Source organism: Phyllopteryx taeniolatus, chromosome 11 (assembly GCF_024500385.1).
Source record: "Phyllopteryx taeniolatus isolate TA_2022b chromosome 11, UOR_Ptae_1.2, whole genome shotgun sequence".
In the NCBI taxonomy this organism is placed as follows: domain Eukaryota; kingdom Metazoa; phylum Chordata; class Actinopteri; order Syngnathiformes; family Syngnathidae; genus Phyllopteryx; species Phyllopteryx taeniolatus.
This window is the reverse complement of record NC_084512.1, coordinates 8,082,909-8,195,517: the sequence shown is the minus strand read 5'-3', so window position 1 is coordinate 8,195,517 and position 112,609 is coordinate 8,082,909. Positions and strand designations below refer to the sequence as shown.

Here is a 112,609-nt window from a genome sequence, read left to right as displayed (position 1 = left end):
GGAGTAGGGTCAGGTGGCGGGCACTGGACGAGCGCCGCCGGAGTAGGGTCAGGTGGCGGCCGCTGGACGAGCGCCGCCGGAGCAAGGACGGGTGGCGGCCGCTGGACGAGCGCCGTTGGAGCAAGGACGGGTGGCGGCCGCTGGACGAGCGCCGCCGGAGCAAGGATGGGTGGCGGCCGCTGGACGAGCGCCGCCGGTGCGGGAGCCTGGCGCAGCTGCCGAGGAGCCGGAACGGGAGCCTGGCGCAGCTGCCGATTAGCCGGAACGGGAGCTGCAGTCGCTTCCTCAGCCTGCCGCCATTGAGGTGTGGGAGTAGAGGGTACAGGAGTGGAAGAGTGCACAAGGTCTCGGGAAGGTGAACTAGGAAAAATGGCTGGTACTGAACATGGCTTGGGGGCAGGTTTGACTAGACGTGACTTAATTGGAGCCGTGGAACAACGTGTGGGAACAGGTGAAAAATCAAGTGATTTGTGAACAGGGGGGAAAAAATGAGGGGTCAAAATTTGACCTTTACTTGGGCGCCTCCGTTGGCCACCACGCGGCGGTCCCGGGTAGATGGCCAAACGGGTGCCCAAGAAAAGGTCAGAGGGAAAGGATTTGGACTCACTGGGGTTGGAAACGTGGAAACGTGACAAAAACTGACGAGGACGGGATAAACTAGGGAAGGAACCAGAAAAATCTAAATCTGTGTCAGAGTCAGAATCCGACAGGAGGTTAACTAAATCAGGGCCATCTTCACAATCAGAAAAATCTGAATCTAAAGAAACATGTGGATGTACAATAGTAGGGCATGGTGAATAGCTAGGACAAGTGGGGGGACCCGAGGAAAAGGACAGAAAAGACTGAATGATAGGGCTTACTGGAGGAGGGTAGGTATGGATGGCAGGCTGAGGACGGTGGGAGCCAGTTTGGTGGCGTCCAGGGTGACGCCATGTTCTTCCCGCTGGGTCCTGTTCTGGTCGGTTCATTCTGTCATGAACATGGTTATGGCGACGGCGAGGAACGCAAGGCAAGAACATGGTGGACCCAATTGCAGGGAAGCAGGGAGGCAAGGCAGGAGTGCGGGAATCTCAAAATAATAATATTTAATCACAATGATAAAACAACAGGCGACTATGACAAAAACAACAGGCGACTATGACAAAAACAACTGGCGACTATGACATGGCAAGACATGTGACAACGACAATGAACCGACGAGAACTGAAAGAAACCAGGGAACTAAATACAAACAAATTGACGAGACAACGAGGAACACCTGGACAAGACGAGTGGCTAGAGAAAGCTGATTGGTCGACAAAGTAGACGAGAACAGGTGGACACAACAACCTAATGAGCACACGACAAACAAGGAACACAGGAAAACATGGAACAAAACTAAACAACCCAAACCAAAACACAAACCATGACAAAAATGGATGGTTGGATGGATAAAACATGCAAATGACTCAATTCCATAGCAAGCATATCGACATCTTTATCACAACAACAAATGCCCTTTTTTTCTTTTTTAAATTCCGTTTCATTTAAAATCCCCAAATCAATCAGTGGCTAAAATACATTGTGTGCATTCATGACAGTCCTGCAGCTTGTTCACACTCTTTAGTTTATCCCTTCAAATCTGTGCGCTGTGATGAACTCTTCCAGGAATTGGAGTCAAATCTTGATATGCACTCAACTCAACAGCTATCTGATGCAACAGTCTCTTAATAGTCACCCTAAGATATCATTTAGGGATCTTGCACCGCCGCTGCATATTCTCCCCTCCCTTCCATTATCTTTTCGTGAGAAGACGCATACAACGTAGTTTCGTGGCACAGCGGCCCCACGCAACGATTGTGATTGCCAACAGCTCATCTTACCACTGGACAATTATCTGCAACCGAGGTGGAGTCCTGCTATTTATAAATCATGCGCAATTTGGAAAACAGAAGCTTTCTTAAACTTCCAAAATAGCAGGTGTGTTTGCGTGCAAAGACTGAAAATGTTCCAGCATTACGTGCATCTTCTACTGCAACCTCGTCAGTCCAGTTTGGTGTCTTTGAGCACAATCCATTACCTCCTTACAGCAATGTAAACAACAAAGAATAGCTCATGTACAAAAGACAGTCATGCATGCTAAGAAGAACACAGAGAATTTTATGAATGGAAATGTTTTGCTTCATTCATAAATCCGCCTCAATGTAAAGGTATTGTACAGCGAACAAAAATATTAATGCAGCACTTTTTTCTTTTTTTTTTTGCTCCGCTTTCTCATGAGATGGATTCAAAGATATAAAACTTTTTCTATGTACACAAAAGGCCTATTTGTATTAAATATTGTTCACAAATCTGTCTAAATTTGAGATAATGAGCACTTCTCCTTTGCCGAGATAATACAGCTAGCTACCTAACAGGTGTGGTGTATCGAAATGCTGAACAGAGAGCATGATTATTCCGCAGGTGTGGTTTGTGCTGCCCACAATAAAATGTGCAGTTTTATTGCATTGGGACTGACAGTGTTGGAAACCACCATTTGCCTTGTGCAGTGCAACACATTCCTCCTCCTTTGCACAGAGTTGATCAGGTTCTTTTTGTTGTAGTCTGTTGAATGTTGTCCACTCGTCTTCAATGCCAGCACGAAATTGCTCGATACTGGCAGGAACTGTAAACCGCTGTCGCATATGCTGATCCAAAACATCCCAAACAAGCTCAACGGGTAACATGTTCTGTGAGTATGCTGGCCACGCGAGAACTCAATGTATTCCCTTTCCAGGAATTGGGTACAGATCCTTCTGACGTCGATTGGACGTCCTGCCAAATTCACTGAAATGACTTTGGAGATGACTTTTGCAAGAGAAATGAGCAATCACTCTCCAGCCGACAGCTTTGGTGGACATCGCTGCAGTCAGCATGCCAATTGCACGTTTCCCCAAAACTCGCAACATCTGTTGCATTGCACTTTGTGATAAGACTGCACATTTTTGGGTGGCCTTTTATTGTGGGCAGCCTTAGGCACACCTGTGCGATAATCATGCCATCAGCTCATTAGCATGTTGATATGCCCCACCTGTACGGTGGATGTACTATCTCAGCAAAGGAGAAGTGTTCACTAACAGATTTTGACAGATTTGTGAACAATATTTGAAAGAAATAGTCGTGTAAGTCGTAAAAAGTGTCACGTACATATTTGAGTTCACCTCATGAGAAATGGGAGCAAAAACAAAAGTGTTTGAATTATGTTTTTGTGTGGTATACAGTATGTGCAACAACAAAACTGATGTGCCTGCACTGGGAATGCAAATAATAAAAACAAGCTGCAGAGTGAGTAACAACAGCAGAACAAAATAAAACAAAAAAAACATCAGCATTTGTCAACAAATCTCAGACCAGAAACGCAGCGCATGCAAACAACCGACTGATGCCAAAAGTAAAAAAGTGCATTTGGCAAATGTCTCCATTGGTCCAAATTCAGATCAAAGGCAGAAAAAGGAAATGTACAGTATGTTCCTCCATCTTGTGAAAGCTATATGGGGCTGTCAGCACTTATCAAAGCCCTGCTGAGACAAAAGTAATCCGGATTGACAACTCAGATCTCACCTCAAGCGGTGTACCAGAGACATGACTTTTTTTCTTTCTTTTTTTTTTTTTTTTTTACCTCGAACTTCAATCATTGAAACAAAACAATCCTACAGCACAGAGCACACGGTCAACACAAAGACATAAGACAAAGACTGTAGGAGAGTTTTTGGTGCATGGACCGTGTTATACCATCCGACAACTCTAACAGGCTCTCATTGTAGGAAGAGCCAGCACTTCGAGGTCATGCTGCCAATCCTGCGACGAGGGAGCGACACTTGGATGTAATTAGAATTCGCTCTGGGTTATTAGAGCATGTCTGCCTTTGTGCCTTCAAGCGCACACAAACACGGAACAGAGTGGGAACCTTCATACATTTCACCTCAATTAGACCGGTGAACATTGGTATTGAATGCTCAACTTAAACATACTGAGCGCTGGAGTCACCAGTATTGGCCAGACGTACAACAGAAATGCTTCAATGTGGTCAACAATGCAGCCGGACTCGCACACAGGAGCGATGAGTGTATGTTTTCATCCACTTGGAGAAGGCACACTTTAAGTCGTGGAATGTGACAAAGATTTCAGATCATTTACATGTGGAATAAATAGTGAATAAGAATGAAAAATCTCTGAAGTAACTGAGCATTTTGATGATCAAATACAAGAAGGGTACCATTATAAAGGATTTAAAAATGTCTTTCAATATATTTTTTAAAATGCAATTAATCGAGATTAAGTAATTACTAAGCCTCTTAACAAATCCCACCCAATTATTTAAAAAATGACACATTTACTATCAATATATCTTTTTGTAATATGGTGCAACTGGTTGCGGTAATATGACTGATCATATGATAATAAGCTACCACTTGGGATGCAGCCATAAAACTGTTTTTTTTTTTCAACTTAAATACGTTTTATGCTCCTTTAATTCAAGGTGATGCTTTTCGTCTCACTTTGTTGTGAAAGATTTTCAGCTTCGACTTTTTGTGCGGAAGGTGCTGTGAGAATAATTATATTATCCTCTTCATCATAGTTAAATATCCAATCTTTGACAGACAAAACAATGCTTTTTGTTCCAGTATTCTGTTGAGTTGCATTAATTTAAGTCACCTTATGTGAAAATACCTTTCAAAGGAAAAGTAGCAGCCTCCTAAAATAGAAAATTGAAAAGCGATCTATTTATCAGGTGACAGATGTTTGACTTGTATTTTATATATCTATCACAATTAACATTTCCTTTCCTGTCCGGCCAGTATATGCATCGTCATTTAGAAATCAGGAAAGTGGATACGTATGGGGGAGCTTCAAAGGTGATCTTTGTTGCACAACGACGTCCATCTGTCGGTGCACTGCTCACTCTCCCATGTCGCCAGGATGTTTGTGCTGCTTTCCCATTGATTGTCTAATGGTGCCCCCCCCGCCGTGTCACCATTATCTATTATATGCATGTTTAGAGCACTGACAATCACGCAATGTTGTGGCAACACGATTTGAATGTCTGTCTCGTAGTTCGTTAGGAGCCTCTAACCCCTCAGATCACACCTGCCGGATCAAGATGCCACAGTCGAACCGCAGCTATTTCCCTTCAACATCTCAGGACATTGCAAGAAAGTGCACTTTTATTTCACTCACTATCTTCACTCCCACGACAGTTTGGGGCTGCGACTGAGGCTGGCAGGTGAAAATGTTCCAAAACTCACACATTTTATATTACAAGTCACAGCTTTAAAAAGATTTAATGGTACTTAATGGCTCTTTAGCCACTTCCAAAACAGCCCTGGATTGGCTAGGTTTGCCGTCTACAATATTTGTGGAGAAGGACGGAACCTTAGTGTTAATGTTCAGCGTTGTGTGCCGTGCTTGTACAAATATTACGCACACTAAAATCAATCAATCAAAAATCAAACAATCAATCTTTTTTTTTTTTTAAGACATGGTGTTGTAATGCCAACATTTTATTTTAGTGTGGCGCACACAACAGGGAGAAATATACAGTTGAATAAAAAAATTAGAATATACAGTAGCCTTAATTTTATTCTAATTGGTTAGATTGCCCAACGTTTCCAGTAAAGACCTAAATTAGAAATTACAATAAATTAAAATGTTAAAATACAAAGACACAGATTTATTGCCATGACAACATTATTGACTAGCTTATAACACTACTGTACCCAATTACTGTGACCCAATTCTGTCCCAAAAGTTGGTAAATGCTGCACATTTTTTTAGAATGCTTTCTAACACTGCATAATATCAACAAACAAACATTGGTATCTTGGCCTTGATAGTGTACATTTAGACGAGTTAACATATTTGCATCCACATTTGTATATGGACGTGCAATAAATAGACAAGTTGTGATAACAAAAAGGTGAAATCCTAAAATGATACAGTATGCACTCAAAAATTAAACACAAACTCGACAAATCTACGAAATACTTCTCCATTTGCCATTCCCACTCAAAGGTTTGTAGCATCCACCTAAGGTTGAACACAATAACTTCCAGTCAAGAAAGATTCATTGCCTGGAAAATGCGACACAAACGTGTCATCCAACATCATTGGAAAAAAAAAAAAAGATTTAATCGTACCAATTGTTTTTATGTGATCCAGGATCGAAGCAAAAGTCGAGCAGAAGATCCTCAGCAGGGGATACAAAATGAGCATATGTAGTGAGGAAGATATGTCATTCTGTAACATTCATCCCACCTGCAGCTGTGAAGTCGTCATTTAGACTTCCAAAATTAGTATTCCACTGGAGTGCGACCTGGGACCAACGTCGGGGAACGAATCAACAGAAAAGACTTAAAAATGCATTCAGTCATAAAGTCAAAAACAATATTGTCCAATCACAATTATCTTCCTTGTACTACTTGTAACATAAGAACATCAGCAAACATCCAGGAGTAAACAAATCGAGAGTCACGATGTCAGACTAAACCGCTGCGCTCTGCCCGTAAGATTCGATTCCTTGTGCAGCCAAATCAGATCATCCCACTGTTGTGGCTGAGCATTTTATACACGCTTTGTTTTCACTTGACTGGCAAAATAATCACAGTTCAGAGGATAAATGCTGCATTTGTTTGGGTTACTCCAGCCATGAATACACAAGCTGGACAACAGACTGTAAAGTGATACTAATGGGTGAGATCATTGGAGTTATTTATATTTTATGACCATTGTTCGTATTTGAACTCAAGGTAAATGACATACAATGTCATAAGAAATTACATTATTAATAGTAATAGCTTACATTGATCAAGGGAACGAAGGACACTTAACAATAACTCACGGGGATAATTAAAATGTTGAGAAAATTATGAGCACCATGCAGCTTGTGTTGGCCACCACAAAGTAATGTGGTAAACTTCTCAAAATGATGCAGAGAAAGATCCGGATGGTTATTGCTCGTGGTGTCACGTCAACAAGTGATTAGCTGGTAATGGCAACTGCTCAATGTAAACTACAGGAAGTGGAGAGTTAAAAATAAATAGTCCAACGAAAGATAAAGAATCATTTTAAAATAAGTATTACAAATATGCGAATGTATATAATGGCTAATAGGAAAGTAGTACGTGATATTTTTATGGGTTGTGAAGCAGTGACATTCACCACTCTTTTTTCGTACTCACTGAGATCTGCTGTAAAAAAATAAAATAAAGAAATAAAATAAAAAGATTTAAAAAACAGTTAAATGATAGTACTACAAAATTAAACCTTTCAAAGGACAAAGGTTACTGGTAAGAAGACATTGTGACTTGCCCTGGAATTGCAGCAGTACTGTCTTAAATAATCCTAGAAATTTGGATACAAACGGTATAATAGTGTAGTGAGCATATTGCCAGCACTCTATGAAGTGCACAAATGTAAGGAATTATTTATGCAGCACGTCACAGGTTTATGGAAGAAGGTGTTTGGGTATTTATGTATAGTCCTGACACTCCAACCAGAAAGAAGGAACCTTTAGAGGTGTTGGGAAGATTGACATATTAGTTAGTTTACCTGCTCCAATATTGCATTTCATAGAATGTTCTTCAACTGAGTCCCTTTGACCGTTTGGGTCGTCTTGCCATCCCTCAGCAGCGCCTTTTACCGCGCATGGGTGCTGCCTACCGTTGCAGGAGGAGGTTCTGCAGAAGTCTTTGATAACATAGACTCCAAGGAATTTAAAACTGGAGCTCATTGAAAGAAAGCCAGGATGTCAGGATTTGCACTTCATCCCCGTAAGATGACTCATGGCCAGAAATCAGACAGATGACTTTTATGTCATCTATAAACCTATTAATTAAGGTGTTTTTAGCATTCAAAGAAAAGAAAAGAAAAGAAAAGACAAAAAGACAGAGGGCTCAGCTCATGTCCTTGAGGAATCCGGAAGTTTTAGCTTGATGGCAGAGGTGTGTTTTCTCCTAGCCAGACAGCTAGCTGGAGACTAGTCTAGGGTGGTTGGTCAGAAAATCCAGAGAGCAGTTGCAGAGAACATTGCAGCTTTGACACCAATCCATTGTAAATGATGACGCTCCTGAAATAAAGGTTTGCTTTCTGCGGGTGTTCAAGAGCGATTTCAAGACTGATGCGTATTGCGCCCTTTGTCGACCCGATTGCCGGATTTGCAAACGGATGTTGGTCCAGAGAAATATCGATTGAGTTGTTAACGTGGGACAAAAGCATTTTACAATCACTGGGACGAGTGCAATTGTAACTGTAGTCATTTGGGCTACTTATATCTTTTAAAATAAAGGATTTCAGTGAGCACCTCAGTCTACTGGTCTGCAAATGCCTGAAGCACATTTCCTGGGAAACCATCAGGTGCTATTGCTCTCCTACGTTTACCTCACGCGGTTGGAATTATTTGAGGCTATTAAGGCCTCACCTCACTTTCAAAACCAGTTATTGTGTTATGAAGAAGCTGTCCCCATACCTGAGAAAACCTCCAGTAATGTTGATTTTGATTTTGAAATTAAAATCGTGGGGCACCATTGACTTATGGAGGCTATACTTTCCCATATATTCTAAGCATTCACAATTCAAGCTCAAGCTTATCTGTTACCTAAAAACACTTCAAGGATTGTGAGACTAGTTCTTGTCCACAGCATGGTCACGTTGTAGCTGGAAGGATTTGGACCTCTATCTGACATAGAGGCTCTAACTGACTTTTGCCTTGCGTGATGCAGTAAAATCCAGAGATACGTCCCACCATTTAAGTCCGCCTTTTGCAAGTGTTCCAACTTTATGAAAGTGCAAATATAAATCACGAAGAGGCCTTTTAAGTGAAATGACTTAATGTAATTTATTGGCTTCATTAGGCTTTTGAAACGTTTTGCTTAATCCCAATAAAATAGCCTCCTTTGATGTCTTTAACCCATTGTTTCAACTTTACTCTGTTTCTTTGAAAGTCATTGCATCAATTACAACCAATTCATGCTGCGCCTCGGGCAAGAAACAGCACCTTGCGTGACTTGCACCTCTGCGGGCTGCCGCCCATTTAGCTTGACTGTCTGTGGTCATTACATTCCAGTAAAACCCCTGAAGACAGTGAACGGGAGGGGGTTTCTGAATGAAAGCAGCTTCCTTTGGAGTGCTGTCTCACCTCTGACCTCTCACAGAGGGAAGGAGGTAAACAGCAGAGAGAAGATCATCGCTGAGTTTCAGTGACGTTTAATGGCAGACCTGGTTTGGGTTAGAATAACAACACTGTCACCATGCAGAGATGAGATCAGATTAGACCTCATTGGACACGGGAAGGAGCAGTGGCAGCTTTTCCTGCTGTGTATCTTTAAGCACGGCCACAGAGAAGGCTTTGGGCTCAATTAATATTAACCAGTGGCACCCAGTCATTGGCCAGCAAGTCCTTTTCCGCTGACCAAAACACCGCCAGAAGCACCGACCTACATTTACAACCAAAATGTAAATATTTCTTTCATAAAACGTAAAATCATTTATTTATTAAATCATCAATTTTCTTCATTTCATAGCATTTCTCTTGGCTGCACTGCTTCCAGTACGTGTGGATGATAGATGTATTTCTTTTTTTTTTTTGTCCTATCAGATTTTAGTCCTTATGTGTTGCAATGTCAATTTAATCTGCCCAGGGCCTTCAGAATCAGTAGTGTTGACCAATGTAATTTAAACGACATAAGCAATGGCAAGAAGCAATATAACCAATCACCTTTCAAATTCATCCTCACAGGGCCAGAGTGCTGGCCTTCGTTAGCATTTTTCCTTCCTCTGATTGGTTGGTCAGCGCAGGCAAAGTTCGACAAGCAAAACACATCTGTAAATCCGCACGCATAAATACATTTCAAAGTCAAAATTTCTGGTGATATTTATTCAAAATGTTGATGTGTTTGTCATGTTGTTAGATGAATATTGATTCTGAAACGCTCCTGATGACATATGTGGCACAGTTGTATTTTGTTTTTGTATAGAATTGATGGCTTCTGTTTTTGCAACATGATAGTGATGGATTAAGTCGAGTAAATCCCCACTAAAGGCCTAGGCAGCAAATACACCACCAGCCACTGAGATTATGCACACACTACTGTATTTTAGGCGCTTCTGACTGCTGTGGATTCATAGAAAGCCACCACGTACGGCACAGATGGAGTTGTAGACCTAATAAACGTCAATCTAAAACTGCACGTGTTAAAAAAATGTCCTCATCCATTCAATGCCCCGATGAAGCAATCAACTTTCATTTTTACACAAATTCCTTTGGCAGTGTAACCTATGACAGCAAAACACCTCGGCGGTCATTCAATTTTCGTCACACACTAGTTATTTTCCATGCAGCCCCTTCAATTAGGCCAATAAAAACAATGATGGATGACAGCAGTTGTCTGACAGCAGCAGAGAAGATGCAAGCAAAGCCTTTTTAGCTGGCATTGATTTGAAATGCGCAGTCATGCGGCTAGACTCGTATTAAGCCCCCCATTCTTTGCAAAGAAGTAGCAAGAGTTCAACTGGATTGAAAAGGTTTTCCTCCAGTACGACAAAAAAAAAAAAAAAAAAAAAAGTCTGGCCTGCACTTCCATTCGGAATTCAAGGGGGAAAATGCCCTTTTAGTGTGAGAATGGAGGGGAGATGCCTTCACGGGCTGGTGGTTACGCTTTGGCAAGGGCCTCAGTAGCACTTGGCCCAGACAAAAGCAAAACAAAACAAGAAAAGCCCAAAGAGCTATCTCAATGAATACTTAGTTCATATGCAAGGTCATCAGTATTCTCATTAGCACGCATCTGAAGAACTTGGAGAGGCAGCCATATTTTCTGGAAAGAATTTAAAAAAACCCCAAAATTAAAACAAAGTGCAGTGGTGTGGGAGTGTGTATTGCTGCTGCGCTCTTTAACATTCAGAGGGTCCAGTGGTCATTCAGACGTAACGAGGTGCCTGCACTCAGACCAAAGGTGAGAATTAAGCTTTAGCCGAAAGCGCAACCTCTTGAACGCTCGCCAAGCCAGATGGCAGTTTGCTTGTGGTGGTGGTTATGAGCATCTACACTACAGCGTATTGATTCATCTTATATAACATGGCATTAACAAGATGGCACTGCACACAAAAACAGAGAACAACGTTTGACCATTATGTGGAAGTTTTTTTCTGTATTTAATGAATCTTGAAGTTTATATAATAAACTCTGGTGCATTGAAAAAATGTTGCTGTTAAAATAGCACTTGTGTGTGAATTTCTTCATATCATTCATTTTTTAACCTTTTGGGAGTTATTTGCAGGAATATTGTTGAAATTATCACTTTACTTTTCCAAAAAGCTCTACGTTTTTGGATATTGAAATAGGGAATACACGCACAAACAGAGCTGGAAACAGTGATGATGACTGAGGTAGATGGATTATTGATCCAGAAGGAAATTCTAGTTTCCAGCACAGTAACAAAAAGAAATCACAATGACATGAAATATCATGGCAAGTAAAAAAAAATATACTATTATGTGCAGTCACAGGTAAACTACTCCTACAACTGTGAGATCATAATAAAAAAGCGAAAAGTAAAATAAAAAAGCATTTGTTAAAGCGGAAAAGCTTTTGTGTGTTTAGTACATTATGGTTGAGTGACCTAAACATGGCGGCACGGTGGCCGACTGGTTAGAGCGTCAGCCTCACAGTTCTGAGGTGCGGGGTTCTATCCCCGTCCCCGCCTGTGTGGAGTTTGCATGTTCTCCCCGTGCCTGCGTGGGTTTTCTCCGGGCACTCCGGTTTCCTCCCACATCCCAAAAACATGCATTAATTGGAGACTCTAAATTGCCCGTAGGCATGACTGTGAGTGCGAATGGTTGTTTGTTTCGATGTGCCCTGCGATTGGCTGGCAACCAGTTCAGGGTGTACCCCGCCTCCTGCCCGATGACAGCTGGGATAGGCTCCAGCACGCCCGCGACCCTAGTGAGGAGAAGCGGCTCAGAAAATGGATGGATGGATGGATGACCTAAACATGAGAGGTATTAATATTTTTTGTGCCTTTCCAGAGTCGACGCGGTACAAAATTATTGTCATCAGTAGGATTTGCAGTTCAAGTTACAGTAAACTAACCAGGGTATATTCCAGCACACTGTATTCCTTTTTCTTCACCAGTGTTTTTTGTGTTTGTTTGGTGTTGGATTAAGACATTTTATTGAGGTAAAATATTATTATTCAAAATATTATTATTCAAAATATTATTATTCAAAACATTATTATTCAAAATGCTACCAACTTGTGAGAACACATTCAGTAAATGAAGAGCTCTCTCCTAAAATGCTAGCAATCTATTCATTTACCTGCAGATTTTACAAACATTAATTTTATCCTGTCACAAATAAAGCGAATGGATGAGTCTAAACATCTTCAATAAAAGAAAATAGCGTGAACAACACACCAATGGCACACTAAATTCATCCATCCATCCATCCATTTTCTTCCGCTTATCCGAGGTCAGGTCGCGGTGGCAGTAGCTTTAGCAGGGACGCCCAGACTCTCTCCCCAGCCACTTCATCTAGCGCTTCCGGTGGGATCCCGAGGCAATGCGGACCAAACTCTGACACCGGTCGTACAGGGGTCGCGATGTTGCAGAGGCGTGTCAACCAGGACAGCCTCACAACATCCAGAGCCTTTAGGAAATCTCATCCACCCCCGGGGCCTTGCCACCGTGGAGCTTTTTAACCACCTCGGTAACCTCAACCCCAGAGATAGGAGAGCCCGCCTCAGAGACCCCAGACTCTGCTTCCTCATAGGAAGGTGTGTTGGTGGAATTGAGGATGTATTTGAAGTATTCTCCCCACCGACTCACAATGTCCCGACTCCACCAGAATTTCCTCAAAGCCGTCCGGAGGTCTTTCTTCATGGGCTCACCGAACTCCTCCCACGCCCGAGTTTTTGCTTTAGTGACCACCAAAGCTGCATTACGCTTGGCCAGCCGGTACCCATCAGCTGCCTCAGGAATCCCACAGGCCAAAAAGGCTCGATAGGACGCCTCCTTCAGCTTGACGGCATCCCTCACAGTTGGTGTCCACCAACAGGTGGGGATTCCCGCCACGACAGGCACCGACCACATTACAGCCACAGCTCCAGTCGGCGGCCTCAGCAATGGAGACGCGGAACATGGTCCACTCTGACTCAATGTCCCCCGCCTCCCCCGAGACGTGGGTGAAGTCTGCCGGAGGTGGGAGTTGAAACTCCTTCTGACAGGGGACGTTCCCATCAGACCCTCACAATACATTTGGCCCTGCCAGGTCTGACCGGCATCTTCCCCACCATTGGAGCCAACTCACCACCAGGTGGTGATCAGTTCACAGCTCCGCCCCTCTCTTCACCCGAGTGTCCAAGACACACGGCCGCAAGTGCGATGACACGACCACAAAGTCGATCATCGAACTGTGACCTAGGGTGTCCTGGTGCCAAGTGCACGTGTGGACACCCTTATGCTTGAACATGGTGTTCGTTATGGACAATCCGTGATGAGCACAGAAGTCCAATAACAGAACACCACTCGAGTTCTGATCGGGGGCGGGGGGCCATTCCTCCCAATCACACGCTTCCAGGTCTCACTGTCATTGCCCACGTGAGCATTGAAGTCTCCCAGCAGACCGATGGATTCCCCAGCGGGAGCGCTCTCCAGCACCCCCTCCAGGGACTCCAAATAGGGTGGGTACTCTGAACTCCTGTTTGGTGCATAGGCACAAATAAAAGTCAGGACCCATCCCTCCTCCCGAAAGCGGAGGAAGGCTACCCTCTCATCCACTTGGGTGAACCCCAATGTACAGACGCTGAGCCGGTGGGCAATAAGTATAACCACACCTGCTCGGCGCCTCTCAGCGTGGGTAACTCCAGAGTGGAAGAGAGTCCAACCCCTCTTAACAGGACTGGAGCCCAAGCCGTGTGGAGGAGAGCCCGACTATATCTAGTCAAAGCTTCTCGACCTCACACACCAGCTCGGGCTCCTTCCCTGCCAGAGAGGTGACATTCCACGTCCCTAGAGCCAGCTTCTGTAGCCGGGGATCGGATCGCCAAGGTCCCTGCCTTTGGCCACCGCCCAGCTCACACTGCACCTGACCCCTATGGCCCCCAGATGGTGAGCCCATGGGAAGGGGGACCCACATTACCCTTTCGGGCTGTGCCCGGCCGGGCCCCATGGGTGCAGGCCCGCCCACCAGGTGCTCGCCTTCCAGCCCCACCTCCAGGCCTGGCTCCAGAGGGGGGCACCGGTGACATGCGTCCGGGCAAGGGAAATCTAAGTCAATATATATTGTTCACCATAGGGGTCTTTTAGCCGTGTTTTGTCTCGTCCTTCACCTAGGACCTGTTTGCCAAGGGTGACCCTACCAGGGGCGTGAAGCCCCAGACAACTTAGCACCGAAGATCATTGGGATACACAAACCCCTCCACCACGATAAGGTGACGGCTCCAGTAGGAGCACTAAATTCAATCCTTTTAAAATATGGCTTTTATGTTTGGCATAATTTTTGGAAATGCAATCTCATTTTATTTGCCGCCAAGTAGAGCTTTGTCATAAAAACACAAAAAACCTGCTCATCGGTTGTCCCCAGAGGCGTCGCCATGATTGGTGAAGTTGTCAGTGTTGACACACTGATGATGAAGCACATGTGCGTGACTACTTCACGTTTCCCAAATGCTTCCAATAGGCGGCCCCTTGACTTCCCTACAGGCTCACAGCATAGATGTGGGGAGTGAGATAAGCTGAGTAAGTTCGCTGAGGTCATGTGTACTGTATACTTCCACTCAAAGGCTGACGTACCTGTAAATCATGCTAATGGATGGATTCATTCACAATACTTCCTGTGAAAACTCCCTTAACTCAGTTCCTCTGTGTGAATTAATGCTAAAAGGAAGGAGAAAGACGCAACCCGGTCAGGCCAGAAACACATTTCAGTGTAACTGTACCTTTGCTGCAGCTGCAAATCATCACCTGTACACACCTTCCCGCAAACTCCTCCCTGACCTCCATTCTCACTCACACGCGATGAGCAATTGAACTGTCAGTCACGCAAGAAGAGAAACCGCTGTTCAGACTTAGCTTATTAGCAGTGAGGCGCTTTCTTTCGAGGCCAACGGGCAGAGGCTACTGCACAATGCCGCCAGCACCTACTGTAGCAATGGATTAACCAAAGGTTTCAGCATCCAAACACAAAGAAATGTGAGGTTTAACGGCTCAACGAGGCTTATGCACGAACAGAGGGGTCGCTTTAAAGGAATAAAAGCATTTTATAATGCATATTATTTCAATTAAAGCTAGAAGGGAGATATAATATGTTTATTAGCTCACTACACTTGCTCCACTCCATCAAAAGGAAAAGCTCACGAGTCACGTCAAAACAGGCAAGCTGTGTCGAGCAGACTTGAATTATAGCAGACCTGCACAATGGCAACAGATTGTAAAGTTTCTTACCGGAACACAACTTGAGGCAGGTTTACAAATCGAGATTAGGTATATTCTTTTGTGCATCCTTCACTTTCATGTAAGATAGACTGGTGTTCAACAAAAGTGCCTGAGAGTCAAAAAAAAAAATCTAAAGTGGAAACTAAGGTTATTGTTATGGATTAAACAGGCTTTAGCGTGTGTGGTATTTTAACTAAACCCCTTCTAATAAAACAAAAGTTAGTCACATGACCGTGGGATGTTCAGGATCACTCGTTCCCTTCGCAACAACACACGTACATGCGCACACACATTTTGTCTTGTGTGCGTGTGTGTGTGTGTCCTTCTTTGTAGAACAAATGTCAGTCTGAACAGTAACTATGACCAGCATTTTTAATGTGGGACAAATGTGTTGTGTTACATTCGAAATGTGGAGGCAAATGTAAACATCCAAGTAGACCACAGACTTTAACAAATAAGGAGGTATAATGAAATAATCAGGCCTTAAGGAAGCACAGCTGGCATGTGTGTGGTGTTTTGCACTGAGCAAGTGACAAATTGACATGAGCAAGGGCAGCGAGCAGCGAGGCTGCAGACGAGGAGGGCCGACCGATTATGCAGGATTGATGAGACAGACAAAAGTGACAGGAAGCAGGTGAAACTGACAGTGTAAACAGAGAGTACTATTCAAACAGAACAGGAAATAACAGGTGCAACAAGGTCTTACCTACTGAGAAAAAGTCAATTGGAAGCTGTGGTCAAATAATGGGAAGGCTTTGTGTGCATTTCGTGCGTGTGTGTGTGTCAAGTTGGGGTTCTGATTTGGGCTGCGAAGTTCGGAAAAGGATGCTTTAGCAACTGAACTCTAATAACTTCCTTGAACTTTATTTCACACTTCAACTATTCACAGTTTAGGTTCAACCGTGAATCAAAGACACAAGAGGATTTACGAGAATTAATATCAAATTAACAAAGAAAGACTCAAGAAAAAATAATCATCACATACGTACAAGAGGCGTCTCTGAGCTTATTCAGTTGAACTCAATTCATATGAGTAGTCATCAGTCTTTTCCAGCTGATTTCTTGGAAAGGTATAATATTGATAAGGATGATGAGCTCTCTTATACTTTATACAGCAGGTGACATGTCATTGCTAACAAACCTTGTGACATTTATAAAGAAAGAAAGAGAGGGCGGGGATAAACTTAAGTGACGTGTAATTGCGATTTACAATTAAGGCCGCATCAGTTTGTACACAAATATCCTGAGAAAGTAAAAGGCGAGGGTGACATTCTGTGGTTTGGTTTAGGAAAAAGGTTCTGCAAGTAAAGGAGGCTGGATTCAGTCCACACGTTGGCTTGTCTCCACCCTCTTGGACCGATTCCCAACTACAAATGCACTACCACACCAACATCTCGACTTGTGTGACACTCATCAAGGGCAGAAAACTGGACACTCAGTAAGTTCACTTTGCCTTTACCTCTAAATTTTCTAGAAGGGTTACTTTTGGAGATCATGCAGTGTTTTAGGAATATTAAAAAAGGTCAACACTATGCAAAAATACTTTACTTTTATCAAACATGTAAACATGCAAAAACAAATCATTATATTATTATTATTATGTTTAAATGTCAATTACTGGGTATTTTCATATACTATTTACAACAAACTAAAAGGAACATCATGGACAGTTGGTGTGGTTTAATATGGCTTGCAACGGAGATTGCTGGAAGGTGGATGATGTGAAATTCATCACTGTAGATAAATATGCTTTGTATAAACCAATTAATCAATCAATCAATCAAAACTATTTATATAGCAATTTTCTGCAAAGTTGCAAAGTTCTGAGGTCTGAATCTTGGCTGCGGCCTTCTTGTGTGGAGTTTGAATGTTTTCCCCGTCCTCGCTTCTGCTTTTCTTAGGGGTACTCTAGCTTCCTCCCACCTTCCCAAAATCATGCACAATATATAGTCACTGAAGACGCGAAAATCGCAGGTGTCAAACTCAATGCCCGGCGACCAAACCTGGCCTGCCACATAATTTTATGTGGCCTGCGAAAACAAATTGTGTGTCAACTTTCTCGCTAAAATCTGTACCAAAAATGTCTAATTGTCATATGAAATAAATAATAACATTGAGATATTGCAAGCATTTTTTGTTACCAAACCCCTTTTTAAAGTAACTTGAACAAGGTTGTACAAACAATTATCCTTCGTTTTTGATTTCAAAACTAGTTATTCACCAATTTGTTGTGAATGTAAATATGATGACATGATTAAACGACTTCACAGTCATAACAGCCCTCTGAGGTAAACTTTAACTACAACGTGGCCCGTCACAAAAACGAGTTCAAGACCCCCGTGCCCTGCAATTGGCTGGCGACCATTCCAGGGCGTGAGCGGCCTCTTGCCCAAAATCAGCTGCGATAGGCTCCAGTTCACCCATGACCTCAATGAAGACGAGCGCTGTAGAAAATGGATGGATGGATAATGGGGTTCAGTGGCTGCATCGGTGTGATATAAGCTGCTGTCCGCGGTGCTGAAGCGGATCCCCAAATCCCACTGGGCAGAAAGATGAGACCAGGAGGCCAACAGAGGAGAAGCGGCAGTTCACATCAAGACAAAAACACAAGTAGTCTGCAACACACTGGCAAATAGCAACATCTATACACCCTCAAATAATTGTATAGCGCAGGTGTGTCAAACTCATTTTTGTCACGGGCCACATTGTAGTCAGGGTTTCCCTCAGAGGGCCGTCGACTGTGAAACCATATAACTGTTTAGTCACCTCATAATACCATTGCATACGCACAACAAATTGATGGATACCTAGTTTTGAAATCAGAAGTCAAGGGTAATAGTTTGTTCAACTTAGTTACAGTAAACAGAAAATGCTTGCAATAGCTCAACAATACTATTTATTATATATGAGAATTTGAGCACGAATCATCTATGTCAACTTTGGAAGGTGACATAGATGATTCGTTTGCTTTGCTTTCGTGGGCCACATAAAATGAGTTGGCGGGCCAGATCGGGGCCCCGGGCCTTGAGTTTGACACCCGCGGTATCGTGGATCGTGCACTAATTAGCTTTTGATGCTCCACAACGTGGCATTCGCCTCCTCCTGGTGGCTCGATTGGAAAGCACACCCGAAATTCCATAGAAGTGCATGTGTCCGCAGATAGTCACCTCTGGGACTCATTCGCTTGGTGTGGGGCCACTCACACCAGGCGATCAATAACTCATCACTATCCAAAGAGGAAAGAAGAAGAAAAACAACCAAATAAATGCATGTCAAATCTTAAATGAGGGGATCGTTTAAAAGCGAGGCATTTACGATTGTAATTTCATTTCATTTCATAAAATGTGATGTTGCAATTCATATAATGGACTACTACTACTATACTGGGGGGGGGGGGATGGTTGCACATGATTCAAATGTGGTAAACTGCCATCCTTTTCCACTCTTTCCCTGGAAAATAATCTTTTACAGTCAAATAACTTCTGCATGTTTGCGTTATGTTTTAAGTGCCAGTGACGCCTTACCTGCGTATCGAGCAGGGAGGGTGGGGATGCTGCTCGGAGGAGGCGATGTTTGCAGGCTGCCGTGACCCCCTTTCTAACAACACGTTAAAAAAAAAAAAAAAAATTGAAAAGCAACCTGCCCACATTATCAAAGCGGCGCAAAGAAGCAGACGTGCTGCGATGTCGGGACGTAAATTTGGGTTGCAAGTGGGAGAAATGTGCAAACCTTTCACATGCGCGCGCAGAGAGCATGCAGCCGAGAGCGCAACAGGCTGCGCACTTTGAGATTTGACGGCAGGAAGAATTTGAACAAATCCATCATTTGGAACAGAGATAATTTTTTTCTCATGGCCAGGTATTATTGACTTTTAATTGCAAGGTAGATTAGTGCGGTTCGCAGCGCGACTTTAAGATTGATGCCGTTGCCCCTTGCAGGATCGTCGAGATGGCTTTGAGGCTGGATGAGAGCGGCGGAGAGACCCTGACCAGCCTGTTTTTGACTTGTGTCACCCTTCTGCTGAGCTTCCAAGTGTGTCGGTGGCTCCTGCGGCACTCGGCTGTGCGCGTGCCGGGCCCCTTCGCCTGGCCCATCGTCGGCAACGCGGCGCAACTGGGCAAAGCGCCGCACCTGTATTTCATGCGCATGGCCGAGAAATACGGTGACATTTTCCAGATTCAATTAGGCTGCCGGAGCGTGGTGGTCCTGAACGGGGACGCCATCAAGCAGGCGTTGCTCAAACAGGGCTCGGAGTTTGCCGGCAGACCCGATTTCACTTCGTTCCAGCTCATCTCCAACGGGGACGGGCTCGCCTTCGCCACCACGTCGGACTGGTGGAAGGTGCACCGCAGGGTGGCCCATTCCGCGGTGAGGATGTTCTCCACGGGGAACCGGCGGACCAAGAAGACGTTCGAGCGGCACATCCTTTGTGAATTTAAAGAGCTCCTGCAGCTTTTCGTGGGCAAGACCGAGCAGCAACGGTTCTTCGTGGCCCTGGAGTACCTGGTGGTGTCCACGGCCAACACGATGAGCGCGGTGTGCTTCGGAAAGAGGTACTCGTACGAGGACGAGGAGTTCCGCCAGGTGGTGGGTAGGAACAACCAGTTCACGGAGACTGTGGGCGCGGGGAGCATCGTGGACGTGATGCCCTGGCTCCAGTACTTTCCCAACCCCATCAAAACCATGTTTGACAACTTCAAGACGCTCAACCGGGAGTTCAACACCTTTATTCAGGATAAGGTGATGGCGCACAGGAAGACGTTTCAGTCGGGCGCCATCAGGGACATGACCGATGCTTTGATCGCGGCCTTGGACAAAATCAGTGAGAAAACTGGCTCCCCATCGATGAAGGACTATGTGCCCGCCACTGTTTCAGATATCTTCGGAGCAAGTCAAGATACGTTGTCAACAATGCTGCAGTGGCTCATCCTCATCCTAGTCAAGTAAGTCGCTTGACTTGGGACCGGGCGGGAGCGAAAATCAGTGGAGAGTTCATTACAATGAAAAACAACGACAACATCAACAAACACAAAAAAACATTAGTATATATATATATATATATTTATTTTTTTAAACCCCCCAAATTCTTGATTAAGCGGGGATAACCCTCCAATTAGACTTCCATGGGTTGGTGCCCCCCATAAAAGTAAAAAGTAATTTTAGCAAAACACCGACACAAAATACCGACATGAGCTGATGGTGGCCGGATGTTGTCAAGGTGGCAGAGTCATTACAAATATTTTATTAGTGTAGCGCCAAGAAAAAGAAACGCATTCTCCTCCTGAAGGCACTAAACAAATTTGACATTCTTGATTGTTGGGTGGACAAGCGGCGAGCGATGGTGCCAAAATAAAGTATGAACAAAAAATGAGTGACAGATAAAATCATAAATGCAACGCAAATATGCCTCCTCAAGGCGATTGGAATGACTTGGTTAGCTAATCGAACATCAAATGAATCAACAGCTATTTTGATAATGAAGTCATCATTTAGAGCCATTGTTTACCAACAAATCGTCCAAATCCTCCGACGCCAGCCTCTCAACAATCAATATTCTCGGACTGATTATATTTTGTGTTTAATCAATATCAGGCATTTGCAAACCTCTGCTGTCACGTTGGCGAACAACGATCAATATTTTCCCCTATTTTCGGCCATTACGGACCAAACCTGAAACTAAATCGTAATCAATTCATAGAAAAAAATTAAAATCATTTTAAACTATGACGAAAAATAAATATTATTTGCAGGTGTAGTATGTGTAACCTGTACGTGACAATAGAAAAATGTGCTAATTCACACCCAAGAAGTAGCTTTGCTTCAATAAGGTTGGGAATTATAACATCAGGCCCTCTCTTGTGCAATTGCTTAACTGTTGTTTATTTGGTTTTGTTTGTTATGAAACAATACCAGATAAACAACAATATTTGGTTAATAAACAGTAATATAAGAAAACAAAGATTTTGCAAGAAACTAACACAAAATATTGTTTTACCTGATTTTTCGTTGGATAGATCAATAGAATAATCGATTCTAAAAATATTCAGTCGTGTCAATTAAGTGTTTCTATTACATTTGACACAGTCCCAAGGTGGACAAATGGGACACGTGGTCTGATTTTTGTGCATTTGTGTTCCCAATCGCTGCGCTAGTTCATCCCAAAAGGTTAAGGTCACGGCCAGTCAAGTTCTTCCAAACTAAATTCATCCAATGGTGGCTTTCCAATGCAACAGAAAAGCGCTTTCCCCAAACGGAAAAAGACATATAGTACTGGATTCAAAATTGTAATTTGAAGGTGTGTGATTTTTAATCAATTTTGAAGTAAGTCACCCAGAGGTGAGTAGGAATGCATTACATTTGCTCAAGTAACACTTGGGAAAAATTATACTTGTCAGAGTAGTTTTAATCAAGCATACATTTTACTTCTACTCGAGTATTTATGTTACTTTTACTCCGTTACAATGATCTCCATCCATCCATTTTCTGACCCGCTTCTCCTCAAGCGGGTCGCGGCAGTGCTGGAGCCTATCCCAGCTATCATCGGGCAGGAGGCGGGATACACCCTGAACTGGTCGCCAGCCAATCGCAGGGCACATACATACAAACAAAAAACCATTCACACTCACATTCACACCTAGGGGCAATTTAGAGACTTCAATTAACCTACCGCGCATGTTTTTGGGATGTGGGAGGAAACCGGAGTACCCGGAGAAAGGCCACGGGGCGAACATGCAAACTCCACACAGGCGGGGGCCGGGGATTGAGATTGAGGTCCTCAGAACTGTGAGGCAGATGCTCTAACCAGTCGGTCACCGTGCCGCCGCTCGCTATTTCATTTATCAATAATTGCGTGCACAAACTATTTTTAGACTTTCCTTTTCGACTTCCGCATCTGGCGCCGTTGCTCCAATCCACCGTGATTACCACAGTGATGTTTGACTCAAGTTCACCAATCAAACGACACAAGAAAGTCACATCCACACACAAAGTCTTCAATTGGGCTTTGTGGGCCAATCAAAGTGAGTCGTTACAGCTGCGCACGACTCGTGTTTGCATTACAGACCATGGAAAAACATCAGCTTTAACAGTTTTGTCACTGTCCAAACTTGGATATCTCAGCCCGCTTCTAATTTGAGAAAACACCTTGTGGGAAGTTGCAGATGTTTTTGCTGTTATTTTGGCTGTGCATATGGCAACATTAGCTTTCTCTCTCTCTCTCTCTCTCTCGCTCTCTCTCTCTGACACACACACACACATTTTATTTTATAAACATTTTTATGTTTTAGATTAAGTGATATCGTTCAGCAATATCCAAATTTGTACATTCATATTTGATTTATTATTATTATTATTTTTTAAATTTCGTTTGATGTTCATGTTCTCTAGTTTAAAAAACAAATCAATTACTCGCTAGTTACTCAGTACTTCAGTATTTCTTTCACTGAACACTTTCTTACTCTTACTCAAGTAATTATTTGGAGGACTGCTTTTTACTTTTACTTAGTCATATTATTCTAAAGTAACAGTACTCTTACTTGAGTACAATATTTGGCTACTTTACGCACCTCTGAAGTCACCTAACATGCAGGTCTCACTCTGTGAACGAAGGTATCCGGACATGCAGGTGCGTCTCCAAGAGGAAGTGGACAAAGTAGTGGACCGCAGTCGCCTCCCCTCCATCGAGGACCAGCCCTTGCTGCCTTATGTCAAGGCCTTCATCTACGAGGTGATGCGCTTCACCAGCTTCGTGCCGCTCACCATCCCTCACTACACTACCACAGACACCTCCATCGGTGGTTACACCATCCCACAGAACACAGTCGTTTTTGTAAACCAGTGGTCCTCCAATCACAATCCCGCCCTTTGGACAAAGCCTGAGATATTTGACCCGCAGCGTTTCCTGCACCCCAGTGGTGACCTGAACAAGGACCTATGCAGTTCCGTGCTCATCTTCTCTCTGGGTAAGCGGCGCTGTATTGGAGAGGAGCTGGCCAAGATTCAGATTTTCCTCTTCACATCTCTTCTGGCTCACCAGTGCCACATAAGCACAGACCCTGCCAGGCCTCCTGACCTCAGCTACACCTACGGTCTGACTCTCAAACCAAACGCTTTCTCCATAGCCGTGTCTCTGCGAGATAACATGAGGCTGCTCGAAGAGGTGACCAGCCAGGTTTTACCCGAGGTCATCAAGGCACAGCCCTCAGACTCTTAAAAAAATGAATACAAACAAAGACAAAAAAAGGACACAAAAGAACTGAAAATATTTATGAGATGAAATGTCAAGTTCAGCAAAACATGTCAGCCATGTGTTCACTTTATGGCTTCAAGTTGTTTTAGAATGAAGACGTTATCACACATGGCAAACCTATCATGAATATATGTACTACAGTGCCAGACAGAGACATAACACGGGACATATTCACATTTGGGGCAGGCACGGAAAGTCACTTTCTTCATTCATCTAAGTAGAGGACTGCATCATGAATCCTAACCAGATTTCAGATGGAGCTACATTGAGGCTGAAGTAAGGATGTGTGGACATCATGGTGGCACCCTGCTGTTGGGATTCAAACAGGTTCTTATTTAATATAACATTCCTGTTAAACAATGACTACCAGGTAACTAAGCTCATGGAGCGGTTCAGCCCTAAAAACATATGCCAGTATGTGTAACTTTGGACTTTCAAGATAGCCATTCAGGGGTAAGGCAGATGTAATACCAAATAATACAAATAATACACAGTGAAAGCTAATGTACATGCAAGAGCTACTTGTGAGCTGTTGTATGCATGCACCAATTAATAGACCTACATTAGGTCATGACAACTTTTGTTGATATCTACTAAAGTAACAATACAGCAAATGTGAGTGTTTTTTTTTTTTTAATTTGCTTAGTGTTCCAACTACAGTTATGATGTGGGATTTAAAGCCACAGTGATAGCGGTAACTTGCAATTTTGTTTACTGACAAAAGATGTACGCGCTGAACATTGTCTACACAAATGTTGTCTAGCAAAACTTATAGCAGTCTGTACTATATATATTTATATATATATATATATATACATATACACACACACATACACACACAGTGGGTACGGAAAGTATTCAGACCCCCTTAAAATTTTCACTCTTTGTTATATTGCAGCCATTTGCTAAAATCATTTAAGTTACATTTTTACCCCTCAATGTACACACAGCACCTGATATTGACAGAAAAAAAAGGGAATTGTTGAAATTGTTGCACATTTATTAAAAAAGAAAAACTGAAATATCACACAGCCATAAGTATTCAGACCCTTTGCTCAGTATTTCGTAGAAGCACCCTTTTGAGCTAATACAGCCATGAGTCTTTTTGGGAAAGATGCAATAGGTTTTTCACACCTGGATTTGGGGATCCTCAGCCATTCCTCCTTGCAGATTCGCTACAGTTCTGTCAGGTTGGATGGTGAACGTTGGTGGACAGCCATTTTCAGGTGTTTCTCAATTGGGTTCTGGCTAGGCCATTCAAGAACAGTCACGGAGTTGTTCTCAAGCCACTCCTTTGTTATTTTAGCTGTGTGCTTAGGGTCATTGTCTTTTTGTAAGGTGAACCGTCTGCCCAGTCTGAGTTCCTGAGCACTCTAGAGAAGGTTTTCATCCAGGATATCCCTGTACTTGGCCACATTCATCTTTCCTTCGACTGCAACCGGTCGTCCTGTCCTTGCAACTGACAAACACACCCACAGCATGATGCTGCCACCAACATGCTTCACTGTTGGGACTGTATTGGACAGGTGATGAGCAGTGCCTGGTTTTCTTCACACATGCCACTTAGAATTAAGGCCAACAATTTCTATCTTGGTCTCATCAGACCAGATAATCTTATTTCTCACCATCTTGGAGTCCTTCAGGTGTTTGTTAGCAAACTCCATGCGGGCTTTCATGTGTCTTGCACTGAGGAGAGGCTTTCGTCGGGCCACTCTCCCATAAAGCCCCGACTGGTGGAGGGCTGCAGTGATGGTTGACTTTCTAGAAGTTTCTCCCATCTCCCGACTGCATCTCTGGAGCTCAGCCACAGTGATCTTTGGGTTCTTCTTTACCTCTCTCACCAAGGCTATTCTCTGCCGATTGCTCAGTTTGGCTGGACGGCCAGCTCTAGGAAGGGTTCTGGTCACCCCAAACGTCTTCCATTTAAGCATTATGGAGGCCACTGTGCTCTTAGGAACCTTAAGTGCAGCAGATGGTTTTTTTTTTGTAACCTTGGCCAGATCTGTGCCTTGCCACAATTCTGTCTCTGAGCTCTTCAGGCAGTTCCTTTGACCTCATTTGCTCTGACATGCACTGTGAGCTGTAAGGTCTTATTTTGACAGGTGTGGCTTTCCAAATCAAGTCCAATCAGTATAATCAAACACAGCTGGACTCCAATGAAGGTGTAGAACCATCTCAAGGATGATCAGAAGAAATGAACAGCACCCGAGTTAAATATATGAGTGTCACAGCAAAGGGTCTGAATACTTATGGCTGTGTGATATTTCAGTTTTTATTTTTTAATAAATCTGCAAAAAAAATCAACAATTCCGTTTTTTTATGTCAATATGGGGTGCTGTGTGTACATTAATGAAGGAAAAAAATGTACAGATTATTTAAGCAAATGGCTGCAATAAAACAAAGAGTGAAAATTTTTTGGGGGTCTGAATACTTTCCGTACCCACTGTACACACACACACACACACACACATATATATATATATAAAAGAACTTTATTCAGGGTTATTTAGAGGCACTTGTAATGTTGGCAGGTGTGTCCTTACTCCCATTTAACATGAGTTCGGATGGGATTGGTTAATTCTGAACACAGGCACATCCTCAGTTATAAGAGGGTGTGCACAATTGGGCAACCACGTTATTGTATCTTCAGTTTATTTTTACTCTTCCTCATGAAATTTTATTTTTTTTTCTCAGTAGATTTGATAAGTTATACGTCACATTAATGGTGGACAAACTTTTTTTTTAATGATTTATTTTGGCCTATTTTTTTAATGTCACAAAAATCTGGCATTTGAACAGGCGTGTGGAGACTTTTTATATCCATTGTCTGTGTCTCACTCACAAAATACATTTTGATTTTGTGAGACCTGCAGAAATGCTTTCAGTTTGATGGATGTTTTGGTTTTATACTTATTGTTTTTCTACAACCCCAATTCCAATGAACTTGTGATGTTGTGTTTAACATAAATAAAAACAGAATACAATGATTTGTAAATCATGTTCGACCTATATTTAATTGAATACACGACAAAGACAAGATATTTAATGTTCAAACATATAAACTTTATTGTTTTTAGCAAATAATCATTAACTTGGAATTTTATGGCTGCAACACGTTCCAAAAACGTTTTGATCCAGTTCCGCCTGAGGGATTGAAGGTCACGGGCATTCAATGTTGGTTTTCGGCCATAACCCTAACCCGACATGCAGTGATTTCTCCAGATTCTCTGAACCTTTTGATGATATTATAGACCGTAGATGAAATCCCTAAATTCCTTGCATTTGTACGTTGAGGAACATTGTCCTTAAACTGTTCAACGATTTTCTCATGCACTTGTTCACAAAGAGGTGAACCTCGCCCTATCTTTGCTTGTGAATGACTGAGCAATTCAGGGAAGCCCCTTTTATACCCAATCATGGCACCCGCCTGTTCCCAATTAGCCTGTCCACCTGTGGGATCTTCCAAAACAGGTGTTTGATGAGCATTCCTAAACTTTCTCAGTCTTTTTTGCCACCTGTCCCAGCTTTTTTGGAACGTGTTGCAGCCATAAAATTCTAAGTTAATGATTATTTGCTAAAAACAATCAAGTTCATCAGTTTGAACATTAAATATCTTGTCTTTGTAGTGTATGCAATTATATATTGGTTGAATATGATTCGTAAATCATTGTATTCTGTTTTTATTTATGTTTAACACAACATCCCAACTTCATTGGAATTGGGGTTGTACTTGCGTATAGCATCCTGACTAATGTTTTCCAGATACAAATCTGGCTTTTTCATGATCATGATTGGTAGGTGTTCTTCCCAAAATGTTTCATTAAATACCTATTAAATTATTTCCAAAATTCCCTATTTAATTATTCAAAAATTATTGTAAAATCTTATTTTCCAAATGGAAAAACTCCCTGCAAATCTTGTCAACCTTTTAACCCTGAAATTAAACCAGCCATATAGTGAGTGAGAATAAACTCATGACAAAGAGAATGAAACCATCATCCAAAGAGCAAAGCATTTTATATACTGTGAAGTCAAATGCACTATCTCATTAAACCAGATGGTGTAATTTTACATTCCACCAGCAGCAACAAATCACAAATTGTTGTGAACGTTACATGCAGGAGCAAAGTGCAACCGTCTCAGTAGCGTGACAGAGAAAGCATTTTGACTCTTAAACAGCACATATCATGCCACTGAGGTTGACACAAATACATTGTTTCTCAAAGAAGTGTTCAATGGTGCAAATACTGCACAACCAACAAATGACAACTTGAAAGTCGTTTTCAAAGGAAAAGGGACCATTTATCCAATCATGAAAAGGTGTTTAGAACTGCTAGAGTCTCATGGTCTGGCATGCAGTTGTGATTTATATTTTAGTATACAAAAAGTGCAAAAAAACAAGAAGGTACTGTATCTAGAATTGCCCCATCTCACCTTCATTACCATCACTCAAATCAAGTTAGGTACGGACAAAGGGGAAGTGTTTGGGTGATGCTTTTCCCTGCGCAGCTGTTATCTGTGTTTGCCAGAACATCCTGTCCTTGATCAGTTAGAAACCCGCAGACTGCATAACAAAGTGAAATAAAAGTACAGTAGATGATTACTGATAAGGTTGTCAACATGCTCCTTACATCACAAGCACGTCCAAGATGAAGACTTCACGGTGCCTCAGTTATCACAGCTTGCAAACCATAATGTTAAGAATGAAAACACACCAAGTTTAGCACTTATATGTGCAGAGTTGCCAGCTGAGAAACGGAAGTCAAGATAAAGACTGTAAGGTCCCTCATGCCAATGCATTTCTTAACTGTGACAGACGTGAATAAACCTGCTGAGAAAAGATTAAATATTGCACGGAAGTGTTAGATGTCATTAAAGCTTTCTACTGTCAAGACTGCATTAACAAGATTAGCTAGAGCCTCCACACTTAATCTAAGATTTTTCTGTGGGCAGACAAACGATTCACAGGTCGGCAAAACATTCACAACAAGCTCTTGCGCTTGTGTAACTTTAAAGTGTGCTTTAGTACACAGATCTGAATGAATGTTCCGAGTGTAGAGTATTAGTAATACAGTAGTAGTAGTAGTACAAGTCACAGGAGTTTGGACCGATGGAGCAAAACATGTTCATGAACACATGCAATCATCATTTGATATCTTTTGAAATCAGAAAGGTTCTTGACAAAATCACTAAAAATGTTGCAGCAAAATTTGCCATTGAATTAACACTCGAACTACCAAGGCAGTCATTTTGACTGCTTTCAAATGTCATAACTTGGTTTGAAAAAAAAAACCCTATGTACCAATAGGACCCTGACCTTTCCTAACTGTGTGTATATTTTATTCTAACATTGTTTTATCATTAAAATTTCAAAACACAAAGGAGATCTGAGTATTACTACCTCGAATGACCATTCCAGTCAAATTGACTGCATGCTTTTTACAGGGGATGTCATATTTCACTTTCACTTGCTACATTTTCCCGCTATTTCTCCTGCTCTATTGTTTTTTTTATGCTCTGCGATGCTAAAAGATAGCTATACAGTAGCTTCACTCTCAACCCAAGAGAAACAAAAATGACAAATAAAAGAAAAATGACAGCTATGGAGGCTTTAGCCTAACTTCAGAGACTTTATGAGGAAGAATCTGATGGAGGACCAGATTCAGAGAGTGATCATCTAGCTCTGAGAGTGACTCGGAAATCATTTCAGAGGTGCCCGCTGGCAAAATAAAAAAAAATAAAAAAGATCTTGTGAGCTTCTTAGCCTTTATTTAGCTATTGCTCAAAATAAAAAACTGCACCAATGAGATGATGTCACGGAGGAACTTCATAATGCGACTCGCAAATGACACGAGAGCAAAAGCCAGACAAGAGCCCCAGTTGGAGCAGCAGAAGATGGAGAGGAGAAGGCAGTGCCAAGTGCGAAAAAAGTGTCACAAGGTAGTGTGTGGGAGCTGCACATGGAAGGTACAGTTGACTGTGAGTGATTGTGAGCCATACGCAAAACAACTTGCCATCGTAACAGCAGTGTCTTCAGCTGGCTGGCAGCCATCACAGCATTTTGGAATGTTCATATAATTTAATCATTTTCATTGTCAAGGTCTCATGATGTGACACCAACCTATTTTGAAAGCAGGATAAAAAAAAATTCCCCAGAGAGAAAATGTTTGCAGTTCGAGTTTGCAACTTTGCATGTGTAATTGCAGAAAAGTTATGTTGCGTCAATTAAATAAATAAAACACTCAATCATTATGGTTTTCATTTAGTGTCCTGATGTGTTTTTACCTATTCCACCAATTTATTCTCAGATCTTTTAAATTATATACAAATAATGTCTGAGCAGTCAAAATGACTGCTGTGGTGATTCTAGTAGTTGCAGAGTTCTGGTAGACCAAGTGTTAATGTTTGAAGGTCAAACTGTCAAAATCATAGAACCTTTAAAGGTGCCATACTTTACCAAACCAACTTTTTCTAGTATTTGGTATGTAACATTGGCTCTATGGGGCCTCAGTAAACATGTGAAATATGAATTAAAATTGTCCAAGCATTCCTGAGTTTCAGACATTTTTCTGCTGAGAGGCCTAAAATCAGGTCATTTGAATTTCTCAAGCTTATCTACATCACTAGCAAAAATCTCCGCCTTCCCTTTCCCCTCCCGAGCCAGCGTTGTCAACATAACAAACGCGTGTGCTCTCACAAGTGGGTCTTCTACATGGAGGCAACCAATCAGAGGAAAGGGGGCGGTCTTAGCCAAGAATGGACAAAGCGGATCCAAAACTGGGTCAAAAAGTAGTAGATGTCAGAGAGGTCTTTCCTGAACACTCGTATGTCAAAACCAAGGTGTTTTTTTTTTAAATGAAATTGACACTTTTATGCTAAGTCATTAACATTACATAACATTAAAACAATGCCAGTAAATCATCTGAGACAGAAGAAGGAAAACAAATAGGAAATTCCACAAATGTTTGCTCGAGTGGAGAACAGAAGTGCAATTATGTCGCGTTACTCAAAACAAAGCATACATGAACGTAAAGATGATTTCAAATAAAAAAATCAACTCAATCTTCCTTAGAAATTTAAGCTTGAGGAGAAAGAACACTGGTAAAATGTGACATGCTCTTGTGCAAGCAAAGGTTAATACCAAAATCAAGATTAGAGGCAATCACACCTGCAGACGAACTGTACTCAAAGTCATTGGTGAACACATATTTCATATAATTCTGCAGCCCTCTTGAGTGATGTGCGCAGGAGGAAGAGGAAGACGTCGTATCCTCTTACGTGTCATTCTAAAGCATTTAGGAGGTAAATGCAGTTCAAACATGAACAGAAACGCTGAAACATGACTAGACCTACAGGCTATTCGGTCGAATCAGACATGGAAAAATGTAAATATTTTCCTGGCACAAAATGTATATGCCCTGAGAAGTCATTTTATAATAAAATTCATTGAATATTTCAACAAATTCCAATAAAAGCACACAAAAGAACTGAAATACTGCTATCTGTTTTGCAGATTTAATATTGATTCTAGTACCATCCATGATTCATTACACACAAGTCAATGAGGGGTACAGTATAGCCTCCATGCAGGGTATCTGCATCTTTATAACCTTAACAACCATCAGAATTGCTTTGGCGTTCAACAGAACAAAATCACATACATGCCACATCACCTTGCCAGTATACAGTCCCCTCCAAAAGCATTGGAGCGGCAAGATTTATTCCTTACGTTTTTCTTGTATACTGAAAACATTTGGGTTTCAGATCAAAAGATGAATGTGAGACAAAACTTCAGAATTCCAGCTTCTATTTCATTGTATTTACATCGGGATGTGTTAAACAACTCAGGACAGAGCACCTTTTTGTTTGAAGCAGCCCACTTTTCGAGTGAGCCAAAGTCTTGGAACGGACATTATTAAATTGACTTAAAGTGAATAACATTTAATATTTGGTGGCATAACCGTTGCTCGCAATAACTGCATCAAGCCTGCGACCTATTGACATCACCATACTGTTGCATTCTACATTTAAAATGCTTTCCAGGCCTTTACTGCAGCCTCTTTCAGTTCTTGTCTCTGGGGGGTTCTCCCTTCAGTCTCCTCTTCAGGAGGTAGAATGCATGCTCTATTGGGTTAAGGTGCGGTGGTTGACTTGGACAGTCTAAGACCTTCCACTTTTCCCCCCGATGAAGTCCTTTGTTGTGTTGGCAGTGCGTTTTGGGTCATTGTCTTGTTGCCTGTTGAAGCTTCTCCCGATTAGTTAGGATGCATTTTTCTGTAAAATGCTAGACAAAATGGTTTTGTCGACTTCAGAATTCATTCTGCTGCTACCTTCATGAGTTACATCATCAATAAAGACTAGTGAGCCCGTTCCAGAAGCAGCCATGCAAGCTGACATTACCTCCACCATGCTTCATAGATGAGCTTGTGTGTTTGGGATGGTAAGCAGATCCTTTCTTTCTCCATACTTTGTCCTTTCCATCACTTTGGTAGAAGTTCATCTTGGTCTCATCAGTCCAGAACATCTCGATATAAATACCACAAAATAAATGCTGCAATTCTGCACTTTTGTCTCACCTTCATCCTTTGATCTAAAACCAAAATGTCTTCAGTATACAACAAAAACAAAGGAATTGACCTTGCCATTACAAAACTTTTGGAGGGGACTGTACTTGTGTAAAGTGAGAAATAAGTGAGAAATAATTTTTTTCCCATAAAATCAGATGTAAAATGATTTAAAAATGAAGAATGAAAAATACATACTTGTCAAACCTACATCAGGTCTACATTTCGCGTAGCGCTTTTAAAGCAATAAGGAATGTATACAAGTGGTAAAATCAAATCCCCAACCATTATAATTTAATATTATTCACCAAAATTACATTCAGTATTTTCACATATTCAAACTTTCTGCTACATCCACAAAATATTACAAAACCTGCTCCTAAATGGCTCTATTTAACCGCACAAGTCATAAAAACACATTTAAAACCACTTTGTGAATTACTGTTTATGTCTGGATTAAATAAATACATAAACAAAAAAGAGGGTTTAATTGAGACAATGTTGTATTTCATTGAGTGCTTAAAAGTTTTTTTTTTCTCGTCAATATTCTTTGTTGAACCAGTCTCTAAAATATTTGAGCAATTCCAACTTAAAAATATAAATTAAAAATGTAAAGTGTTAATTCATGTCTGTGCTTAAATATACAGGGGATATAAAAAAAATCTACACACCGCTGTTGCAGGGGTTGAATGACTTCAGATTTTTTGTACTTAACTATAATGTGACGAAAGTAGAATCAAAGTCAATTAATTGATGGCATCATTGATATTTTTCAGCACAGTAAAGCAGTTTGTTGTTTGAACGGCATGGAAATAAATAAAAACAAATTATTACAAATACAACTCAACATGAATGTACAGTGGTGTGAGAAAGTAATGGCCCCCTTCTCAAATTATATTTTTACAAAGTTTCCCCACTTTAAGATCACCAAACAAATGTAAATATCAGACAAATATAACCCAAGTAAACTTAAAATGCTGGTTTTAAATGATTTCATTTATTAATGAAAAACAAACAACAAAACTATTCAGTTACCTGTTCCTGTTTGGAAAAGTAATTACCCCCCTTGTTGAATCATGACTTAATTGTGGCTACTCACAATTTTTGGTTAATTTTCACTGTTTACACCCAAGCCTGATTACCTCCAGAACTGTTCAAATCACTTAAACAGAATCTGTCCCGACAAAATCATGATGGACTAAAGATCTAAAAAAGCTGCAATAAAATGACACGATCCAAAGAAGTTCCAGAACAGCCAAGAAATAAAGTAATTGACATCTAACAGTCTGGAAAGGGTTTCAAGTTATTTCTAAAGCTTTAGGATTCCAGCCAACCATAGGAGAGCCATTATCCTCACATGGAGAAAACATGGAACAGTGGTGAACCTTCCCAGGAGTGGCCGGCCTACAAAGATTACCCCAAGAGAACAGCAATGATTCATCCAGGAGGCCACAAAGGAACTCAGGACAACTATAGAACTACAGGCCTCCCTTGCCTCAGTTAAACTCAGTGTTAATGACACAATAAGGAAGAGACTGGGCAAAAATGGCATCCGTGGCAGAGTTCCATGGCGAAAACCACTGCTGGCCAAAAAGTTACATCTGGTGTAAATGTAGCACAGCATTTCAGAAAAAGAACATCCTACCAACAGTCAAATATGGTGGTGGCCGTGTGATGGTCTTGGGCTTCTTGCTCCTTCATGACCTGGACAACTTGTTGTGATTGTTGCAACCATGAATTATGGTATTTAACAGACATTCCTGAAGGACACTGTTCCGCCATCAGTTTGTGACCTCAAGCTGAAGCGCACTTGGGTTCTGCAGCAGGGTAACGGTCCAAAACACAGCAGCAAATCAATGTCTGAATGACTTAATAACACAACATGAAGGTTTTGGAGTGGCCGAGTCAAAGTCCAAACTTGAATCCGAGTGAAATGCAGTGGCACCTTCAAAGAGATGTTCGTTTGTGTTCGAAAACCCTCAATTTTTGCTGAATTCAAACAATTGCAAGGAAGAGTAGGACAAAATAGGTTCAGAAAGATTTGAAAAACTCGTTGCAAGTTATAGAAAACACTTGATTTCAGTTGTTGCTGCTGAGGATGGCCCAACCAGTTATTAGGTTTAGGGGGCCATTTTTAACTCAGGGGCAGGTAACATTGAATAGCCCCCCCCCCCCCCCCCCACCTTAATAATGAAATGAAATCATTTAAAAACAGCATTTTAAGTTTTAAGTACATTTGTCTGATATTTACATTTGTTTGATGATCTTAAACATTAAAGTGTGGAAACGATGCAAAAATATAAGAATTTGAGGAGGGGGGCAATACTTTTTTCACGGCACTGCAGTTGTTGTAATTAGTGGGAGCCCTTTTTCTTTTCAACGAGCCATCCGGTCTTACCTTGTGTTTCATATAGCATAACGTGTCATCACAGTCAGGGTCCAAAAAATTAAGCATTTCATATTTTGCCAAACCAACCTTTTCTAGTATTTGGGAAGTAATATTGTCTGAATTGTTCCTCAGTAAACATGAAATATGAATTAAAATCGTCCACACATTCTAAGTACCAGATATTTTTGTGTTGGTAGGCCTGAACTCAGGTAATTAGAATTTCTCAAGCTAATCTACATCACTAGCGAAGATCTGCGCCTTTCCTTTCTGCTCCGAGCCAGCGCTGTCAACATAAGAAACACGTGTGCTCACACAAGTGGGTCTTCTACACAGAGGCAACCAATCAGAAGAAAGGGCGTGGTCTTAACCAAGTGTAGAGAAAGCGGATACAAAACTGGGTCAAACAGAAGCAGCTGTCAGAGGGGCCTTTTCTGGACACTTGTATGACAATGAAATTGACACTTTTATACAAAGTCCATGTTAGAGAGACACTATGAAGGTCTAAATAGCCAAAATACAGGTCTTAAGTATTTCAACAAATAATAGAAAATGCGGTTGCAAACCCTGTTATAACTCGGGTTATGGCTGTGTTTCGTTACCAATCACATTCAAACTCATGTTAAACAGGAGGTGTCAGCACCTAACACCATTTGAAGGGCCTCTGATTAACCTAAATTAAATTCCAGCTGTTCTACAAGGCTTTTCCAGACTTTTTTTCTTCTTCTAGCAGAAGACAGCTATTTGGAACTGTTCATAAATCCCTCAACATTGACTAAGGCCCCAGTTTCAGCAAGAGAAAAAGAACCCCAATACCCTATGCTGCCACTGCCACTGACTGTAGGTATGTTGTTCTTAAAAAAAGTCAAGAAAAGCCTAACATGGTTAATTGGAGGCACTTAAAATGGTGGAATGTGTTCTGACGCCCATTTTACATTGAGTTTGAATGTGATTGGTTAATTCTGAAAACAGCCACATACCCGGTTATAAGAGGGCGTGCAAACTTGTGCAACCACATTGTCTCAGTATATTTTTACTTCTCTTCTCTAAAAGATGAATCCATCCATTAATTAAAAAAAAAAAATTGCTGTACAGGTTATACATCAAATTAATGGTGGAAAAGGTGTTGTTTCAATGTTTCAAAACATTTGTTTCTTGGTCTAATTTTTCATCAGAAAAATCTGGCAGTTGAACAGGTGTGTAGATTTTTTTTTTATATCTACTGTAGGTTCTCTTCTGCCCATGAGGAATAGCTTTTAAGTGTGCACAGAGGTTGTATTCACTTGATAAATGGTAGCGAGAGGAACTACATGCCATCACAGGAACTGAATCACAGGAAGTGTGTCATTGGCGAGAAAGTCAATGATGAATGCCGTCCATTTCATTCTGAATACATTTCAGCATCAACAATGTCAATCAATAGGTCTCATTACTGTTCATAAAACAACACCTTGTGATCATTACATGTTGGGGTTAATTCATTAAGGGCCATATTCTCCCGGGCACGTAAGTCAGAAAAGGCATGCAGCTGCGCGGTTTTCTGGCTGCGCGAGCACTCCCATCAACTAAAATCTGGACTGCACCCTCCTGCCAGCTACGCACTCTTGGGTGGAACAAACCTGATTTGAGGGCGTTCTGTGTAAAATCAGGCCCTTCGCGCATTCTCCTGCGGACTTAGGCACATTTCCTCTTCCACACTTCAGAGGCTGTTGTAGGTCTAGTGCCCCATGAAGGTGCAAAATCATACAGCACGTTTTGATTCAGTTAACTGCTCCGACAGCCCTCGTGCTGAGTTGCGACTTGTGCTGACGGTGTGAGAAACACCTGGCCCATATACACTCACCGACTGCACAATGGCCGTAATGTGTCCCTACCACATTAGGCAGACGGGTCAACGTCGACATACTATATCAACTGGTGTAAGATTTTCGCACCATGCATGGAACTCTTGTCACAGGCAAGGAACATTTGAGCTTCTGCTGGTGCGGCTTGGAGTTTATCTGGAAGTTCCGCTCACATCAACTGCAATCATCGTAATGCCGCGATGGTGGGTTAGATTTTGAATAATTTGTTATTTCAGCTATTACGGTCGTAAAATACGCTTAAGTGACGGTCTGTGGCACAAGCTGGTTGCAGGGCACTGCTGAAAAAAAACAGCTGGCTCACCCACTTTCCTATGATGGACCTCCAAACATGCGTTCAGTCATAAGCACAGCATTCTACTTAAGTTACTTTTATTGGATTTATTTTATACAGAGAAAAACACATGCTATCCAACAAAGTATGTTGGAGCGGTGCACGTATCACTGGTGAGGATTAACTTCCGTATCCGTGACGGAAGTTAATTTCACATTTAAAGTGTGATATACACTATATTGCCAAAAGTATTCATTCACCTGCCTTGACTTACATATGATTTTAAGTGATATCCCATTCTAAATCCATTTGATTTAATATGATGTTGGTCCAGCCTTTGCAGCTATAACAGCTTCAACTCTTTTTGGAAACCTTTCAACAAGGTTTAGGAGTGATTTTATGGGAATTTTTGCCTATTCTTCCAGGAACATATTTGTCAGGTCACACTGCTGTTCGACAAGAAGGCCTGGCTCACTGTCTGCTCGAAATCAACCCAAAGGTGTTCCATCAGGTTGAAGGCAGGACTCTGTGCAGGCCAGTCAAATTCATCCATACCACATTCTCTCATCCATGCCTTCACGGACCTTGCTTTGTGCACTGGTGCACAGACGATTTTTTACATATAAAAAGCGGGCACTGCTGCACATGAAAAGTGGTTCATTTGCAGCAATACCCACAACCTAGTCAGCCAGCCACCAGGGGGCGAACATATGGTTAAGGCTTCATGAAGCGCTGGCACCGCCCTCCGAGGGCAAATTCAAAATAAAAGCCTAAAATGGCATTGATGTCCAATGTTGTAAAATATTAAACTTTTATTTTGAAGTTGGCCCTCTCAGCATGTTGGCAGAGAGGCAACGTGTCAAGGCAAGACACTAATAACAACCACTGTAGCAGCTGCATGACTTCAACTTTTCGGCTGGCCAGACCGCAATGACAAAACGGCAGAAGTAAATATAGAGGGGAAATCACAACTGTCCTTGAAAATTCCGGATATTGACGACGGGGATTTTTCAATTTGTAATTCGTGATTGCACTTTGTAAATAGCATATTTATTCAGTTACCCCTTGGTAAAGTAGAACACTTTGGGGTACATTTATTTTTTATTATTATCTATCATTTATTCTTATTTACAGATTAATTTTTCACTGAAAACAAACATATTATATGTTGAAAAGTAGTGCAATAAAAATTAAGACTTTTCCCTAACATGAGGAATAATCATAATTAATAATCGTGATGATAATACTGATCAAAATTATCGTGATTATTATTTTGGCCATAAACGTGGAGCCCTACCGAACACTTTTGCCAATACTACTAAGACAATATATTCTATAATATATAATATGATATTTTCCAAATGTCTCAGGAAAACTCCACACAGCCAGGCTCAGACTTCAATGATTCACACCTCTTTAGTGGTTGTGTACACATGAGCTGCTTACTCTCGGTGGGTGGGCCAGAAGTCATTACAGGAGAATGCGCGTACCTGGAAGGTGTGCAAGTCAGGAGCTTAAGAAAAAAAAAAAGACACATGAAGAGGAGAATATGACCCTTAGTCAGATAGGCGCAAAGAGCAGGGTGCAGGAAAAGAGAGCCAGGTATCAGCAAGGACAGGACAAGAAGTAGTCACCGACTGTTTTGGTTATGTAATTGCTCCTTTTGTTGTTGTTGATGTTCACAAACAGGACGGAACAGTTAGTAGCAACAAGTTCCACACTGTGAAGGAGTTAATTATTATGTGAAATATAGTGATGACCGCAGGTATCCAACAAGGGCCCAGCCACGCAAACCATAACAATAAACTGACTATATTCCTGCAGATCATCATGTTCCTCTTCAGTTGAACACTGACTCACTCAATTTGCTCCCAGTGATGACGCAACTCAACAAACTTGCCTCTCACTGAGAGAACTCTAATGGTCTCAGTGCACTCATTGCATACACACGTTGTCTACAGCAGTAGAAGCTACAGATCCAGTTGGTCTTCAGGGTCTAACACTCCAAGTTCGGGGCAGAGAAGGTCCAGCTCCTTCTGTGCTTCTTCATCCTATTAACAGATCCTTTATGTTAGTGCACTGGAGTTTAATACAGTAACTTAATGATTGGAACATACAGTGGGGCAAAAAAGTATTTAGTCAGACACCAATTGTGCAAGTTCTCCCACTTAAAAAGATGAGAGAGGCCTGCAATTTTCATCATAGGCATACCTCACCTATGAGACAAAATCAGATTTTTGAAGAACTTATGAGAAAATTATGGTGGAAAATGAGTATTTGGTCACTAACAAAAGTTCATTTCAATACTTTGTTATATACCCTTTGTTGGCAATGACCGAGGTCAAACGTTTTCTGTAAGTCTTCACAAGGTTTTCACAGACTGTTGCTGGTGTTTTGGCCCATTCCTCCATGCAGATCTCCGCTAGAGCAGTGATGTTTTGGGGCTGTCGCTGGGCAACACAGACTTTCAATTCCCTCCAAAGATTTTCTATCGGGTTGAGACCTGGAGAATGGCTAGGCCACTCTAGGACCTTGAAATGCTTCTTACGACGCTACTCCCTTCGTTGCCCGGGCGATGTCTTTGGGATCATTGTCATGCTGAAAGACCCAGCCACGTTTCATCTTCAATGCCCTTGCTGACGGAAGGAGGTTTTCACTCAAAATCTCACGATACATGGCCCCATTCATTCTTTCCTTTACACGGATCAGTCGTCCTGGTCCCTTTGCAGAAAAACAGCCCCAAAGCATGATGTTTCCACCCCCATGCTTCACAGTAGGCATGGTGTTCTTTGGATGCAACTCAGCATTCTTTATCCTCCAAACACGACAAGTTGAGTTTTTACCAAAAAGTTCTATTTTGGTTTAATCTGACCATATGACATTCTCCCAATCCTCTTCTGGATCATCCAAATGCTCTCCAGCAAACTTCAGACGGGCCTGGACATGTACTGGCTTAAGCAGGGGGAGACGTCTGGCACTGCAGGATTGGAGTCCCTGGCAGCATAGTGTGTTACTGATGGTAGCCTTTGTTACTTTGGTCCCAGCTCTCTCCAGGTCATTCACTAGGTCCCCCCGTGTGGTTCTGAGATTTTTGCTCACCGTTCTTGTGATCATTTTGACCCCACGGGGTGAGATCTTGCATGGAGCCCCAGATCGAGGGAGACTATCAGTGGTCTTGTATGTCTTCCATTTTCTAATAATTGCTCCCGCAGTTGATTTCTTCACACCAAGCTACTTACCTATTGCAGATTCAGTCTTCCCAGCCTGGTGCAGGTCTACAATTTTGTTTCTGGTGTCCTTTGACAGCTCTTTGGTCTTGGCCATAGTGGAGTTTGGTGTGTGACTGTTTGAGGTTGTGGACAGGTGTTTTTTATACTGATAACGAGTTCAAACAGGTGCTATTAATACAGGTAATGAGTGGAGGACAGAGGAGCCTCTTAAAGAAGAAGTTACAGGTCTGTGAGAGCCAAAAATCTTGTTTGTTTGTCAGTGACCAAATACTTATTTTCCACCATAATTTGCTAATAAATTCTTCTAATGTGATTTTCTGGACTTTTTCTTCTCATTTTGTCTCTCATAGGTGAGGTATACCCCTGATGAAAATTACAGGCCTCTCCCATCTTTTAAGTGGGAGAACGTGCACAATTGTTAGCTGACTAAATACTTTTTTGCCCCACTATAACTTGCTTTAAATATGAAGAAATCAAAACACGCCAATGCCCCTCTTCCAAAGCTAAAGCACAACAAAACCGTAAGATAACATTAGCATATGTGTTTATTTTTGTAATTTCTAGATTTGTATCTTAAAATCCAATTTTTTTTAGTACACAGTTGTGAATATTCAGCCTGGTACTTTTAGCTTCCTGGATCTGACCAGGTCACAGAAATATTACTTCATAGCACAAAACACCAGTTAGTACAGTATCTACCTTTGAAAAGAGTTAAGAGCACAAGAGCACATGCAGGGGCACAGGGTCAAACAAGTTCAAATCTTTTTTTTTTTTTTTTTTTAACATGACAGCTCCTACCTCTTTTGAAACCGACTGCATTGACGCAGCCGCTTCACACATCTCCCTCGCCTTCTTCCTATACCCTACGTCTCTGTAACACTGGCACAAAGAAGAAGAATGACTTTATGGAGCGCTAAATTCCAATATAAGATACCAAAAATACATTCTGAAAATACAAATATGATTTAAAACCACACTCTAATATAATAAGATCAATATAATACTTGCATTCAAAATGCTGCCTTTACAAAAATAATAATGCTTTTGATTGACGCTGTCAAAGGTATCAATTTAGCTTACTTAAAGTGGCTATAGCTTGCAGTGGTGCTTACTGAGAGCTGTTTCTAATATTTTGTCCCTTTCATGTAGCCTGTTTAACTAACAGCCAAACAAACAGACAGCAAATCAAAGTTGATATTCACTTTTGGCGAGCAACCTGTCTTTGAAGTTGCATCTCAAAGAACCATTTATAATGTCGCAACCCTTGTGAGGATAAAGCGGTACGGAAAATGGATGGATGGTTGTTACTGTTATTTAGCCACACTTAAGTTAAAATAGTCACAACATATATGAGTACTCGACTGTGCAATTTCTGGAGAAATGGCGTGTGAATAATGAAATGCTGAATGAAATTATATGGAATGGTATTGAATGATATTGAATAATATGGAATGCTATAGAACAATGTGGAATGACGTTGAATAATATGGAATGACATGAAAGTTAATTTTTGGGCAATTCCGAGTCACTTCCTGTTCATTTTGGGGCACTTACTGTAAAATTAGGGGCAGATTTTGTAAAATTTGGAGAATGGGAATGGTTCACATGACGGCTCGAATGAGCTGAACATATTGAAGCTGGAATAGCTTGAATCAGTCGCGAAATTTTAAAGGAGGGAATATTGTAGAATAGATCATAATGTGGGTAAAATGTGGGTATAACCCCAACCCTATTTTGATATGGGAAAATGAGAAATGTGGGTGAAAATGTGCCATTTGTTTAATGGGGGAATTTGGGAAATGAGAAAATTATTTTGGAGCTGGATTGGTTTAAATCGGTAAAGAAATGGTGATGCTGGAGGGAACAATGTAGAATTTGTGTTAATGTGGGGGAAATGTGGGTATTTTAATCTGAAAAAGTGGAATTTGGGTAATGTAACAATATGGAGAATGTTAAAAATACGTTGTAGCTGGAATGGTTTGAATCGGTAAAGAAGTGCTGAAGCAGGAGGGAATAATGTAGAATTTGTATTAATGTGGGAAACGTGGGTATTTTAATGTGGAAAAGTGTAGAATTTGAGTAATGTGGTAAATTGGGGAATGTGGAAAATATTTTGTTGTTGGAATGGTTTCAATCGGTCAAGAAATGTGGAAGGAGGGAAAAATGTAGAATTTTTATTAATGTGGGAAAAAAAATTACCGTATTTTCACGACCATAAGGCGTACTTAAAAGTCTTAAATTATCTACAAAATGGACGCCGGGCGCCTTATAATGTGGCGCGCCTTATGTGTGCACCGAGTTCTATAAATGTAGTTGTGTGATGAGCGCTCCCCTTGACTGACTGGGAGCATTTCCTGCCGACACGCTGCTTATACAGAGGAAAACCAGACGTGGCTGAGGACAGCATGCGGCCGTTAAAGGGGGAAGGGTGCGCGTGACAGAGGACGCTAAAGCCACGCCCCCAGTAGGTATATAGCGCCGGTATGTGCATTGTGCAAAACAACTTTGCTTTGGCTAAGGACCCCCAAAAATGGCACCTCCTAAGAGACACGCTTACGAAGCACAGTTTAAATTGCAAGCTATTAGTTATGCGGAGGAACATGGGAATTGAGCAGCCCCAAGATAGTTCAAGATCAACGAATCCATGGTTCGCAAGTGGAGGAAGCAGGAAAACGAGCTTCGCCAAGTCAAGAAGACGAAGCTGAGTTTCCACGGAAACAAGGCGAGGTGGCCCGAGTTGGAAGACCAACTCGAGCAATGGATTAATGAGCAAAGAACAGCCGGGAGAAGCTTCTCTACAGTCACCATTCGACTGAGTGCAATAACTCGGAGCTTGCCATCATCACCTGTGTAAACAGGGCGTTCAAAGTGAAGTTGCGAGCGGCGTGGGAGCGATGGATGACACATGGCGAACACAGCTTTACTAAGACTGGGAGGCAGCGCCGGGCGAGTTACGCCACCATATGTGAATGGATCGTGGATGCTTGGGTTAACGTGTCTGCTTGCACTGTTGTTCGAGCTTTCGTAAAAGCCGGCATCATTTCTGAGGAGCCGCACGGCAGCGAGACTGACTCCAACAATGACGAGAGGGAACCTGGCATGTTTGATGGAGAACTTGCCCAGCTGTTCAAGATGAGGACTTTGATGGATTTGTGGATGAGGATTGATCAAAAAATAACGTGAGTACATTGTTAAATACTTCAATAAAGTACAACTGAACTCAGTTTTGCTCCCGCTGCCTTTTTAAAAACATTGTTTTAGCGTGCATGCGTGCTACCGCATGTTTTAAGCTAGCGTATGTTTTACCATGCCTGCGCCCAATAATGCGGTGCGCTTTATGTGTGTTAAATACAGAAATAGACCCCGTAACTGAGACTGCGCCTTTTAATACGGTGCGCCTTATGGCCGTGAAAATACGGTAGGTATTTTAACGTGGAAAAAATATTAAATATGGTTGAAAAAGTGGAAATTGGGTAATGTGAGAATGTGGAAAAATATGTAGTTGGAATGGTTCTTATAAGTAAAGAAATGTTGAAGCAGGAGGGAATAATGAAGAATTTTTCTTAATGTGGGAAAAATGTGGGTACTTTAATGTTGAAAAGACTAGAATTGGGGTAATGTGGGAATTTGGGGAATGTGGAAAATATTTTGTTGCTAGAATGGTCTGAATCAGTCAAGAAATGTGGAGGGAGAGAAAAATGTAGAATATTTCTTAATGTGGGGAAAATGTGGGTATTTTAAAGTGGGAAAATGTGAGTGAAAACTGGAATTTGTGTAATGTGGGGAATATAGAAAATATTTTGTACTTGGAATGGTTTGAATCGGTCAAGAAATGTTGGGGGAAGGAAAAATGTCAATTGTCTGAATGTGGGGGAAAATGTGGGTATTTGAACATGGAAGAATGAGGAATTTGGGTAAGGTGAAAAATATTTTGAAGTTGGAAAGGTTTGAATCAGTCAAGAAATGTTGAGGCAGGAGGGAAAAGGTAGAAAGAATAGAGCGGAATGTGGGAAAATGTGAAATGTGGGTGAAAATGTCGAATGTGGGTAATGTGGGAATGTGTTTTGAAGAAGTTCTAAATGAGCTGAATGTTTTGAATGTGGAATGGGAATTATGTGGAATCATTTTGTTTAATGTCTTAATGGGAATGAATGGGAAATTGTGGGGTGTAAAATGTGGAATTGTGGGAAATGTAGGTAATTTTTTAAAGAGAGAAAAAAAAGAACCCTTCCTGTGAATTTTTGGAAAATGTTGAAGCTGGAATGGAATCGGATGAAGAATGTGGAATTAGTTAATGGACAAAAAATGCCGTAGTAATAATAATAATAATAATGAATTTTAACCGGCGGCACGGTGGCCGACTGGTTAGAGCGTCAGCCTCACAGTTCTGAGGTGCGGGGTTCAATCCCCGTCCCCGCCTGTGTGGAGTTTGCATGTTCTCCCCGTGCCTGCGTGGGTTTTCTCCGGGCACTCCGGTTTCCTCCCACATCCCAAAAACATGCATTAATTGGAGACTCTAAATTGCCCGTAGGCATGACTGTGAGTGCGAATGGTTGTTTGTTTCGATGTGCCCTGCGATTGGCTGGCAACCAGTTCAGGGTGTACCCCGCCTCCTGCCCGATGACAGCTGGGATAGGCTCCAGCATGCCCGCGACCCTAGTGAGGAGAAGCGGCTCAGAAAATGGATGGATGGATGGATGAATTTTAACCGACTGGTTAGCACATCAGCCTCACAGGGTTCAAATCCCGGCCTCGCCTGTGTGGAGTTTGCATGTTCTCCCCGTGCCCTCGTGGGTTTTTTCCGGGCACTCCGGTTTCCTCCCACATCCCAAAAACATGCATGATAGGTTAATTGAAGACTAAATTTCCCGTAGATGTGAATGTGAGTGCGAATGGTTCTTTGTTTATATGTGCCCTGCGATATGCTGGCGACCAGTTCAGGGTGTACCCCACCTCTCGCGCGAAGATAGCTGCGATAGGCTCGAGCACGCCCGCGACCCTGCTGAGGATAAGCGGTACAGAAAATGGATAATCTGAAGGCATTCTTCCAAGAAGGAATTTTGGTGTAAAATATCATACACAGCATTAAGCAAAAACATTCCAATACTCCAAATGAGTATAAGATAACAGACCTTAGCAAGGAAAACATAATTGAGTTTGGAATATCCTGGATGGATGTCTTCAACCTGCGAGAGAGAAATGTTAAGGTCAGCTTTCAGAGAAAAATATGTTGATTTCTGGAGGCCTGATATTATCTTTGCTCTCGCAGTATGAATTTCTCCAAGCACAAATGCCTGTTCTGGCAGCTTTGCTTCCATGTCGTGCACTACATGTTATAACAAGGAGCATAAATGGATGGGTAAAGATACACAAGACGCGAGGAAGAGGCACGCACAGGAATATTAGCCAGAAGCAAAATTCATGTCTCTATATAAACAATCAAAATGTGAGAACACACATTAAGCCTCTCTAAACACCAAGGGTTTGGCCTCTGACAACTTGGCACAGGAGAGATTTGGGAGGAACTTGAAATAGAGCGTTTATCAAATGGGACACAGGAATGTCTTTGTTTATTCAGTTAAGTATTGAGTCAGTATTGAGTCAGTTGTCTTTTTTGTATGAGGCGTGCAGCTATTCAGTTTCGGTCAGTCGTTGCAGCCAGCTCTAAATTAGTGTTGGTTAAATCAAGGGTTTGGATCCTCTGGCATCAAAGGGTGGGGCACACATAGATTATGTGGTGTGCAGTCTGGTTGGCAGGGCCACACATGCAGGCTGATGATGAGCGCAGCTCCCAACAGTGTACCGTATTTTCACGACCATAAGGTGCACTTCGTCTTAAATTTTCTCCAAAGTGCGCCTTATAATGCGGCGCGCCTTATGTGTGCACCAAGTTCCAACATCTATAAATGTTGTGTGATGAGCGCTGCGCACTACTTTTTTGTTTTGTTTTTTAGCATTTCCTGCTGACACGCTGCTTACACAGAGGAAAAGCGGACGTAGCTGAGGACAGGGGAAGGGTGCGTGAAGTAGGATGCTAAAGCCACGCCCCCAGTAGGTATAGAGCGCCAGGGTGTTTTTTTGGTTTTTTTTTAATACCGCTTGACTGACTTTTACCGCTTGACTGACTGGGAGCATTTCTCCAACCTATTCCACATTGATCGATCTCATTTACTTTATTTCTCATTTGTTCCTGAATTTCTATAGATCTCAGCATTTGAGGATCTTTTGGTCAACTTCACTTTGTCAGGCGGGTACTATTTAAGTGATTTCTTGATTGAGAAAAGTTGTGGCAGTATCGGGCTTGGGTGTCGCTAGAGACATTGAACTCAGGGATGATAAACCACAATTAAGTTATGTTTTAAAAGGAGGTGCAATCACTTTTTCCACACAGGGCTATGTAGGTTTTGATTTTTTTCTCCCTTAATAATAAAACCCATTTAAAACCAGAATTTTGTGCTTACTTGTGTTTGACTAATATTTAAATTTGTTTGATGATGGGAAACATTTAGCAGTGACAAACGTGCAAAAATGGGGGCAAACACTTTTTCACACCACTTTATATTTGTCTAAAAAAAATTATTCGATCAATATTCTGGCATTCAGCAAATAGAAATAATGTTGGTAATCCTAATTGACCTAAAACAGGAAAACTTTAGTCTGATTTAATGTCAGACAGTCGGGGGAAAAAGCACTTGTGTCTTTCTATACAAAGCCATGACTGTATCAGCTGTTCCTGCTGGGCGCACCTTGGCCTCGTATGGGCAGTGTGGTGCGATGCATGTATGGAGCTGCATATTTACAATAAGATAAAAAAAAAGAGAAGAAAAATTAGAAGGTAAATCCCCCCCGTGATTTAATGCTAACGTTAGCTAGGCCGTCAATAGGGTTTTCCAGTGACTGTTAGGATGAGCTGGCGATTTCTAAAACAATGTGTGTCTCTTATTTAAAAATACAATTTGTGTAATTATTTTTGTTGTGCGTTTAGTTTTACAGTAAACTTCAACTGGGATGTCAATAAACATCTTAAAACGCACTCAGGGAGGGCAGAAGAAGATGCGTCATACGATTGCTACAAGCAACACCGTTGCATTTACAACGCAAACACAACCTGTGCCGCGGTACAGTAATCATTTTTCTTCGATTATAACATTTTTATGACCGTGAGAAGCCAAAATCGAAATCACGATTAAATTTCGATTAATCACCCAGCCCTACGTTCTGGAAAAGGGTCTGCTGTCAAAACAATTTTGTAGTCAATGTTTTTGTGAAGGTTGTTTTGGAACATAGTTCCCTTGAAATGATCAACAAATACTGTTTGACCGACGAACTCTGCAAGTTTTGAGAGGCCACTGTACTTAGAACAGGTTTATTTTTGTTTATTAACAAATGTTAAAAACTACTTATCCCATTCTTAATACACTTAAATCATAAAATTAAACAATCAAAACACGGCGGCACGGTGGACGACTGGTTAGAGCATCAGCCTCACAGTTCTGAGGAGCGGGGTTCAATCCCCGGTCCGCCTGTGTGGAGTTTGCATGTTCTCCCCGTGCCTGCGTGGGTTTTCTCCGGGCACTCCGGTTTCCTCTCACATCCCAAAAACATGCACGTTAATTGAAAAATCTAAATTGCCCGTAGGTGTGAATGTGAGTGCGAATGGTTGTTTGTTTCTATGTGCCCTGCGATTGGCTGGCAACCAGTTCACGGTGTACCCCGCCTTCTGCCCAATGATAGGCTCCAGCACACCCGCGACCCGCGTGAGGAGAAGCGGCTCAGAAAATGGATGGATGGATAGATGGATGGACAATCAAAACACCCTCAAAATAGTGACAGAGACCAGAGTGGAAAGGTGTAAGAACATTTTCTTTTTGTTTTATCAAATGGATATGGCCAAGTAGATTAGTATGAATGGGGAAAAACAGAACCTTGAGAAAATTCTTCAGTGCATCTTCAACTGTGGCGCTGGGAGGTTCTCCAAACAATGCAGCAGCAACTTTCCTCTCAAGCCAAGATAACTGGGCTACCTGCAAAAAGGGACACCAGACTGTAGTAAAAGTGCATCTTATTTGTTAAAAACAAACAAACAAACAAAAAATCCTGAAAGGGCTAAAAGCCAGATGACTGACCAATTTTGAATGTACAGCACCAAGTGAGATTTTCAAGACTAAGACTAAGAGTCCTCGATTTTTGCTTTTACAGAATCCAACTCTACAAACAACGTCCATAAAGACACACTATCTCTTACTACAGGTTTTTTGCTAAAGTGTCATGACCCATCCTGCAGTTCTTCAGTTGGAGCCTGGGTGGCGCTTTGCACCCTCTCGCACTCTCTCTCTCTCTCCAATCCTCGCTCTGTACAGCACCTTCCTTGGCCGCGCACCTGTCTCCAATCAGTCCTCGTTACCACCTGCATTTAAGCCTGCCTGATCCCAGAAAACGTTGCCAGAGTATTGAAGCTTCTACAGCAGTACCACGGCTCCTCAGTCTACACGTAAGCCTACTCAATTCCTTGTCTCCTTTATGACCTCCGTGTCTCTCCTTGTCCTCAGTGTTCCCTCCGTGTTCCTTGCACCCACGCCGCCAAGCTAGCCGCCTGCCCTCGTCACCGCCTGCCACGCATTCCCTGCCTCAAGGACCATCTACATTTCCCTTTTTCAATGAAGTGTTCATCACAACCTCTCAGCCTCCATCCAATTCGTGATAAAAAGGTCAAATAGATATGTGATCTTTTTAAGTTTATGTATTGTAGTTAATGTAAGAATGAATGTAAATGCAACCTATGATGGATGGTGGATAATATAACCACATTGTTGTGTATTGCGCACAAAACTGATTCATTAAGAGTACAGTGAAGCCCCAGATACTGTTTGGCATTCGCATGCACATTTTTGGGGGGGAACCTATTCTCTGTTCTGAACCAAAACACTCAGCTAGTTACCTATTTTTTGCTCAGGCTAAGCAATACAAGTATTACTTTGGTAAGCAATAAAAGTATTACTTTGGTACCATCTTGTGAAATCTTTGTTATTAGGTTTGATAGGATATTTTTATTCATCTATTTATGCCAGTGAGGCATAGTGACAGACAGAACAAATAAATGCTCTTCTATCACATGGCAGGAAGTCCATACAGTAATTAATGTGTCTGCTCCACACCATTCGTCTGAGTACCGTCTAATTACAGGTGTAGTATTGCCATGGCATCACAGTGGAAGCTTTCAAACAAAGGCGCATGCCGAGTGCAAAGAATAGATCATTGTGGGACATGCAAACACAACAGAGAGCCTATAAAACTCAGACTGTGAACACAGCTGTTAGCAAACCGCTTCTGACTCCTAACATGTTTAGTAAATTTGCGTGTTGTTGACTTTAATGACAGCTCCTGAAAACATATTTCCTTTATGACATTTTGACTGCAGCAACTCTAGAAAAATAACTACTAAAATAAATGAGTCATGCAATGCTCCAAATAAACTGCAAGTAGCTGAATGACTGGCTGACCCGAGATTGTGAAAACAATCTGCCATAGCATCAACATAAAGAACAGAAGCTGCATGAAAATATGCTCTAGCTTACAATGTGATTTAAAGGGCACATACTGTATTTTGCCAAACCAACTTTTTATTTTTATTTTTGACTATTTAGGATGTAATACTGTTTCAATGATGCCTCAGTAAACGTGAAATATAATTTAAAATTGTCCACGAATTCCTGAGTTCCAGACATTTTTCTTCCAAGGGGCCTTAAATTAGGTCATTCGAATTTCGCAAACTTATCTACGTCACTAGCAAAAATCACCGCCTTTCCGCTCTCGAGCCAGCACTGTCAACATAACAAACACATGTGCTCTCACATGTGGGTCTTCTACACGGAGGCAACCAATCAGAGGAGAGGGGGCGGTCTTAGCCAAATATGGACAAAGCAGATACAAAACTGGGTCAAACAGAAAAAGCTGTCAGAGGGGCCTCTTCTGAAAATAAATCAAGGTGTTTTTTCAGGTGAAATTGACTACTTTTATACCATGTTAGAGACTCACTCAGGGGAGGCCAAAATACAGGACCTTTAAATTTAACAATAGCTGCTGTCCTGTAACCCGCTCCTGGAATAACAAACCTCGAGGAAATCCAAAACACAGGCAGTGATTAAGGGAAAACAGTGGGCGTGTTTGCAAAGCGAGACGAGAGGTCGGGTCAGCTTTCAGTGCGGAAAGTGCCCATGGATGTGGGAGAGAGATGAGCGATAGTGAGTGTCACACACAGCATAGCACCAGCGTCCCAGCAGGTAGTAGGACAGGGGGTCTTGAGGCTTCAGTTCGATGGCTTTATCCAGATGATCCTGAGGAGGACACCAGACAGACAAGGGGAATATTTTTACTGTCTATTCATGACACGGCTGCTATTTCCATCACCTTCTGTTCTGACCTGATCTGTCACGCTTCACTAACCCACAACTACTTCACAAACATGTCTCACACGCGCGATCGTGGCAAGCAGCCGCATACTTCGGCCACAGACGCCCCTCCTGCTTTTCCACGTCCTCTCTACCATTTTTTTTTAGATATTTCGCTCCTTTTGCTCACCTGCCAAATACCTTTTCAGGTAAATTGTGTTTTGGGAAGGGCGCTGACAGAAGATAAAATGCTACACGCCGTTATTACACATACACACATGCTTATGCAACGTTAAAGGATAAAGGATGCGGGAGTGGTTCACTCTACTATATACTATATATACACAGTGTTCCCTCGCCACTTCGCACTTCACGTTTTGCGGCTTCAGTGCTTCGCGGGTTTTTCCAAAATATTCATAAAAAAAAAAAAATAAATTCATCAAAAAATTAAAATGAAAAAAATACGGCCATATCAGCAGCCATATTGCGGAAAGACGCGTTGTTTCATGTTGATGCATGCCAAACAGAGAGATGAGTTGACTCAAGAGGCTTTGTACATGCCTGTACTGTACTGTACATGCCACGGGCACTCATACAAGGCGCATGATTGGTTCCCGGCGCGACATCGACCAATGAGAGCACGAGTGGATTTATCCTGTTAGCTGATTGGCTGCGCATCATCGCAGCCTCGCCCATCATCTTCCCTTGTTGTGTCTCGCCAGTCTCGTCCACGCATACTGTATCTTAGTGTTGTGTTCGTGATAACTTTTTTTGTTTAAGCGATAACTTTTTTTGATTAGTTAAGCCCTTACAATCCCACCTAAGCGATGTGCCCCTGCGAAAGCTTCCTCCGGGGCGCCCAAAAGGAAGAAGATGATGATGACCATCAGCGAAAAAGTGAAACTTTTAGATATGATCAAAGAGGGGAGAAGTTATGCATGTGTGGCACGCCATTATGGCGTGAATGCATCTACAGTGGGGTACATCAAGAAAAGAGGAAGCAAAACTGCTTCAATAAGGAAGCGAAACATGTGGTAACTCCGCGTAATAAGAGACGGGGTTATGTCCTTGTACAGGGGAATTTTGAAGCAAAAGAAAAAACAAAGACAACAACTACCCATCACCATGTTTTTCTCCAAGGTAAAACCCCAGCTACACCAACAGCGCCTCCAGCAGAAGAGTCTCAGAGTCTCACCAAGGGAGTCTCAGAGTCTCACCAAGGCAAGCCTCTTCGCCTCTCTCAGAAGGCAATGTTGATGAATTTTAATTACTGTATAAGGTTTTATAATTAAATATTTAAGTAAATATGTGTACTGTTGTAATATTTGTCTCAAATATGTAAAGTATAAATACTGTTTACATATTTTAAACATTCCGGTACCCACATACACGAAAATTCGTAAGGAGGCGGGGGGGCAAATCCTACTTAACGGTTTTTCACCTTTCGCGGGGGGTTCTGGTCCCCATTAACCGCGAAAAACGAGGGATCACTGTATATATTTACTATCTATACTATTCCAAAGACAAGACATTTCATACCATACACACACATACACACCCACACAAACACACACCGAAAATAAAATGTACACGCTTAATGTACAAACATTTCAATGTAATTTAGCCACAGGGCAATGACTACAACAACTTACCTTAAAAATGTAGCCATTCTTGATCTTGTTCTGCACTGTGTCATATTCGGCCATAATTCCACACATGATGGCATACCTGCAAGGTACCATTCAGAAAGTTATTCTACTACTGAATTACATTTTATTGCTTAAGCACTGGTCAACCTACAGTTGTGGCCAAACGGTTTGCCAATAACCAGATTTTGGTGTTTCATCAACATCACTATAATGGAAATACAACCTTAAGCATTTTCCAAAAACAATCCTTTTTGCAAGACTCTTTATTCGACAGTATCAGCAAGCGGTTCACTTTTTTCCTAATTCCCGCTAATTAAAACACTGACTTTGACAGCAGGGCAGGTGGGGACGTGAAACAAAGAAATGTTTGAGTTTTGGGATTTGTATGTCACAATGAAGCTGAGTGTGTGAAGAAGAGTGGAGGGAGCTGATCAAAGTATTTTCACTGCAAGGCTGCTTTAATGATGCTGGTACTCTGTCAAACACGAACGACAGAGCCACATAAACACCTTTTACTGATTTATTTAACAGTGCATGTTTTGGCGATCTATGTTCCTACCCTGTGAGTCACGTCCGAAAGAACCAAATAGCGGATGTAAACGGCCGAAATAAGTTTCGTCCGATAGGGTAAGCGCGGTCATCCGGGAGAGGCTCAGAGTCGAGGCACTATTCCTCCGTATCGAGAGGAGCTAGATGAGGTGGCTCGCGCATCTGGTTAGGATGCCGCCCAGACCCCTCTCTGGTGAAGTGTTCCAGGCACATCCCACCGGGAAGAGGCCCCGGGGACAAGCCAATCCTGCCATAGTGACAATAGTGAGGCAACAGAAGCACATGCTTGAAATAAAACTTTACAGAGGTCAAACACCTTTGTACCATCACAGAGGAATCAAAGGCAGAACCACCCATTTTCCATAACGCTTATCTTCACTAGGGTCACAGGTGTGATGGAGCCTATCCCAGCTAACTCTGGGCGAGAGGCAGGGCTAATTTGCATGGTGAGATCATTAACTTACCCTGACAAGGTGCCTTAAGAATGGAAATGCATCCCCAACTGCCAGCCTGCTGAGAACTCAATGTATTAGTGCTCGGACTTGGCCCCTTGAAACCCCAATCGATATTGCTATTTGTCTTCTATTTTCATTATCTGAAAACTATCTATAGCCCCCTGTTTAAGTCCTGTGTGCAGTTTTTTGAGGTCGCAGATTGAGCGACAACGTAAAGAAAGCGGGCGGTGAGCACATTACTTTAATCGTCATGATCCCTCACTGTGGCTCAGGTCTGTTTGAGCAGGTCTCTGTGCCGAAAAATGCGTACTCCACGCTGCCCGGCAACATTTTGTCTATTACCAGCTAGTTAGCTTAGTTGCTAGTTAGCGGTAACTCTCGTCAATCATCTGCCACGATGTGAATCTTGCATAACATTATCCAATTCATCGACCACGGTCGCATTCTGCCATGAACCTTCGTGCAGCTTCTTTTCATGGGGCGCTGGGTTCTGCGGAGATTCTTGTCTCAGCGGAGATGGCTCCATAATACATGATGTATACTATATGGCGGCTGAAATAAGTAGTTAACGCTACTCACTAAATATACTTCAAAAGGTACTATTGACCTGAAAATTTCACCAGATGTTTGGAACAACCCAAGTAATCCAAACATACAAATAAAGAAGAATAAATAAGATCAGAAATTAAATTGTGTGTAATAATGTGAACTGGAACAGGGAAAATGTATTGAACACGCCAACTGGTATTTATTTAATACTTTGTACAAAAGCCTTTTTTTGCAATGACAGGTTAAAAGCTTCCTGTATGGAGAAACTAGTCGAATCCATTGCTCTGGTGTGACTTTGGCCAATTCCTCCACACAAGCAGTCTTCAAATCTTGAAGGTTCCGTGGGCTTCTTTTATGGACCTTGAGTTTCACTTCTTTCCATAGATTTACAATTGGATTCAAGTCAGGTGATTGGCTGGGCTATTCTAACAGCTTAATTTAGTTTTTCTCTGAAACCAATTGAGAGTTTCCTTGGCAGTATGTTTTGGATCATTATCCTGCTGAAATGTCCACCCTCGTTTCATTTTCATCATCCTTGTAGATGGCAGCAGATTTATATCAAGAATGTCTCGGTACATTTGCCCATTCCTCCTTCCTTCAATTATGTGAAGTTTACCCTTACCATTTGCTGAAAATCAGCCCCACACTTTCATGTTCCCACCTCTGAGCTTCACTGTTGGTATGGTGTTTTTAGGGTGATGTGCAGTACCATTTCTCCTCCAAACGTGGTGTGCATTATGGAAACCAACCAGTTCAATTTTGCTCTCATCCGACCAGACTATATTCTCCCAGTATTTAACTCATTCCCGGCCAATGCCGTCCAAAGACATCATTCAGAATCCAACTATTCCCTGCCAATGCCGTCTAAAGCCGTCAATGGCGTTTTTTTAACGGGGATGGGTAGGGGAGGATCTTGTGCAGTTTGTGTATGATCGTCAGGCCTCTGGATAACTGCAATGAGGAATCCCACCCTGTAGAGGGCAATAATGCCTTGAGGTGAACCTCATTTCGGCCGCTTGTATCCGGGACCTTGTTGTTTCGGTCACGACCCACTGCTCGTGACCATAGGTGAGGGTAGGAACGTAGATCGACCGGTAAATTGAGAGCTTCGCCTTTCGGCTTAGCTCCTTCTTTACCACGGACGATACAAAGTCCGCATCACTGCAGACGCTGCACCTATCTGCCTGTTGATCTCTCGTTCCATTCTTCCCTCACTCGTGAACAAGACCCCCAGTTACTTGAACTCCTACACTTGGGGCAGGATCTCATCCTTGTTGCATCATTTCCAAAAAGACTCATAGCTGTATTAGCTCAAAAGGGTGCTTCTACTAAATACTGAGCAAAAGGTCTGAATACTTAATGGCTGTGTGATATTTAAGTTTTTCTTTTTTATTAAATCTGGAAAAAGTTCAAGAATTCTGTTTTTTTTTTCTGTCAATATGGGGTGCTGTGTGTACATTAATGTGAAAAAAAATGAACTTCAATGACTTTAGCAAATGGCTGCAATATAAAAAAGAGTGAAAAATTTAAGGGGGTCTGAATACTTTCCGTACCCGCTGTATAACTAACTTACTGGTTTTATTCATATTCAATAAAAAATAAAATACATGGAATGCTATCTATGTATCCCTCAATTTTGTTTATTCAGTGAGTTGGCTAGGTTTTGAAAAAAAAATGAGCACCAAGCAACAATCACGTCCTTCTTTGAGAACCAGACAAAAATTGTGTGTACCCTTACATACCGTATACGTCATAATATATTTCAAAGTTATTATATTTATTCATGTCGTTCAAGGGGGAATTCAACTCCCACTCAGATTTATACTTCATTTTCCATGCCACAGAAAAATAAATCACACACATGCAGGCATGCAAGGAGAGATTCAGAGTGAAAGAGGCGCGCAAAGAATGCAGCACTACTTGAGCCGGGTAGTGGGGACGATGCCTTCGTCAAGCGAACCTATTCAGTAGCCAGCAACCAGACTAGCATCTCTCCCACAACTAGATGTCTTTTTGTTTTTGTCTGTAGTGGGACTTCTTGAACCAGTCTCCTTCGGCTCCAAAGTCCAAGTCCTTGCAGACTGAACTCAAGATTGTTACCTGACTGACTGCTTTGCCAGAGTATCTCCTTGTAATTTCAATTGACTTTCAACTACTGTGCTATTATTTAACTTGAGAGGAGCCCAGTGATCCAAAATTTGGGTGCAAAAAGGTGAATTCAAATGAGACTCAGAAACGTCTCGTATGTGCCTATCAATCATTTTAACAGGTTCAGGTTACTCATTGCAATAGTTGGTGCTATATTAAGCGTCAGAGTTCTTGCAAGCGATTAGATGGCTGTCATTTATAACAAACACAGCTATTGTTTTGATGTGGTGTAATAAAATCCAAAGGTGCATCTCAATGCATGCAGTTGTTGAAATTAGATTTGGATTCAGGTCCAACAACGGGCCCCATTAAATGGTGCTACGGGCCAATTTCTCAACACATGCGCTAAAATAAACTAGAATAAAATAAAGTCATTTGAGTGAATTGAGTGAGTAATTTTGTGAATGGAACAATTTAGCTGCAGATATTTACAGATCACAGACAGTAATAGGACATATAAAAAGAGAGGTGTACAACTGGTTTGACGTAACTGGATTTGTGTTGTAACCCAACTGGATTTACTGAATGACGTTTCAAAGTCAACATTTGGACGATATCCAGGTGAAGAAGGATTGCTTTGTAATGTACCATTGACATTATGAAGGAAGTAAGCCTTTGTTTTTTTGATAGACTCAAACAAAACTTATTTGGTGAAGTAGTTTGTTGACAATTGTAATTGACAATTGTAATTGGGCTGCCTCCCTACCCCGTTTTAAAGACAACAAAACTGAAAGATCTATCTAGTTAAAAAAAAATAGGATCAATGCCAAGGGAAAGGTTCCAAAAGCCCTCCATTCAGCAGGGCGAAGAATGTTCCGTAGCAGTTTCAGTGGCAAAGCAGAAACTGAAAGGCAGCTCTTCCAAACATCCATCCATCCACCCATCCATTTTCTGTACCGCTTTATCCTCACAAGCGTCACGGGAGTGCTGGAGCCTATCGCAGCTATCATCGGGCAGGAGGCAGGGTACACTAAACTGGTTGCCAGCCAATCCTCTTCTAAACAACATCTGCCAAATCGTGACAGGCTGGGCGGCACATAGGAAAACAAGTGACAAGTATTCTCACGGCATCAGTACACTTTGTAAACAGTTACCTTAGAGATAAACTTCCTTGTGACACTGCCTGGTACCTTTCCCAGTCACTGTCTCTTCCTTTTACAATTTACTTTGCAACCACCTAGATCTTAGATGTCGTTTTTGAACGATTTAAGAATCCTGAAAATTCCATCAGCGGATGTAGGATTAACAATTAAGCTTTGGAAAAGCTGTTTCTTTTAATTAACAAAACAAACACTGTGTTATATTTCTTACGTGTTGTGGCTCATGAGTGACCTAATGCTAATTATAGCCTAACAAACATGACATTTTTACTTGAAAACTGAATTCAGGTACGATTAAAATAATATGTTCTCAATAACAATCGAAACTAACTGGGGGAATGTAATGAAAACCATATACTACATACACTGCAGACAGTATTAGTAGAAAACTATTGCAAATAAACAAACCACACCAATTAGTATACCTTATGTAAAATAAACTAGATGTCATACCAGATTTCAGTAAACGTAAATAGAATGGGAACATGTATGATTTCTTGAAGCAGTATGTCCTGTTTAATTTTTTTTTTTAACTCGAACTTTCAGATCTCCTTCATTACAGCTGTAGATTCCATGTATGATCAAGTTTTGACATGAGCATCATTTCAGATGAGGAATGCACCAATGAGGCCTGCACAAATACCAACAAGATTTCTGATGCCATCAGGCCCATTCTGCCACACAGATTAAAAGCAAGAGGATTTCATGAACAACCAGTTAGGCATACCAAGAAAAAAAATTGTCTCTTCTTTTTGTCAGTGTGTCTAAGTTAACAGTGAGAACCATGTATGTCAATTGTGCTAAATTAGAGAATATCACATTTGTTAAAATAATGCATCGAATGTAACATCAACAAGAGGAATTGAAATCAATGAAACATCAGCTCCACATGCAGATCTGTCAGAATTACAATGGGTTCAAGCAACACAAATCCATAGAGTTGAATATGTAAGGTTTAAGTGAAGTAAGCCCCAACATAGTAGAAGTGCAGGAGCATGAAAAGACAGCTGTTTATCACTTCATTAAGATACTTGCGTAAATGTCAGTTTATCTGAGCAAAGGTAAGATGCGTTTGAATTCCTCAAACTAAATGTACTCTCAGATGTGTGATTTGGTAATCTGCAAGTGAAAGGACAGAAAAAAAATTTACCTTTGCGTGCTTTCCTTATTGTAAATGTAGCCACTTTTAAACGTTTTGAGCATGTCTAGTTATTTGCATTATTTGAACCGTGGGTCAGTGCTCCAGGCTGACGTGCACTCAAAAAGCCTTGCCACCTTGACAATGTCATTAAAGGAAAAGTACCTGTGCTGTTTTTGTTCATGTCTTCTTAGAAAAAACTATGTTGTATGATTTAACACAGGCCATCAAACTGTGTCTTGTGTGATTTGATGTTTTTTAATTTTTGCTGTTTTGTAGGTCTGTGTTTTATGTAGAAGGTTTAACACCTTTGAGAACAGATAATGGAACACAACAGGAAGAAATAAACAATTTAGCCTACCACTGGTGACTTTCAGCACATGTAGGATTCAGCGCCACTGCATCCTCACCAACCTTCTTTCCTAAGAGAGAAATGTTTAACAAAAACGACAGAAAATGATGATAATGTATCGATCCATCTTCTATACCGCTTCGGTGTGGTGGAGCCTATGCCAGCTGAGTTGGGGAAAGAGTCAGGACAATTTTCTTCTTTCTTTTTTTCTCTTTACATACGTTGAAATGCCTCCAAAAACTGTAGCTTCAGTTGATCTTATTAAATGCGTTGCAAACGTGCTGAAAATGTGTTAAAAAGATCCAGGAGTGGATTAGGTCTATTTTCAGTTTCAAGGATTTGTATTGTTTGTGAACAAGATTTGTTGAGTAGTTTATTTTCCTGGCTGTATTTAATCATTAATGTAACTACTATTTACGTTCAATGAGGGATGTGTGCCTAATGAGATTGTTTTATTTGTATTTGGAAGAATGCATTTGTTTCCAGGGAAAGATTGCCAGGGCAGAGTCAGCATATTTGAATTACTGATAAATGTTTTAATTGGATGTGTTATAATTTGTAAATATTGGTTTTCAATGCCAAATATATCAGTAAGCTTGCGGAATGTTAAGAAGGTGTAAAGTAGGCTTTTCATTCAATTTAGTGCCAATTACAGGATTTGTAGTCAATTCTGGGTTGAGCCATATGAGTGTTTGAACAGTGGATTAGATTCGTGTTATTTCTTTCTAACTTTTCTCAACAGTGTCAAAGTAATGACAATTGCAGTATTTGTGTCACTAAGGAAGAGTACTTGAGTACATTACTCGTAACAGCCAAATGTAGCGACACATTACCCCAAAATTAGATTGTTCTGTATATACAACCCCAATTCCAATGAAGTTGGGATGTTGTGTGAAACATAAATAAAAACAGAATACAATGATTTGCAAATCATGTTCAACCTACATTTACACTACAAAGACAATATATTTAATGTTCAAACTGATAAACTTGATTGTTTTTAGCAAATAATCATTAACTTAGAATTTTATGGCTGCAACACGTTCCAAAAAAGCTGGGACAGATGGTAAATAAGACTGAGAAAGTTTAGGAATGCTCATCAAACACCTGTTTGGAAGATCCCACAGGTGGACATGCTAATTGGGAACAGGCGGGGGCCATGATTGGGTATAAAAAGAGCTTCCCTGAATTGCTCAGTCATTCACAAGCAAAGATGGGGCGAGGTTCACCTCTTTGTGAACAAGTGAGTGAGAAAATAGTCGAACAGTTCCTCAACGTACAATTGCAAGGAATTTAGGGATTTCATCATCTACGGTCCATAATATCATCAAAAGGTTCAGAGAATCTGGAGAAATCACTGCATGTAAGCGGCAAGGCCGAAAACCAACATTGAATGCCCGTGACCTTCGATCCCTCAGGTGGAACTGCCGCATTTCAAATTGTTTTTTGAAATTGTGGACGTCATGTCCTCCAGGCCAAAGAGGAAAAGAACCATCCGGACTGTTATGGACGCAAAGTTCAAAAGCCAGCATCTGTGATGGTATCGGGCTGTGTTAGTGCCAATGGCATGGGTAACTTACCCATCTGTGAAGGCACCATTAATGCTGAAAGGTACATACAGGTTTTGGAGAAACATATGCTGCCATCAAATGAACGTCTTTTTAATGGACGCCCCTGCTTATTTCAACAAGACAAAGCCAAACCACATTCTGCACGTGTTACAACAGCGTGGCTTCGTAGTAAAAGAGTGCGGGTACTAGACTGCCTGTCTCCCATTGAAAAAGTGTGGCGCTTTATGAAGCGTAAAATACGACAACGCAGACTGTTGAACAGCTGAAGCTGTACATCAAGCAAGAATGGGAAAGAATTCCACCTACAAAGCTTCAACAATTAGTGTCCTCGGTTCCCAAACGTTTATTGAATGTTGTTAAAAGAAAAGGTGATGTAACACAGTGGTAAACATGACCCTGTCCCATGTTTTTTGGAACGTGTTGTAGCCATAAAATTCTAAGTTAATGATTATTTGCTAAAAACAATAAAGTTTATCAGTTTGAACATTAAATATCTTGTCTTTGTAGTGTATTCAATTAAAGATAGGTCGAACAGGATTTACTAATCATTGTATTCTGTTTTTATTTATGTTTAACACAACGTCCCAACTTCATTGGAATTGGGGTTGTATTTCAATGCCACATATCCAGTGGGAAGAACACGATACAGAAGAAAGGATGGTAGATAACGTATACAAAAAGACAATATAAGATTACCAGTTTCTGCATGATTCTTCTTTTCTTCAAGCGTGGTGCTGATGTCATGAACGTCACAATATGCTCTGATTAGACGCCAAAGAAATGTTGAGTTCTGTCCAAACTAGAAACATATTATATGAGTGAAAACATCCAAAAATGGATCCGAAGGTAATTTCTGGTGATTTAACAAACCTCCTCTCGTAGTGTTGTTAAGATGTGCAGACTTTCTCTTTTGTCAGAGTCTGTGCCCTGATGCAAAGAGTCGATCCTCTCAAGTAAGCAAGTTAACTTGTCTCTTGTCTCCTGCCTTTCATCCCACTGTTCATCATCGCTTTGTTCCTCTTCATCTGAGTCAGTCAGTGCAGTTATATACCTGTAATAACAAATGTAGAAAACAAATAGTTACAATTTGCTGTCACTGTGTGCAATTACTGTGTGTGTAACTAGGATTAGCGCCGTACCAAAAACAGAACATGACAAACATTTTGCAATTGAAAAAGCTAATTAAATATGGCACCCATAATATGGAAATTACTTTTCTGCTGGGAAAGGCAATGGTAGTGCAGTGGTACATGCTGCTGCCTTCCAAGCAGACAGAGCATAAGTCGGACAAAAAAATGGGTGTGTTGCATCCGAAAGGGCATCTGATGTAAAAACTATGCCGTAATCGCGTTGTTGTGACCATGTAGCTGTTTGTCTCAAAATATTCTGGGCTTCGTCAGACACACTATGGACTCACTAATAACACATCTACGAATATAATTTTGTAGCAAGTGAGACTTGGGTCCATAGTAGCTCATGTATACCTCCGTTGAAGTAATACACTCCCTTCTAAATGTACTGAAACACTGAGCCCAATTCCTTTACTTTCACTGTTGAACTAAAACATTTGAGTGTGACATCAAAACACAAATAGAGGTATGAGACAATACTGCAGATCCACAGCTTTTATTTCCTGATATTTACTCAGGATCGTATGTATAACTTAGAAGCATTGTTGTGGCAAGCTAAAGTATTGTAAAAGATAAATTTAAATATAGATTAAAGTGAATGAGACACTTCTCCAGGTTACTCCCTTCAGTTTCCTCTTTCGCAAGTAAAATACATACTTTATAGGGTTTAACTCTGGAGATAGACTTGGCCAGTCTACACCCTTTTATTTATTTCCCCTGATGAACTCCTTAGTTGTTTTGGTAGTGTGCTTTTGGTCATGATGAACGATATCCCAATTAATTTGGTGACATTTCTTTAATTTGGTGACATTTCTTTAAATTGGCATTATTGTAGACTTCTGAGTTATTTTTTGCCACCGTTGTCATCTAGCTTTTAATCAATGAAGATTAGTGAGCCGTCCCTAAGAAATCATGAGATTACCTCTGCTGAATTTTAACAGATATTTTTGCATGGTAGTGATTAACTTCGCATAGGCTCACCACCTGTGGGAGGGGCCATAGGGGTCAGGTGCAGTGTGAGCTGGGCAGTGGCCAAAGGCAGGGACCTTGGCGATCCGATTCCCGGCTACAGAAGCTGGCTCTAGGGATGTGGAATGTCACCTCTCTGGGAGGGAAGGAGCCCTTGCGAGGTCGAGAAGTTCCAATTAGATATAGTCGTGCTCGCCTCCACACACAGCTTGGACATTGGTACCAGTCCTCTCGAGAGGGGTTGGACTCTCTTCCACTCTGGAGTTGCCCACGGTGAGAGGGGCTGAGGCGCCTGTATGTTGGGGTTCACCCGGGTGGACGAGAGGGTAGCCTCCCTCCGCCTTCGGGTGGGGGGACGGGTCCTGACTGTTGTTTGTGCCTATGCACCAAACAATGCAGAGTTCAGAGTACCCACCCTTTTTGGAGTCCTTAGAGGGGGTGCTGGAGAGCGCTTCTGCTGGGGACTCAATCGTTCTGCTGGGGGACTTCAATGCTCACGTGGGCAATGACAGTGAGACCTGGAAGGGTGTGATTGGGAGGAACAGCCCCCCGATCAGAACCTGAGCGGTGTTCTGTTATTGGACTTCTGTGCTCATCACGGATTGTCCACCATGTTCAAGCATTAGGATGTCCACACGTGCACTTGGCACCAGGACACCCGAGGTCGCAGTTCGATGATCGACTTTGTGGTCGTGTCATCGGACTTGCGGCCGGGTCTGCTGGGAACGTCTGGCAGAATCCCCTGTCAGAACGAGTTTCAACTCCCACCTCCGACAGAACTTTTCTCATGTTCTGGGGGTGGCAGGGGACATCGAGTCCGAGTGGACCATGTTCCGCACCTCCATTGCTGAGGCGGCCGACCGGAGCTATGACCGTAAGGTGGTCGGTGCCTGTCGTGGCGGCAATCCCCGAACCCGTTGGTGGACTCCAGTGGTGAGGGATGCCGTCATGCTGAAGAAGGAGTACTGTTAGGCCTTTTTGGCCTGTGGGACTCCTGGGGCAGTTGATGGGTACCGGCTGGCCAAGCGGAATGAAGCTTTGGTGGTCGCTGAAGCAAAAACTCGGGCATGGGAGGAGTTCGGTGAGGCCATGGAAAAGACTTCTGGACGGCTTCGAGGAAATTCTGGTCCACCATCCGGTATCTCAGGAGGGGAAGAAGTGCACCATCAACACTGTGTATAGTGGGGATGGGGCGCTGCTGACCTCGACTCAGGGTGTTGTGAGACGGTGGGGAGAATACTTCGAAGACCTCCTCAATTCCACCGACACGCCTTCCCATGAGGAAGCAGAGTCTGGGTTTTCTGAAGCGGGCTCTCCTATCTCTGGGTTTGAGTTCACTGAGGTTGTTGAAAAGCTCCTCGGTGGCAAGGCCCCAGGGGTGAATGAGATTCGCCCGGAGTAAATAAAGGCTCTGGATGTTGTGGGGCTGTCCTGCTTGACACGCCTCTGCTACATCGCGTGGGCATTGGGGACACTGCCTCTGGATTGGCAGACTGGGGTGGTGGGTCCCCTTTTTAAGAAGGGGGACCGGAGAGGATGTTTCAACTACAGGGGGATCACGCTCCTCAGCCTCCCTGGTAAGGTCTATTCAGGGGTGCTGGAGAGGACGGTCCGTCGGGAAGTCAAATCTCAGATTCAGGCGGAGCAGTATGGTTTTCGTCCTGGCCGTGGAACAGTGAACCACCTCTACACCTCCCTGGTGAGGTGTTCCGGTCACGTCCCACCGGGAGGAGACCCCGGGGACGACCCAGGACATGCTGGAGAGACTACGTCTCTCAGCTGGCTTGGGAACGCATCGGGATGGATGGATGGTAGTGATTAAGAGCAGATCATTTCTTTCTCATAACTTTAGCCTTTTCATCACTTTGGTAATTGCCAATCTTCTCTCATCAGGCCATAAAACGTTTTGACGCTTGTCGTCTCTGTACTTTTTCGCAAATTCCAGCCTGGCCTTCTTGCTGATGAGTGGTTTCCATCCTCTACTTTATCCTTGCGTCCTGTGCGTGCAGGGGTTTTCTCCGGGTACTCCGGTTTCCTCCCACATTCCTAAAACATGCATGGTAGGTAATTAAGACTCTAAACTGCACGTAGGTGTAAATGTGAGTGTGAATGGTTTTTTGCTTTTGTGTGCCCTGCGATTAGCTGGCGACCAGTTCAGAGTATACCTCGCCTCTCGGCCACAGTTAGCTGGGATAGGGTCCAGGATGCCCGCGGCCCTAGTGAGGATAAGGGATATGAAAAATGGATGGATGGATGGGTTCCTTGAACGGCGCTAAATAAATCATATTTATAGTGGTAGTAGTAGTGGTGTAGCATCTGTAAATTTTTTCCACATTCATGACCTTCACTCCTCCCCTCTGTAGGGTATTGCTGATGTCGCCAACAGTTATATGAGGGTTTTTCTTTTAAAATCTTTCCGTTGTCAATGGCTGTTGTTTTCCTTGGTCTTAAGTATTTTGTTGGTCAATTCCTCACAGAATGTGAAAGAACAATGTGCAATTTCCCATTTGTTTATATATATATTAGCGGATAAGACATTCTTGATGTTTTACATTTATACCTGAGCTCTTTTGTATAAACACAGGGAGGCTTGTTTGTCACGGTGAGGCACGCAACACTCGCATTAGATGTTTTATAGAAGCCTTTCAACTTCTGTGAGTATATACTACCACCTTAAGATGAGACCTAGAAAGCAGTAGTAAAGTGTAATTTTATATCAATAGTAGAGCTAGACATGAAAGACAGACAAAAGTTAAAAAAAAAAAAAACTTTATTAAGCTCCATGTGCGTCAGTGGTGGTTAAGGGAATATTTTGGGCTGTCGGCCACGGTTCTCGAGTGGCGTGTTGCGGCAGACACAAACATCAATGACCCAACAGATGCCTTGTGCCGCAGGCTCCATCCTGACTCCACCCCGACTCCACCCACAACACACACCTTCCACCCGGTGTGCTGTGATTACAGGCGTTATATGAGGACATTTGAGCTACACAGATGTGCACCATAATTAAATAAGTCAACAACATCAATGGAAGCACAATGCTATGCTAACAAGAACACTAACTGTCTGAAAATATAGCTATTAACCCATGAATCTCAGAAAAAAATACTTTTTAAGTCTGCGAAGTTAGTTAGTTGTAACTAAGGTATTATAAACTGGCAAAGAAAAGCAATTTCTCAACTTTAGCTGCCACTAGGGGATTGCATGCTTGTCTATTGTTGTTGCATATTAAGTAAAACTAAAGCTGGAAATTATAGAAGCAGAGTGGTAAAAATTAAGCATTAAATTTATTTCATTACATACAATGAGGCGGCACGGTGGAAGACTGGTTAGAGCGTCTGCCTCACTGTTCTGAGGACCGGGGTTCAATCCCGGCCCCGCCTGTGTGGAGTTTGCATGTTCTCCCCATGCCTGCGTGGGTTTTCTCCGGGCACTCCGGTTTCCTCCCACATCCCAAAAACATGCATGGTAGGTTCATTGAAGACTCTAAATTGCCCGTAGGTGTGAATGTGAGTGTGAATGGTTGTTTGTTTATATGTGCCCTGCGTTTGGCTGGCAACCAGTTCAGGGTGTACCCCGCCTCCTTCCCAATGATAGCTGGGATAGGCTCCAGCACCCCCGCGACCCTACTGAGGAGAAGCGGCTCAGAAAATGGATGGATGGTCATAAAATGAGTGCACCGGTGGTGTAGCGTTACATGCCAGCCAGTGCAGTCTGAGAGAGGCGAGAGACGCAGGTCCCTATCTCATTCCTCCAGCAACTCATCGCGCATGCCGGGCCGACTGAGGAGCACCTTGTGGCGGCTAGCCAAGCACGACGAACCACTTTCTTCGTGGTTGTTTTTGTTGAGTGAGCTGCGGGCACTTCTTTGTGCAGACACGCAAGGCGGCGTGAGTGGTGACATGAAATGAAGCTTGATTATAATCATCCAGTCGGAAAAGGGTGCCGTGCCCTCTCCAGGTCGGGGATCCTGATCCTGCCCCACGTGGAGGAGTTCAAGTATCTTGGGTTCTTGTTCACAAGTGAGGGAAGAATGGAATGGGAGATCGACAGTCAGATCGGTGCAGCGTTTGCAGTGATGCAGACTTTGTATCGATCCGTTGTGGTAAAGGGGGGTCGCGAGCTCTGGGTCGTGACCGAAAGAACAAGATCCTGGATACAAGCAGCCGAAAAGAGTTTCCTCCACAGGGTGTCCGGGCTCTCCCTTAGAGATAGGGTGAGAAGCTCGGTCATCCGGGAGGATCTCAGAGTAGAGCCGCTGCTCCTCAGCATCGAGAGGAGCCAGATGAGGTGGCTGGGGCATCTGATTCTGATGCCTCCCGGACGCCTCCCTGGTGAGGTGTTCCGGTCACGTACCACCGGGAGGAGACCCCGGGGACGACCCAGGACACGCTGGAGAGACTGCAACCTTCGGCTGGCCTGGGAACGCCTTGGGATCCCCACGGAAGAGCTGGATGAAGTGGCTGGGGAGAGGGAAGTCTGGGCATCCATGCTAAAGCTACTGCCCCCGTGACCCGACCTCGGATAAGCGGTAGAAAATGGATGGATGGATAAAATCCTCCTAGCATTTTGACAATTTGGATACCCTGCCTTTAAATTAAGATGCATTATCTAAAAACCAACACACCACTGTCAAGGACATTTTACTTTGAGGGGGATTGTCTGTACTTGGACTTTGATTTGACTTTTTATTCCATTATACAAAACACAATGGTGCCATGGCGGCACGATAACCGACTGGTTAGCACATCTGCCTCACAGTTCTGAGGACTTGGGTTCAAATCCGGCCTCGCCTGTGTAGAGTTTGCATGTTCTTCCCGTGCCTGCATGGGTTTTCTCCGGGTACTCCGGATTCCTCCCACATCCCAAAAACATGCATGGTAGGTTTATTGAAGACTATATTGTCTGTAGGTGTGTGTGTGTGTGTGTGTGTGTGTGTGTGTGTGTGTATATATATATATATATATATATATATATATATATATATGTGTCTTGCGATCAGTTCAGGGTGTACCCCGCCTCTCGCCCGAAGATAGCTGGGATAGGCTCCAGCATACCTGCGACCCTAGTGAGCATAAGCAGTGTAGAAAATTTGTACATGGAAACACGGTGCACACTGCTGGATAAACCTCAAACTAAGCTTATTTCAATGCTGTCCAAAGTTGTTGAGAGCTTTTACATTTGTTTATCCACAGGATAAAGAGCTAGAGCACAGAGAACCCAAGTGTCATGGCGAGCTCTCAATTGAGCTAAACAAATCTCCTTGGTTACTTTGTACAAAAACAAACCTGAGTTACCATGCCTACATCAGCGGGTCTTTGAGCATGCAGCCTAGCTTATTCAGCATGTAGCCACTGACAGGGCCAATGAGACCCTTCCATCAGTAACAATCGTTGACAGATTCGACAGGATCTACTTTCCAACAGATCAGCTGCTGAGCTACATAGCTGATAACGTCTTTGGTTTTTTTCTGACCCTCCACCTAAGGAAACATTGTTGAGCGAAAATAAAACACACACTGTCACGGGCGTAGAATGACAGTAATTGAGCATGATGCGTGTTTGCTCAATCAATATAATGTTACTTAATTGCCACTTGCATGTGTGTGTAGGCGTTGTAAACCTTCGTTCCTAAGACAGAATGAGGCAAGAGCTAATTTTGAAAGTTATGCATACTTGCTAAAAAGAAAATGGGCAGAATAAAATATTCTTAAACACTGAGTGTGTCAAGGAGAACTGGAATTAGCCACATTTGGTGATCTGTCTGGTTCATGTGCCGCATGCAGATTGACACAATTTAACACTCAAAACAGCTTCACTCCTGATTTTCATGGTTACACAAAGCCATTTTTTACTTTGGCACACTGAGCAGTAAAGGGGGCCAGGGATGAGCAGTGGCTCATTTGCATTTGAGACAGAACTGTTCCCCCAAAACCGGTTAATTTCAACAAGGCTGTAAAAAGTGAATAAAAAGTATGCTGTTCTTTTTTCATTCTGTTCATTCTTGATTCCAGGGGGCTTTTAGCCAAAGTGTGTCATAGAGCTATGAGTAAGACACCTGGGAAGTGGGAACTGTTTTAATTTCTGAAAATATAGTCCTCAGCCATCAATACAGTGTGGTGCCCCCCTCTGTCCATTAGGGCAAATAGAAGGTTGTAAAAATGAACACAGTCTGAGATGTATCACACACCAGTTTTGGGGTCTGTGAGCAAGACATCATTGTACTTTTACTTAAGTCAATCCATTATTTCATATATTTGAATATTAACAAAGCAAACATTCCCATGACTGAAGTTAGACAATATATACAAGCCACTCCATTTGCTCTATTTAAAAGAGACTGCATGTTGATCAGACTTGCCCGTCACTAAAAAATACTTTTATGCTTAAATCAACAGTTCTCCAATTACATGAATGCACTGCGAAAAAGGGGGGGTGGAAGCTGTAATGTCCTTGAGCTACAGCAGCATGATGTGAATGAATGCAGTGGGTACTGTTCTGAAGGTTTCCACAAAACAAGTTTAAATGAAGCCTTTGACAGCTTGGCACAAAGACAGGTTGACTGACTGTATTGCTTTTCTAACATCAAGAGAGGGAGCTAGCACTCAAGAAATTGTGGTAACAAAAAACAAACAAAACAAAAACCTAAAAAACTAACTAAAACAAAAAACTACTCAAATTGGTCCTGAGAATTGCAGTATAACTTTACAATAGTTTCAACCCTGCTCTGACGTTTGGGTACATTTTTGTTCCGTGAAAGCCATCTATGCTGAACTGAATGGATAGATAAATTGAGCAACTGGCTCCTTTGGTGGGAAAGCAGCATGATCCCTAAAGGGGTCGAACTTCATCCCTTTACTATTCCCACTCACCCCCATGCCCTTGTACTACAAAAATAACAGAGTGCCAGGACAAACTCGTTAATTCAAGGAGGTACAGGGGCGTGAAAAAGTATTGGTCCCCTTCTCAAATTCTTACATTTTTGCATAGTTTTCCTACTTAAAGATCACCAAACAAATGTAAATATCAGACAAATATAACCAAAGTGAACATAAAATGCTGTTTTTAAATGATCTCGTTTTTTAAACTCATTTAATGCCAGCCGTTTTTCAGAAATTGGAAGAGCCAGGAGCCAGTCATTTTTGACTGATTTTTGAAGGCCTACAGAAAATCGTGTTCTATAGATATAGAAACAGGGAACCCACCAAAAGAAAGCTGTCACCCTCTTCTGTCATCAGTAAAAAAAAGTACATTTCTAACTTTTACCATTCTTTAGTAAAAAGCAGTTGAACATAGGTAAGTTTCTTGAAAATACCTGTTTCCAAGAAAAAAAACAGAGCTTTTTGTGAAATGCATTTCAAGCAGACTTTCACTTTGATGCTTTTTTTATTTTTTGCTTTTATGATAGCTCAAATATCTAAACATTTTCTTAGTATATAACAACATAAACAACACAAAAAAGGGTATTTTGATTGCAAAATACCAGTTTGATGACGCACAAACTTTGTAATATGTACAGCTGTGTGTGAGTGTGTATGTGTGTGTGTGTGCGCGCGCGCGTGTTTGTCCGTTCCTCAACATTGCAAGAGTTTTTCACAAATCCTGTAATGAAATAGTTTCCCCAAAATATTTTGAGCTCTTGCACTGTGATCAGTTTCCATGCATTTCTTCTGCTGTGTGGCAGACTGCTGGTTTGTGCTTAAAAAAATCCTGAGCAAAGTTGTTTGTTTTTCGTTCAGAATGTATTGAAGAAGCTCCCTTGTCAGGAACAGCTCCAGGAAGTCTGCTGGCTGGTCAGAGTCCAGGCCCCCGGCGGCACAAAGGAGTTGCCGTGAATGGGACTGTTGTGGGTTCCCAGTCAGCAGAAGACCAGCCATGAACAGCTCCACCACTGCTTGATGCACCTCTTGTAAATGATAAAAAAATAAACAATTAGTTATTGCTGCAGTGTGAAGTGGAAAAACCTACTTTTTTCACCTTTCTTGCCAACAGGTGTGGGAGTGCATCTGCTGCTGGTTGCACCAACTGCAATTTATAGAAATATGTACAATTACCACAAAATATTTATGTTGTTGCAACAGCGCGATGAGGAAAGGTAAAAAAAATCTACATTACACAAATCACATTGTCTGAAAATTTTATTTGTGTGCACTACTATCTATAAATAAAAGAACAACAATAAAAACTATATATATCCAGTTCATCTAGCTATCAATGCTCCATGTTTTTGTCTCAAAGATGCATGATTTGTAAACGTGCAGTATCGTAGGACAAACTGTTGCACTTATTTGTGCGCGTTACATGATAAAAATGGTAACCGTAGTAACTGCTCAGGCTATGGAGGTTAGTTTTGAAGTTAGCAAGTTCTTACCTCTTCTGTGACTTTCTGGGGGCTCATGTGGACGCCCTGCTGCTCCCAGATGATAACCCGGATCAGGCTCATTGTAATCCGAGTCCTAATCTCCGTCTGCAGTGGACTGATCGCGATCTTGGGCCTTTGAATGCTCGACGCAACCAGCGTTACACTGTGTTTGTTGTCGTAGCGTCATCCCTTTCTTTCCCCTTTTTTGGGAAAAGGATGACATCGTCATTCTTTTTGGCATAAGTAAAACTCTGTTTTAGAGGAAACTGTCTGTATGTATCCATGTTTTTTCCGCTCTAACTGTGGCTCACTGTGTCTCTGTCTTGCAACCACGCCCCTACAACGCTCCACCAAATCACATGGGTCCTCACCGGGTAAGGTTTCCTTTGACGTGCTGACAAAGCTCTGATCAAAACTACTGCTGCCGTCTGGTATCAATTTATCATACTAAAATCCTTCCCAAGCCTTAGATACTTATTGTGGAGCTGCGCCAAACAGTCTTTTACAATTTTATTTTTAAAAAATTAAAATAAATTAAAAAAATAAAATAAAATCACTGAAGCATATTAATACGTCTTTGGCATTAAATGGATGGGTTTATGAAAACGTACTAATATGTCTTTGGTACTAAATGAGTTATGGGAAAAAAACATTCTAATTACCCCTGTGTGAAAAATTAATTACTCCCCTTATTAAATCATGAATTAATTGTGGCTCATCGCAATTTTTGGTTAATTTTCCACTGATCACACCCAGACCTGTTCAATCAAGAAATCCCTTAAACAGAATCTGTCCCAACAAAATCCATCCAGCCATCAATTTTCTGTACCGCTTCTCCTCACTAAGGTGCTCTGAAAATATTTACCCAGACACACAGAGATGTGAAAGAGTCATTTCCAGTTATAGAAAACACTTGATTTCAGTTGTTGCTGCTGAGGTTGGCCCAACTACTTATTAGGTTTAGGGTCAGGTAACTTTTTTTTTCCTTAATAAATAAAATCGCCATTTAAAAACAGCATTTTAAGTTCACTTGGGTAATATTTGTCTGATATTTACATTTGTTTGAGGAGCTTAAACAAAGTGGCGAAACTGCAAAAAAAATACGAATTTAAGAAGGGGGGCAATACTTTTTCACGGCACTGTATGTGTGTGATGTGATTTGTTTTAAAATGTCATAACCTGGGCATTTGATGCGGTTAAAACCCATCACTCAAAACCTGCGTGTAACATGGCAACTAGAGAGAGATCTGATATCTTCTCTCAGACCACAGAGGAGTGTGAAACATCAGGAGAGAAGACTGACCCAAATATTTTTCCAAAAATGTCATTGAATAGGTGTTTTAACTGCTAGTAAGTTTACAGTCACTTAATAGTGATCAAAAAGGCAATATTATCTTGATTGGAAAGTGACCTACTAAACTGGATTTTCAATTTCGCTGTGTTGTTTTAGTTCAAATGTACTGCAAGATGGCAGACAAATCATAGTGTGAGCATTAGGACAGTAACGGGTGGGGAGGAGCAGTACAACTTTGATTTAAGATTAAGTGACACCTATGTTGTGATGTCTTGGCACTGCTTTATGCTAGTTCAGCAACAAAGCAGGACAGTTCAATTCAGGTTAAGTACTCGAAGGAACAAAAAAAAAAAATGTCTGCCCGACTGCAAAAGACAAAACCTTGACTCAATCACCACCATTCAAGCGGTGAGGTGTGTTTTTAGAAGAATATATTCAAATGGTGGTCTGTTAAAATAGAAACATCTGTTATTTATGTTACAGACACTGGCATAAGTTCAAGGCATTTGACTGTCGATAAAGAAGGTCAACTGGGCATGTGGTCCTTCATTAGGCTGCTGTTTACACAAGAATCTGAAACAAATACACATGACTAAGTTAGACCACACAACCCAGAAGTGGGCAAACTAGATTTGTTCTACATAATTACTAACTCATTCAATGCCAGCCTTCCCAGTTAACATGGATATTCGACTTCTAAGGCCGTCAATGGCAGTGAATGTGTTAACAAAAACCCTGCTGTCGGCCATCTAGGACAGTAATATGATTCTGATATTGGTTCAGAGCTGGTTGTTTTCAGAGTGTTTAAATAAAGATACTGAGGAGAGAGAGTTTACAGTTTACCAATGTCTTTGTTATCAGCCATTAGACCAGAGTGTGCTCAGCGCACAGGCTTGCCAAATCCAACTTTGTAAAAAATGGAGTGTGCAGGAATATGTGTGTCAGGTTGACATTGAGGAAAGCGCTTATATCTACCATGAGACCTGTCAAACTTGAATTATGTAATACAACTTCTGAAATTGGAGAAAGCTGCTGTCGAGTGTTGGTCGGCCTCCGATTTGATAGGATTATGCATCTTTTAGAATGAATAATTTATTTTAGGTTATTCTTACAATAAATCACAACAAAGGTTGTGTGAATGCACAAAAATGGGACATCATACCACAGAAATTCACCCGATCACACAACTCCACAAAAATCAGACCGAAAATACGAGTAAACTGAAGCACAATGATTATTATTGCCTATCCTTTACAGTTCTTAACAAAAAAACAGCGTCTACAGCCAAAAGAAGAAAATCTATTTTAATACGAGAAAGAAGGACTTACTCTGATTTAGAACCCTGATTTTACTTTTGAATGGCTTTTTAAATCTCTCTTTATAGCAACATAATTTAAGATCATTACTAAGGCTATTCCATAATTTACCATAAATTCTCGTGTATAATACACATCCCCCCCCCCAAAAAAATCTTCAAAAGTCAATAGTGCATATTATACATCGGAGTGGCAAAAGTTAGAAAATTCATTCACAGTGAAATGTTTAAGTATTTATGCTCTGATGCATCCTAGCCTTTAGTTTTGAAACTGCAGCTTTGTGGAGGTTGTTGTTCAGTCATCAGTCGTATAAAAAAAAACAACAACAATATTTCACAAATTCTACCTGGGGATGTAGACTTATGAGCACAATTGTACATATATGAAGTCATATGTACCCGTCATATTGGAATGAAAGTGTAGGCGACACCTTTTTCATAACCTCTAGGTGGCGGTGGTGTATTAGAAAGTGTACACCTCTCTCATAACGTCTAGGTGATGGTGGCATACTGGAATTAAAGTGTAAAGCTTTACTGTACAAATATTATATATATAAAGTATGAATAATTCAGGACCTAATTTCAAACCTTGGGGTACACCACGTTACACTTCTACGATGTGACTTTGTATTATTAATTTTCACATATTGTAACCTGTTACATATTGTAACCTGTTATTTAAATAACTTTTCAGCCAATGTTGAGTTATTCCATAATATTGAGTTGAGTTATTCCATAATATTCAATTTCTTTTGTAAAAGTAAGGAATGGTCAATTATATTACACGTGTTAGGTAAATCAATAAATGCAACAATAGTATGTTGCTTCTTATCTATTGCTGTTGCAATATCCATCCATCCATTTTCTGTACCGTTTATCCTCACTAGGGTCGCGGGTGTGCTGGAGCCTATCCCAGCTATCTTCGAGCGAGAGGCAGGCTACAGCCTGAACTGGTCGCCAGCCAATCGCAGGGCACATATAAACAACCAACCATTTGCAGTCACATTCACACCTACGGGCAATTTTAGAGTTTTCAATTAACCTACCATGCATGTTTTTGAGATGTGGGAGGAAACCGGAATACCCGGAGAAAACCCACGCAGGCACGGGGAGAGCATGCAAACTTCAAACTAGGATTTGAACCCGGTCCTCAGATCTGTGAGGCAGATGTGTTAATCAGTCGTTCACCATGCCGCCTTGTTGCAATATTCTCCAAAAAATCCATCACTGCACACCAATAATGGAAATGAATCTCTTCCAAGGTTGAAATGTTGCCATCATAAAAACCTTTAACTGTAAATGCAATGATTAAGTTTAATGTTGATATATTTACCCAGACACACGGAAATACAGAGATGAAAGGAGTTTTGTCATCAGTGATATCGCATGACTCCTTCTTGTGACTGGTCCGAAGTCAGCCCTTATCAGGGGTGTCAAGCTCATTTTTGTCATGGGCCACATTGTAGGTAGGGTATCCCTCAGATGGCCATTATGACTGTGAAACCATATCAATGTTTCATCACCTCATCATCATTTTAAATATACGCAACAAATTGATGGATAAATATTTTTGAAATCAGAAGTCAAGGATAATAGTTTGTTCAACTATTGTTCAAGTTACTGTAAAAAAATGCTTGCAATATCTTAACATTATTATTTATTACATATGAAAATTTGAAATTGTGGTACAGATTTTAGCAAGAATCATGGAAGTTGACATAAATGATTTGCTTTTATGGTTCACATAAAAACTAAAGTCCTTTAGTTCGACACCTGCGCCTGCATTCGGAAGCTCCAAAGCTGCATCTACAATAGACAATGTGTCACAATAATTTGTGTTTATGGCATTTTAAAAATGTTTACACGAGCAGAAAAGTTCTCCCCACCACCTCTTATTTTGACAGTTACAAAAACTAAAACAAATTGAGGGAAAAAAAATCAATCTGTTTGAGAAAGAAAAAATAATTAAAGTTAAGAATTTTGAACTTTTAGAGAAAATGTCAAATGTCTAGAAATGTGGTTGACTGTTAGATTTAGATGCGAACAGGTACAGAAGACAAAAACTATGTGTAGGGCAAGTTACTTATAACGGTGTATCGCCTGTAGTCTGGGGGAGTTGGCCTGGGGGAGGATGGGAGGTTGTGGTTGGGAGCTGGGTTCCATAGTGGCCTCCAGAAATCAATCACCCTATGACAAAGATCAAGGAGAATGCAATTTGGAAGAAGACCAACAACACAACCGCCTCCTGCGACTTATTGCATGGCCCTCCCCGCGCAGCACTTCTGCGCACCCCCCTTCTTCTCACACAGCCTGCTGCAGTGTCACTATAAGAGCAACCGCCTACCTCCCACGCCGCCAGGCCTTGTGGGATGCACTCAATGACAGCCTCATGGACAGCAAAGCACCGCTGAACCAGATTTGAGGAGGCTGAGGCCGGATACTGGACAAGGGAGGGGACGCGGAGGTTGCAGAAGATGCTTCCATTGTGGAAAGAAGGGATATTGGATGGACAATGGATCAGAGACTGTCCGAAGAAGATAAATAAAAGGGCAAGACTTTAGCACCCATGGTGGCAATCGATGTTGGGGGGACCCAGTTCGCCCGATCTAGGGCTGACTCCTGGTGGCCCCAAAGACAAAGTGGCACTTGACTGGTGATATACAGACACACATATTGCATTCAACATTGCTGTTTCTTTTTGTTATGTTTTGCAATGAAGACGCATTTGGCACTGACAACACTGTTTTAAGCTTTTGTTTCTGCTTTATTTAATTTACAGTCACCACCAGACATTCATGTAAACACTTTAGTATTCAGACCCCTTAAATTTTTCACTCTTTTTTTATATTGCAGCCATTTGCAGCGAAAAAAAATTTCTGCTGCACTTAAGGTTCCTAAGAGCACAGTGGCCTCCATATTCCTGAAATGGAAGACGTTTGGGATGATCAAAACCCTTCCTAGAGCTGGCCGTCCGGCCAAACTGAGCAATTGGGGGATAAGAGCCTTGGTGAGATAGGTAAAGAAGAACCCAAAGATCACTGCGGCTAAGCTCCAGAGATGCAGTCGGGAGATGGGAGAAAGTTCTAGAAAGTTAAGCATCACTGCAGCGCTCCACCAGTCGGGTCTTTATGGCAGAGTGGCCCGACAGAAGCCTCTCCTCAGTGCAAGACACATGAAAGCCAGCATGGAGTTTGCTAAAAAAACACCTGAACGACTCCAAGATGGTGAGAAATAAGATTCTCTTGTCCGATGAGACCAAGATATAAATTGTTGGCCTTAATATTAAAATATATCCCTTTGAGTTCGTAAGATGTCTTCCCATCCCCCTCTGTAGACTTTTGTACACTTCAGAATTCATTCTGCTGCTACCATCATGAGTTACCTCATCAATAAAGACTCATGAGCCCATTCCAGAACCAGGCATGTAAGCCCAAGCCATGGCATTACCTTAACCATGCTTCACAGATGAGCTTGTGTGTTTTGGATCGTAAGCAGATCCTTTCTTTCCCCATACTTTGGTCTTTCCATCACTTTGGTAGAGGTTAATCTTGGTTCCATCAGTCCATAAAACTTTGTTCCAAAACTTTTGTGGCTCATCTCTGTACTTACTGTACTTACGTTCAAAATCCAGTGGTTTGCCTCTTGTGGTATGCCCTGTATATTCCTCCTCTCAAAGTCTTCTTCGAACAGTGGATTGTGATACCTTCCCCCCTGCCCTGTGGAGTTTGGCAGTGATGTCACCGACTGTTGTCTTTGGGTGTTTCTTCACAGCTCTGACAATGTTTCTGTCATTAACTGCTGTTGATACCCTTGGCCGACCTGTTTGATGTCTGTTGCTCAGCACACCAGTAGTTTCTTTCTTTTTCAGGGGATTCCAAATTGTTGTATTGGTTATGCCCAATATTTGTGTAATACCTCTGATGGGTTTCCCCTCTTCTCTTAGCTTCAAAATTGTTTGCTTTGCTCCCATAGACAGGTCTCTGGTCTTCATGTTTGCTTAACAGCAAATGCAGTTTTCACAGGTGAAACCCAACACCAAACAAGCACTAATGTCTAATGTTTAAGCAATCAACCTAAAAGGCAACACCTGAGCAACTAGCAGCACCCATCAGTCACATGTTCCAATAATTTTGCTCACTTGAAAAGTGGGTGGGTTCAAACAAAAGGTGCTCTGTCCTGAGTTGTTTAAAATAATCTTGACGTAAAGACCATGAAATAAAAGCTGGAACTCTGACCTTTTGTCTCATATTCATATTTTGATCTGAAACACAAATGTCTCCAGTACACAACAAAAACAAAAGAATTGACCTTGCCGTTCCAATACTTTTGGACGGGAATGTACATCACAGACTTCGTTTCTTTCTTCATTTTTGTTCTCAAAAATCGCTAGCTCAAAGCTAACACACAATGAATGAAAACTGACGAGCTAACGAAAATTTGCATTGAAGCGCAGCACTTATCTCTCTCAAAATAATGAATATTGGTACACAAATTCTGTTTAACTACATACAAACAGGAAATATAACAATAGTCTCTGGCATATATTCTTCAAACTCTGTGAAAAACGAGTCATAATAATTAATATTCGTTAGTGACTTTACTTTTTTTGTTACTACAAGGGTGTATCATTGTGTGTGGTGTGGTACTGCCCCTCAGTGGCCAAGACGTGCACAGAGTAACTGCAATCGTCAATAAAACTAAACTATACCCCAGTTAAATCAAGAAGTTGCCACACGTGGAGAAAGCAAATGGTGTTCGCACCATATCCATCCATCCATTTTCTGTACCGCTTATCCTCACTAGGGTCGCGGGCGTGCTGTAGCCTATCCCAGCTATCTTCGGGTGAGAGGCGGGCTATACCCTGAACTGGTTGCCAGGCAATCGTAGGGCACACATAAACAACCAACCATTCGCACTCACATTCACCTCTACGGGCAATTTAGAGTCTTCAATCAACCTACCATGCATGTTTTTGGGATGTGGGAGGAAACCGGAGTACCCGGAGAAAACCCACGCAGGCACGGGGAGAACATGCAAACTCCACACAGGTGAGGCCGGATTTGAACCCAGGCTTTACTATTTATTGAGTATATTGACTATTGAGTATAGTTCCCACCCATCCGTAAGGAAAATAGCTCACAATACTAACAAAAAGTGAATTAAAAATATTACTGTATGCCCTTCCAGCCTCAAAGTAAAAACATTTCAATCTACTTTTTTCTTACATGATTCTGCAAACACACAGTCATGAAAATAATTTCATTTGTAATAAACATTTTATCATACTAACAAATTACCTTGTATTATGTTATATTTTATATTGTGGGTTAAGTGTCTTGCCTTGGGGACACGACAATGACATGCACTTGGGTGGGGATACGAACCGGTGACCGTACGGTTGCAGGGCATACTCTTTCCCTCTAAGTCACACCGCCCACGTATTTACTCTGATAGTGTCGAAGAGATGTATAAAAGCCTCTGTCACCATGGACAAGCAGCAAAAGTAGCTGCCTAGCATCATTTTCCTTAAGAAAATTCCATCAAAACATATAGCTCCTCGAAGTGCCTGAGAAGGAAGGAGATGTAACTTCTCTGGTTTCCATTCATTATCTTCATCATCATTCAACAGAGTGTACCGCCAATTCGTCATCATTGATCACAACATAATTTTAAACTTCTCTTTACAGCACTTTAACAAATTTGAAAGAATTGTAGGCAAGTATATATGCTTTATTATACGTGCTTAGGTGAAAGACGTTTATATTTAAGAGTGCAGCAATGTGGTAGGATGTTTGCAAGAGTTTGAAATGAAAAAGTGTTTTGGTATCATAGTTTGTTGTATATTTATGGTTTAAACTCTTAATATAGACAATTAAAAACATGTTAGGGGGGTGTCAATTACTTGCATATTTTCACTATTATATTACTATAGGGTGCAATCCCGATACCCATTCGCGGGGTATTACTGGAATTATCTTCTATTACTAATAAAACGTGTACTATACTGTGTACTATATGGGCAAAAGTATAAGGGCACACCAATAATAAGGCTTCTTAGGACAATTCTATGCTTTAAGCTTTGCACAAAATTAACATGGGGTTAAGGATCATGTCCCAATATGTTAATACTCACCCTCCCTCACTCTCCGCTTCTTCAGAGCTTCGCCCCCCTGGTATGGCCCCAGCGATGCTGCCTCCAGCCCTTTTCCTCCGTGTTGGTGTGGTCCTATGGAGAGAAGCAGCTCGATGTGCCTCTGTCCTATCACCTCCCGCAAGCTCTTCGCCAACTTGACCATGCCGCATCGGCAAGGCATTCTTCAATGCTTTCATCTCATCCTTCAGCTCTGACACACATTGAAGTAGGGCCTCAAGGCGGTCCAACACCTCAATCTGGTCCCCAGGTAGACCGGGACTATTCATTAACGTCATGCCCAGTCTAAGTTCATTATTAGTGCATAGGTAACGCGCTGGCAATGAGGCTCTCCGTCTCATCTTATAGCCCTGGTAACATGCCACAGCCAAGCCAATGCCAGCCACTCCAGCCAATGCGCCCAGAATCAGGACTTTGCTGTCTGTTTGGGCCATCCTTGAAGGCCTGCACAGACAGGAAATCTTCAGGTTATTTGTGTGTGGGTTGGGGTGAACTGACATCAAATCAATGAATGGCAAGTTTAATTGTTGTAATGTGGATCTAAATCCATGTGCAACCACCTTAGTTAGCTCCACACATCTGGTAAAAACATTATAAACTGCAATACAACTGCAGCATTTGAAATTAACAGTGGCCAAATACAGTAGATATAGAAAGTGGAAAGCCATGCATGTACATATATATACATATATATGCAAATATGAGGTTTTTCAGATTCATCATGAAATTGCTTTTCTTTTTAATTATATAACAACCTATAACAGCTCTAACAGACAAAAATACAGTATGTTAGAGGTAAAAGAACAATAATCAGTGTGCTCACACTACGTTTAATATTTTGTTGAAGAACCTGGAATCAATCAATAATTCAACATTTTTATAAAAACAGAAACAAAGCTAGTGTGGTTATCATTATCACTGCAAGTTTGGATACCAAGAGCAGAACCTAAACTGGTGACATAGTAAGGTTTCAGGGGTAGATCAATGTTGAACGTCTAACCTCTCTTGGCAGACACATCTAAGTATTACGGCTGTAACAGTAAAACATCACAAATGAAGTAAATCCAAATATGTCAATAAGTAACTAGCAAAGGAGAAGGCGCACGACACACACTTGCAGCATAATATCAGCGTTACGAATGAAACTGAATCCAAACACTGACCACTCAAGGGAGCATGTACCAGCAGACAGCAGTTCGACAAAGCCTGAACAAACCGCCTGTCTGTCTGCGACAGTATTATAGCTTTGTAGTAAAAAAAGAAAAAGAAAAATACACTGTTATTTACCTACAGTTACAATGAGTCGTGTTGCTGTTAGCTTCGTTCCCAGTCAACGACCTAAACGAAGTTGCTGGCCGAGGTTATACAATAATACTGTACCACTGTGTTGAACACGTAGCATGATTACAATTCGATTTCAATACATAGCGCCTGATTTTAAACGCACACCAAATGTCAACGTTATTCTGGACCTTATTGTTGCTGAAGATTAAAGAGAAGCCTGGCTGGAGGCGGTTCTAACAGCTCTCTAGTGTATCGAGCAAAACAGTCCGTGCGGTTTCAACCGCAGTAATGCAGAGTTCCGCCTTCCCAACAGTTTTTTTGTTTTGTTTGTTTTGTTCTTTTTTTTTTTTTTTTTTTTTGTTTTTTTTTTTTTGGGAGGAATTGTTCAAGTCTGAAATCACATTTCATAAAATTTATTAATGAAATTATTTATTTGTCATTCGTTGATGGAGAGCCTTTGAATTGTCTTAGTTTGTTGTGATCCCGTGACAGAAGAATCTGTCCGAAATTCACAGCAGGAGATGTGAGGATATAACCATTTATTACAAAGCCAGCTATCAAGACCAACAACACAGCTTGCAGATGAAATTATCACTATTACTCATTTAAGTTTAAATAAATTTTATTTTTTACCATTTTATGCTTCTGGCTGCATGTACTTTTAAGTGTTATTGACAATCTTCAAATATTAACATCATGAATTTGAGGTTAATTAATCGATAGCATTAAACACTGGAACTTACCTCCGGAATTTGCTCCTCGCACTTTCTCTTCAGAGACTGTTCTGACTAAAAACTCATCACATCAACCTTGGACCTGTGGTCAGTGCTATCCTCAGTGAGGTTTATTTAAGAGTTATAAATAGCTTCCAGGGCACAGAGGGCTTGGCGGAAAATTAATTTTCCTGTTTAGGAGCTTTTCCATCAAAAACAAAAAGCTCACAAGATGTGTAACTTTACAAGGTAAAGGGATATACTGTATAATGTATATTTTGCGTGCCAAAAGCACTTAATGATTTAAATATAAATGTCTGAGATGGCAATACTGATTGCAATGTAGCATGAAGTTCCTTTATGTCATAATGATGTACTCTATGTGCCTTTTCTCCCAAGCACTTTGAACACTGTCTTGTTCCTTTGCCCACAACTTGCATTCTGCCAGCAGGGAACAATGGGCCTACACTTTTTCCACTTAAACCAAAGCCACTAAGATTACTATAATTTCGCATGTGTCACAATGAAAATAAATTGTAACTGATTTGAATTTGTTATTATGTAATTATAATCACTTGTAAGCAACTGGCTGGTGGTGAATGTTACAATTTTGTTTTTGTTTTTTTCGTGACTTTAGGTCTCTCATTTATTTCCTGCTGCTTATCCTGTCCAGGTCAGGGGTGAGCTATTATCTATCCTAGTTGACTATATATATATATATATATATAGAGAGAGAGAGAGAGAGAGAGAGAGAGAGAGAGAGAGAGAGAGAGAGAGAGAGAGAGAAGCAGTGTACAGTATGTCTGGCTTCGCTTGTTGTTGACGTTCACCGTCAATCGACTAGTCTAATGTATTAGAATCAGTCTTCTACACTTAAGATTTAAACTGGTGCCAAATACTTGCCATGACGTAACTTGACCAACAGGGGGCACCAAAATTACACATTTTGAACTCTTACTGCTTTTCCAGCCTGTTCACAAGTATAGCCTTCAAGAAATCTTGTGTCAAGGGCTCTGCTTATATACGAAATAAGATGCAGTGTCAAGCTTTTGAACAAGCACACAACAACCAATTGTGGTTATGAGTGGAATATGCCAAAGATGTAGGTCATACACTCCTGACTCACCCACCTGTGATTTATGTCCACAGCTCCATTCACCAGTGGGCCCATATGTGTCTTTGCCTGCAAAGGTGAGGAAAGACTTAATCGCATCTGTTTGGGCACTTTCATCATGTCTCGCTTGTGTCAAGTAGACCAAAACATAATCATATGCAACAAACAAATATCCATGATGACTCTGTCCCAAAGACATACTGTATTTCTGCATAATAACTAAAGCCTAGCTTCTATTGCAGAGAGTTCAGAAGGAATGTGTCATGAATACTCATCAAAACCAATAATATCTGTTTCATAGATAGGTCATTTCATAAATTACTCCTAGTGGCATAATAATAATTTATATAATAATAAAGGAGTTTTTTTGCTCCTGATTTAAAAATTGAATTCTTAGTGTTTTAGTGGTTAGTTGTATAATTCAAATTGAAAGGGATTTAGAAAACTACGCACTATTTTTGTGCCTTGTGTCTGCAATCATTGTAAATTCCAAGGCATCACCAAACTATGAACGAACCAATAAATGTGAGATAATATAGGGACACTGGTCTCAGTATGAATAGCAGGTCTGATCCCCAAGATGCTTGCTGTAACATGATTTAAAAAAGTATAACTCATACTGCTAGGAATATTAGAACAAGAATTTGTTACTTCCTAGTGTGCTATAATAACAATAAATAAATTCTATCTGACGGCACTCGTTAGTACATCTGCCTCACAGTTCTGAGAACATGGGTTCAAATCCGGCCTCGCCTGTGTGGAGTTTGCATGTTCTCCCTGTGCCTGCGTAGGTTTGCTCCGGATACTCCGGTTTCCTCCCACATTCCAAACACATGAATGGTAGGTTAATTGAAGACTAAATTGCCCATAGGTGTGAATGTGAGTGTGAATGGTTGTTTTTTTTGTACAGTATTTGCTCTGCGATTGGGTGGCGACCAATTCAGGGTGTACCCCGCCTCTCGCCCAAAGATAGCTGGGATAGGTTCCAGCACGCCCGCGACCCTTGTGAGGATAAGCGGTACAGAAAATGGATGGATGGAAATAAATTATATTCTCAGTTGGACAATTGGACAAGACCAAAATTATAACTCAACTTTTTCTGGTATTTGGGATGTTATATTGGCTCTGGGGTGCCTCAGTAAACGTGAAATAAGAATTAAAATCGTCCACACATTTCTGAGTCACAGATATTTTTCTGCCGAGAGGTCTGAAATCAGGTGATTTGAATTTCTCGCACTTATCTACGTCCCTAGTGAAGATCTCCACCTACCTCTCCGCCCCGAGCCAGGGCTGTCAACACAACACGCGTGCTCTCACAAGTAGTGAGGGTTGGGTCTTCTACACAGAGGCAACCAATCAGAGGAAAGCGGGCGGTCTTAGCCAAACATGGACAAAGCGGATGCAAAACTCTGTCAAACAAAAGTACCTGTCAGAGGGGAATTTTGTTGACACTAGTATGACAAAACCATCCATCCGTCCATTTTCCGTATTGCTTATCCTCACTCGGTTCGCGGGCGTGCTGGAGCCTATCCCAGCTGACTCTGGGCCTGCTACTTGGAGAAAACCCATGCAGGTACAGGGAGAACATGCAAACTCCACACAGGCGAGGCTGGATTTGAACCCGGGACCTCAGAACTGTGAGGCAACAATCTGCACACTTGTTGATAAGTTAAATTTGTGGCTTGGTGATTCAGTCTTACAATTACAGTACAGGACAGAATACTGATGTGTGACACTTTCCGAGCAGTATCAAATTTTCTCAAATATTTTTTTACTCTTTTAAAAGGTACTGTAATTATGTTTGAACAATGTATTTGGATAAGCTGCATAACCTGTATTATCCCAAAAATTTATACTATTCGGTTGCTAGTCAAAATACTAGCATTATGCTACTGACGTGTTGCTATTAAAAAAATAATAAAATTAAAATAAGAAAAACCTTAGCTAGCTACTGATTGCAGTGTTTGTACAGACCTCTTGCAAGGGGCTGGCAACCAGTCAAGCGTAACGCATGCCTAATGAGGACAAGTGGTATAAAAAATGGATGAATGAATTGATTGTAATACCGTCCCCTGTATGCATTGTTTTCCATTATTTTCTTGAGTCAGTTTGAAATAGTGGATGAAACCTTTAAAGGCATACTGCACACCATTCTGAATTTTGTTTTATTAGAAATTGTATAATATTTCTCCAGGCTGGGGTTTGTTCCTTGGTGGAAGCTTTTCTTATAGAAAGGTCAGTTTGCCCGAACACAAGCAAACTACAACAGTGAAAAACCTTTGATCGGGACCTTTATCTGAATCCGCACTTAAATTTAGCATATTATTTGCCTCGTGTGCTACTCTTCTTCAAAATACAGTGAATTTTATGTAGTTTTAACATAATTCTATATCATAATAAACTAATCACCAAAATTTGATCAGAACACAAAAATCAAAATTTCCCAAAAGTCACGCGACAAAAACAACACGCAACAATCCAGCGCTCCCCTCGTTTGCAAAAGCTGCAATTTCTCCTGTTGCTCCATCCCTGCCTCTTTGCATGTGGTTGCTAACTGAAAGCCAGTACAGTGCCTAGAATAGCTGAGGGTGGGGAGGGCTAGTAGACTTGCATTTGGCCTGCTGAGTGCAGCGTTGAGGAGTGTCTTTCAACCGTCCGTTGGTCTGTGGAGTGGAGGCTGCTTCCTCATATGCATGCCGGTGGTCAGAGCCATGCCTACACACCCTCAACTATTTCTGTCTTCTTTCATTTTCTCTCACTCCCTTTGTCTTACACACACACACAGCCACCTATAAGCATGATAAAATACTCATTCAAAGGAGGCACATCTTTGGAAGAAAAGTTTTATTGTGTTCCTTCCACTATTGCAGGCTATAAATAATTTTAGGCAACCTTGTGGATCAAGTAATGCCATCAAAGTAAAAGATGAGTAATGCTTTAGCTATTCTTGGACAAATTATAAAATGCATACAAGGCATCAGTCATCAGAGAGAAATGGACTTTTAAGGATAACACTGACATTCCTGTGGTTTTACTGTTGCTTATCACAAGATTATGTGGAGCTGATTAAGACTAAAGCCATAATGAGTGTTTGGTTGCAGAAATATATAAAGCATTCCTCAAGTCTAACATCTACATGTTTTAGAACCCCCCCAACGGTAAATACAAATTCAAAACAATTTAATCAGGGTCATGGGAATTCCTCAGCTGCACAAACTGAAATTGCTTAGCACAAGCCTAATTTAACCTTTCTTCAGTTTTTCTGTGTTGAATAAATATGCAGTGCTCACCAAAAAGGGCCATAAGAGTGTGGCCATAATGTGGCTTTTTTACCCAGATATTGCACGAGCATAAAAACCACTTGGTGGTAAAGAATGTATCAATTTAAACTTAAACTCTTTCCTTATCTCTGACTCACATGCCTTCACTCCCTTTACCTCCCTCTCTCTCCTTCACAGCCACTGGACACATGCACACTAAAAACTGTGTAAGCGACAAGCTTCACTTCATATATTTAAGTGACCAACACATGTGGTTCCACTCCGAAATGTAAAAATTGCTTTGACATTCATCATGGTCCCTGGTGTCTTGTCCTTCCGTGACACTTGATCCAGTATCAGTAGCTGAAGGCTCTGATTGACAGTCAGTTGGGGCTCCCAAAAAAGAAAGATCAGCAGCCGGGTGTGTCTGGCCACATGATTTAACCCTTGGTGTGGAAAAACGGATAAAATCCCCCCAACTTCTTTACACATCACATACACACGCACACACACACGTATGTGTGCATCACCACATGAGAGAGTAGATCTTTTTGATCTACCTGCTGAGTGAATCAGAATATCGAGAGCAGTGTTTTGTGTGTTCTGGACCTCTAGCTCCTCACTGAATTGGTGTATATTCAATTATAAAGTTGACACAAAGAGCTGACAGATAGACATAGGGATTTCCTGAAATGTTAATACTTAATTAAAAAACGAATGGTAAGGAAAAGTTGAACTTTTTTTAGTTTAACGACTGCCCTACGACGGACTGGCGACCAGTTCAGGGTGTAGTCCACCTTTCCCCCGAAGACAGCTGGAAAAGGCTCCAGCACCCTAACCAGGATAAGCGGTGGACAAACCAGATAAATTGCTTTAAGTGTTTTACTACGAGCGCTATTTCTCAGCAATTGTCCACATGAGGCTTTTAAAATGGTAAAAATAATACAAAGTAGATAAAATACAGGACTGTAGGTAGAGTACAGGCAAGTCAGTTAGTCCATATTTAGCAGCTCTGGCCAGACTTAAGCCATTTTTTAGTTCCCTGACAAAAACATTTAAGATTAGTCTCTGGCCTCAACTCGCTGGGAAACGAAATTCCAGAGTCTGGATAAGCGGTAGAAAATCGATGGATGGTAGACGATTTGTTGATGAATTTAATTCCATATCTGACCACTGGCTGAACTCCAACTCACTACCATTTTATTAATGTTTCTTTTTCTGCTCATGGGTATTTTAAAAATAAATATTTTACCCCACTCTAGTGAAAACAAAACTTTGTCCTTAGCAATGTGGTTCAAAAACAATGTCCACATGAAATTACAATACAATTCAATGTTAGACAATCAGAAAGTTAAAGAAAGTCCTTGCTGGGAAAGGAACAACAATGATGAAGATAAAGAATTAAGAAAATGCTTAAAGCGCTCTAAATATTAGGTACAACAAAACCTGAGCACACACTGACATCAGGCGAAGCTAGCAACCCAAAACATTTCGGTGCAAGGCTCAGACTCTACCTTAGCCGTGTAGATTTTTAACACAAGACTTCCTTTTTTTTTTTTTTTTGCCAACCAATAGCATCAAATCACAGACAAAAGACTGAAAACAAGACCACAAATTTAAATGAGAATAAAATATAATGCTATGTCCAGTGTAATTCTTATTCAAACAATTAGTAATATAATCTAAAGCTATGATTGTTGCATTGTCTGTTGTCCTTCTAGAGTGGCTCCAACTACCGGAAACAAATTCTTTGTGTGTTTCTGCCACACTTGGCAAATAAAAATGATTCTGATTCTGATTTCAGCGAGGAGATTTACAGATGCGTGCAAAGGGTAATCCCAGTAGCTACAGTGAATAATACTGTTGACAGAGAAATTATGAAACAGCAATTTGTATGTATTCGTTATCGAGATACGAGCCATTATTATTGCTTTGACTTGCAAGCCCAAACTTGAGATCCGAGTGCTCTATTAGCGAGCGGCTCCATTCACGGTTTGGCTGATATGATTAGTAAATATTCTTAAAAAAGAGGCATCAAGCTATTGATTGCCACTACCGGTTGGAGTTTACTGTCAAACTAACCATAAAAAAAAGAGAATTACACATTGTTTATTTGAAAAATCAATCCATCAAGCATTTAATAGAACAGAATTACCTGGTTGCCACATAGTGCCTCTGTGCGGCCGGTGAGAACGTGCAGTGTGCATTGCTGGGAATTCTCCTCTCCCAGCTTAAGCATGAAGGCACGTATTTGAATGACAGCTGAAGTTCCAATGGGCGGGGTTTTCAGAGCATTCAGCAACACCGCCACAGCGTCTGGAAGTTGAAAGAACATCTCAATTCTTGACCATTATGAAGCCCAATTTCACATACTTAGCGATTTTTTTTTCATTCATTCCGGCTTGTTAACAATACGCTTCTCTGTGGTGTGTCAGGTTTACATTTTTTTTCGTCAGTTTAGTGGGCCTTTAACCAGTTTCGTCAGGGCTGTTTAAAATTTTTACCCAGGTTTGAGGCAGAGTGCCTTTAATCTCATCCCTCACGAGTTAAATTTTTTGAGTAAAACATCCATCCATCCATCCATTTTCTGTACAGCTTATCCTCACTAGGGTCGCGGGTGTGCTGGAGCCTATCCCAGCTATCTTTGTGCAAGAGGCGCGGTACACCCTGAACTGGTCGCCAGCCAATCGCAGGTGAGTAAAACATTGCATGAAATCATTAGCTGAATAGGGGGATCTGCTGGAAGTAGACTGATGTGAGCAGATCCAATTAGCATCGCAAATGTATCAAATATGTATTTCGGAGTTATTCTTATTGAGACAAATTATTCTGGGGAAATGATTAGTTTTAGCTCAAATGAGAGCTAGCTCGTATTTGGACTATCGCCCCATGCCTAAACTCAGTAAAATAAAAAACAGGAAGTGATCTTTTGGGAAGATTATGGGGAAACTGACGCCAACGTGTTTTGAGTTGTGGTTATTTCCTATGCAAACATGCATTCAATTGCTGTGTAATATGCACCAGGTTGCTCTTCACTTTTGTACTGCACTTCTAGCATTCATTAGTGTTTCTCCTTCATTGCTTTTATAACATTGAAAGTTTTGTGAGAGTTGCAATTGTTTTATAATTATATCCAAACATCGATAACTGACATCTCTCCCACACGAAAGGAGCATTATATAACGTCTGTTGTATACATTCTCCAAATTCCATCATGGTAGATTATTTTCCAAGAGAGTGAGATACTTTAGTAAGGAAGAACAGACATTGCCCGGGGGCAAAAAGTCTCAATCTGCTAAACTCACCAGAGCGGCATTTTTAAATTAACAGGAAAAACTACAGGACTGTCACTAATTGTCTGTTATTGTCTGTTAAATAGTTTTAATTTTTCCAATTTTCAATAGAAATAAATTACACATTATGGATATTTACGTATATTATAGAAATGCAAAATTAATGATAAAATGCTGAAAGATAATGTGTAGAAAAATTCAGTTGCATGCCTCCAGGTGGTCAGGGTGAGGCAAGATGGGTTTCTACTGTGGTCAGCCCATCTGTGATATAGGCGAGCAAGGTGGTCTGCTAATTCTCAAGGACATAATAACACTTTGGTTGGGGATTGAGCAGGATGTAGGCTGTTGAAAATGGCCACAACCACATGTTGATTGCTGCGCAGTTGCCTGAAGCACATGGACCAAAATTCTAGTGGGAAAGCTACCAAGTTATGTGTCACTTGACTCTCATTTATCTTTCTAAGGATGCATGACAGACATTGACGGCCTAAATGTGGTTGGGCATCTTAATTGTAGATAAGTGAGGGGGGTTTTTTTCCAGCAGGATTTTGAAAAAAAAAAAAAATCCCTAAGTGTTCTATTACACTATCATCACACTGTGATGTGTCAGGCATTCCAAGTGGTAATCTGTATTATTAAATTTGAGCTGTTGCATAATGTCCAACAACCAACTCAGTCAATACATGATGAAGACTAAATAAATACATACATTTACTCTTTGAGAGGGGAACAAACAGTACTTGCATATTGTCAATTGTTAAGTGTTTTCAGTCTTCATTGGACAAGGTCCTGGAAAAAACACCTACACGCCCTTAGGGTGCAGTAACACTACGCAATATGTATATTTCTATCAAGGCATACCTGCCCTGCCCTACAGTATAAAGGTTGCCATTGGAAACAGAGACTGATGAAATGACATAGCTCTGCAGTCAAAAATAGCTAAATGGATTAGTTCACCTGATTTGTGTTCGCCAGGAATTTACATAGAGAGAGATTTGACAGCTTTCCTGTGACCCTGAATAAAATAAGCAGTATTGAAAATAGTTGGATGGGTTTGTTGAATTTGTCAAAAGTGTATCATGCTAATGAAGGTCTGTACTTAAAAAAATATTTCAAAATGTATAGCAAACCATCTAGCTGAGTAAGTTTGCCTGGAAAATAATTACCATGAATGAAAATGTTCTTTCCATTGAACTCCACATTTTCACCTTTGGCCAAGTTCCTAGTTTCCAAAATAGACACTCAAATGAAAGCGGTAACTTTGCTGCGTGTGGTCTACTGCAATGACTCCCATGAACACACACAACACACATATATACATTTTAGGATATAGCCACAGAGAAAGACGGTGTTTAGACTTTCCACAGTGTCATCCTCTCCACACGGCAACTCATCCACTCAGGCTCTGTCCAATGCTCTCCGTATCAAAATTCTCAGAGCATGCTAACATTAATGAGAAAAGGAGAACGTCTTGATAAAAACATAAATGGAGCAGTTACAGACAAAACTGTCGGCATGTGGCATCAAGTTTTACAATAGCATACAGTACGTACATGTTGACAAATGCAGTGAGCCTCCCATTCATGAAGCAGTATGGGGAAGTGTGTCACTAATGCAAGAGATATATTTTTTTATCATTTCAAAGTAACTCCCTTTGGAAAAGAACTCTTACCTTTAAACATTATAATTTATGAGATGATATTACAGTATCCAAACTTGGCCTAGTAAATAGCTCCCGCCAAAGCACCAAAACTGTATATATTATATTTGTCTGTCCGTCTGTCAGTACTTCATGTGATAAATGACTTACTATCGCCTAACAATAAGACCGGACATACCTCCAAATATCTGACATTGGAAAGCCAACAACAGCCTTTTTTCCCCCCACTTCCAATCTGAGAAAACGCCACACCTCACCCACATGGCTTCCCTCAGACAGGAAGGGATACTGATGAAGCTTGCTCCGTAATGGGTGTGAACGAGTATGGTAGCAACTGGAGGAGGAAGGGTGTCGTGGGCTGATGTGTCAACTGAGGCAGGCGTTAACATGATTCAAATTAAATCTGTTACCGTGTCATCAACCACATTAATTGCCATACCTTTTCAGTTCACCTTAGTGACTGAAAGAAAAACAAGAATATTTTGTTTAGTTACATACTTCCATAGACTTATTCGACCTGAGTCAGTATGTTGTGTGGAGAAATGACTTCAGCGGAACAATTTAGACATTAAGCCTCACAGAGAGCTTCATTGTTGAATTCTCTTGAACTAGAGGGATATGTGAGTCAAATGCCTTCCAAAAACACATAATTAGCTTGTTTAGCATTGTTGCTAGCATGCTAGTTGCTACTAGCCTACGCAACATAATGTAAACATGCAGTTTTTTTGTGTACTTGCCAATAAGTGTCCTCAATCAATGGAGTCTGGACTGACTGACTTATTAGTAATCATCAATTATTATAATTTGAAGAGATTCTTTTGTGTTTATTGGTTCTGCCTCCTGCCTGATGACAGCTGGGATAGGCTCCAGCACGCCCGCGACCCTAGTGAGGAGAAGCGGCTCAGAAAATGGATGGATGGATGGTTCATGGTGTTATGGCAGTCAACGGTGTACCCCACCTTTCACTTAGATAGGCCCCAGGTCCCTGTGACCATGGACAAAATAAGTAGTACAAAAAAAAAAAAAAATGATAATACCAAAAAATAGATGAATGTTCATACCCTGGCAAACCTTAGAGTTAATGTGATGTTGATTATGTGTTGAATTGGTTTGTTGTAGTTGGAAATGATAAGGCTGTAACAAGCCACTGGGAAGTTGTTTTAAGAGATATTAATTTATGTCAAAATGATTTCTCAATGCATGCATATCCAATGTTCTAAATTTATAGCTGAAGTTATCGGGATCTTTTACAATGCTGCAAAAGTTTCTGTATTCTCAAAATTGTCAGGCATAGGAATAGTTTTAAAAATGCTAAACTTTTTTTTATGGTTTTAGTATTTTTTTTATCATCATTCATTGTGTTTCCAGCCAAAAGATAAGAAAGAAAATTCTAACTTGGAGTGTAATAACATGACACCAATTCTAAGATCACATGGTCTACTGATAATATACAATATATATCACCAAGATGAAATCAATATTAGATTTGTATGATGCCACAAAATCTGTAGTTTTTTGCTTTTAATGCACCTTGAGTAGACACTTCCAATGTTTGTTACAACAACAAATTTGGCGAAACACACTACGAGAGGGAGAAAGAGGAAGATGAAGCCCATTGATCTTTTCCATCCGTCCATTTTCCGTACCGCTTATCCTCACTCGAGTCGCGGCCGTGCTGGCGCCTATCTCAGCTAACTCTGGGCGAGAGGCGAGGTACAACCTGAACTGGTCGCCAGTCAATCGCAGGGCACATATAGACAAACGACCATTCGCACTCACGTTTACACCTACAGGCAATTTAAAGTCTAAAATGAACCTACCATGCATGTTTTTGGGACGTGGGAGGAAACCGGATTACCCGGAGAAAACCCACGCACACATGCAAACTCCACACAGGTGAAGCTGGATTCTAACCTGGGTCATCAGAACTGTGAAGCAGATGTGCTAACCAGTCAGGCACCATGTCGCCCCATTGATCTTTTAATTATTTTTATTTTTGGGGGACGTAAAAATAATTTCATGCAACTGCAACATGCAATCAATTTTCTACTTTGAACTCGATTTTGAACTGTTTTGGTATTAGGCCTGAGAAACAAACAAACAAAACATTTGAAAAAAGAGTGATCGAGAGTTATCGGTTTTGATGGTACCGTAAAATGGTTTGAATGAGAAGGCAGTGTTGAGTGTTCCACCTACAGATCATGTGCTGGCCATGGGTACTACGATGACATCATTTCGGGGGAGGAATAGCAACTCCGCAGTAAAGGGTTTCATTCACAACTCTTGTCTGTCACAAGGCCTGCAAAGGTTTTATAGTGGGTGTCTCATTGTCATTCATATTAGACTTTGCGAAGTGTAATATAGAAGATAGAGTGGGGAGGAAAAGAATGATCAAATCTATCACCGGGGAGGTGAGTGAGTGTGTTTGCATAAGGATGTACTTCATCATGTGTAAGACTTTGAAGCATTATTGTTCAAGTACATGTGAGTACTTGCGAGTACATGTATTCACCCATCTCTCAGGTACATTTGCACCACTCGCCAAATTATTAGGTACACTTGTACAGTCTAATGAAAAAGAAATCAAATCGAAAATTGTGCCTTTGCAATGTAAAAAAAACCAAAACAAAACAAACGGAAAAAAAGCTCAGTTTTAACTGCTAGTCAGATTTCAATTTTGGGGCGTTTTAGTTTACGGGTTTGTACAGACGCAGTAGATGTCCCTTGATATTTATAGTCCAGTCTCAGCTGCTGCACACCACTTTACAAAGCAAAAAAAATGGCTCATTGGGGTACTCAGCACTGAAGCTTGTGACATTATCTGTGAGATACACTGGTTAGTAAGGTGTTGAGATTTTATGATTGAGGGTTTAAATTAGACACAGATTAATATTGTTCTTTACTTCGATGCATGTGGCAAGAAAACAGCAGGTGTATTTTATTTGGCTTAAGCACTGTCCTATGACCTACATGCCCTCTGCAGATACTGCATTGCTGCAGTGTTCTGCAGCAATTAGTCCACTCACAGTGTCGCATCAGCCTGCTGAAACTTTCAAGGAAAAGGCTTCCGTGCAAGGAATGTATATAGTATATTCAGCCAAATACTGGATTCTAACAGAAAGTGGGAGGTGGTGTTTGTGGAAAGAAGGCATGCGACAGACAGATAAGGATAAAGACGCTAAGAAATGTCCGGTCCAGTCAAATGTCTGCAGGCTGCCCGCTAAATAGCTCTTATCAGATGTGAGCGGTCAGACAGACAAAATGAGGTAGCCAGACATCCACACGCTTCTGGTTGCAGAGCTAAGGCTTGTGATTACTGCAGCTCCAATATGTCACAAGGAAGCAATAAAGTAAAACAGAGGAGTGGATAGGAGAGAGACAACAGACATGCACAGGTGAGAGAGAAAAAAAAGAGAGAGAGAGAGACAGAAAGAGAGAGAGGGTGAGAGAGAGAGAGAGGGCAAGAGAGATTGAGAGAGAGCGAGAGAGAGCGAGAGAGAGAAAGGGGGGGGTGATGAGACGAGTGAGAGAGGAAGAGGAGGGAGGATGGGGTGAGGGAGATATAGGAGGAGACTTGACTTACTTCAGAGAGGAATAGGAGCCGAAGAGCAATTCAAAAACAGCTGTCCGGCCTACGTCCCAGTTGAAATAAGTGCAGCGCCGAGGCAGAGACCGGAGGCAAGGCAGTAGCAAGAAGACATAAGAGAAGCCACTGAACACGCACACAAACAGAAGCGCGATTAGAGCACTCTACCAGGGGAGGATCAAGCTTTACTGAGAAGGTGAGTGAGCACAAAAGTATTTTCTTTCAAGCTATGATTTGAACTGCTGAATGTCATCATGTAGTTGGGGTGTGCAGGCTGTAGGTGTATGTTTCAACAAATCTCTCAAGCAGATTGCTGACTTGACACGTATGAATGCATGCAAGCAAGCAGTTTAAAGCAGGTTCTTGAAGTCAGACACTTGACTGCCAAGAGCAACATGATATGCTCCCTCAAGAGTAGTCCAGCTACACATATAAAGGCATGTACATCTACAATAAATACAAGCACTATAAATCTACACACACTGGTTTGGTGATATTCAACAGGCAAATGGAGAGAAATAACGCATTTTTAACCAGTGCGTGTGGGAATTCTTTTCACGTTTTGTGTGCTTTGATTTGGGTTGCCTGCTCATCACACGCCAAGGATATTGCTGACAAGATGCAGGTGGTAAAAAATACTTCACCCTGCTATTCAGATTGCCACCATGCCCCTTTGCCTATAATTGAGCCTTTTTATGAAACAAACACTGCAGACTACTACTCTAAGGCTACCATTTTCACTTGAGGGAGAAGGAGCTCTTTCAACCTTTCAAAGGCATCAAACCAAAGGCAGTCATTTAAACTGGTCTTTTTATGCTGATAATTAACCATAAATGTCAAACAAGATCCATTTTAAACAAGACAAATACAGTGTCAGCACCTCAATCCTATCTTCAAGAGGAATATTTAGTGGGTGCATAACTTCTATTTTGGACAAATCAGGAAGTCACATGCAGATCACATTTTGAACAGCTGCTCTTCTTGCTCGATGTGGTGCCACCAGGAATATGCAATGTTGTCATAGGGTTCCACCACTAATAATACACTGACCCATTTGTATTGCACGTGACTTGCCCCCCGAATGCCCACACAAATCACGAGCCACACGTTGAATGCCAGATGCCAAAATCTTTCAACACCTTGCTCCTTATGCTGCCCTGACACTAATAACTAAGTCCCTGTGCAGGGACTGATGAAGCAAAGCTCAGTATTTAAAGAGGCTGGAGCAGCTCCAGATGACTCCATGCCCACACAGATAGCTGTTGCTGACCCAATGACACTGTGGTTTATCATGCTGGATGAATGCTCAGGCAAGTATATTTAGGAAGGGGGCCATCATATCCCCACTTCCCTAGAGCTATAAGTGAAAACCGTGACCGCATTCTATTGTGGCGGCGCTGCTTGGCTCGGACTGGTCGACACCTGCCACGCTAGCCCTGTAGGAACAAGTGCTAAAAGCAGGGTGCAAATCTGGGCTTGGCTTTGTGCCTTTTCAGAGTATTTTACACCAAGTACCACATTAAAAAATATACTAAGCTTCCCAAGCTTACAATAAAATACAGGAGCATAGTAGGCCTAAGTGTAAAACATTAGACAGGTTTTATTCCTAAAAGTAGAGTTAATATTCTTGTAATCCACTTTTACTGCACATTATGCACAATTTTCACTTAAATATAGGAAAATAAAAACCTTTTCTTTAAAAATATGATTTCATTAAAATGTATTGCAAAAAAAAAATAATGTAACTAAATAAAACTTTTAAATACAAACACTTCTTAAGTATTATACTAAAATGTTAAACACAACTGAACCCTACTTAGGCAGTGATTTTTTTCGTATTCCACTCGTGGTAACACACTTTGAGATTCCCTGCTCTAAAATAAGACAGCAGTGATTTATAATTTAGATTAATTTGATATGCAAATTTTTACCAGTTCTGTGTACCATGATCTGTTGTCGTTAAGCCAATCGTTCACCCCGAACGAGCCCGACGAGCATTGCTATGATTCTTGAGATTCTCTGAATGTGTGAATCATCTCCAGGGAGTTCAGTTTAACCTCACCACACTGAAGTGTGGTGTGTATTGGCAGCAGTAGCCAAAAGCAGCATGATTGTTTTCCCATTACATTGCGTGTGGCCTCAGGAATTCCTCTCATGTTTGCCGTATAAGCCAAAGTGAGCTACCAGCAGGATGTCTGATGTGAAGGTCAGAGCCTCTGGCTTTCACCACACAACACCAGCTGACTTCTTACAGGCCACAAATGTTGACCTTGGCTGGGATGCACAAGGGATGCTCTCCCTGTGAGAGTACCATGTTAGGTCCATGCAAGCCAAAGCATTTTGCTATTTCATCTGGTTAACCAATAATCCATAGGTATGCTGTAAAGTTACTAAGTTAGTGGTACACCTGCTCATTACACAACAAAAACAGGGAGAACATAGGGAGTTGGTTCCCCCGATACAGCTTCTGGTATTCCAGAAAGACAAAATTTGTGTTAAACATTTGTGAGGTGGGAAGTCTCTGCTGTTGAAGTGGAATGCATGGCTTTACTATTTCATCTCACAGGTGTTTGCTGGGGTTGAGGTCAGGGCTCTTTGCAGGCTAGTTAAGTTTAAAAGCTAACGATTGAAACCTTGCAGAAGGAGAATGGAGAGAATACAGAATGGAGAGAAACATACAACCAGAGTTAGCCCACAGACAGACGTTTTTGGATTGTAGCATTTGTTTAGCCTCCTGGGCTTGAACTGCACTGAGCTGTCAGGGTTGGAAAGGATTGAGGCGCAGTTGCGCTTTGAGATATACATTAAAATGTTAGGGCACAAAATATCAACCTCGGCTATACTGTATATCAAGAAAAAAATGTCTCAATTAATGTCTGCTTGCTTTTTCTAAGTTCCTGCTTATCTTTGGCAATATAATACACCAAGAGTAGGGGTTGAACGACTAAAGATTTTTCAGTCGACTATAACACAATGAAATTAGAGTTGAAGTCGATTAATCGATGACATCATTGATGTTTTGTTATTGCTGAAACATGAAATCAAAGGTGTTATACAGAATGTAATTAGTGATTTATGCCCCACATTTAAAATGTAAACTAGAAACTAGAAAGAGACATTCTGGAAGGAGCTAGATGGAAATGTTCAGTGCATACCAGTCAGAGAGAGATGGACATGTTGGTGAAGGATACATGGAGTGATGAAGAAGTGATGGGTAAGTTTGGTGTTCAGGAAAGGAACGTAGAGGGACTGATGGTGGACTTTGCCAAAAGGATGGAAATGCCTGTAAGGAACCTTTTTTTCCAGAAAGGCAGGAACATAGTCACAATCCGCGGAGTTATGACTCGGGGGTCGTCAGCTTTCCCCGCACACACGAAGATTTTTGGTTGTAAATATTGAACATGTTTAACTTTTAAGATTGACGGTCCCAACCTGTTTCAGACCAGTGATGCCAGTAACGCGTTACAAAGTAACAGGTTTTTTGAGTAACGTGTTACTCAAAAAATCCGCCATTTTGAGTAACGAGCCAAGTAATGCGTTACTTTTCCCGGGAGAGTAATTAAACTACAGTTACTTCAATCCATCAATAGTTACTTTTGCATCATCAATGTCTCTCACCAAACAGTAATTTGTAGCTGGTGATTCAAACAGAACGCACCCTTTTTTCCAACAAATAGCGATTGGGAAGTGAGAGAACTCTCAACTTTGGCTGTGACCTGTTTGAATGCGCTGCACGGCTGACGTCACGTAGTAAGAAAAAACTTTTTCTCGTTCTTCGCATCAAAATTACTGTGGTGGGAGCAATGGTGTGTGTGTGTCACTCACTTTCACATTTACATAGACGCACGCACAAAGGCATGCACACGCACGCTGTTGCTTTCATGGAACACAATCAGCCGTGTACTGAGAATGGTGTGCTTGTTTACATTTAGGAACTTACTGTATTTTGTTGGCATGTCAAGTCTGCACTAAGTTGCTGATTTAATGTGGCTTCAAGTACGCTAATATTTAAGATATTGCTTCATGTTGATGACATGATTCTGTAACTTGTGTGGCGTACATTACCAAGTAATGGGTACGGTTGAGCTAATGCTTTTTTTTTGTACTGTGGATAAGTGATATTACTGCCACTTGGCAGCTGCTAAAAGTAACTAAAAAGTTACTTTTTTCTAATTTAGTTAAATTTGAAATCAAGCAATCGGTAAAGTAACTAAGTTACTTTTTTCAGGCTAACTGTGGCAACACTGTTTCAGACCCTATTATCGGGACAAATTCATTGTCAACACACCTCAGACCACAGGATAATCTTAAAGGGTAATCATGTAATCTGGTGTTTGATGTCCTAGGTCTGGAAGGGAAAAAATCGAGACAACAGCCCGATTATCTTTATGTGTTTACACAGCAGAGAATGAACAGGGATGGTGGGTGGGTGAGAAGGAGAAAGAAAATCTTCAAGGAAAGTATTTACTGAACAAGTTACGGATCATGCTCACCTCTTCATTAAACAATGCCTCTGTCCTCTTGTGCCTCCCTCTTCTTTTTTGCTTTGTAACTATGGAGAAACAAACGCACGCTACTTCTCACACATGGCGTACATTCAAAACCGCTATCAGTCACAAGTGCAGTCATGCATATCACACAAGCACTCCAAGACACAGAAACCATTGAGCACAGATTTGTTGTTCACCACACTTAGCGTTTTTGTTTTGACTCTCCACAGTATAGCCCCTGCTTGGTAAAGCGTTGAGTCAAAATGGTCTTCCCCAAAGAGCAAACTTCGTACCTTGTACATGATAGGCACACTTTCAACAGCACTTCTAGGAAACACTGGAAGCCAAGACGTTTTGAGTCCCAGCGAGAGACGGTCTTGCTGGCTCCACACTAATGTCTATGCTGAATAAACATGGTCTACTTAAAGTGTCTTTGAAAGGTTGATGCAGCATGTCTGTGGCGTGCAATGCAGCAGGAATGTGGATGTTTTTTTTTCATTACCTTGTGTTTTGTTTCTGTTGGACTATACCTGTTTTCAGTGATGTACTGTCAGATGGTCACTGCTGACAGACCTCATAAGTAAATGTCTATAAATGGGCAAGCTCTCCGTATTGCCACTCATCACATGCACACATGCACGCAAAGAGAGCAAGAGCTAGAGATAGAATGTGCCCCTTTCTCTGCTCCAGTGTTTCATCTTAACAATGTCTCAATCTATCGGCCAAACCAAATGTGCTCTGAGCCCTTTGACACAGTTCATTCCACACCAAGCTTGTGGTGACATTCTCTGGTTTGTTTGTAATGGAAAAGACTCAAGAGGGCAGAAAGCAATCAGTACCTTCATCAACTTTAGTACCCCTTAATATTGTTTACTGATTCTGATGGGCTTTGCGCCTTTTTATTTAAAGTCAATCTTGTGCTTATCAAAGCCAAATCACTTCACAATCTGCATCATCTTCTTTCTTAAAATTCACTTGCCCTTATTATATGGCTCTCGCCAATCCCCCTTAAACCCTTTAACCTTTTTTCTCAGCTCTGGTCCATCTTGTGCGTGCATGCGCAGTGGCGCTTTCCCTAAAGCAGGGTGCCCTCCACTGATCCTATTAAAGTCCCCATTTACTACCCCTCTCCCAATCTGTGGGCCAGCTGTTCCACATTAGCACATCCACAATGGTGTAGACCAAAGGAGGCTCACGTGAAAAGAGAAGCAGACTCATCCTCCTCTGTTCTTCAGGGTTTTAAGATCAGTAGATTCAAGTTGAGCAATGACATGATTATTCTTTCTTTCAGGATCCCAAGTATATTTCTTTGATTATACGTTGTTATTGTTATTATTACTGTCTGTAATGTTCAACAAATATAATAGATCAACATATTCGTGATTTCTTAACTTTTTGTGCCCCTGAACATAGTGTACAGGAAAAGAACATCAGACATCCATTCATCCATCCATCCATCCATCCATCCATCCATTTCCATTCATTTTCAACACCGCTTGTCCTGGTTAGGGTCGCGGGACGCTGGAGCCTATCCCAGCTGACTTCGGGCGAAAGGCGGACTATACCTTGAACTGGTCGCCAGTCAGTCGCAGGGCACATATAGACACGGACAACCATTCGCACTCACATTCACACCGTCACTGAGTGGGAACTGAACCCACGCTGCCTGCAGCAAAGTCAGGCGAGTGTACCACTACACATCAGTGACTAGAACATCAGACAGACACATAAAAAGAAAATTGCTACAAAGCAATACTAGATGGTTAATGTATGCAAATGATCTAGCTATTTAATGCTTTCTCTGTATTAAATATAACATTGAGAGACTTTAAAACGCTGTGTATAAGTAGCAACAAGTTCTATAAGAAACCTGAAATTGTCAGAAATTCGTTCACAACTGACAAAAAATGCTGACATTCTCTTTCTTGTCTGTGATTTCAGACAACAGTGTTCACTGAAGTCCCGTGAACTCTGCTACACCTGTTGGAAGACTTATGATACCTGCATGGACAACGTAAAACTGACAATGTAACTCAACATTCTCCTTGGGGACCTGAAATCCAGAAATTATAGAGCAACTACTACTATTATCTGAGCCCCAACGTTGCAGCCATGCCAGCAAAAGCACCCATATACCTGAAACCCACCAACAGTAAGAAAGGGAAAAAATGTCGGCTGCGCGATATTTTGTCACCAGACATGATCAGTCCACCACTTGGCGATTTTCGGCACACCATTCATATTGGCCGAGGTGGAGAGAGGGATGCCTTTGGAGATATGTCCTTCCTCCAAGGGAAGTATGAGCTCTTACCTGGGAAGGGAGATTTCCAACCCCAGTATGGAGTCCAAAGTGAGTTTCTGCGAGCAAACAGTACAGGCGATGCCTCCTTTGCGGAGACCCCATCTCCCGTTCTCAAGAATGCCATCTCCCTCCCGACCATTGGTGGCTGTCAGGCACTTACCCTACCACTGATCTCCTCTACTGTATTCTCCATGCCTCGAGAGCCACTGGGAGACATAATGGGGCCCACATCCCCAGTAAACCCTGACAGTATTGAGGATGTAGAGATCCTGCAGATGGATGCTTTGTTGCACTCAATGGACAACTTCAGTAGCAAGCCCTCACCTCCCTCTAGAGACATCCACTCAAAGCCTGACGTCATTCTGGATCTCCTGGAGAACATGAAAAAGCCCAACTCTAAAGCACTTATCAAGGAAAACATAGCAAACAAAAAAGAGAGCAGGATTGAGAAGAAATCTACGTATTACATCAGCGGTCATAGCAACAACAGCTACAAAGCTAATGGAAGCCTTCACAGCAATACAAGCAGCGACAGCTCTGAAAGTTATGCAAAAGAGGACTACAAGACCAAAATTTACAATGACAGCAGTTGTCTCAATGACAAGAGCAATGGCTTAGGACATTTTCACAACGACATCAACCTGGAATTAAAGCCGGAGGTCTCCAAGTGCAATGGAGAGTGGGTAGACAGAGACAGTGGGGTGGAGGAGGGCCGCATCAGTGATTTTGACTTTGAGTTTTCCAAAGAGAAAAGCACATCACAGGAGTCCCTCACCCGAATTACAGGGTCACTGCTCTCCCTTGAACTTGATCTGGGCCCATCCATCCTGGATGATGTCCTTAACATAATGGATAAACCTGCAGTGAAAAGCAGGCCTTGAGTTGCACTGAGGGAGGCCCTCGGAGGAGAAAGGGAATGATCAAATGAACAACCTCTAGCTAGGAGGAGACAAAAGACTATTTGAGCTACGTTGGACAGAGCTGCCTATGTTTTCATTATCAAAACATATAACTATTCTGGCTTCTGTGGAGTGTTCTCTTTTTCTTCTTCTTCTTCTTCTTCTTCTTCTTCTTCTTCTTGGCCATGCTGGCATGTTCATATGCATGTAATACTAAGTTACAGTATTGTGCCTTTTATCTTCAGATTTTTTTTAAATATATTCTACATAGTTCTTCCATGCAATACTCAGTGTTTTTCAGATTTGAGTGTCAAACACTGTTGTTTGTTTTTAGTGGGTTTAACAAAGCACTATTTGATTTTGTCTCTTCATTGAGCTGCCTTTTTTATGACAGAAAATTATGCATATTGTGTTTTTGAATTGTAACACAAAATAAAATTGTTTTGTCTGATCATGCCCCCTTTATTGATGCATATTTGAGAATACACCACAACTACGAGGGTGAAAAGTAGAATACAAATTAGAAATTGAAAAACAAGACTCGTACAAGGAAAATTAGAAACATACTGAGTTGGGAAAGAAGCAGAGATTGACTGAAAGGACAGAATGGATTTATTTTCTGTCCTCTAACATTCCTTACATTCTGCCTCCTTGCCCTGCAGTGGGAGCACCGGTGGGTCTTCAGCAAGCGCCTGCACCATTTGTTTGCGCATAGAGGGGACATGCAGAGGAGGGGTCTTTGACATTCTCTGCATTCCAGCCACAGAGCACAAGTGCCCTGGACCAGACATAAATCAGCTGTTTCAATGCTTGGTCTAGTCACACCATCCATCAGCAAAATGTAGAGCCATGGGGGTAGTAAATAACACAAATACAACCTAAAAAGCTAATTTTGTTCAGTGCTGAGCGATAAATGCATCCTTTCCTTTGGTCCACGCACAATAAAGACATGTTTCCATAACAACTACAATCAGTACACTAAAGGTATCTGAATCTGTTATAGAAGCAGACGTCATCACAGACCACAGGCGAAGTCATTGGAAAATCCCAGCATTAGTGCAAAAACGTTTGAGCAGGCATAAAACTTTCATGCTTGAGGAATGAAAACCTTTGCTGTCAATGTAATTACTATTTTTACACCGGCAATGGTACATCACTGACTTGATGACAGCCTTCTTCAGATGGACCCCAAGGAAGCTGCCTTTGGTTTCAAAAAGAAGCCATCACCACAACTCTGTAGTGTGTTGTGTAACATTTCAGAAGAATTTCTGCGGGGATGCCAGAGATCTTTGGACACAAACTTCCAGGAAATACCAGTGTTTTATGAAATCCAGTACAAATATTTGACGTTTGACTCTGAACACCGTGTCCCTGTTTTATGCCTGTTTATTCAACAATAATGGGCTATTTTCACATTTCAACAGAGGATAGGAAACTGTGACTAACTGCTTGTAGTGTCTAGCAACAAAATAATCCTTGTGTACTTCATTTGAGTCAATAAAGACTTCATTTAGACATTAAATGTTAGTATAATTTCCCCCCAATTTAACTTAAATCAAGGAAGTGACTGCAGCTTTTACACATTAGTCAAAGAGTATGTCAGGAGACAAGCACGTCACTATTACCTGTGACCCTGACATTTTCCAACCAATGAATTACCTTCCACAAATAAAAACACTGTATTTACTGTTTGTCAAGCACACCACAGATCCAGTGCCTAAGTTTCCCGGTCTGAGGTGAAGTTGTCACTTCACAGATGAATAAGCTGCAGGCCAAGGGCCACCAGAGCCAAAGAAAGCATACAGCAAATATTTCCACTCAAGTCTTAGAACAGAGGTGCATAGTGTGCACACTGTTTTTCTCATGGAGGCGTTAGTGAAGGAGTCCCTCATGTAGAGCTGAACTGTGAATGACTGTTAAGAGGGGAACATTTAATAAGATGTTTCCCTGCACATTGGCAATGAATGGAGACAGCAAAGACACAAAATGTGGCATAAAGTCCCTCTTTTATTTACCTGCTCTCAATGGAAGTGTATACTGTACATGCACACACGGACCACATCATAGTTATGGTTCCCATCGCAGGGCTGTTGTGACTGTGAAGTGAATCCATATAAATGTATAATCGCCTCATATTATTACATATACACAAAAAAATTTATGGACAACTACTTTTGTAATCAGAAGCCAATAAAAAGTTGTTTGTTCCAACTATTATACAGTTTATTTTGAAAGGGGGATTGGAAACAAAACAAACATGGATGCAATATCTCAACGTTATTAAAAGTGAAGACAATTTGCAATATGGTATTTTAGCAAAAAAACATTAAGCTGACACACATGATTTGCTTTCGTGGGCCACATAAAATGATGATGGTGGGCCAGGTCTGGTCCCCGGGCCGCATGTTTGACACCTTTGTGCTAGAGGAATTTGGTTTCCAATCAAATAGTCTGGGTGTCAATTCAGTTTTCAGAAAATCTAACACAGTCAGATTAAGGTGTTTTTATGGATTTTAAAAGTTATGTTTCAATCATCACCGTACCACATGTTCTTCTCAAATAAGCTCAGACAAAGTGAGTGCCGTCTATGGCTCCATGTAACGAAAGAATGGCCAAGATATTTCCTGGATCAATAATTTGTCAACAAAACACTGATGAAACGTCTTTCTTACTTTCTGTGTATTAATTCATCCATTCTCTATACCGTTTATCCTCAATTGGGTAATGGGTGTGCTGGAGTGACAAGTCCCTGATGTACACTACACACAAAAATTTTTTTGAATATTGTAAAGACACATTCACATACACAAACTAACAGTCACAAAACAATATGAGTCAAAGTCTACTGATTTTGAGAAACACGGGCATGTCAACATGCATTCATTTTCGATACCGCTTTTCCTCATCAGGGTTGTAGGCAACTTGAGCCTATCTCAGCTGACTACTTGGGAAAGGCGGGGTGCAATCTATTCACAGGTCACATATAGACAAACAATCAGTCATAATCCCATTCAACCATATGGACAATTTCGTCTTTCGACTTCCTTATGATTCTATATAGCTCTTACGATGAACAACAACATGAATAACACTATAGTAATATAATAATAATAATAATAATAACAATAATAATAATAATAATAATAATAATAATAATAATAATAATAATAATAATAACAATAACAATAACAATAATAATAAGGCGCTACGGTGCACGACTGGTTAGCACATCTACCTAACAGTTCTGAAGACCAGAGTTCAAATCGGGCCTCGCCTGTGTGGAGTTTGCATGTTTTCATCGGTTGCCTCCCACGTCCCACAAACATGCATGGTAGATTCATTAAAAAAAACTCTAAATTGGTGTGCATGTGGGTTTGAATGTGAGTGCGAATGGTTGTCTGCTTCTATGTGCCCTGTGATTGGCTGGCGACCAGTTCAGGGTTTACCCCGCCTCTCGCCCAGAGTCAGCGAGGACAGGCTCCAGCACACCCACAACCCTAATGAGGATAAACGGTATGGAAAATGGATGGATGGATGGATAATAAGATAATATTGGTATATACGCATCCTTTTCCTATTTACACTAATACAAATAATTCTTAGTATCTGCAGTATCTTGGGTATGTATGAAAAAACCAACGAGGAAAAACAACCACAAACAAAGGAAATAAATAAATAAACAGCCATGGCAATATACAGTATTTTAAGACTCTTTGTCTGTACTGTGACTGGACCAAATGTTTATATAGCAGTTTAAATCTGTGGATATTTTGGCGTTGCTTGTGCTGGCTCCAGCGTTTCACACCGCATGCGGACACACAAAAACCTTTCCGAGCAGTTCGAATTTTCGGTAGTGTAAAGTTTCGATGGACATGCAAATCCAAACAAAATCTCTGTAAAGCAGACGTGCCAACCGCTACAGTACCGGTATTCCATTGATTTACTCCATGTGGGGGAAATACATGTGTCTGAAAAAATATATATAGAAAAGTAGCAGCAGTATCATTGTTCATTTGCAGGAAAAAAATATGTAGACATAGTGGTGTAACGATTCATTCATTATTATATTAATTATTCGATGTATCCATTTATATTCCTACGTTCCAACTGGCTTGATCTATGCTTGGCAAGTTAGCCTTCCGGATGTAAATATATCGATTTAAATTGTTTTCAAAGGTAATCAAGCAATTGTATCGGTAGTGGGGAATAACACACTGGATTTAAACATGGCACGCTTTATATGGAGGTGTGTATGTGTTGAATTTCCGAGAATAACGCTTGTAATTCCTCTTAATTCGCTTGATTTTATTTATTTATTTTTTTCAGTGAGTACACGTTGACGTTAGCACTGTCAAAGCTACATTCTTCTTCGTCGTCTCTTTTCATCTTCGTTTCGTTTTCTACGCCCCAAATCGAGTCACCCTTTCCGTAGTGCCCCTAGTGGTTGGACGAGACACCACAGTTGTGTGTGTTGTTTTTCTGTCAGGTGGATGGCAGATGAGTAGAAGGCTAGCGAGAATGTTTCAGGCGCACGTTTGTGCTACAAAGAGCACGTTTGTTTATTTATTGAGTTCTCTAGATATTATTAATACTACTCCTAAAAGATTTTCCTCATGAAAACCTGGCAGTGCTTTGTTTTATCCATTAGTATTTAAATGTTTAGAAAATGTATTCTCAAACTGGGTCCAGCTGGGGACTCCTTTGAGTGGAGACATTTTTTCAAGGACCCCCTCATAATTCTAGCACCAATTAAACATCGCTTATCCCAGCAGACTTTGAGCAAGATACGTTATGACATTTTGATACAATTTCATCTCCACTATGACAACACTAGAGCATTGATCCATGTAATTCCTCATTGACCATCCATCCATTTTCTGTACTGCTTATCCTCACAAAGGTCGCGGGGCGTACCGGAGCCTATCCCAGCTATCTTCGGGCGAGAGGCGGGCTACACCCTGAACTGGTTTCCACCCAATCGCAAGGCACATATAAACAAACAACAATTCACACTCACATTCACACCTATATGGGCAATTTAGAGAATTCAGCCAACCTACCATGCATGTTTTTGGGATGTGGGAGGAAACCGGAGTACCCGGAGAAAACCCACGCAGGCACGGGGAGAACATGCAAACTCTACACAGGTGATGCCGGGATTTGAACCCCGGCCCTCAGAACTGTGAGGCAGATGTGCTAACCAGTCACCCATATTCCTCATTATATATATTAAAAAAAATATTCAAGATGAAATATTGATAGCTGATTTTTCAAGTCCACCCCTATTCATGCAAAGCTTTTCTCAGAATTGTGAAATTATTCCCATGCTTGCTGGACAGATATTGTTGATAGAGTCTGCATACTCAACATTTAAATGCAAACACCATGCAACCTGACTAGAAGACTTATGCTGGGGGAAATTTACTTAAGGATTCCCAGGAAGAAATTTGGACTTAAGTGTTCTAGATATTTGCTGAATTAGCAGAGCCAGTCTTGAGATCCCTTTCAAAAGACAACAAAAGGAGGGATTTTGAGAGTGAGGTCCTTCTCAGGGCTGAATAAAAAGAGGGTGAGTAAGAGTTGATGCAGTGCAGATGCAAGTAGGCTCATACAGTACGGCGTTTGTCTGGCGCGATAGCTTGGGCTCGCTGCACTGTTGACTGCTGTTTGTCTGACAGTAACCATAGAGAATTTGGTTTGTATCTTCAGCACGTGAGGGCTGTGTAGGAACGGGGACGAGAGCTAAACACGGCACTGTCACCTCTGAGGCACTAAAATACCTTTGTGACAGAACCCAGACGCATTTAACCATGGTGCCCTGCAAGTTGAGTCTAAATACACAGTGGGAGGTTGCATTTTATTGAAATACGAAGTCAACGAGGAGCTGGTTATATTAATATTAAACTCACTCTAAAGACATTGTTATTTAATTAGCTTGAGTTTGTTATTCTTCATTGCTGAATTTCTTTTCCAAACTCCAATGTGTTTTTTTCCCAGTTCAGTAGATTATACCTGCCAGGTACAGTAAACACTCATCAGCTATTTTATTAGGTCCACCTGCACTATCCATTAAGATCTAATTGAGTAAAATGATCTTTGTCAAGGCAGAATTTTGATCATACTTTTGTATGTTATTATCAGAAGGAGCAGGTGTACATGTTGTACAGAGAGTATTTGCCTATGCCACAATTTACAATGTTATTTTCATCTTGCAATCCTCCTGCCAACATTGTGACGAATACTGGATTGATGCTCAAAGACAATGGGGTGAGTGCTTACGTTTGTCCTCAGGACAAGAAAATGTCACAATGCATAAATTATGCATAGTTTTTCATTTTTATTCCAGTTCAGGAAGAATGTGACTGGGACTGAGCTCAGGAGGGTTGCACATCAATCAATGCTTGTTATATGAACGCCTTCTACGGCAGCTTCACGCAAACTTAACCGCATGCCTCTATTTAAAAAAATAAAATAAAATAAATCACATTTCACATGCCCCCAGTGGAGTGCAGCAGCAGCACACCATGTTGTAGTCATCAATCGGAGGAACTGTATTTATATATATTTGCTCTTTGCTGCATTTCCTCCGAGCAGCCGTCTCTGAATTCCTTCAATGCCATGCAGAAGGAGTGATGCTGATCTCAGGGATTGTCTCCCCGTATAGATGTTAGGTGACGTCATGTGACATCTTTTGATCTGGTGGGTAAACAACAGCATCCCTGTCACTCTAATGAGACGACTTGACTGCTGTCACCTCCTTGAATCCAGTAATGCGGTCAGGTCATTGCGGATGCATGGGAGGGGCATCTATTGACAGATGCATGCCTTTCCTATAATTAGTGTCGCTGATGCCCAAAAAAAAAATAAAAATAGAACTTAGATCTATGTTCTACTTTGTTGGTAGGAAAGTAGTGTATTGCTCTGAAATTGGGGTGGCAGTAGGTCATCTGGAAGGAATTGAGTTTTGGAGCCGCAGGACCTCGGTTTGAGTCCCACAGCGGACAAAATGTAAAAATGGCAATTAGTTGTTGAAGAGATGCTAGTCTGCATCCTGGCTACTGTCGAGGTGCTCTTGCGCAAGGCATCGTCGTCGCCCCCCAATTCAAGAGGTGCAGCACTGTTTGCGTGCCCCTTTCATGTTGACATCTCTCTTGCATGTGTGTGATCTGTTTTTTTTTTGAGTGGTGTGCAATACCCTGATCCCCTGATTACACCTACCACTGGTTGCTGACAAATATCAGTCTATTGTTCCTCCCTGTCTTCAAGAATAACTACATACATTTATGATACTATATTGTTCTATTTGCAATCAATATGTGAAACATAAGAAAGTGCAATTTATCAGCATCAGAGTCATCATTTTTATACTGTATACAGTGTATAAAATCATTCTATAGGTTATTCCCTTCTTTCGTGAACTAAAAAACAAAAAACGTGTTGATGAAAAATCCATGCATTTTATGTTACTTTTGCCCTTTAAGCTGCAATGCTTGTCACCACATATTTTCTCCAGCCTATGTTAGCTAAATTGTTTCTTAACCGGTGAAACTACATTCAAATGTATTATTAATAAAACCAATTAAAATCATTCATCCATTTTCTTTAACCACTTATCCTGGTTGACTCTATACATGTGCATGTTTTCAAGATATTCACAGTGCTTGAGTTTACAAACTCACTCTATAAAGGTTCTGCGTTTCGTCATCATGAATTCATGACTTAGAACCTGACCTGTGAATATTAATTTCAAAATGCAGCTTCAAACTATATACCTATTTTTGCATTTGGAAAATTGCACTAATATTTGTGTGAATTTAGTAGCTATGTTCTTCTCAGTGTCTGGTCAACTGGAACCAGCAGGTTGTTATAAGTCGGTAAGTAAGTAAGCAAGTAAGATTGAATTTATATAGCATTTTTCACAGAGAGGAGGTGATTTACATAATTATTTTACAGTTAATACATGGGGGGAAAAAATCAAAGAAAACAAAAGCGAATACAAATAAAAACACTCAAAACTATTTAGTCTTACCGCCTAAAAATGCCATGCCAAAAAATATGTGTTTTAAAGTACAACCAAACAGACCAAAAGAAATGTTTTGACACATCAGACAAGAGTCTTGTTAACAAGCATGACAATGAATGAATGAATGAATACAAAACAAACGCAAAGTCTGTGAAATCAGGCTTCACAATGGTCAAGAACTGAGACATTCTTTCAGCTTGCAGACGCTGTGGGCATGTCAGTGAATGCTCTGAAATCCCCGCCTCCCCGGAACTTTCAGATGTCAATCAAATACATAGTACCTTCTAAGCGGGGACGGGAGAATGTAATAATAATAATTAATAATTTAATAGAATAATAATATTAATAATAACCATAATGACCATAAGCCGTGCCGCCGGGACAATTTTCCCTCATTGAAAATTCAGCGGGACAACATACTTCTTTGGCCGCCGAAAGGTGAACCATAAGGTGCCATAGTAACGCAACGCACACTGGTACCCTTGGATTATTACTTTTTTTCCCCCCCTCCTTGTCCTGATCCCGCGACGTGGAGCTGGCAATTGTGAGGCTGACGGCCCTAACGCTGTTGTGCCGGTTACTGTAACCGCTCTCGCTCAAATAACACAAAACATATTACAATTCAGGGAAGATGGATTTTTTTCAAGTTGTGGGCATACTGTAGTTTGATGGCCAGTTGCACGCTATGCTGGTAGTAATTGGTCAGGTTAAAAGGAGTAAGAAAGTGGAATAAGGGTGCTTTAAAGGTTTATTTTATCTGGAAAAAAAGGACAGGGTATATTGAAAAAACAAAATGTACCTTTACCTTTAGTCACTTACCTTCAAACATATTTAATGTAAATCTAGACAAAACACGACAATGAGCTTGGTTCAACTCTAAACTTTTTTAAACATGTCCACTGAAGAGGCAGCTCTGAGCTCAATAGGAAGGGGATTCCACATTTTGGTGACAACGGACTGGAAGCCTGACGCTTATATTTTTACATTTGTCGTGACGAGGGTCCTGGGTGATTATATGTGATGGAACCTCACATTCCTGCTAAAATATTTGGCTGTGGGTGTTGGGCTTCATATACTTGCATGATATCGCTCAGTGGTAACCAAAAAAACTGTATTGGTTATATTGGTTGCTAACATCAAATTGACTTTGCATCGACATACAAAATAACAGCAGGCCTGAACACTCCAATCTCTGTTGTCAAGGGGCAGGAACAATTATTTCTTATTTGTAACACAGCCTAGGGCTCATAGCGACAGACATCTAGTCAAAGTGTCTACTACATAATTAACAGTCTCTAATTAACCTAACTAATGAATGTGTGTAAGTGCCCGCACCAACACAGTGCTGGTTGCTCCGAGACAAAGTGGACCCCTTATCTTTATTCCTGTAATCTCTCAAACTTTTATAGGACACTCATTGAAATACTTAAAAATAAAATATTTACTTAAAAATAATGTTGTTTTACGTTACAAAACATTTTTCCTCAATGTACTAATTTTCAGACCCAAAAACATATTATAATTTGTTTCATAAAGATAACTAGTATAACACACAAAATGTCCTTTATTATTATTATTGTTACCTTCCTCCGCTGACTGACTGTCCATATTTATTTAGGTTTAATCTACCAAATATCTACAAATAGTACATGACCGCATTTTATGCTATTACACTCTCTTTTTATAATTGGAAAATGAACAAAAAAAAATATGCGAGAAAGTTAACAGTTGTTTGCACAGAATATTTTTTTTAACTAAACTGTAATTGTGGACCCTCATTTTTACAACAGCAGTGTTTTGGTGTGTGAATAGCTTGTTATACATATTTTGCATTGTTTCCACCTGTATGTTTTGCATGATGAATTTCTAACATAATGAACTTTTCTGCTGCATATGTTACAGATGGGGTGTTGTACCTGTAATACTGCAGTAAAACATGGAGTTTATGCGCACGTCAAGCATTCAGGTCAGAGGAGTACATTCCTTCCGTTAAGGACAGCAGGCTTCAGGATTCTGCCTTTTAAGGTAAGACCCCCACTCTGAATCTCCTTATTCCCCCGGCATGTGTGATCCCTCTGGCTAACTTGGTGCCCCAGACTCTCCGTTAATATTTTGTCACCAACAAGCCATGCAAACACATCAGGAGGAAGATTCAGGACAGGTTCTTTCTCCAACAATACTAAACAGCAGCCGGTGGGCTTTTACTTTATGGTTGTTTGGAGGAGTTTTTATACAGCCTTGCACAGTTGAGTTGAGGCTGAACACTGAATTGGAACATTTCAATTTTAAGTGATGGTAAAGACCTCTAAATCAAAGTGTAGAAAAGCAGAACGTACGTCAGTGGAGAGAAACTAAACTTCAAATTAACTATGACCTCTACAAACAAAGTCTTTGTAATTTTAACCAAGAGTTATTCAGGGCTAGCTAGGGATAGCAACATTTTTCTGAAATCATCTTTAAGAACCTCAACAATACTTGCACTCTGTTTGCTGTGGTTGCAAGCTCATAAACCCCCCAAATCAGACAGCTCCAGAACTCCTAATAGCAGATAAATGCAATGAATTTTCTTGATAGTTTAGTGAATAAATACAATCCATCTGCGATTGGTTTGAGACCAGTTCACGGTGTACCCCGCCTCTCGCCCAAAGAGAGCTGTGAAAGGCTCCAGCATGCCCGCGACACTAGTGAGGATAAGCAGTTCAGAAAATGGATGGATGGATGAATACAATCCATTGGGTTAAATATCAGCACAAATCAGCAAAACGATAAAATGATGCTACATCTGAAGCCACCCAGGAAAAACTCTATTACCATTTCAGAATTTGACAGTTAACCAAAAAAACTGTAGAGAAAACGAAT

General features: G+C 41.3%; 3 protein-coding genes across 9 annotated transcripts; 2 read left to right on the top strand and 1 right to left on the bottom strand.

The window, feature by feature from the left end:
• Positions 1-16,693: 16,693 nt before the first annotated feature.
• LOC133486069 (cytochrome P450 1B1) lies at positions 16,694-29,072 on the top strand. 2 transcript variants are annotated; one of them, XM_061790686.1, is made up of 3 exons: positions 16,694-16,881; positions 19,382-20,386; positions 23,052-29,072. In XM_061790686.1, the coding sequence occupies exons 1-3, from the start codon at positions 16,817-16,819 to the stop codon at positions 23,653-23,655; spliced, it is 1,674 nt and encodes a 557-aa protein (XP_061646670.1). In that variant the 5' UTR covers positions 16,694-16,816; the 3' UTR covers positions 23,656-29,072. The 2 variants fall into 2 exon arrangements, with proteins under 2 accessions (XP_061646670.1, XP_061646669.1); XM_061790685.1 differs by lacking the exon at positions 16,694-16,881 and adding an exon at positions 18,842-19,301.
• A 2,120-nt stretch (positions 29,073-31,192) lies between these two features.
• Positions 31,193-94,166, bottom strand: LOC133486070 (regulator of microtubule dynamics protein 2). 6 transcript variants are annotated; one of them, XM_061790688.1, is made up of 13 exons: positions 94,034-94,166; positions 87,653-87,813; positions 82,254-82,306; positions 79,109-79,570; positions 60,777-60,957; positions 60,603-60,705; positions 58,345-58,405; positions 52,048-52,123; positions 50,264-50,341; positions 47,933-48,031; positions 45,140-45,193; positions 40,806-40,886; positions 31,193-38,828 (listed from the first exon to the last, which is right to left on the bottom strand). In XM_061790688.1, the coding sequence occupies exons 2-13, from the start codon at positions 87,734-87,736 to the stop codon at positions 38,748-38,750; spliced, it is 1,413 nt and encodes a 470-aa protein (XP_061646672.1). In that variant the 5' UTR covers positions 87,737-87,813; positions 94,034-94,166; the 3' UTR covers positions 31,193-38,747. The 6 variants fall into 6 exon arrangements, 1 of the variants encoding a protein (XP_061646672.1); XR_009790904.1 differs by having other exon boundaries at positions 38,763-38,828; positions 40,806-45,193; XR_009790908.1 differs by lacking the exons at positions 82,254-82,306; positions 87,653-87,813; positions 94,034-94,166 and adding an exon at positions 81,154-81,253 and having other exon boundaries at positions 38,763-38,828; positions 40,806-45,193.
• On the top strand, positions 94,021-102,178 carry cdc42ep3 (CDC42 effector protein (Rho GTPase binding) 3). The gene is made up of 2 exons (XM_061790689.1): positions 94,021-94,232; positions 100,468-102,178. Exon 2 carries the CDS (start codon positions 100,639-100,641, stop codon positions 101,707-101,709), a length of 1,071 nt encoding a protein of 356 aa, XP_061646673.1. The 5' UTR covers positions 94,021-94,232; positions 100,468-100,638; the 3' UTR covers positions 101,710-102,178.
• Positions 102,179-112,609: the final 10,431 nt, after the last annotated feature.

Bases quoted from the DNA above. Each gene is read 5' to 3' on its own strand.
- cdc42ep3 (XM_061790689.1), top strand. From the start codon at position 100,639: ATGCCAGCAAAAGCACCCATATACCTGAAACCCACCAACAGTAAGAAA.
- LOC133486069 (XM_061790685.1), top strand. From the start codon at position 19,180: ATGCGCGCGCAGAGAGCATGCAGCCGAGAGCGCAACAGGCTGCGCACT. The intron at 19,302-19,381 runs GTATTATTGACT...TGCCCCTTGCAG, and splicing joins AATTTTTTTCTCATGGCCAG to GATCGTCGAGATGGCTTTGA. The intron at 20,387-23,051 runs GTAAGTCGCTTG...CTGTGAACGAAG, and splicing joins CTCATCCTCATCCTAGTCAA to GTATCCGGACATGCAGGTGC.
- LOC133486070 (XM_061790688.1), bottom strand. From the start codon at position 87,736: ATGCTTAAGCTGGGAGAGGAGAATTCCCAGCAATGCACACTGCACGTT. The intron at 52,124-58,344 runs GTAGGCTAAATT...GGTACCTTGCAG, and splicing joins TGTGCTGAAAGTCACCAGTG to GTATGCCATCATGTGTGGAA. The intron at 45,194-47,932 runs GTTCTGTTTTTC...TCTCTCTCGCAG, and splicing joins CACTGAAGAATTTTCTCAAG to GTTGAAGACATCCATCCAGG.